The sequence below is a fragment of the Mus caroli genome, unplaced genomic scaffold, assembly GCF_978045245.1.
Source record: "Mus caroli unplaced genomic scaffold, Mus_caroli_1 scaffold_2, whole genome shotgun sequence".
Taxonomy (NCBI): domain Eukaryota; kingdom Metazoa; phylum Chordata; class Mammalia; order Rodentia; family Muridae; genus Mus; species Mus caroli.
This window is the reverse complement of record NW_028227257.1, coordinates 35,923,221-36,047,932: the sequence shown is the minus strand read 5'-3', so window position 1 is coordinate 36,047,932 and position 124,712 is coordinate 35,923,221. Positions and strand designations below refer to the sequence as shown.

The following is a 124,712-nucleotide window of genomic DNA, read 5'->3' as shown; positions in this document are numbered from 1 at the left end:
ATATACACAGCCAGGCCCCATCCCAAAGATGGCTGAATACTACAAGAGAAAGTTGTTCAACCCAATAGAAAGTAATGTGAGTAGATAAAAGTCCGTGCTTTCTCTTATGCACAGAAAGAACATAGGCTCCCCCTTTGCCCCCATGCATGTATGTGTGTGTGTATACACATACATATATAGGAAGAAAGGAGACAAACAAGTCTTAGGAAAGGGGTGGCAAGAGAGGGTGCTGGGATAGTAGGAACAAGATACATGAAGTGTGTGGCCAGTTACTTTGTGGCTTCTTCTTTCTTCCACCCTTCTCCGTTTACCTTTACCAACTCCTTCCCTTCTCTGTCTTGCTCCAGCCTCACTCACTCTGCCCCATAGGGTTTTTTTTTTTTTTGTTGCTGTTTGTTTGTTTGTTTCTCATTATGGATGGTTGTGAGCCACCATGTGGCCGCTGGGATTTGAACTCATGACCTCCGGAAGAGCAGGCAGTACTCTTAACCGCTGAGCTATCTCACCAGCCCTACCTTTCCCCCTTCAACCCCCAAACACTAGGTAGGAGAGAAAAAAGGACAGAGGGGAAGGGGCCATCGTTATTCTTCGGGTACTTCCTGCTGATTAGGGATGTTGAGTTCCTTGGGGCAAGGTTGGTCTTCTCCATCAGGATTATCTAATTTCTTCTTCTTGTATTTTTGTGCACAACTTCTTGATGAACCACAACCAATTGCATCTGACCACCAACCAGCCAACAGCTCTCAGGGGCTCTACATTCATATAGTCTCTAAAAAGTCCCCAGAACTCCGAACATCACACACTCCCAGATACTATTTGCAGCTGGCAAAACCACATTCCTGCCAGAGCACGAGGCAAATCATAGTCAGCTGCTGCAAAGTTTCAATCCCATAGCTGGGATTAAAATGAAAACATATTCTTATAGCCTGTATTTTTTAAAGAAACCAAAATTCTCACTACAAAATATATGTATGATAATGCCATAATTTACCAATTATATAGCATGCTAGCTAAAACCTGAGTATAAAAAGAACAATATAAAAAGAAGATAATATAACTATAAATACACAGTGTACAACTGAGGCTATGCCTCAGAATTTTTTATTAACCCTCCTACTTCCTCACCACATCTACACAGCCCTACATGGTCACCTTGGGCCTGTCTCACTAGGGTCCACGAATCCCCACTAATCAGGCCCTGCAGTCTTCCTTCTCTTCTTTGAACAGGCCAAGCTAGCTTCTTCCTCCATCTAGGGTGTCTCCTCACCCAAGATTTTTCCATGGCTGTGCCCTTCATGGCATTTAAGTGTCATTAAATAGAACTTCTTTGTCACCCTCATCTCTCATGGACTGAGTTTTATCAATGGTGTCTTTTCTACCCACAATCCTGTACTTTCTGGTGTAGTTATTATGTGTTGAATTTTGATACTAAAAGGCCAGAGTGGAAGAAATCTATCATTCCCATCTCTAGACAGAGCAGGCACATTGCAGGTACAAAACAAATACTGAATAAAAGTAGTAGTTTGTTTTGAAAAGCAGATGGGTCATCCTCACAGTATCTTCAAACATCTGCTTCCCCCTTTCCAAAGTCACTCTGCTGGATCCTTTCCATAGATTTTGGCTGGTTTCTCTCTATCCTCCATGACTTTATCTTTTCGCTGTCTTCCAAGTTAACTCCTTGACTTCATCTTTCACAACCCTTTTGAGTGGATAGCTCCATCAGCCCTTCTGCTGACTGGCTCAACTGGTCTAACGGTGTTTCTGTCCTCAACTTCCTACTGCTCTTCCAGCCTCTCTGAGAATGTTTGCTATGCTCGCATCTTGCTTCTGCTTGAGCTTATTTAGCTTGCTGACTCTCACTGTGCCTGAACTTCGTTTCCATCTTTCTCTTGACCAGTAGAGTCACGAGTGTCTTAGGATCTTCACCTACCCATGCTTACAAGAAATGGGGCTAATCCTTGGAAAGACAGGTGAGGATGAATGTTCTAGGCTGGGAAGCCAATGATGAGTCTAGAGTGATCCACAACCACTCACTTCAACTGGGAGGTCCCACCCCTGCCAGATGACTTCCTGTTCTCCCACTGCTTCAGGATCTAACATTGAGTCCTCAGAGGTAGAGGGAAAGCTCCGGGCCAATGTGGCACACCTGCAGGTATTGACATCAACTCCCCACAGCCCGGCAGAGACCCAGTGTGACAGCCAGGACGACGGATGTTTTGTAGGTTCTGAGGGATTCCTGCCCTGCAGTCCCAGTACGGGAGGCTAGACCAACAAAGAACAGTGAGACAGGGAAAATGGGATTTCCACCAGAGAGTTCAGCATGACTGGGCTGTTGCTATGACAACCCTTTCTTCTTTCCACTTGCCATTTCACTTTCTTCCATCTTTGGTACTTACTTATCAACCATATCAAATAGTTGTTTCCCCTAAAATTACCTCTGAGATTTCAGGAGAGCATTTACACTTTTATGTGTCAAAATTTCCCAGGGAATTGTAATTCCCTTCATTCCAATCCTTGACTTTATAATTTGTGACTGTACCCAACCCTTGAGCTCTTCTGCATTTTGGAGAGTTTATCCTGAAGCCAAAAATTCAATTTCTTTATTTGTCCCTTTATGAACTTTTCCTAGCTTATCTTTCTTCAGAAAGGCAACTATTGAATCAAAACTATAGAACATAGCATGCTTAAGGAAAAACAGGAAGATAACAAAAGTGAATGTTTCCCCACAATCCAAGATACACCACTGAGTGAATCAATACAAACTATAGACCTGTGTGTATTGCTGAGACCAAGCATACCTTTTGAATACTTCATAAAGGTTTGGAAGTTTTGTTCTTGATTTTGTTTTTTGGTGTTTTTGTTTTCTATTTTATGGTTCCTCATGCAGCCCAGGTTGACATCACACTATGTTGCTAAAAATGGCTTTGAACCCCTGACCCTCCTGCCTCTACCTCCTTAGAACTAAGATTACAGGTTATGCTCTACCATGTCCTGTTTATGTGCTGCTGTGTAGTAGTAAAGATGAAAACCTTATCTGTTCCCGTTCTAGCTCCCAAGTAATTGACACAAAGGCCCATTTTGTTTATTAGCAAGCTTTAAGCATGATGACTGGGCAGCTATTCATCTATTCTAATCCTCTATGTATTTATTTTCCAGCCGTGTGGTCCTGTGCTTTCGATCCAAGTTTCTCCCTGGCTTGCTCAGCTCCACGTGTGTCCTCATGGTGAATCCCTTGCCAATCTCATCAGGACTCCTCCTGGACCCTCTGCCCCATGGCCACCTCTTTTCTTCCTAATGGTTTCATCTCTTCTTTCTCCCTCCGGGACCCCTGGCTAGGAATGCAAGTCCAGCCTTCCTATCTCCTCTGCCCAGCCATAGGCTGGTCAGCTCTTGATTAACCAATCAACAATAATTGGGGAACATTCTTTACATGTCAGATACCAGGAGATGGTTTAATAATTATGACAATGCTAGTGTTCCGAGTGTAACCAGATCTCTGGGCACAGAAATCAGCAACTGAATATACAGTGTACAAGGCTAACCCCCACCACTGCTGGGGATCAAACACAGGACTTCCTGTTGTAAGGGTTCATGATTCGCAGAAGAATGATACCCTGAACTCAAATAGTATGTAAAAGCAAAGAGTGTTTTATTCTGCAGAAGTCCAGCATGCTGGGGTCTCCCATTCAAGATGGAGACAACCAAGTGAGCTTGAAGGCCCAATTTAAAGCACATTAGGGGAATTCCAGGGTAGATGACCTTTATCTTGCTCCATCTCTAGGGACATTCCAGAACCTTTACAGGGCATGGGGGCTGGAAACTGTTGCTGACCCATTGCCCTTGCTTCAGGCCAGGTGGTGGGGCAGCTTGTGATGGCAAGGCTGCTAGATTCTGACTAGCTGCCTGAAGCCTGGGGTTTTCCCTAGGAACTGACTTGCCTGGGCTTGCCCAGTTCTTGGCCCAGTCTCCTGAACTGCCAATTGGAAGCCTGTCATGGAGTTAGCCTAGCCTTCTTACTGTATTCCAGGCAAGCATCCTATCAACTGAGCTACATCCCAGCCCTGGGAGGTTTTTAAACGTAGAAGCAGGGCAATGTGACACGTATTTTGGTCTAGGAATTGTGGGATTACTCACACAGGGCTTCATTTTCAGAGCACCTCACAGGTTCCTGGAACCCTAGCTTAAGAACTTGAACTTCAGGGCAGTGAGCACATGGGTTCCAAAGCAGTGGCTCTCTACCTTCCTAACGCTGCGATCCTTTCACACAGCTCCTCAGGCTGTGCTAACCCCAACAAGAAAACTACCTTGGCTGCTACTTCATAACTATAATTGTGCTACGGTTTGCGAATTGTAATGTAAGTATCTGCATTTTCTGATGGTCTTATGCAACCCCTGTGAAAGGATCATTTGACCTCCAGATGGTCACCAGGTTGTGAACTGATGATCTAGGGATTATAAACAAGTTTTGAAAGTTGGCACAAAAAGTTAATCTTTCGAGAGTGGAAGGAGGTTTAATATATATAAATCATAGTAGTGGGCTGGAGAGATGGCTCAGCGGTTAAGAGCACTGACTGCTTTTCTAAAGGTCCTGAGTTCAAATCCCAGCAACCATATGGCCCCTCACAACCATCCATAATGAGATCTGACATCCTCTTCTGGTGTGTCTGACATATAATAAATAAATAAATCTTTAAAAAAAATTCATAGTAGTGGCAATCCTTTGTGTCTTTCCTTTCCAGTTTGGGCCAGTGTTGTAGAATATATTTAATCTCAATCAGGGGCTTCTATCTCTTTATTTAACTAATAGTTTGAAATTAATGGCTGAGCAAGGTCACATTGTATGTAGATTCTCAGGAAGCAACCAGGCCTGGGGGAGGGGGGGGCGGGCAGCATTTAGTATTACAATACAAGCAGCCTCAGACCAACCTATCACAGGCCAGGCAGAGGCCTCCCTGTCTGTTGCATCTTGATGGACCCACAAAGGATTATTAGAAAAAAGTGTTTACTTGTCCAGGAGGTGGAGACTTGAGAATACACCATCAGTGTCCATGAGCACGCCCACCTGAGCAGGTTCAGGAAGCGTGAACCTCTTGCATAATGACAGGTTCCACAAGTCTGGACCAAAGAAGTAAGTATGGTCCACATTAATGTACCATTTGTCCAGAAAATGAAGCTAGAGGAATCACCAAACAAGCCACATACTGCCGCCGTCTACAGGGAAGGCAAGGTGAAGAGGAAGTCCTCAAAAGCCCAAGACCTCAACCATGGGGGGGCGGCATGAGCATCAGAAATTGACTAATCTGGTAACTGTGTCCCTACTACCTCAGAATTTACAGTCAACAGGGAAGAAAACTAACAGCTGAGTAATCAAATAAACTTAGAAATTGCAAACAAACAAACAAACAAAAACAACAACAAAAGCCCAAAACAAAACCACAGAGGGATACCTGGCCAAGGAGGGGCTAAGAACCAGTGGTCACATCTGTTGCAGCACATTTTACTCCATTTTTTCCTGGTAGTAGCACACTGTTATCTAAAACCACACAGATCTGTTCAATGCTTAACATCGAAGAGTGACTTTTACTGTGACATAAAGACCAAGAGATGCCAAAGCCTTAGGACTCAAGACAGATCTTTCTTTTCTTTTGTCTTTTCTTTTCTTTTCTTTTCTTTTCTTTTCTTTTCTTTTCTTCCTATCTATCTATCTATCTTATCTACCTGGCATCTATTCATGCCCAATAAATTACATTCATACCATATTTTCTACAACTTCCTTCTATCTTTTTGCCAGCAATACTTCATCGTGTTAAAAACACAAATCAGATTAGTCAATTTATGATGCTCATGTCCCCTGATGGTTGAGGTCTTGGGCTTTTAAGGACTTCCTCTTCACCTTGCCTTCTCTGTAGACCCAAATTGTATCCATCTGTGGCAGTCACTTCTACTTATCTCCCAACAGCCATTTTTCCTCTGTGCCTGTTTCTAAGCAGAGCACACTGCTAGCCAGAACTCGGGAAACGTCTCATCGATGAAATTCTGGTGAAAGTGAAGGCAGAAATTCTGGGAAGTTTCTTTTTTAAAAATGAAAAAAAAAGTGACCTTTCCACATTTTTTTCATCCTCCTTCTTCTCATCGAGAAAATGGAAGAGATAGCTGGTGCTCCGGCCATTTCTAGGACATTTGGCAACTCTGGGAAAGGGATCTCCATTCTCAGAAAACAAATCATAACACCAAGCTGGAACTAATTGTCTCTGGACGCCTTTGATATGCAAAGTATGTTTCACATATCAAAATTCAATAATGGCTTACACCACTATTTTTTTTTTCACATGCTAAGAATTGAACTCAGGGTCCCATGAATGTGAATTGCCCTACCATTAAGCCACATCATTAGCTTTTGAAGTCTTTGCAATATAGAACTTTCAAAAAAAATACAAGCAATATACATCCATTCTCTCATTAATACTATATATGGAAGATCTATCCAAGTTATCATCTTATATTGCAAAAGAGAACCTCTAAGAGTACAATCATTTCCACATACACGATGTAGAGTTTGGACTTAAGACTAACCACAATAGGAGATTTCCTTATTTGGCCCTTTCTGAGATGTGTACTAGCTTATATATACAAGGAACAAGGAATAGGCTGGTCACTGAACACTGTTGGTGATGACTGTACACTGGGAATCATCTGGGTGGCTATCAGTGGGGACATATTCAATAAATGGATAGTCATGCTTATAGCAGTTGCAAGTAATGATAAGGAAAGGTCACCAGGGCAATCATGAGTTGCATAAAGCAAGCTATAGATCATTTACACCCAGCATAAAGCCAGTCATCAGAATGCTAACGCAAATCAAACACACACAGGGTGTATTTAAAAGGGCAGAAGCGGCGCCCACACCAGCGGTTACTCTGAGGGCACTGGGAGTGGAAGGAACAGCAAGTACCCATGGATCCTTTTGTTGCAGTTCAAATCTTCCCTAGGGAGAATATACATTTTACTCATGTGACTAATATCATTTTTAAAGACTACAGATATAAATAAGCAGCGAATATGGGAGAGATGAATTTGTAGTGGAAAAATAACAGCGAGATCGAAATAGTTTTCTCTTAGGTTTTGACAGGGTTATGACCCCTGGCATAGGCAGTTTCTCCAGACCTACTAATCCGCAGCTCTCTGAGGTCTCATTAGTATATAATTTATTCTTCTCTGCTACTCATATTAGTGAATTCAAATGAAATCACTCCTGTGTTCAAAGATCCAGTGCCCAAAACACTTTCTAAATGAGACAAATGGCACCCACCCACCTCCTATTCACTGACATTTATGCCTTGCTGAGCTGCTGTGATAGATTGACTTATCGTAAACAGAACAACAGAAACTTCTCATGATTCTGTAAGCTTGGGAAGTCCAGTATCAGGGGACCAGTAGATTCAGTGTCTGGTGAGGAACCATCCCCTGCCCCACCCCAGGGTTTCTCTGTGTAGCCCTGATAGCCCTGGCTATCCTAGAACTTGCTCTGTAGACTAAGACAAGGCTGGCCTCAAACTCAGAGCCCTGCCTGCCTCTGCCTACCACTGCCCGGCAGAACCATTTCTTTATTCATACACTGCGATCTTCTTCCACTCTTGTAAGCTCTGACCTGACAACCTAGGTTAGCTTAAAGACCGACTTTCAAATAGTATTACATCACATTGGGAATTAGGTTTCAACATTTGGTCAATAGAGCATTTTATTAAAACTTGATCCTTCTCAGAATGAGAAGAATAAAAAGAGCAACTGGGGGTAAATGTGGGGGTTAAAGTTCAGTGGGAGTTCATTTGAGGCTACGGTGAGCAGATACATTAATTTGTCTGACAAATCCTAAACCATCTTCAGATACTGGCTCACTCAGGAAAACGTTTATTAAGCATGTAGCATATTGATGGGCTGGGCCCCTTCATGTAGAACGCACCCCAAATTTCTGTTGTCTTTCTGGGACACCCAGTCTGATCTGGGAGCAGTGGCAAATATATTAAAAAAAAAAACAGTTCATAGCCACAAAACATCCATGAAAGTCCAAGAAAGGTGTCCCCTCCCCGTTCCACGATTTCCATGAAGTGAATGATTATGTAAAGACATAAAACGGATTCGCTGGAAATCTGTCAAAAAAAACAAAACAACAAAAAAAAACCAGGCTGGCAGGCGATAGGAACACAGTTACTGGGCAAATCCATAAGGAGAGGGAGTGAGGCTAGAGGCAGAGGAGCCAGAGAGACTTGCTTAAGATTCTGGAAGAAGCCGGGCAGTGGTGGTGCAGGCCTTTAATCCCAGCATTTGGGAGGCAGAGGCAGGCGGACTTCTGAGTTCGAGGCCAGCCTGGTTTACAAAGTGAGTTCCAGGACAAAAAAAAAAAAAAAAAAAAAAGATTCTGAAAGAAGGCACAGAAAATTTTATGCAGTAAACAGCATTCTTGTATTTGGACATGATTGTGGAGGACGAAACACCAATGAGAGGTTGAACCGTCCTTAAATGAAGTCTCATCTAGTGGGGCCAGAGTCCTGAGCAGAAAAAACAAAAAACCAAACCCCCCCCCCCAAAACAAAAATAAGCCAGAAGGGTTCGGGCTGCAGCTGGATATAGGTTCTCTTCAGTGTGATCCCCAATTATTAATACCAAAGACTTGTTAAAAGGGCAAACTCTTAGGTTACATTCTAGGTACACGGAGCCAGAACTAAGAAATCTTTGAGCAAACTCTCCAGGTGATTCTGACGCCACTGCGGGAGCCTGCCAAACACCCCGTGGCAAAGCAGTAAGGGATTAGAATTGCCACGACTTGCCTTTTATCTTAAGAAAGAAACAAAACCCTTAAAACTAATGGGAACCGCGTTTTGCTACCTAGGTAGAACAGAAGCTACCTAGGGTAGATTTTTTATATAGCGCCCAGAAAATAGAAACAAAGAAAAACAACGATCATGTTGCCCAAAAGCCTTCTTAGATAATTAAGACTTTTTTGTAGAGATCCTGATGTTCTCGTTGCCTGAATTCAGTTCAAAAGTGAGGTGATCATCCCACGTCTTACGGGTTCCTTTTATTCGCTACAAAAACACCCGGAGAAAAACAAGGCTAGGATTGCGGGTGGCCCTGTGGAAGCAGTATTTCCGTGCAACCGCCCTTTAGGAAAACACAATTCCCCAATGAGAAACCCCCAAGCGCAGCGGCGGGGCCCGGCCCACAGTCCCGGGCCACGCGGCGTCCCCCACGCACCCCCCGCGGGCCCCTGGGCCTCCTCCCAGTCCGCTCAGAAGATAAACAAATCACTCCTGTTTTCCAGTCTTGGAATAAGCGCTGACTCACACAGCACTTTGAACAGCCACGGTCGCCTCAGGAAGGAGGAAAACTGTGCAGATTTTTCCCTCTCACGCGACGGCCCGAAGTGCCGCGCTGACCAATCAGGACTGGGTGGTGGGAACAGCACCAAAGTAGGTAAAAAAATGCGGGTCGCGGTCCCTGAGAGCCGTTTTGAGAGTTCTCGTTGCCAAGCAGAGCACCCGCCCACCGGCGCTCGCCCCGCCCACCCCGCGCCGGGGCCCCGCCCCCGGCGGCGCGCACACCTGGCCAGGTGGCGACTTCCATGTATGGGCAAAGGCCGCGCGGTAGGCGGGGCATCGCGTGGTCCCGCCTCCAGGGCAGGGCCAGATTCCCTGGAACGTCCTGTGCCCGCCCTTCACCGAGCAGCAGCCGGGGCGCTCCTCTGGGCGGGGAACCCATGCACTCCCCTTAACTGGAGCGGGGTTTCCAGTTGTCTGGAGACTATTGGGACTCCTGGGTGGAGCCTGTCTGGGGAGGCCGGCCTGTTGCGTAGCAACGGTGGGCGGAGCGAGGGGCGCGCGCAGCCGCAGTCTGGCTGGAACGGGTGCCCGCCCTTAATAAGCTCGAGCTGCGGCGTCCGCCCTGCGCCTCCTCTCCTGCTTTTGCTACCCCGAGGACGAAGGTGCACAGAGTTTGCCGTCAGGCTCCTAGCTCTCCTCCCGAAGTCCGCCCCAGCGAACATGGTGAGTGATCCTCGGGCGTGCGCTAAGGGAGGGGTCGGTTCCAAGGTAGCTCCCGGGCGGCATCTTGCCCACCGCTCCAGGCCGCCGCCCGGGATCCTCTTCGGCCCGGCCTCGCTGCCTTCGATCCCGAAGTCGGTAGATCCCCGGGATGGGCTGCCGAACCTGAGACCGTCCGTGTGGGCGCGGTTTTCTCCAAGGCCAGCTCGGTGACCCGTGAGCTTTTCCAGCCCTTTCTACTGAGAAGGAAAAGAAGGATTTTATTGAACACTCTAGAGGGCGGAGTAATTGCTAGTGAGCGTGATTAAGAACCGGGTGGCCTTGCCGTGGCTTTGTTTGTCGTATCTGGCAATCAGCTTCAGTGGCACTCTCGTTGGGCTTGTCAAGCTTGGCAGTGGCTCTTTTAACCCTTCCCTGCCGGGTCCATTCATCCATGCTAGAAATTTGCCTTTACCTGAGAACAAGGCTTTACCACAACTTTGGGTGCAAGTCCTGGACAGGATGTTGTTGCCTTTCTGATACAAATTTAAAAACTTTCAGAAAGCCCGTGTAATTATTACTCCAGCCCTTTAAAAAGAGAAACATTCGTTGTATTGAGATGGTAGAGATTTTGCTTAATTTACAAACTTCTCTACCTCTAAAGTATTACTCAAATCGGTTGTAAAACAGTATCTCAACTGGGCGATCAGGTGGAACATTTTGTCACTGTAGTCTGCACATTGTTACCATTTTTGGTCAATGATTTGCTGGCAAGGCCTTGCCTCACTGCTAGAAATACTATCCTGTTGCTACATCTGTGCGCCGGGAAACAGTTGGTACCCACTTATCTGTCTACAGAGTGTTTTCACTGAATAACAACTTTGGTTTTTTTCTTAGGATATAGCAACTGGCTTGCAGGTGCAGGCTGGCTCATTAGATTAAATGGATAGTTTTCTTGAAAACGGACCATGCTTAGCTGTGCCTTGATATTAAGTCATGTTTGGGTTTAATGCTATGAGCTACAAATCTTTCAGGCCCTGAAGTCTGTTGAACCTCAGCAAGATTTTAAGTGTATGTATATGTTGATTTATAGTAAAGACTAAATCTAAAGGTTTTGAGTGCTGATAAAACTCCTAAATTTGAGCACTCGGTGTGATAAAGTGAACTGGTGTTTGCTCTCCAGTCTTCTTTTAGTTGAGAATGCAAAAGTATTTAAAATAGGGCCAAACATTCTAAACGTGTAAAAGCTTGGCTTTAAAGCTTAACTTTTTGTTCGGTGTACATTCAAATAAAATGAAAATAGAGTCTGTTGGATCTCCTGGTACTTGGGGGAGACAAAAATAAAAACTAAAGGTGGGTTCATTCTTACATCCAAGTACTGATATATTTATTATGGTCTGAGGACTTGGGTACGGGAGTGCCACGGTGCTTTGCTGAGCCAGTTTTCCTTTCACTGTGGGTTCTGGGAATTGAACTTAGGTTGTCAGACTTGCCTGGCAAGTGCTTTCACCTGCTGAGCCAGTTCCCCAGTTCGCCAGTTCTGGATATGTTTTAAGAATGAAGAATTTAGAACACAGACTTTACTATGTTTGGTTTTATAAGCACAGAAGATCTCTATTCAGTCCAGCTATTAGAGAATGGGGGGTGGGACGAAGGGAGAGATTGAGAGATTTTCCTTTATTATCTCAGAATCTAGCACTTTCTGTATTTGAAACCTTTTTACATTTGATAGTAGGCTGCTGAGGCAGGATCTTATTCTGTAATTCAGAACCACACGGAACTCACTGTGAAGCCCAAGCTGGACTTGAACTTGAGGCGATGCAGGTGCTAGGATTATGGGTGTCAAGACCTACACTGGTTTTGTATTTTTATATTTGAGTTGGGGCCTTGGTATAGGCCAGAGTGGCCTGGCATTCTCCTCTCTCAGACTCCTGAGTACTACGTTTAGTTACCCCCTCCCCCCTTTCCTCTTTTTGGGATGGTAATGGGAAGATTAAAGTTTAACTACTTATGGGCTTGTTTTAAATTAGAAGAATTACTTCCCGGTACTCATTATGTCTTCTAGAAGCAGTTGGAATAAAGGAAATTGAAATTAGAAAAATGAGATGTCATGTTTTCAAATGTCTCACTACAAAATAATCACAATAAATGTTTCTATAAAAGCCCCTTTCCACAGGAGGGAAGTGTATCTTCTGTTTGCACATGGCAAACAAAATTTCTGTGTGTGTACTGGGTGTGTCAGCTTCCTCATATGTGCAAAGATGACCAGCCCGCTATAAAATTCCTAGGCGTATTTGCTCAGTTCTACTGGGTACAGCTTGGCACATCGCAGGTAGATTTGGCTCGTCTTTTCTTTAACCAAGGAATGCATTTGCAGCATAGTTTTATGGCCCTCTGGAAAGTAAGGCTGTCGTTTTGCCTTGAACTAGAGTTAAGGCATATGCCTTAATCTAACCATTCACTTAACATAGATGGGACTCTGCTCCGACAAACTGAGCTAACTGACCTGGACTGGATTACTACTGTACTCTACTACTTGGTAATTAGGAAAAAATACTTTTAACAATTCAGCTAAATAGGTTGGGCATACTTTGCTTTTTGAGACAGGGTTTCTCTGTGTAGCCCTGGCCATCCTGGAACTTAATCTGTAGACCATGCTGCCTTCAAACTCAGCCCTACCTGCCTCTGCCTCCCAAATGCTGGGATTAAAGGCATGGACCACCACGTTCTTTGTGGCCCTTTTACCATGAAAAAGGAGATTGTAGAGCAGCCATTCTTGAGACTGCTTTTGGATGGTAAAACCCTTTTGAGGGGTGGTAGTTTGCATATCAGATAGTTACTTTGCAGTTTGTAACAGTAGCAAAATTACAGTTTTGAAGTATCAACCAAAATAATGTTATGGTGGTGGAATGTCATAACCTGAGGAACTGTGTTAAAGGAAGCATTAGGAAGGCTGAGAACCTCTGCCTGAAGGGATCCAGACTGCCTGCAAATCACTTTTCCTTCTTTTACATCAATCTTTAAAATTAGTAATTTTGAAGAGTTAAGTAGTAAAGTATATAGGATAATGATCCCTTTTATCAAAAAAAAAAAAGTTGACAGTTTTGGGTGTTATCACCGAAGCTGAATGTCCATCCTCTACCTGGTTAGTCTTTTCCTTCCCTTAAGAGGGTCACACTCTCGCATCAAAGATCTTACAGCATTGGCTCATTAAAGGAAACGATTTCGTTCAGGATGTTGCAAATTCAAAGAAGTTTCATATGGAGAAACTTCTCTAAGAAAAAGAATGAGAACCTTGGCGGATAACCCAGGGAGTCCTGAGGGAGGACATGAAAAAGTACAGTGGGCCTTTCCTGCCCTCTTTCCTTCTTGTTTTTGTAATTGAAATGGGCTCTCTGCTAACCCAGACTAGCCTCAGACCTATAGATATGTGCCTGCCTCTTCCTGTGATCTCTTTCCCAGAACACAGAATGGAGGTGGATTTCTCAGCCACCAGTGCTTTCCAGAGGGTTCAGGTCCAGTTCTCCGTCGTCACCTAAAGGTGATAGATTTTATTCTTTGGTACTGTTAGGCTTTTTTTTTTTTTTTTTTTTTTTTTGGTAATTTCTTTATGTGTGTGGATGCTTTACCTACCTGTAAGTCTGTGTACCGTGTGTGTGTGTGTGTGTGTGTGTGTGTGTGTGTGTGGTGCCCGTGGAGGTCAGAAGAGGGCATCAGATCCCTTAGAACTGGATGGTTGTGAGTTCCCGTGTGGAATTGACCTCAGGCTCTCTGCAAAGAGCAGTAAGTGCTCTTAACTGCTGACTGGGCCGTCTCTTCAGCCCCTTCACGTTCCATGCTTTGATTGTACATGCATGCATTCTTAATTCATGCTGCACTAATGTGTTACATTTTATATGATATATATATATGTATATATGTATATATACACACACATATATATATCATATATATCATATATATGCTGTACTTGCTTAGCCCCTTTCAGCTTTTAAAAAATCTTGTGTTCTTGGGGCTGGTGAGATGGCTCAGTGGGTAAGAGCACCCGACTTATCTTCCAAAGGTCCGGAGTTCAAATCCCAGCAACCACATGGTGGCTCACAACCATCTGTGACGGGATCTGACGCCCTCTTCTGGTGTGTCTTAAGACAGCTACAGTGTACTCACATATAATAAATAAATAAATAAATAAATAAATAAATAAATAAATAAATAAATCTTGTATTCTTTTGGGGAGGGTGTTGATTTTTATTACATTTACTTAATTTGGGGGTGAGGAAGGGGGGCTTGAGACAGTGTGTCTCTGCATAGCTAGCCCTGGCTGTCCTGGAACTCACTCTGTAGACAAGACTGGCCTCGAACTCAGAGATCCACCACCACCACCCGGCTTACATTACTTACTTCACTGTGTTCCTACCCAAGCTTGCAGAGATCTACTTGTAGCAGTCAGAGATCAACTGGGTGGAGTTGGTTCTCTCCTTCTACCATGTGGGTCCTGAGCAACGAACTTCGGTCCTCAGATTTGGTGGGCATATGCCTTTACTCTGAGCCACTTTAGCAGCCCAGGGTGCTGGATTGAACTACTGAATATTTATTATTCTACTGTAAAACTGTACATGTTTATTCGCCCCTCTATTACTGGACATTTTAACATTTCTCCAGTTGGTTTATCTGTTTAAACTTTTCACCATAGTTGATTTAACATTATTATGTATTCTTTGTCTTGTTCCTGTTTGTGTGTCTCTTGGTATAAACACACAGACTCTTATATGCATTCTCTGTTCTGCTGGTATGTCTGACTTGGTGTTGTATCTATAACCTTTTGGTGGCTTGAATAAGAGATTGCCCCTCATGAGCTCATGTGTTTGAACACTTGATCCCCAGCTGGTAGAAATAACTGGCACAACCTCTTTATATTTCTTTTTACCTTACATGAGCCTTAAGTCTCTTGCCTATCTGATGTATAGAAGATGGTTTCTATGTTTGACTAGGGTGTGTGTGTGCGTGTACTTTTTTTTTTTTAATTGAGGCTGGGCATAGACCCTAAAAGCCTCATCACATGATGCTAGGTAAGCAAGGTAACCAGCATGCTCCACATCAGATAGGCAGCAGCTTTTATATATATGATACACCTGTGAACCTGACTTCATCCGAGCTGTACAATCTAGTACTGACCAAAAAAAAAAAAAAATTCAACCTGAATATGGTTGTCACTGCTGGATTCTAACACTGTGGACTAGTAATTCTTCCATGTTGTGTCTTTCTAGACATCTTTTTTTAAAGATTTATTTATTTATGTGAGTACACTGTCACTGTCTTCAGACACAGATTGGCTGTGAGCCATCATGTGGTTCCTGGGAATTGAACTCAGGACCTCTGGAAGAACAGCAGTCAGTGCTCTTAACCGCTGAGCCATCTCGCCAGCCCCCTTTCCAGGCATCTTAAACTGCTAAATCACAGAAGACAAATGCGCCTTTTATTTCCCCTGCCATTTTCAGCTTCTGGTCAGAATAGTTCTTTCTTAGCCAGGGGCTACAGAGATTAGTCTCCTCTATTCTATACCTGTCTCTTCATCCTGGGAAGTTCAGTTAGCCAGATACAGGTCAGTAATGAAGAGCACTTGCTGTGCTGACAGAGGACCCAGGTTCAGTTCCCAGTACCCTCATTGGGTGGCACACAGCCACCCTATATAACTCCAATTCCAAAGAACCGCAGGCCCTGGTCTGCTCTGAGTGATTCAGCCTGTTCTTAGTGTACAGTTTGCTGATTGTATGTGCAAACCGCAGAACACAAAACATGGGATTATTACTGCCACAGGCCTCTTCCCCTTCGGATTGTTCATGAAAGCTTATTGAAAGGCTGGTATCCCACACTAGGATTTCGTGTGCTTCCGTATGCTCTTTGTCATGCTCTTACAGTGACAGCTTCTCACTTAGAATTACGCTTCTGAACTCGTACCTTTTTTTTTTTTCTGACCGTAACATTTTGCTGTGAAAGGTGTAGAGTTAGAAACCTATTATCAGGTTTATTCAACCCAGCAATCCTTTGAACAAATGTAGTTAGATGCATCGGATCCCGTTGAATTCAGCTTTTAATCTCTAGTGATTCGTAACTCTAATACCAAACTAATCTCTTAGTGGCTGACATTGCCACTAGACATGCTTACATGTTGCTAACCTGATTATTTAATTTTCTGTGTTATCTTAAGATTTAAAAATTACATTTTAATAATGTTAAAAACAACAAAAACAATTTAAGTGTCTAGTTGAAATGAAGGTATGTAAGAGTCTAGCCCTCCACTACTACAGTCAGACATAAAAGAGCGCCTGAGAAATGGAGATTTCACTCCTAGCACAGCACCTATGTTGGTGACAGTGACTGACCTTTGGATCTCACTGAAGGAAGACGATTCTTTCAAGATTTGTATATTATGTTATAGGCCGTGCCTCTTTTAACCTTATCACAGAAAAAGAAAAAAATGAGTTTTCAATGATTGTTCTTCTGTTGGCTTATTGATGTAATTATCATTTAATTTTAATAAAATACAATTGCTAGCATTCTCAAATGGTTATATAGCTGACACACAGATAAGATTGAGCTTGTTGCTTCTGGGCAGATCATAAAGTCATTGAGCTTTCAGAAATTCTCAAGTTGTGAAATTTTGTTACAGAAATGTATATACATTTAAATTTTTTTCTCATTGCTCCTTAAAAAAAGGAAAACAACAAAGGTGAAAATTTAAACCACTATAATTCCTCATCTGTGGCACTGAATACCAGCCCAGAACCTTGCCTATGCCTGCAGTCACTCTACTAAGCCATCCCTAGCCCTATTAAAATACTGTGTCAGATTTGACTGATAGAAAATAAAATAATAAGTTTTACATATTTTAATTTTTGGAAATTCTGTATATATTTTACACTAAAGCACATCTCAGGCTTTGGTGTTGTGTACCTGTTAGCCTAGCATTCTGGGGGCAGGGGCAGGGGCAGTCTTGAGTTCTCAGCCAGTTTGGAACTTAAGCATCTAAGGTTTTTTGTTTTTTGGTTTTTTGTTTCTTTTTTTTTGGTTTTTCAAGACAGAGTTTCTCTGTGTAGCTCTGGCTGTCCTGGAACTCACTCTGTAGACCAGGCTGGCCTCGAACTCAGAAATCCGCCTGCCTCTGCCTCCCGAGTGCTGGGATTAAAGGTGTGCGCCACCACACCCGGCAAGCATCTAAGTATTAATAGGGGATATTGGACTTGTATTTAGCTACCACGACAGTAGTTTAAAAAGTAGTTTCTCATACCTACTTTTAGTTGTCCTTAGTAATTATTAGCAATGAAATTTAGAATTTTAAAATTGTTAATTAAAATAAAATAAACTTTAAAAATACAATTTTGTAACCACATTTAAGTGAGTCACTAAACTGTATATGGTTAGTGGTGGTCTTTTTGGAACAGCCATATACACTATGAACTGGTTTATTCAGTTTGTGCTGGGAAGTTAGCCTGAATACTGACACTTTGCTTTTCGGTGCACTTCTGGACATGTCTAAGAGTTAGTGAAGAATGTCCATTTCTGTTTATTATTTGTGTGTATGTGTATATCTGCGCCTGTGTGAGTTTATGTGTACCACATGCATGCAGAAGCATCCAATGACCAAAAGAGAATGTTGGATCCCTCAAAGTGGAGGGACAGACAGTTAAAAGCCACCATGAGGGTTCAGCCCAAGAGCTTACAGTAAGGAAGCACTCTTTATTGACGACCCATCTCTCCAGACAGTTTCTTTTATAATACTCACCGGACTGTACCATTCTTATAGTCATATCAATTCAGTCCCTTTCTTACAGCTCACAGAGATGTTATGGAACGATACTGGTTATCAATTTGACAGGAAAGTTCCTATAGAGATGAAATATTTTATTTTTTGTCTTTCTAGACAGAGTTTCTCTGTGTAGCCCTGGCTGTCCTGGAACTCACTCTGTAGACCAGGCTGGCCTCTAACTCAGAAATCTGCCTGCCTCTGCCTCCCAAGTACTGGGATTAAAGGCATGCGCCACTACTGCCCGGCTGAAATATTTTAATTTTTATACCCCTGTTCTCACTTTTTAAAAATGCCATGGAAATTGAGGTTTAAACACTAAAACAGTTGAATAGCACCTGACCTTTATATTCACACTATAATTCCATTGGAGTCTTTTCATGAAAATCCTTAGAGATAGATGAAGCAATATTGCAGTGGTAAGAGTCCAAATGACTCTGGCATACAGACACTCTGCTTTTGTGACATGAGATTGGGTAATATTTACTTATTAGACATCGTGAACCATAGAAAAAAAAGCTGAAAGGCCTAACTTATGAAAGAACAAGGTAGCTTACAGGTGTTACCCACCTGTCAGACGTTGTATTACCTTGTCTCATGCCATCCTTAGCAAATCTGTTACCTACCACCTCTGTTGAGCCAAGCTGCCAAGTGCTTAGAAGTGTGTGTTTGGAGTCTGGTTTGTCTCTTTCTTTATGGCCTTAGGTTAGTTGCTGTTTTGTTCCTCAGCTTCATAGAAAAAGCCAAAACTACTTACTTAATTTGAAAAAAAAAAAAAAAAAAAAAAGGATTTCTGCCTAGCTGGGCCCAGGCAAGCTAATGCTTCTTGTTGAGAGATTCAGCTACATGAAGAGAGTTTCCGGCAGGAGGACTCATCAAACGACCTTGAGAAGAGATGACCTTGGTCTGGGCCTGGACAGAAAGGCATGTCTGGCTAAAATTCTGCAGACAAAGGAGAAAAATTAGTATGTCAGCTTTTGTTGTTGTGAAAAACTAGCAGAGTTTAGTAGTTTAAAGGAAGAAAGTTCTATTCTGGCTAATGGTATGTGTCCATGATGGCCTGGCTCCATGGCATTAGACCTTGGCAGGACAAAAGCGTCATGATGGAAACGTACAGTGGGTTAAGTGCCCTGCCCACAGCTGCCAGAAGCAGAGATCAAAGTGAAACGGCGGCTGTCTGACCTGTTTCCTCCCGCTGATCCTCATCTGGGCCATTGAACTACGCGTCGATAGACAATGCCTTGAGTTTCTCAGCTCTTCAAATTCTCACTCCTGCCCCAGCGATTTCACTGCTGGTTCAGTTAATGGTCCGCACGATAGCACTGGCTCATCTAAGTTTCTTACTTAAAGAAATGTCATCTGTGCTCAAACTTCTGTGCATCCACATCATTTCTTCAAATAGAGTCTGATTTGTGAAATTACCAACTCAAAGTAACTTTGAGTGTTCTATACAGCAGAAACAACAGGGTGAATTGATAACCCGAATAACAGGAAAGAGTCCTTGCCAGGTATTCATCCAGCAGGGAGTAGTGTCCAGAATATGTTAACCCAGGAGCAAAATCCCAAATGATCTGCTTTAAAAGGAGAAATGATGTCAGGTGTGGTGGCACACATCCATAGTTCCCTCATTTGGGATGCTAAGAAGGAAGATTGTGAGTTCCAGGCAGGTCTGAAAAAGTGGAGTAGTGATGTCAGATACAGTGAAGACCTCAGTCGATTTCACACCTCGGTTTTTGAATAGTGTCGTGATAACTACGGGAGTTTACCAGACATCTCTTTTTTAGGCTGATTTGATTTCCTTTGCATGTCTAACTAGTGGGACACTAGATTGTGGGAGTTCTATCTTTAGTGCTCTGAGAAACTTCCATGTTAATTTCCACAATGCTGTCTAAGTTCACGTTACTACCAGTGATATGTGACAGTTCACCTTTTTCTGTGTCCTTGCCAGCATGGATAGATTTCGATTCTTGATGGTGGCCTTCAACAGGAATGTGACAGATGGTACTTGGTTATGGTTTGCTTTGCATTTCCCTTCTGACTAATACCATTTTTTAATAGAATTGGTCATTTACCCTTTGAGAAAGGGTAACAACCTTCTCTCCCTCCCCCCTTTAAGTCAGATTACTGTTATTTTTCTGTTGGGTCTCTTATTTCTTCTGGATAGTCATACTCATTCATCCCTTGTTGGTTGAATGGTTTATTAATATTTTTTTCCTACTCTGCAGGTTGTCTATTCTCTCTTGTATTGTTTGTTGTACAGAAACTAATTGGTTTGATTTACCTGTTTGCCCATTTGCCTGTTTCTCTATTTTGTTGCCTGTGCAGGCCAGAAGAGGGCATCAGATCTCATTCTACATGGTTGTGAGCCACCATGTGGTCGCTGGGAATTGAACTCAGGACCTCTGGAAGAGCAGCCAGTGTAACCACTGAGCCGTCTCTCCAGCCCTTGACTTGATTTATCTGTGATGGGAGATAGGGTCTAGTTTGTGCGTTGTGTGTGAGGTGCCCAGCACCATGCATACAGACTGCCCTTGCTCTAATGTGGTATTGGGTGCTTTTGTCGTGATGGCGCAGGTTCTCAAGCTGTTCTGTTAGTCTGAATGTGTGTGCTTCTATGCTAGCACCGTGCTATTTTGTTTATTTTCTCTAGGTAGTATGTTTTGAGATGTGAGTTATTATGATGCTTCTGGTCTTTTATTTTTGCTAAAATACTTTTTTTTTACAAAACAATTTTTTATTACATATTTTCTTCATTTACATTTCAAATGCTATCCCGAAAGTCCCCTATAACCTCCCCCCCCCCCCCCCCCCCGTCCTGCTCGCTGCTTCCTGGCCTTGGCATTCCCCTGTACTGGGGCATATAATCTTTGCAAGACCAAGGGCCTCTCTTCCCAATGATGGCTGACTAGGCCATCCTCTGCTACATATGCAGCTAGAGACACAGCTCTGGGGGGTACTGGGGTACTGGTCAGTTCACTCCCTTGGCTAGATGTGGGTCTAAGGGGTTTAGCTTTGTTTTTGCTTTTTAATAGTGTAGTGCTAAGGCTCTGGAAAGGTTGATGGACACCTTAGGTATCTCTGAGTTTCATTTCCCAGTCTCTTGTAAGGGTTTTTTGTTGCTGTTGTTGTTTTTGTTTTGGCAGTGGGGATTGCTTTCTTGATTTTTCTTTTTCTTTTTTTTTTTGTTCACTAGCTCACTGTCGGTATATAAAAATGCTGCTGCCTTTGTATATTGATCTTCGTATCTTGAAACCGAATTCACGTACCAGTTTTATCAGTCTGAGAGTCAGACTTCATATAGAGAATCTGGTTGCTGCACACAGACTATGCTTGCCTCCTCTCCTGTTTGGTTATCCTTTGCTTCTTTCTCTTGCCACGCTACTCTGGGTAAGATGTCACATTCAGGCAAAATGCCTGTCCCTGCCTTATCCTTGACTTTACAGGGAATCATTTCTGTCTTTTAAATATTAGGAAATCCATGAAACATTCTCCCTACTTGGTAAAACTAGCAGACACCTTTGCTTAAGTAGTGTCTTTAAATGTTTTCACCAGGATCAAATGGGCCTGTAGAAACAACTTAAATCACACAAATTTTTAAATGTGTTTTGTAGAATATTGATTTTTTTTTTAGTTATGCTCTTGAATGTTGATTAGTGTATACATTCATATCTCTTATGTAGCATTGATCTTGAATCTATGTGAAATATAATGCTCACATTTTAGGCAGTTTTTTTTTTTAAAAATACATATGTACAAGCTTAAAGACAAATACTATGTAACTTTTATTGGTTAAGTAATCATGTAGTTGGCAGCGTCACAGTTCTAGCTGCGGATGGAGGCTGTGATGGTTTGTATATCCTTGGACCAGGGAGTGGCACCATTTGGAGGTGTAGCCTTGTTAGAATAGGTGTGACCTGGTTGGAATAGGTGTGTCACTGTGGGTATGGGCTTAAGACTCTCACCCCGGTTGCCTGGAAGTCAGTTTTCCACTAGCAGCCTTTGGATGAAGACGTAGAACTCTCAGCTCTGCCTTCACCATGATAGCCTGGATGCTGCCATGCTCCCACCTTGATGATAATGGACTGAACCTCTGAACCTGTAAGCCAGCCCCAATTAAATGTTGTTTTTTATAAGATTTGCCTTAGTCATGGTGTCTGTTCACAGCAGTAAAACCCTAACTAAGACAGAGGATTGATAAAGATATGTAGGGTAGAGTACAGCGATAGAGATACTAACAGACAGGGAACGTAGGCATGTGATAGAATGCCTGCTTAGCATGTACAAAGTCTTGGGTCTGGTGCTAGCAAGGCATAAGTACATCAAAAGTACCCACTAAGAGCTCATACTCTTTCAGGGAGATGTCAAGAGCAGAAGTCAAGCAACAGATAGTTAGGGCAGTATTAGATAGATAATGCTATAAGAATAGAAGTAACTATAGACTTCATCAGCACATCGAGAAGCAGGTGCAGGTTTAGGTGAGAGCTGATAACTGAAAGGACAAATTGTACTTGGGGATTGTGCTGGTTTAATAAAGTGCCAGTTATAGATTCTTCTTCAAGATCATGACTTCACTAGCACTGAATTAGCTGAGTTCCCAGTACCAGGTGTGGTTTCTCTCTTGTTCAGTGGGTTTAGGTCCAATTAGAGAGCTGGTGGTATGCATACCACTGGTGCACTCTTAGGGTTATCCTGCCATTGTGTTTGTTGCTGTGGTTCATAGGTGTTACAGCTGTGTAGGACTGTCGGTGCCTCCCCTGCTTTCATGACGGCTTCTAGTCACCTCCAGCTCAGGGGCATGGACCCTGTTTCTGAAATGCATGGCACTTCAGCAGTAAGGGACAGCCAAGGACAACAGCGATAGGTTGTATGTTTTAGGAGCCTTTTAGACAGCCCTGGCCATCAACTCATGTCTTGTTCTGGGTGGGGGTTTTGTTAAGTAGTGTTTGGAGGGAGCATCGTCAGCTCAGGTGTAAAAAGTTCACTAAAACTATGTGTATATATTTATATTAAGTTCATTTAAAACATTAACTCTCACTCATCTTTTTATTGAGCATTTTTTGCCCCCTCCCCCGCCCCCAGACTGGGGTTCTCTGTGTAGCTCTGGCTGTCCTAGAACTCACTTTGTAGACCAGGCTGGCCTCAAACTCAGAAGTCTGCCTGCCTCTGCCTCCCAAGTGCTGGAATTAAAGGCGTGCACCACCACGCCCAGCTTTCTTTGCTGTTTTTTAAAAGAGATGTGTGTGTGTGTGTGTGTGTGTGTGTGTGTGTGTGTGTGTGCGTGTGTACTGCATGTGAGCAGGTGCTTTTAAAAGAGATGTGTGTGTGTGTGTGCGCGCGCACGTGTGTGTACTGCATGTGAGCAGGTGCTCGTGGAAGTGGAAGAGGGTGAGAGGATTCCCTGAAGCTGGGTTCCAGGTGTTTGTGAGCCACCCTGTGTGGGTCCTGGGAACTGAACTTGTGTCGTCTGCAAGAGGCCTATTAAACTTTAAACTATTAAAAACATCTTAGCTCCATGCTAGTGATTTATTTTCCTTCCTTCCTTCCTTCTTTCCTTCGGTGTGTGCACACATTTACCTGTCATGGGACACACATGGAGGATAGAGGACAGCTTAGCTTGCAGATACTCATTCTCTTCTCCCACCATGTGAATTCCATGAAGTGAACTCAGGTGGTCAGTCAGACTCAGTGGCCAGCTCCTTTACCTGTCGGGCAGTCGTGGTGGTTCCTTTCTTTGCTATTCAACCACCTAGTATTTAATTAATTAATTAATTTTTGTGGTGTGCCGAGCATTAGGTTTCACTGTGGCACTTTCAAACACACTTTACTCACCTTGCTCTTCCCTTCCATCGTGTCTCCAGACTTGGTTCCCTTCCACCACCAGCAGCCTCCTTTCTGCTTTCATTTCACATGTGTTCGGTGCCCCGCCCCTCCTCAACACTTTCTCCCTTTTATTATCCCACTTTTAATTTCATGCATATATATGGACATTAAATGCTAACATTCATATATGAGCCAGAACAGGCAATATTGTTTTTGGAGGTCAGGGTACCTCACCTAATAGTTTCTAGATCTATTTTCTTGCAAATTTTATAATTTTATTTTTCATGGCAAGATAAAATTCCATTGTATACATATCATACTTTGAATGTCTGTTTATCAGTTAATGACACCACTAAATATTCATGAGAAGAAAGAGATGGTACTTACCAGATGCTAAGTTTTGTTTTAGTTCACTGTTCTTGTGAACCGGAAACAAAGAAGGATTCTGTGTTTGAGCAGATGGTCTGTTCTCGTTACTGCCCTGCCTTTTGCCCCTCACAGTGTGCTTAGTAAACTCATCTTGCTTTATCTATAACTAAGTGAATTCCTGTTTCAGATGCAAGTTTTAACTTGTCCGATAACCAAAGGCTTTACTGAGAACTGGCAACCTGGTTTACTAAAGAGTTGAAGAAGCTCTAACTGGATCTTCTAGATAATCATAGTAGTAATTAGTGTGCACTTATTAAATGGCGTTGCTAGGCACTGCATTCCAGGGCTTGGTGTGGTGGTTCCACCCATCCTTTTGAGCTACCAGTGCAGGATGAGCAGCCCTGACTCACCTGGGAGATGCTGCAGGAGGATGCTGCTGCTCTTTTGCAGAGAAAGATGTAACGTGAAGCATTTCCAGTTCCAGTCTTAGGAGACAAGTGTAGCCAACTCTCTCTCTCTCTCTCTCTCTCTCTCTCTCTCTCTCTCTCTCTCTCTCTCTCTCCCTCCCTCCCTCCCTCCCTCCCTCCCTCAAGTTATTTGTGATCTGGGCCAAGTGTGTTTCACGATCTCCATAGACTTTTCTAGTTCTTACTTCACTTCTTTCCCAGTCAGTAGTCAGTGCTTCTTCTGTAAGGGGTAAAATATATAAAGGCTTTGCTTAGATAAGTTGAACCATTTTGCATGAAACTTTGACTTTTTATTGCTCTGAGTTTTCTAAAACAAACACATGTACTTTTAATAAACAGTGGCAGGGGTTGGTGGTTCAACCTATAATCCCAGTACTTTTCTTCTTGCTGAAGAAAGATAATTATGAATTTGATGCTAGCCTGTACTATGTAATGAAACCCTGTTTCAAAAATAAATATTAGAGCTATACAGAAAAACCCTGTCTCAAAGAAAGAAAGAAAGAAAGAAAGAAAGAAAGAAAGAAAGAAAGAACATTAGCAGTTTGTTTACCTCAAGATTGCTTCCTTGCCCTCAGAAATGGTTAGTTGTTACAAATATATTTAATATCATCTTTGCCTTAGATGTATTATTAATTTTTTGCATAGTATAATAGCAAGTTCCAAGTGATGTGAGTCATAACAAAAGCAGTGTGTTGTTTCCCAGGACTGAGGGTCGTGTAACACACTTTGTAAATTTGCCCACCTGTCTGGAGAGCTGGAGAGTTCGCCCTGCCCCTTACCTGTTGTAGCACTCGGAGTGGGCCCTTGTCTGCTGTGCAGTGGTGGGTGAGGGGAAGCTTGTAAGGTGGGGGATGCATACAAAGGGATGAGGAGGTGAGTGCAATTGGGGTGCTGATATGAAATTCACAAAAAAGTAATACAAAGTTAAATAAAAAATTGCCCCAAACATTTTAATGTTGAGCCAGTTTTATGTGCTTCTTGTTAAATTTATTAAAATCAAATTAGCATTTTTTTCATTATTATGTATTTCCAGTATTTTAGCCCACAGTGATGGCTACCACATTTGACAGTAGCAAAGAAATGCTGGCATGGCTACTATTGGCACACATTTCCCTAAAACAGCTGGAGTAGGGATGCTGTTATTTAGGGTCCTACGTTACTGTAGCCTGGAGTCTGCCTTCTTCATTATGCTCACTATTCTCCTCAGTAGGATGACTAACTGGAGTGATCACAATACTCTCTAGAGTATGAACTCTGGAATTCCAAAGTCAAGGGTCAGGGAGGTGGTGTGTGTGTGTGTGTGTTCTAAAGGGAATCACTAATTTCCCCCATTCTTCCCATTTAATTCCCAAATTTCTGTTGTGGTCTTGATTGAATTATGGTCTTTTCTAATTGTCTCCTACTAGTAGAGCCATAGTAGGGGGCAGAGTTAGAGGGCTCAGCCCTCAGTCAGCTCTGGAGCCCTGTAGCTGAAGTGCATCATCTGTACAGCTGGGAGGCATCAGCCTTTTGTAGCTAGCGACCCAGCTGTTACTTACTCCTGTCTCTGCTGATCCTGTGCAAGGCCTGGTGTAAAGAAAGGGAATCATGGGCCCAGTTTGAAACTCCCCGGTGCCTTCAAGAAGCTGGTAGAAAAGGAACCACTGACTGTTTTCTGTTAGTTTGTTTATTTGCCATTGTGTGTCTGCTGTGCAATAGTTCCAGTTTTCAGATATTGTAAACTCTTAGAAAAACTGGGTTTTAGAAATGAATACTTTTTTTTTTTTTTTTTTTTTTTTGGTTTTTCGAGACAGTGTTTCTCTGTATAGCCCTGGCTGTCCTCTGCCTCCCAAGTGTTGGGATTATAGGCGTGCGCCACCACCACTCGGCCCTACTTTCCTTAAGTAGCTAAATGGTTTTTATTCTGTTTTGTTGTTTTATTTGTTGTTGTTTGATCTTAAATTAGGATTAAAGTGTATGAGTTCTAATGATGGAGCCAAAGGGAGGGTCCTACTTGATTTGGGCAGTATGACATGAACCCTTTTTCTATGTTCTGGTTAGGGGGGCTGCTGCTAGTGACGATAATGTTTAGGATCGGACCGGTTTAGTGGTTGATAAAAATTCTCAAAATTTCATGTCTAAGTTTCAAGGAGTGTCATTCACCCTGTGGCAGAATGGAGAGACTTGCTCTTGCTGGTCGCTCTGCTGCCATTCCCAAGACTGCGTCCGGTGGGTGGCACAGGACACAGTTCTGTGTGTGACTAGAGACTGTTCAGACCGTATGCTGTGTGAAGCTTGATATACTCTCTCAGTTGGTGAGTTTTATAAATATTCTGTCAGAGGAGACGTAAGACAAGCGTATAACGCACTGTGCTTGAGGCAAGGTCAGCAGCAGCTCTCGTGGTGCAGCGGGGAGTGAGTGTGGCTTCTCCAGTGGTTCTCGTGTGGAACTCGGAGAATTTCGGCTGTGAGTGCTATAGCTTTTTAAGGTGGCCAGAGCTCGTGTGGTAGCAGTTTTGCTCTCAGGTTCCTTCCAGCTCAGCAGCAGTACTTGCTGGTTTAGAGGATTTCCAGCAGTCTGCATTGTTTCAACTGTGCAAACTTTAAGTTTAAAATGGAACTGGATTTAACTTCATTTAATAAATTTACAGCTCCTTGACTGTGAACAGTTAAACATCTCAGTCTTAAATTGAGTGCTGGGAAGTGAAGCTGAGAGGAGCGGACCTTTTCCTCTCACACCTTTCCTTGAAGGTACCGGGCAGGCCATGCCTGGCATTGCTTCTGAGGTAAGAGGCTCAGGCTGGGATGGGTAGGCCTGGACAGAGGGCCTTTTTACAAGTTAGAGATGCACAAGCGTGACTCCGCACCATTGCTCCGACCTGTGCAGAGACTCACCCTGATGTCTTAGGATAACAGCCACCCAGGTGAGTCCTCACAGTAGACTGCCAAGGCAAGCCACCTTCTTCTGTGTGCCCGGTTTGTGTGGTTTGGTTTAAGAAGTTGTGAAGGCGCCAGTAGTTTGTGCCAGGTGTTTGTGGCACAAATCCTTGGACTTGGGCCACTGGTGTTTGTAAAGGACTCTTCTCGATTATTTCGTTATAACTTGCAGTTGAAGGGGTGAATATGGGGTGTGGGGGGGGGAGTAAATACAGCAGTAACTCATATATTAAACATTTTATCAAATTTTGGGGGCTAAATGTTAGCAATAGTCAGATCCTGTGCACATTAAAGTCAAATCTGACCTCCCAGTTATTAAGAAAATCAGTCAATTAAGAAAAAATTATTTAAGGTATCATTACTTAGTCTCTTTTCCACCTCACTTATACTTTTTACTTGGTTTCTAATTCAGCCATCAGGATAAAAGGTGTCAGAGTTGCTGAGGGCAGGAGGCATGCTGGCAGTGGAGGAGCAGCGGGGAGAGGCAGTGGGGAGCTTGGGCAGTGAGGCCAGGCTTCTGAGAGCTGCTCTGTGCTTTCTCTGTCTGCTTGCCCAAAGGGTTTGTCTTTGACTATATAAAAATAAGCATGAAGGGTCCAGGCAACAGTTAATTTGTTCATATCTTCCATATTGCTGCTGTTTAAAGTCCATCTAGACATACTGAGCCTAGGTATAGCAATTAAAAAATACATTTAGCTGGATCTAACATAGATTCTGCCTGCTGGGTTTCTTACTATTTTCACAGGCAAAGTACAGAATTATGTACCAGTCCTGAGGAGCCATACTGTAGTCAGTCTCTAGAACACTGCAGTGGACGTTTAGGAGAGAGAGGAACCTTTCTCCTGACTACCATTGGCATGCCCACCACCCCCAGCTTCGTCCCTGACTTGAGTCCAGGGATTGTCAGGGAGCTTGCTGCTGAGTCCTGTTGGCACCCACAGCTGCCTCAGTACCGCTGCCACTGCCAGGGAAACCCTGTTCCCTCATCTTGACTTGGAATTAGCATAGCTGATGCCCTTCCATAGCACACTCTGCTCCTGTCCTTTTATGTGGAAATCTCTGCTGTGCTCATCTGAGTTGGTTTTTAAACTAACCAATGCCACCAAACTCCTGAACCTGCCTGCTGGTGGAGGAGACCCTGGCCACTGATCCCTCGTGCGCGCAGTGCTGTTATCTAGCATGGCCGGCGTACTCTACTGGCTGGTCTGTCCGTCCTCTGGTCTCCTTTTGTAGTCGGTTTCCACCCTGATGCCTGGCCCTCCCTGTCTTGGACCCATCCTGACATTTCCCCTTCACATCTGTCTTTGGATTTGGTTTTCTACCTCACTGTGGCAGTTGATAGTTTGTTAATATGGATGTTTCAAAATCTTCTCCCGCACTGTCTCCAGGGGCCATTTCCTCAAGCACGGGTGTTTAGAAATAACGCTTCTCACCGGAAACCAGCAGAGGCAGCCTTTCTGCTAGAACAGGTCCACTCTGCCCAGGTTAGAGCCAGCCACGCACAACTGCAGAATCGTGTTTTACTTTCTTTTCAGTTACAGGTCACGACCGATTCCTAAGTCAGTTTCAAGTTGCATTTGAGAGACTTAAATACTTTAGATATATTCAGGTATTGGTTGAATAAATGAATACAGTGCTTCCAGTGTTGCCTTCTAAGAATTGGGCAAGCACTAAATGGTGACTATTAAGAAAAACACATGAAGTTAGAAAGTAAACTTAATGGGAGGCTGGGGGAGGGGTGGATTGATTCAAACATCATAGGGATGATTTATTTATTTTTAAATTTACTTATTTTATTACCTATATGAGTGCTATATCTGTGTGTACACCTGCATGCCAGAAGAGGGCATCAGATCTCATTACAGATGGTTGTGAGCCACTATGTGGTTGCTGGGGATTGAAGAGCAGACAGAGTGCTGCTCTTAACCGCTGAGGCATCTCTTCAGCCCTGAATGATAAATTTTAAATAGAACATTTTAAAAAGAAAGACTTGGTTGTTGGTTAAAAAATACTTACATAGGGCTGGAGAGATTGCTCAGTGGTTAAGAGCACTGACTGCTCTTCCAAAGGTCCTGAGTTCAATTCCCAGCAACCACATGATGGCTCACCACCATCTGTATTGTGATTGACAGCTTCTTCTGGTGTGTCTGAAGACAACTCATAAACAGTGTACTCATAAGCAGAAAATAAATAAATCTTTATAAAATACTTAGATAATCTTTAAAATCTTTAAAAAATACTTAGATATCAACATTATTCTGGACTAGAGAGGAATTGAAGTGTTTCTAGTTTTTCCTTGGTAATATTATTTGAACTTTTTTTCCCATTTCTTACAAGGATCAGAAAATACTGCTAAAGCACTAAAAGGTTTAAATTTGATTTTTTTAAAAAAAATGTAATAAGCATACACAGGTAATAAGAATATGAGTATAGCAATATTGAAGTTTTTGTTAGTTTTCTATCTACTGTTAATTTTCTGACTGCCACTGTATTAAAATATGCTGCTATTCATTTACAGTAATAGCATCTATATGAAAACTGTGGATTTGGTTAGCAGGATTTGAGGAGATTGAGAAGATGTGGACTAGATAGCCAGGATTGGAGTGGATGTAGCACTCTTAACAATCAATGATTGGATGCCAAATTACCTTAGAAACCTATACTAGGTTCCCACTATATCTCAGTCCCCTACATGCTTGCAGGCATCTTTTTCTCTTGTCTTTCTGTGACTGAGTCTCACTAATGTCACCCAGGCTGGGCTTGAACTGGTGATCTTCCCGCCTTAGCCATCAAACTGCTTCATTGGATATAGGTGAACACTAGCTTCTTGAATGTGTGCTTAAATAGCAGTTTGCTGCAGAGCATTTATTTCCATCACCCCCAAAAGAAAATTACCACTTAGCAGTCAGTCCCTTTCCAGTTCTCTGGGCCCTGGAAACCACTGGTCTACTTACAGATTTGCCTTGGGGACATTTTATATAAATAGAATCATGTTGTGTGCCGTCCTTTCTCTTTGGCTTTTTAATTTTTTTCTGAATGTGATGTTTTCTGAGGTTCATTTATGTTGTAGCATGTCAGTTCCTCATTTTTGCTTTATTGTGTGGCTGTAGTGCATTTAAAATCTCTTCACTTAATGGACTTTGAGGTAGTTTCCAGTTTGCATCTGTGTGAATAATGGCTCTGTGAACATTTGTGTATGGTTGTTTATATGGGGATATTTTTATTTTCTATGTATACAAAGAACTGTATCTGGTGACTCCATGTTTAGCTCTTTGAAAATTGCTCAAGTGGTTGAGTTTGCAATTTTGTTGCTGCAATGTGAGGTTACAGCTTGTCCACACTAACATTTGTTCATGGATAACGTGTGTGTGTGTGTGGGGGGGGGGATGCCTGCGTGTGTGTGTGTGTGTGTGTGTGTGTGTATTTGTGTGTGTGTGTGGGGGGGGGTGTTTTGCTAGACTGGCTGGTCTGCAAACCTCTCAGTTTTTCAAGGCAGGGTTTCTTTGCATAGCCCTGGCTGTCCTGGTACTTAATCTGTAGACCAGGCTGGCCTTGAACTCACAGAGATCTGCCTGCCTGTGCTTCTGGTTCTTTTTGTTGTTGTTATTGTTACTGAGTTGAGAAGATTCTTCATATATTCTGAGTAAAAATTTCTTAGTGATTTGAAAATCTCATTCTGTAAGGCTTTCTTCACTTTTTAAATGCACTTTTTTTGGCTCTTATATAACTTGGTGTTATTTTGAGTATCGGTAATTTTATGTTATTAAGTCTTTTAAGCTTGTAATCTTTGCTTTAGAAAAGTACAGACTGATGTATATTGGAGTTAGTGTCTATGTACAGGTAGTTGGACAGTAGAAGACAGAAAGATTAAAAACTGCTTTAAGATCTTTTGGCATCAAAAACTTGTTTAAACCCCTCATCCAGAATAATAACTAATATCATGACAGGATTATTTTTCTGGCTAGTATAATCCCAAATTAAACTGTTAGCCTTCATTATTAACAGTAAAATTTTTATTTATTCTAATCTCAATCTATAATTTATAAAAGAAATATGCCTATGTGTGTGTGGCGGGGGTAGGGGAGGGTAAGAGGTGGAGGCCAGAGGTCATCCTTAGATGATGTTTCTCAGAAACTGTCCCTCTTGTTTTTGAGACAAGGTCTCTCACTTAGGGCTTATGGATTAGTTCTGGCTGGCAGGCCACAGCCCCAGGAGATAGGTGGTTGATGGTTGCTGTCTTCTAGGTGGTTGGGAGTAGGAGTGCAGTACTGTGCCCAGCTTTTGCTGTGGTGTTTGGGATCAAACGCAAGTCCTTATGGCTTGCATAGACTGCACTGTACTTCCTAAGCTTTCCCCGCATGGTGAGTTAAATTTAAAGACAAGCAATTAATGTTACTGAATACTGAGCAGGGCTTTGAAATACTTACATAATGTTTTGGTTTTTGTTTTGTTTTGTTTTTTGAGAGCGAGAGCGAAAGAAAGAAAGAGATGTTATAGGGCTGGAATTTTCCCAGCCAAGAAACTGAAACCATCTGTTCTGCTTCATGTAAAAGTTTTCAAGGTATTATTAATATACAGACTAGGAAGGTGATCTCGGCTAAGGCTCTAAGAATCCTGTGAGGAAAACATAATTCAGGGCTAGGCTCATTCAGTAGAGTACTTGCCCAGCATGCGTGAAGCCTTGGATTCAATCTCAAACATAGCATTAAACAAGCACAGTGTCTGCCAGACACTGTAATCTCAGCACGTGAGAGGTGGGGAGAGGAAGATGAGAGACTTAAACTATGTCACACTTGACTACACAGTCATTGACAACCAGCCTGGGCTCCATGAGACCTTATTCTAAAGAGACAGATGGGGTCAGGGACCTTGATACCACCCAGCTGCTTAAGGAGCCCTTTGGAGATTTTAGGAGGAGGGGCGGTTGCAGTCATTTCCCCACATAATTAATGGTGGGCATGGCTTACAAGCGTGTGTTAGTCGGGAGTCAGTAATGCTCACACTCCTAAGATTTTAAGTCTATGCCAATCTGTAGCCAAAATGCAGTGTTTTATATTTGAAATTAGAAGAGTTGTAAGCCCTTTTGCTTCTCATTGTAGGCCTCAGGAGTTCAGGTTGCGGATGAAGTATGTCGCATCTTCTACGACATGAAAGTTCGGAAATGCTCCACACCAGAAGAAATCAAGAAAAGAAAGAAGGCTGTCATTTTCTGTCTCAGTGCAGACAAAAAGTGCATAGTCGTTGAAGAAGGCAAAGAGATCTTGGTGGGAGATGTTGGCGCCACCATAACTGATCCTTTCAAGCATTTTGTTGGAATGCTTCCTGAAAAAGATTGTCGCTATGCTTTGTATGACGCCAGCTTTGAGACCAAGGAGTCCAGGAAAGAAGAGCTGATGTTCTTCCTGTGGTGAGCATAGGATATGGAGCCGCTAGAGAACTGAGAGCCAGTCTCCTACTGCCCACTCGTGGGGAACCAGTTTAGGGATCAGAATGGTATTGGCAATGTTGGGGGTTGAGCCCAGGACCATACATGTATTAGGTACGGGCTCCAGCACTGTATCTCCAGACCCCGCAAAAAAAATTTGTGTTGAAGCTACTCATATTCACTGTCAAAATGTTTACAGTCTTCATAAAGTCTAAGCCGTCTTGAGTTTAGCTACATTGTCTTCTTGAAAGGATGCCACTTTAGGTAGTTTATTTTGTGGACTCTTAGAAGATAATGCTTCTAAATCAGAATTCCCTGATTCTCCGCAATGTTCCGGCTGTAAAGCAGGCCCTCTTCACCATGTCGTGCTGTGCACTAGCACGCTCTGCTGGGTCCACGCTCCTCACTTAAGCACTTGTCATCTGTTTCTTTTCAGGACGTTGATGTCATTCCTCCTTCACTGTGGTCCTACTATGTCTGTAGTATCTAGTTAGTTCCCCCCAACCTGCATAGGGATACTTCATTTTTAATTTAAATTTCAATTAGTTAAAAAGATAACATCTATATTTTGAGACAGGGTCTCCTTGTATAGCCCAGGCTGGTCTGGAACTCAACAGTAGCCCTTTCTAGTGCTGGAAGTACAGGCATGGTCTGCCTTTGTTTAGTTGAATGAGTATCTGTATTTCCAATGTGTAGCCACATATGACTGACAGAAACAGCATTTTCACTGTTGCAAAAGAGTCAGCGGAACAGTGTTTTCTTTTTTCTTTTTCTTTTTTTTTTTTAAGATTTATTTGTTTATTATATATAAGTCCACTGCAGCTGTCTTCAGACATCTCAGAAGAGGGTGTCAGATCTCATTACTAATGGTTGTGAGCCACCATGTGGTTGCTGGGATTTGAACTCGGGACCTTAACCGCTGAGCCATCTCTCCAGACCATGAACAGTGTTTGCTAGTGAGCATTTTAAGATGATTTACGTGGCCTTTTCTGGTTATTCTAGTCTTGAAATATTTGACATTAAGCCTTAGACAAAAGTCTTTCATTCCAGCATTTGGGAGGGAAAGGTACCTTTTTCCCACTGTGGTTATTGTATGTGACCATTTATGACATGAGAAGTAGAAAACTTAGATTCTGAGGCCTGGCTCGTCTCCACTGGAGTGTTTAAGACGATGGAGGGTGTACTTTCTCTACGGCAGCCTTTGTGACTCTGGCATCTTTCTGTCCAGGGCACCAGAACAAGCACCTCTGAAAAGTAAAATGATCTATGCAAGCTCGAAGGATGCCATCAAGAAGAAATTTCCAGGTAGGAGCTAGACTCGTCCGTCTCTGAAGCTTTCATGGGTGCAGTGGGTCCCCAGGGTTGGGACTGGATGTTGTTTCTAAAGCCCACCTAATTATCTTCATAGAGCTTTAGAAGCAAAGGGCAGCAAAGGGAGCATCGTCTGTCTTGGGCAAGTCATGGTATCTGCTGGCCCCGTTCATGACCCTGTCCATTTCCTATTGGCTGTACATCACTGTACAGCTGGTTTTAAACTACTTTTTCACATAACAGGTGGGGATCCGTTGGTTTGTCATTCATTGTTTTTGAATATAGTCAATGACAAAGCTGCAGAAAGGAGATACTCATAGCAGCGGACATTCTTTTGTCTCTAGCTTTACTGTTGAATGGCGTGATTTTAGGTAATTGAGTCCTAAAGGAAAGTACGCTCACCTGAGCTGGCAGGTTGACTTGCGGCTGGGTCCCTGGGGTCCGGATGACGTGGCCTTGGCCAGACTCCAGTCAGAAGACATTGGTATGGTAGAAAGAGCATGGGGGATAAACTCAGGCTTGCACAAGGGCTGAGCTTGCTAACTGCTGTGTGACCTCAGCCAGAGCCTTAACCTCATGGGCCTCGTTCTCTCAGCTCTGGGGCAGGAGGCTTGGTTTGTGTGTCCTGCCACCTCCCCTCCTCTGTGATTGCCAAACAGCTGAGGGAGCAGAGCTTACATGGTTTACCCAGTGTTGGTTTTGTGTGTTTTCTGTGACTGGTTTTTGCATTCCTGGAGTAGAACTGGTTCACCCCAGCTTGTTCTAATGAGTTAAGTAGTCGGCATTCCTGCTTCCTTTCCCAGTCCTCTTCAGTGGGTTCTTTGTTCTTTAGGTTGATTTGGGGGCCCTAGAGTAAGCTCACAAATATCAACTGATAACTTGAAGCTCAGTGACTTCTCAGCTCAGTACTTTGATGAAACCTAAGACTTAAGGGGAATTGCTACATAAGACTTGATTTAGGGATATTAAGTGATAGTCACCATGTCACCTGTCTTGTGGACTCATCGGTGGCTTTCTCAAATTAGTCCAGAGTTGTATAAAAACTGACCTGTGGTGCTTTGAGAAGAGTTTGGAAAGTGATTGTCAAATGGTAGACTAACTGTTCAGCTTTTTAAAACATTCTGTGCAGAGAACCTGCTGCGTGGAAGCCCTTGGGTGAGCTAGTTCTACAGTGTGCCGATAGAATTGTCCTCAGGCCCACCAGTGCCACAGCTTACATGTCCAGTCTTATGTGTGGTGTGAAATGCAACCACAGAACTTGGTTTTCTGCAACACAGTGTTTAAGTTCATGCTTGCATTTTTATTTGTTTATTTATTTATTTAGTTTTTTTTTTTTTTTTTTGAGGCTAGGTTTTTTTGTATAGTCCTGGCTGTCCTGAAATTCTCTCTGTAGACCAGACAGGCCATCCACCTGTCTCTTTCAAGTGCTGGGATTAAAGGTGTTCTCCACCACCGCCCAGCTTCTACTTTATATGTTCATATGAGCATCAGTGTGCAGATTCATTGACAATTGACATGTGAGTGCAGGTGCTCTCAGAGTCCAGGGCACCATAGTCACAGCTGGCTGGTTTGTGTGGTTGGAAGTCATCCTGTGTGTGAGTGCTGGGGACTGATCTCTGGTCCTCTGACAATCATAAGCACGCTTAACCATTCAGCCATGTCTCTAGCCCTGTATTTTTACTTGTTTTAAAAATTAGGAAAAAATTACTGGCCTGCCTTTTTGTTGAAGTACCACCTTAGTAACATGTGTTCACAGACTGAACAATGGGTTGTATCTAGTTACTAGCTCACAAATCCTTCCTCAATGCTTACTTTCCCTTGTACCATTCCCCTGCCTCTTCCTGAACCCCAGTAGTAACTGGTATCCTGGCTTCTGACCGCATACAGTAGCTGGGCTGATTTAGACTTGAACAGATGGAGTCATGTCCACTTGTGTTTCTGGTTGCTTTCAGGCAGCATTACATTTGTTGACGGGGTCAGTATTTTGATGCATGTGCTTATACATGATTTCTTCCCGCAATCGGATACTGTTCTGTAAGACTGTAAATTAGTTTTGGTACCTTAGAGAAATGAATAAGCTGCTGCATAATCCTAAACAGAATTTGTTCTTCTCTCTAGGGATAAAGCATGAGTATCAAGCAAATGGGCCAGAAGACCTCAATCGGACCTGTATTGCTGAAAAGCTAGGTGGCTCCTTAATTGTAGCCTTTGAAGGATCCCCTGTGTAGACCACCAGTCAGTGCCACGAATTGAAAGCTTCCATACTGAACACTATCCTTTCACTATATAAGTAAAGCAAATATATTAGGCCAGGATCTCACTGAGGAATTTGTCTTGTCATCTTTTAGAGTAAACTAAAAATTGTATAGTGTCTGCAAACACTACCCTACCTAAATCCAGCCTCTAAGGTCTCACTGGTGTGGAATTAAACTCTTATTGGCCAAATGCCTGTTTTCATGAGGTGACTTGTAAAAATTTTGTTAAGCTCAGGATTTTTAATAACACAGTTCACAAAACAGCACAAGGCAGTGTGACGAGAACTCCTCATCTTTGCTAACCTCAGCAGTTACTTTGTTTCTTTTGTTTAGAAAAGTGATTGCAATCCGTGTATTTTGACCAAAATTCTCTATTTTTCCTTGACTTAAAATAATGAGACATAATTTTCTTTATAATGTGTACAACACCTAATATACACTAACAGCAGTAAGACTAAGCCAGGCAGTCTTAAAAAATTCTATCAGATGTGTCATGAGACTGTTTCAGACTCATGTCTGCTTAAAATTCACGCTGACCTTGCAGAGCACCAGAGCATGGGGCTGGCATGCAGGAAGCGCCCTGTGTCTGCAGCAGGAGGCTCTGGGCTGGGACACGGCTTAGAGTGACTTTCTGTCTTAGAAATCATGGTATATCCTCAGGAGAATGTTCCGTGTCTCGCAACAACTAATTATATTGCAAATTATTAGGGCTTCATTGTAATCTACTTTATTAATGAAAAATGACAAAGCAGTGTACTGATAAGCCAAGGTGCTTTTGATCTGTAATTTCTTCTCTAAAACTGCTGCATCTGGTACAGTAGGCTGTGGAAGGGTGTTGATTATGTTTCCTATGGGGCCTGGTAGGATGCAAATCCCTAGAGCAGTTTACCAGCTCTGTGTGAAATTGAAGCAGGTACCATGGATGACACAGGACTGCCCAACAGCACTTGGAAATGATTGTTAACATCACAGGCATGGCACCGAACACTGTAGAGATGCACAGTCAGTTGAACTTAGTAGCAGTGCTGGCTTTGTGTAATAAAGGAAGCATTTGTAACTTACCCTTTCTTTGTGTGGTTATTTGTGTATGAGTTGGATATAAAGAATCTTCTGTCTCAGTTTGTTTTTCTGTTGCTGTGATAAAGATCATGTCCAAAAGCAACTTGAGAAAAGAGTTCATCTTACAACTTCCAGAATCCATCACTGAGGGAAGTCAGAACATGAACCCAAGAGACATGAAGGAATGCTGCTTATGGCTTGCTCAGTTTGTTTTCTTACATACTCCAGGACCACAAGCCCAGAGGTAGCACTGCCCACAGTGGACTGGGCCCTTCTATGTCAATCATCAACTAAGAAAATGTCTCCAAAGACTTGTTACAGGGCAATCTAATGGGGGCATTTTCTCAACTGAGATTACCTTTTCTCAGATGTATCAAGTTGACACAAGATGAAACAAGCCAGTCTACCGTCCTTAGGCAGTAAGCCTTCCAGGTTTTGGCATTTGTTAGGATTAGGGTCATAGTACACTCATCTGCTTAAATGAGAATGCAGTTGTAAAAGTTGGACATCCCTTTTCTATTCCAAAAAGATTTTGCAAGCAAAATCTAAGTTGCACTTTCATCAGACTCTTTAAAAACAATTGGCTGCTTGTTGAGATTCATCCTGAATCTATGTAAAATAGCTTTCAGTAGACATTGTAGTAGGCCTCAGAGCCTAGGAGACCAAGAATACCCCATGAATTATTCATGGCTCTTTAAAAGTGTTTCTGCTTGTGGAGTATGGTTCCACTGCCTTTACCACAGCTGTGCTCAGAAGTTCAGGCACATAGGTGTGTTGTGATGGTTTAAATATGGTTGGCCCAGGGAGACGTGGCCCTGTTGGAGTAGGTGTGTCTCTGTGGTTGTGGGCTTTAGACCCTCATCCTAGCTGCCTGAAAGCCAGTATTGTGCTAGCAGTCTTCAGATGAAGATGTAGAATTCTCAGCTCCTCCTGCCTGGATGCTGTCATGTACCTGCCTTGAGGATAATGGACTGAACCTCAGAACCTGTAAGCCAGCCCCTATTAAATGTCACTTATAAGACTTGCCTTGGTCATGGTGTCTGTTCACAGCAGTAAAACCCTGACTAAGATGTGTGTAAGACAGGAGTGCTGCAGGGAGGCTTTTAAGCAATCTGTAAGTGCACATTGGGAGAGAAATGGGGTAGATCCTGATGGTTCCTGGAACCTGTTTGTGTTCTGTAGGTGGCTTTTGCTAAGTTTCAGGGGACACCTAGTCTGAGTCCCAAGTTGTACTAACAATTATTTGTTATTATAACAGTTAAGGTTTACATATTCACATTGGTCAAGAACAAAACTGCTATGCATATGCCACTTCTTGAAGATGTTTACACTCTCAACACTAAAATGTCTATAGGGAAAGCCAACTTAGGATTCACCTAATGGGTACTTTTGGTTCCTGAGAAGGATGCCTACGTGGCCAATACAGACAGAATTCTACCAGAAGTTAGCTATGATGATGTTACTTCTGAAAATATCAGTTTCTGGAAAGCAGCCATGACTTGGATAGTCGAATCATGGTCTTACTACAGAGCTGCCTAGGTCCCTGGCAGCTTCATCTCTGTAGCCCATTGGAGAATGAACCCGCCAAGGATTTAGAACCATTTTGAAATAATACAGTTTGGGCTGCCACTGGAAGAAGGGACACTCTGTGTAACAGGATGTTCAGGGGAGCCAGGGTTCCTGGGACATGTGGTAGGGCAGCTGACCAGGGTACCTGGAAAGCTGCTGGCTAGTCCTTCTGTAGCCAGCATGGAGGGAAAGCAGTTCTAACTAGGCAGCTTGACTTGTAACAAGCTCAGGTGTCATGACTCTGGCTCTGCTTCTGAAGGTTGGGTTTTGTTTAGTGCAGTGGATAAGATGTCCAAGGGATGGAAAGGCAGTGGGAAGGCATTTGCGGAGGGTGTCTTTGCCTCTTGCCTACTTTGGTAGGTTGTCTGTTGTTCCTGTCCTTACTACACTGCTTCCTTGTCCAGGTAGGCCCCATGAGGCTGCCTACAAGCCAGCATCCTGCCATGAGGGCCATGAGAGATGACCAGAGGAGCACACTTATCACAGCAGTGGTCTGCACAGTAGAGCTTCCCACTTGGTGGTATGGGCCCTATGACATTGGCCATCAAGGGCAGCTCTGGTGTGGGATGTTCTAAAGGGAAGCTTTTTGTAGCCCTGGTGGTGCTAGAGGAAGTAGGGCAGTCCTGGAGAGTGGGATCTTCTGAGAGATACTTGTTCCCACCTCCTCTGTCAAGTGACTAGAAGCTGGGACTGCTTGAGCACTTTAGTTTTGGTAGACTAGGCACTGTGAGGGCACGGCCCCTGTGGTATTTGCCATATTGAACAAGGTGGTAGCAATGGCTGCACCTGCTAACCTCTCCCTCTGCACAAGGCCACTGCTCAGAGTGAGTTGCTTTTCGCTACTTAAGAGACCTGTGTATAGAAGCAACCTTGTTTAGGAACAGCTGGGGCTAGCTGAGGCAAGATCCAGTACACTTCCATAGCAGTTACTACCTGGCAAACCCAAGCTCCCTCTGCTGGCCAGTGCTGTTTCTGGGCAGGTTTCGAGGACTGGTGGGACCTTTGAGCCAAAGATGCTTAAGTAGTGTGCATAAGGTGCCAAGCCAGCCTCCTACAGGCTGTAACTGGTAAACATGGCTTCCACTGGTGGCCCGAGGAGAGTAGGTGACAAGTAGAAGCCATGGCATCTTGGCACACTGATTCTGAAGCTTGGTAAGGTAACCTTGCCACCTTTACTCAGTAGTGCCCTACTCCTGTGCCATCAGAAGCCATCGCCCTGGGCACGGGTGCTGTTAAGACCCTCCCCCACTCCTGTGCCTAAGACCATCAGAAAACAATGTTTACTTAATGATTTATAACTACCAAATTACAATGAATAACTGAATTTATAACTTCAAATTAATTATGAAGTAGCAGTGAAGATTGATGGTTTTAGGGGTGCCACAGCATGAACAGGAAGGGTGAGAACTGACTTAAGAGTTCCTGTGATTAAGGCAGAGCTGGAGCCACACACCATGTATTCCTGTAATTTCTACTCAGTCTCCCAGTAGGGAACCGTGGGGCTTAAGGCTCAAGTTTCAGAGGCCCCTCTCCCCCTTGGCCTCTTTGAAGGTTTTGTATTCCTTGCTTAAAAACTGTCTCCTACTGCCATGCCACATGACCTGATACCGTCTCAGCCTTCCCTCCTCTTTCCCATCTACCCTTCCTCTGGCACCTTGTTCATTAACACACAGCAGAGCCATGTCACAGTTCGTAGGTGCTCCCCAAGCTGGGGCCAGAGTGCTTGGTCATGTGGCCTCTGGTAGTGTCAAAACCTTGGTTTATGTTCTGTGGCGTGAGGAGGCTGCAAGAGACATTTCCCCAAGATTCCTGTGACAGCAGGAGTGCCACCTACCACCCCAGGTTGCTCTGAAATGCAGAACAGTGTGGAAATCTCACCTTGCAGTCACGCTTACCCCATAGGATGTATAGTGGCATCCAAGGGTCAGCTGTCCCTTGCCAAGTTCAGTCAGATTTGTTAGGATTTAGAGGATAACAGGTTAGGGGTGGAAACTATTGCCTGATGGAAGTTTAACAAGACTGGATGAAGCCTGGCACAGGAACCAGGAGCTGCTCAGGGCCACTTGCTGGTGGTTCACACCCTACTGTGACTATACATAAACTCCATGTTTCCTCTGTGCAAGCCCATATACCACTTGAACAAGATTCCCCTAGATCAGGTTATTGGTCCACCAAGAGCTCACAGTTCTGAGGTCACAGGAAGTATAGAGTGGCTTCTACCTGAGAACAGTTGCCCTGCACCCCCCACCCTCAACCCATCCCCACCCCCACCCCCGGCATAGTTATGTATCCAGGTCCCTGCTATGCCTGGGGAACTCTGTAATTTAGGAAGTGACTGGGGGTGGGGGTAGGGGGCGGCAGCCAGGAAGCAGGGGACTCCAAGCCTTCAGATTCTGTGCAGGGTCCCAGCCTTCAGAAAACCTCATGTCTTGAGGGACAGCTATTCTTGGCTTTCCTCAGGCTCAGTAGCTAGATGGGAGAGGTCCCCCAGAAGATCAGACAGAACCCCAGTGCCGGGCAACACGTTGGTTTTAATGGCATTGACATCCAGGCAGTCACATGTCAGTTCTGCTTAGCAACTTCCAGGGGTGACAGGCTGCAGCCTTGCTGGGCTGGGCTGAGGCCCTCCAGTCTGCTCAGCAGCCTCTGAGAACTCACCACCTGGCCTGTTGCTTCCCAACCCGGCCCCACTGAGAAATACAGACAATTGCACTGATTGACATAAACCCCGAGAGTCCTGGACTCCCAGCACACCCTGGTCTGTCAGCGTTGAGGAGGGCTTTGGCGTCTGCTCGAGGTGGTCCAGGGCTGCTCCCGGGAATAGTGTTTATCGAATGTGACAAAGGTTCTTTTACAGACTGGGGTTCCGCAAGATTTATTTCTGTGGTTCTGAGACTTGTCTCCAATGGCTTCACTGGAAGTTGGGCCTGGATAACGCTGTGTTGGTTGGTTTATTTGTAAGGAATGTGTAAGGCATTTTGGTAAGTTGAACAGTTTGCCGAGGAGACTCAGACAGAGGTTCCCTCCTTTGAGCTGCTACCATCCTCCTGCAAACAAAGTAGACATGTAAAGGAACGACCGGGACAGGAGTCAAGGCACACCCCCTCTACTTCCCTGTGCCCAGGACTCATAAATCCTCAGAGAAGCTCCGTAAGCACCTCCAAGCACTTCAGAGGAAGCAAATCTGTCAGTCTGGAGGCCCAAAGTTGACTCCAGGGGCTGGGGGTGCATGCATAGGAACTGGGGTGACCCTATGATGAGAGGAATCTAAGGCACCGATTGTAGCTGAGAATCTGGTTTTGCAGGCAAGGGACTCCACACAGGCTGCAGGGTCAGGACAAGCCAGCAGTGCACATGTCAGTTCCTCTTATATATAGTTGTCTATCCCCAGTGTCCTGCTTCCCTGGGCCCCTAGACAGCAAAGCACTGGAGGCCTGGACGCTTGCCCTGCAGCCCAGCCTGCACTGAGTACTCACCGCTTTTCCCAGTTGTTCTTGCAACTTCTTCACTGTGTCCTTCTCTTTCGTCAGCTGCTCCTGGGTTGTCTTCAACAGCTCCTGAAGTTTGATGGCAGCACGGCCCAGGTCACTTGTTAACCTCTTCTCTTTTTCTAGTCTCTCCTGTGGGCCAGAAGGTTCAAGCAGTCAGCTCTTACATGATATACCAAGAGGAAGAGCTAGCTCTAATGACGTCGATGAATACAGAGAGCTATCTGGTTACTAAGTGCTGGCTGGGAGAAAGCCTTTGCTGACAGTTCTGCCTGTGTTCTGTCAGCTTTTGCTATGCTCGGACAGCTTCCCGGCCTACTGTCTACCATGCACTGCCTAGTGTGAAGGCCACTACATGTGTAGCTGAACCAGGACTTTAGGCTTACATTTAAATGACACTAACTTGTAACTGAGATATGACTTAGTTCTGGCCAAGGGCCTTCCACTAGGTGTGGCAAGGGAAGCCAATGCCTGAGCTGTTCCCTCAGGATGGGCCCCTCTCCCAGAACAAGAATGACTGACTGGTGGTTTGAATAAGAATGGCCTCTACAGGCTCATATATTTGAATACTTAGTCATCAGAGAGTAGCACTATTTGAGAAGAATTAGGAGGTGTGGTTTATTGGAATAGGCGTGGCCTTTGAGGAAGTGTATCTCTGGGAGTAGGATATGAGCTTTCAAACCCCATACAAAGTTACTTTTTTGACCCATGGATCAGGATGTAGCTCTCAGCTCCTGGCTCTAGTACCATGGATATTGCTATAATGAGGAATGAACTTCTGAACCTGTAAGCAAGTCCTCAATTAAATGCTTTCCTTTATCAGTTGTCTTGGTCATGGTATCTCTTCACAGTAATAGACTAGTGACTAAGACAGTGACCAAAGTCTTGAAGACCTTCAAGTCCAAACTGTACCCCAGCTCCATCCTCTACCTTCAGCTGTGTAACCTCTTCTTTCCCTGAAGACTCCAGGGGGCCAGCAGCACGGAGTTTCTCCAGCTCTTCTTGTATCCGACATGCTGTGCGTTGAGCCTTGTCAGAGAGGGGACACATCTGGGTGAGTTGCCTAGTGGTCAAACCTGGCTAAATTCACTGGGCTGGGGGAGGCGGGCGCATCCCCAGCCTAAGAAGACAAAAGCTCATATTGATTCACATGGGCAAGAAGCTTGGAGATAACCCACAAGCACCCAGGCCTTCAGGACCTCCCAAAGATGCAGAAACCTACAAGGCTCCTGGGGCAGTCAGCACCAGTGCCCATGCACTGGGTGCCCCATAGCTTCTTAGCCCAGGTGCCTGGTGGGAAAGTTGGGAAGGACAGAGATGATGCCCAAGCTCTCAAGACACTTGTAGGAGCTGGGGCCACTAGGCAGAACCTAACCTCCTCAAACTCAGCTGTGAGCTTCTGCCGCCGTGTCTGCTCATCCTCCAGGGTGGCTTCTGTCCGCTCCAGCTGTGTTTTCAACTGTATGGAGATACCACAAATGGGACTGGAGAGGCTCGCAGAGGCCCCTCTGGGGCAGACTGAAACTGCAGGCTCCCCCTTCAAGCTATTTCTAGGATTCCCTGGGCCTTTCCCCACCCTAAGTCACTCTCAGCACTCCCATTTCTGGGGAGACAGCGCCTCAAGACTCAGGAGAGAAGCAGAGAAGTCGCAAAAAGGTGCTGGGGGAAACACTACACTCTAAGCCTTTCATAGGACTCACAGGGCAGGAAAGACCCCCAAAGCCATGGGGCAGGACATGGTCTACAATGGGAGTCCAATGATAGGTCCCTGCCTCTTGCCAATTGCTCTTGGTAACTGATCTTTTGGTCAAAACTCTGGAAGACAGATGTCCGGCTAGCAATGCCCCAGTAAAGGGCCACAGCTAAAGACAAATCCCCTTTGTGGCTACAGACCCAAACCCAAGCTACAGACAGGTCCAAAGTCCCTTCCTTGTGTAGTAAGGGCCAAGGGCCCTAGCCACCCGCCCTTAGCTCTACACCCTTCCATTCTGGGTACTGTCACCCAGATCACACAGGATGAGGAGGTGGTTAGCAGTGGGGATTGAAGTACCTGCACTCAGTTTAATCAGCCCATAGGCTGCCCACCCCTGAGCACCATGTGATGTTAGGGACACATCTGAGGACCAGCTTATCGCCCTAACCTTCATAGGGTCCTGCTCGGCTGGAGGGACAGCTGGAGACCCAGCCACGTCACCATCCTCTACGTGGCTCCTCATGTCACTCAACTGCTGCCTGACCTGAAACAGGGAGGGGTGGGTTTGTGCAAATACACACCAGTGGAATGCACCCATGCACACACACAAGCACCCATGCACTCGCCAGAGAGATGGGAAGGGGGGTGGGGTGGGGGGGGCGAGGGAGAGAGGAAGAGTGGGAGAGAGAGGGGGTGAGGGGGAGTAGGAGAGAGACTCCTCAGAGACATAGGAAGAGTAAAGGTCTGCCATCTGTGATCAATATTTATGTTCTCTAGTGCAGGAGGGATATTCCACTCAGCATCTCAAAAGCCTTGAGGCCAACAAGCCCCTTGACTAATGAGAGCCATGTGTATTTTTTTGAAGTGAACCTGTGGGGCAACACCCCTCTCCCCCAGGAGCAACCACACAAAACCAGGGAGTCCACATGGAACAGAGGCAACTGACAACATGTCCCATTCCAATTATTCAAGGATGTAGTGTCCTGCTCCCAGCCTTTTGGGGGCCTGGACAAAATGGTAAGACCATATTATTGCCTTGTAATTTTCCGGGTCCACCAGACCACTGAACCTCCCATCTGAAGGCCAGCAGAGTCACACAGGTTGCTTGGGAAAGGTCCCAGTCAGGACGCCTGGGGACAGAACTCAAAATATAAGCTCTTTAGGAGACCTGGGTGGCCTCAGTCTGCACTTAGCCTTCTCAAATGCCCCTGAGTGCAGAAAGCAAAGAACATAGTTCAAAGGTGACAAGAACCCTTGGCAGGCACGGTCTGTGTACATGCCTTGCCTGGGCTGTGTCCCATGGCGGGGAGGGGGGAGAGTGGGGGCACTTACCCAGACCCAACCTAGCAAATGGCTGAGAATGGCAGCCTTAAATTTGGGAGGCTTGGCCCGGACAGCATCTACTTGTGGTGTGGTAGTCTGGGCAAGGCCTAAAACCTGGATCCAGTGAGCTGGGCTTAGGAGAAAGTGTGGAGACGGGTAGCTAAACACACCAGAGCTGCTCTCCTAGACAGCTCATGTTCAATCTCCAAATTTCAAATGTTGACATCTACTTCAAAATGGCAATGCAGTTTAAAAGGAAGATAGCTGCAGCTGCACAGGCTATGGCCAGGGCTGGGGACCAGGATCCCTGTAAAGAGGAGACCAAGCAGCTGGGACATGGTTCTAGACACAGCAGCGGCAAACTGGGAAAACTACTGGACTACAAGAGACGATGTGCACAGGGCCACTCCTCACATCTCTGTACAGGTTTATCTGTTCTCAGTGCCTCGCAGAGGACCAGAAGGAGCAGGTCATCCTATAAAACTGTAAGACTGGCAAGGCCAGTTACATCATTGAAGCAGGAAAACATGCAGAAAGCACAGACATGCCTAAAGGCTATAAAGGACCCTCCTGTGATATCAGGAGTCCTGTATCCTGGACTGCTCGGTTGATCAAACAGGCTACTAAGGCCTACATGTCCCACAGCCCATGGTCTTGAGCAGATGCTAGATCTGCTCAAAGACAGGAAATGGAATGTGAACATCCTGGTCCCTGGCAGCTACAAACCCAACTAAGAGTTTTAGGCAAACTGCTGTAGTCCCCCTAAGCTTGCCCTACATGACTAATGTATGACATACCCTGCTAAGCTGCAGACACTCCACATGGATATCAAAGTTACATCATGGATATCAAGTTACATCACATGCATACCCCTTATCATACACCCCTGCCCAGGACATAAGTCAACCTACCAGGGCAAGCTCATCGCTTTGTTTCTGGGCTTCACTCTTGGCTTCATCCAGCTGAGACTGCGATTCTAGCAGAAGCTGCCTCAACTTGAGGGGAAACAACCAGATGAGGGTCGGGGTGGGGGGGGGGTGGGGGGGAGTTCCAATGAGTCCACACCTAAACTTGAGCCAGAATCCAAGCCCTGGAGATTTACACAGCACAGGGACAGATGTCCTACAGGAACAATTTCCTACACCCAGGCTTTTCAGAAACACCTGTTTTGGTGGTTTTAATGAAAATGGTCCCAATAGGCCTATAGGGAGTAGGCATTATTAGGGGGCATGGTCTTGTGGGAGTAGGCGTGGCTTTGCTAAAGGAAGTGTCACTAGCAGGTGGGGTTTGATGTCTTAGAAGTTCACCCCAGGCCTACTAGCTCATAGTTCACTTCCTGCTGCCTGCTGATCAAGATACAGAACTCTCAGCTACGACTCCAGCACTGTGTCTGCCTGCATACCATCATGCTTCCCACAGTGACAATAATTAGACTGAACCTCTGAACTGAAAGCCAGCCCCAATTAAATGTTTCCCTTTATAAAAGTTGCCATGGTCATGTCTCTTCACAGCAACAGAAACCCTAAGACACCTGCCCATTGTCTCATGTTAAAGAGCAAAAGTTTGCAATCAAAACTAGACTAAAGGTACCAGGCTTGGGAGTTCTACTCCTGAAATCAGAAGACAGAGACTGATTAAAATCCAGTGTCAGCTAAAAATGACCACAGCAAGCCAGGTAGAGAGGCCACACGCTGATGGGCCAGCCAGAGCATGAGGGGCCACACTCACAAAGAAGGCTTTGCCCCTGCCCTGCCTTGGGGCTGCCTTTCTGAAATCTGCCCCAAGTGCCCAGGGCTATCAATCCCAAGGGGCATCTGCAGGGTGTTGGGTGAAAGTCTGAAAACCCAGCTCTTAGGCTCCTGCTGACAAGCACACAAACAGTAAAGGAATCACTGGGAATAACCTAGTTTCCTGGGGCAGAGGCCACTTGGGAGCAGGACTTGGAATGATGGAATCACTCACCCCTGCCACCTCCTTGGCATAATTCTGACATTCTGCACTGGCGGCTGCCATGTGCTTCTCCAGCTCCGCTTCCAGATGTGATGTGTGCTCCCTTACCTGGACGGGACAGACATGGACATGGTCAGTCTCTCACTAGCCAGCAGGGGCCCTAACCATGCAAACTCTGGCTGCTCCTGAAACAAGCAAAGGTAAAGTGCCACTGGGTAAACTGAGCTCAGTAAGGGAACCATCACTGGCGAGAAAGCCTGTCCCTCACACTAACTGAACAGCGAACTGAAATTACAGTCCTGCTGGGTCCTCCCAAGTCCTTGGGCTTCAGGAGGAGTGGGCAGAACAGTTCTTAGATGTATACTGGCAAAGCTTAGGCTACAGGGCACCTTTACAAAGGCCAAAGTTTGCTGCAGTATCTTAAAGAGCATCAGGCCCCTTAATTCTTGACTAATTCTTAATTCTGAAGTTTACAACTAAAGCCACTGCTAGCCAGAACTATACACCCCATGACTCTAAGGCTACTAAGGCAGTAAAAGTTTATCACTGAGGCTACATAGGACAAAGCCCTTGCTTAGAGGAGGAAAGCCTCCTTGGACATGTGGTCCATGAGGAAAAAAAAAGAACAAGGACCCATGCAATCTTTGCGTGGCTGTCAGAACATGACCAGCAAATTCATAGCACAACAGAAAAGAACCCTCAGAAAGAGAAAGACATACCTGATCTGAGCTTTCAAGTTCTCCTTTTAGCTTCTCCACAATGTCTTCTAGATGTTTCACTGTGACCCGTGACTACAAGAGAGAAGACTCATCAGGCGTGAGAATCTGGCTGGAGGTTCCTTGGGGACGGGGTGGAGTGAGTCATACAGGCCGGGGTTATGTAGGCCACCCATACCTTGTGCAGCTCCTCCTCAGCAGCTCCCACCTTGGCCTTCCACACTCGCTCTTCTTCCTCCACACTCTTCTGCAGGTCTTTGAGCATGCCCTCCTGGAGGGGAGGTAACAGTAAGGTAGGCTCTCTCCCTCCTTAGCTTGACCCCACCAACACATACTATCTTCTTGAGTCTTAGCAGCACTATTGTGCCCTGCTGTCTGTTTAATTCAGTGTCACAGGCAGCCCTGGCAGAGCTATATAGCAGGAAATGAAGTCTGTAGCCCCAATAAAGCTTCTAGAACTCCTACCGTTCTGTAATCAAAGGGCTCAACCCTATTTACTCTGGGCCTACCTTGTTCTTACTCCTACCTGCCTGCCCAGGCATTCCCTGTTGAAACCATCTCTCCAGGCCCCAAACCTTAAACCCACTTATTTCTAACTTAACAACAAAAACTCAAGAGCTTTCTTTATCCCCTTTACCATCCAACAAAAGAAATGAGGCCCAAAGAGGGCAACAGGGCTACTTGAGGTCACATAGAACCTTGCTATCTCCTACCCCAAAGACCCCAAGTTCTGCCTCCTAGCAGTGCCCTAGGAACATCAAGTCACAGTCACTACCAAGGTTGGCCCCTGTTGCTCACCGTCTCTGCCAGGATGGTGCGGTACTGGTCACACTCAGCCTGCAAAGAGTTTTGGGTCTCCTCAGCTTCCCTCAACTTCAAGACTATGTCCTAAAGGCAGAGAGGTGAGAGGTGATCAGGTGTCTACTCAGTCCTTTGTCTTGGCAACTCACTGAAGACTGGGCTCTCGATTCCTAGGGGCCAGAGGGCTTAGACAGAGAAGCCCAGGGCACAACAATGTCACTTACCATGGAGGGCTCTAGGGAAGCAGGTGGTTTCTTCAGCAGCTCAGAGCCCTTCTCTTTGACTTCCTGTAGCCACTCGGCATAGTTCTAAAAGGAAACAGGCATGTGGCGCCAGGCTGTTCCCTGAGGCTTGTGGGGCCCGGGGAGCTGTCCTCCTTCCTACCTGGTGCGCTGAGACAGAGAGCCCCGGGAGCAAGGCCAGCAGGGTCTCCTTGGTCTGGGCCTCAGCCAGGTGCAGCTGCTTTTCTGACTCCTCCTGAAGGATGAGGGAAGAGAAGGGCAGCACTCAGCCCCTGCCCATTCTCACCACATGGGAGGGACAGGTCAGAGGAGGCTAGGCTGTTTGATCTGTGCCCCTGGTTATCTGTGCACACCAGCAGACACGCCAGTCCCATTAGCTTTCCTTTCCAGCTTGAGTGTACAAGAATATACACACACGGATAAAGACCAAGTATATTCCTAGGGCAGGGTGAGGCTGGCTAGAAGGCGCATGGTGTCATAGCGGGTAGAAACTGCAGACAGCAGCAGGGCAGCTCCAGCAGTCACTGGGGTTAGGGCCAGTGGGACAGGGACAGAGACTGGGGAGGCTCACTTCTAGCTACCCTAAAGAAGGGAACCAAATTCCCACCAAGCAGAGCTAAATCAACTTAGAGAACATAGTGAGGGTGACCAAAGCTTGACCCATCCTAAGTTGTGCCACATCTAACACCCCTCTCTGGCCCTCCACCACCGAAAGCACAACATCAGAAAGAGCCGGAGAATTAAAGGAGCCGTGAGGCAAAGCCCAGGACACCTGCATTCCCTGAGGACATAAATCTGAGGAATGGCTCCAGGGAACTTTGGCTTAAAAGTGTTGTCCTGAGACACAGAACACTGGCAGTTCCACACCAGTTGGCATGGCTTGAGGCATTCCATGGCAAGGGCCATCAAAACTGTGAGCAGCACTCACTACCTACATCTGATCCACGGAGGCAAACCACTGATAGGTGAGGTGGTCCTCTACCTGTGTAGTCACAATCCAGTCAGGTAACAGCTGAGGCCACAACTTCCAAATCTGCCATAACACGGACTAGAAGGTCACGAGTCATTTCTAGGGCTCAAAGTCTAAGACTCCAGGAATCTCATTTCAGCTGTAAGTGAACTCACTAAATCTCATTTCACTACAGTGTGACCAATGCTAGCCCTTCCCAGGTTTTCCTCTGGCACCCTCATGCTTCCCAAGAAACCCATGAGAGTCACAGCAAAGCCAGTCCTGTGGAGACAGACACTCCTATGCACATGATGCTAGCAGGAGAACCTTTCCCATGGGGTGGAAATGTGTGCAGGGGTGCAGTGGCTTTAGGGGCCACTACTGCTAGGGATGAGACTCCATGCTGGCTTCCAAGTAACCAGGACACTAGAGGACTTTTCTGCCCAAATGCGTGCTGCTAAGATCTTTTCCCTGAGAGGCATTATAAGTTCAGAGGGCCCAGGAAACAGGAAAAAAGGATAAAAACTGCACAAAAGCCACATAACCCTGGACTTGCTCAGAGTCTGCACTCCTCGAAACAGAGGAGAGGCAATCAAGGGCACAGATTTCTTTTCTCCATCTTAAGGAAATGTGAAAAGGAAGGAAGGAGGGAAGAAAAGAAAAGAGACACAGGAACCTGGGAGATGCTAAGCTGGATATAGAAGACACTCTTGGGCCATATCCTGTCCATGTGTTTCATCGAGTTTACTAAACCAGAGAGATACTACTATTCCAGCCTTAGCCTGACCAAAGGACTTAGGATGGACAGGTGCTCTGACCTTGGCCTGGGTTAGGGAGCGCAGCTTCTCCTCACAGGCCCGCTCAGCTAAGGCCAGTGCCTCCATGGCCTTCCAGTTCTTTTCCCGGAGGTCCTAGAGGAAACCAGAGAAAGTCGGCAGCCCACATAGGGTGAGTCATAGCACGGTCCCCACAGGCTGCCTCAAACTGGTGTCAGCAAAGGCAGGACCCATGGAACCTCCCTATCTCGGATCAGGGCACTTCACAGGACCTGCCAGGGACTAACTACCCTTTCCTCAGACTATGTGCATATGGCCACACAGGGGAAGTGCTTATCACAAAGCCAGCTACTGTGGCCAGAGGCAGAACTGTCAAGGCACAATGTAAAGCAGTCTGCCCTTTTCAGGAAACATTGGTCTGATGAAGCAGGGACCTAGCCTGCCTCTTCAGAGGGAAGTTTCCTGCCTCCAAAACAGAAAGGTGGCCCCTGGCACCTCCCTTAGGAAGCTCCAGTCCCTGTAAGAGGTTACTGGACAACGAGCATGCCCTGGTTGTGACAAGTGCAAGCTCAGGATATGTGGCACACTGCATCCCCAGCCCAGTCTGTGGGACAGCTGCTGGACTGTGAGAGTGCAGAGGCAGAAGAGAGGCTCACATACTGTGAACTCCTGGCGCAAACAATGGCAAAGGAGCTGGAGGGAAAGCTAGGTCCTGTGGAGCCTGGGTGGTCTACATGGAGGTGTCCTTGGGTAATTTCAGGAGGAAACTCACAGCCTTCTCTCTCTGCCCCTTCGTCCCACCTCAGTGTAAGCACCTCCACTCACATTGTTCTTTCCCTTCTGTTGCTCCATAGCCTCCTTGAGCTCACTGGTTTCCTTCTCCAGACACGACACCTGGGACTCCAGCTCCTTGAGACTAAGGAGACATGATGAGGTTTCAGTCTTGGCTCCAAGAACTTAATTCTTCACCACCTGTGCACCTGGCCTAGTCTGAGTCCATCCCATCTGCTGGGGCAGAAGCTTTCAGAGAAGCCTAAGTTGTCTGTCTAAGTTGCCTGGATTCTTTCTCTACTTACCTTAAGTGCCAAGAGGAGGGCATGGACTCAAGTGAGAGCCAGAAGTAGTGTTTTTAAGGCCTTCCTTTTTCTAGCCTGCACCACAGAACAAGTCAGCTGACCCTTCTCTGTAGTGCATACCAGGCCCTCAGAACTGTGCAAGGACTCAGGACAGTGCGGTCACATTACCCACTGGAACTCTGGGCACCACTGCTCTTAGTAGCTCTCAACTGACTTCTAACTCTTCTGAGTCTTAAAAGGCTCCTTCTCCTTAGTTCTGGAACTGAGGTTTATGGAATCAGCTGAAGAAAACTTTCTAGAGCTCTCCAGATGCAAAGACCCAATGAGTTTCATTGACATTCACCATTCAGAAATAAGTCTTCTGGTCTGAGTTGGTAGCCTGAGCAGACCTTGGGCCCGAACTCTGCAGCCACTCCCACAACACCCAGAGGAAGCTCCACTCCCAGGCACTCTAACACACCCAGGATCTCAGGATCCCAGAGACAGCTGGACTCTGAGGAGTTGTAACACAGCCAGGATCACAGGAAGGACAGGCTCCAGTCAGATGAAGTGAGGACAGGTAGCACTAGAGAGAACCAGATGGCGGAAGGCAGGCATAAGAACATAAGCAACAGAAACCAAGGCTACTTGGCATCATCAGAACCCAGTTCTTCCAACATAGAAAGTCCTGGATACACCATCACATCAGAAAAGCAAGATTCGGATCTAAAATCACTTCTCACGAGGATGATAGAGGACTTTAAGAAGGACATAAATAACTCCCTTAAAGAAATACAGGAGAACACAGGTAAACAACTAGAAGCCCTTAAAGAGGAAACACAAAATTCCCTTAAAGAATTACAAGAAGACACAATCAAACAGGTGAAGGAAATGAACAAAATCATCTAAGATCTAAAAATGAAAATAGAAACAATAAAGAAATCACAAAGGGAGACAAACCTGGAGTTAGAAAACCAAGGAAAGAGATCAGGAGTCATAGATGCAAGCATCACCAACAGAAAACAAGAGATAGAAGAGAGAGTCTCAGGTGCAAAAGATACCATAGAAAACACTGACACAAAAGTCAAAGAAAATGCAAAATGCAAAAAGCTCCTAACCCAAAACATCCAGGAAATCCAGGACACAATGAGAAGACCAAACCTAAGGATAATAGGTATAGAAGAGAGTGAAGATTCCCAACTTAGAAGGCCAGTAAATATCTTCAACAAAATTATAGAAAAAAACTTCCCTAACCTAAGAAAGAGATGCCCATGAACATACAAGAAGCCAACAGAACTCCAAATAGATTGGACCAGAAAAGAAATTCCTCCCTTCACATAATAATCAAAACACCAAATGCACTAAAAAAGAAAGAATATTAAAAGCAGTAAGGGAAAATGTCAAGTAACATATAAAGGCAGACCTATCAGAATTACACCAGACTTCTCACCAGAGACTATGAAAGCTAGAAGATCCTGGGCAGATGTCATACAGACACTAAGAGAACACAAATGCCAGCTCAGGCTACTATACCCAGCTAAATTCTCAATTACCATAGATGAAGAAACCAAGATATTCCATGACAAAACCAAATTTACACAGTATCTTTCCACAAATTCACCCCTACAAAGGATAATAAAGGGAAAACACCAACACAAGGAGGGAAACTATACCCTAGAAAAAGCAAGGAAGTCATCTTTCAACAAACCCAAAAGAAGATAGCCACACAAACATAATTCCACCTCTAACAAAAATAACAGGGAATAACAATCACTTTTCCTTAATATCTCTCAACATCAATGGACTCAACTCCCTAATAAAAAGACATAGACTAACAGACTGGATACATGTAATCAGGACCCAGCATTTTGCTGCATACAGGAAATGCACCTCAGTGACAAAGACAGACACTACCCCAGAGTAAAAGGTTGGAAAACAAATTTCCAAGCAAATGGTCCCAAGAAACAAACTGGAGTAGCCATTCTAATATTGACCAAAATCGACTCAATAGAAACAGATGTATAAAAGTTGGGGTCTTAGACATATGCACTTAGCACTCCAAATGAGCAGGATGCATAGAAACAAACACTTATGTAGGATTAATTGGTTATTCTGGGTCTTTTGTTGTTCCATATCAAACTGAGGATTTTCTTTCTATTTATGTGAAGAATGAGATGAGGATGTTGATTGTGATTTCATTGAATCAGTAAACTGTTTTGGTAGGAAGGTCTTTCTTCACAATGTTAATTCTACCAAGCTATACACTTGGGAGATCTTCAAATTCTAGTATGTTTCTCCATCTCTTCCTTCACACACATTTAAAGTTTTCATTGTAGAGGTTTTTTTACCTCTTTGGTTATAAATATTTTAAATATTTTATTTGATTTGAGAAACTGGGAAGAGGAGCGTGTCCATGATATTTTTCTCATATTGTTACTCATATGTTTTAAGACTGGTAAATTTTGTAAGTCAATTATGTATCAGAACACTTTGCTTAAACTGTGGGTAATTTCTACAATTTTTCTAGTCAAATTTTGGGAACATTGGGTATAAGATAATATAATCTTCAACTGAAAATAATTTGACTTAATATTTTCCCATTTGTACCCCTTATTCTGCCTTACTGCTCTAGCTAATGCTTCAATCACATTGTGGATGAGCAGTAGGTATAGTGGGCAGTCCTCTCCCATTCCTGATTTTAATAGGGCTTATTAATGGTTTTATTCATTTAGGATGATATTGGCCATGATTCTGTCACCCATAACCTTATTATGTTGGAATATGTTTCCTACAGTCCTACTTGTTTCTAGGGCTTTTATTAAGAATGGATGTTGAATCTTATCAAAGACTTTTTCTTTTTTCTTTCTTTCTTTTTTTTTTTTAACTTTCTTTGAAATGATCATGATTCTTGTATTTTGTTGTTGTTGTTGTGTTTGGTTTATTACATTTATTTCTTATTTATGTTAAAAAAATAAAAAATAAAATCAATGAAAAAAAAAAGAAATAAAAATACTCAACCCTTTTAGTTATGGATAAGCCTCAAATGGACACCTTAATGTGATACCCCCTGCACTAGAATGTGGAACAGATGGTCTAGACCCAGATCATATGAAATCTAAAATCCAGAAGTGGTCAATGACATTCTGAATCAAGAGCTTGAGCAACTCTGAGATGGCAGGGGAAGTCTGGCAGAGAGGAGCTGCCACCAGTCAAAAGATGCAGGGATCTGACTGTCACTGTCAGCCAGAGGGGAACACAAACACACCCATGTTACCTCTGGAAAGACATAGTCAAAAGCTTCTTGAAAACTACCATTCTGAGTCATACCCACATCAACTATAAAGTCAGCATGGGCTGAACACACTCACCCTGACCATGATTAATAATGGACTCTGTCTGGCAGTTTCCAGTTTTCAGTTTGAAAACAGCAAACCTGGCCTTGAAGACATTAGCTGGCTTTGTGACTCTAGGTTTCACAGGCCCATGGAACCTTGACTCCCCTTTAAAGTGGGATTTCCTCATATACTCCCTCTAACCCCTTCTTTACACAAGTCTTTCCCAGCAAAGCATCCCAGAGCATGCCCAGAAGACGACTCTGAAGAAGCAGAGAACACAGGACACTGGCAAGGACATACTGACCTTCACCTCCTAGGCAGTTGCTATAAAGTGTCAGAACATTTGGGAGTTGATATGCCAGTTCAGAACAGGATGACCCCACCCAGGCAACTTACAGATACACTGTTTCAGAAGGAAATCAACCAGTTCTTGCTGGATATACCAACATCAGGCAAGATATTAAAAGTTCTTATTTGGAGTGTGGTTGAATTATCTTAGTAATTTAGTGTGTGATAAAAAAATCTCAGGTGGTTTGTTTTGAGACAAGGTTTATAGAGGCCAGGCTGGCCTTGACCTTGTAATCCTTCTGCCTCAATCTTCAAACTGTTAAAATTACAGGTGTATCTTACCATGTCAGGCTTCAAAAATTTGGTCTTAAGATACAAGAGAAAACCCTTCATAACTACAGCCTTTGTAAATATCATCAGAAGAAACAAGCTTCATCCATGCATTTTGAGACAGGAGATGGAGAGGATGGCTCTAGGTTTTCAAGTGGGTTCCGGTCTCCCTCTAAGTGCCCAGTTACAAAGCCAAGCTGAACACCAGGGATCAGGCTGTGGATGGGGGGCTGCATTTTACAAAGCACATGGGGAAACAACTCTTTGGTAGAAACAGCCAGAGTGAGAGATTTTGCTGGCTTAGGACACATCCAGAATGTGCAGGAAGATGAAGAACACCCTCCTCACCATTCCTTCACACGGCTGCTCTGGGGTCCCCAAGACCATAGTAGCCATGATTCGCCTCCCAAGAATGTGGGCATCTGCCCAGAGGCACTGGTCCCAGGACTAGAGCTTGAATTGAGTTGGCCTATCCAGGTACTTTGGCCTTAGCAACAGCAAACAGTCCCGAGAATGGCCTGGTGTGGGTCTGTATGGATACTGACATAGGAAATAAGACAAGTCTAGCCAACAGGACAGTCACCTCACAAAGGAAATGAGCCCTGCAATGTGCTCTAGATTACAAAAGAAAGGGGAGGGTCATGTCCATTTCCTCATTTGACTTCCTGAACTCAATCCTTAAAACTCCCTCACCTTGCACACACTGACAACACCTCTGCATCACAGAGCTACCACAGAGCTTTCCCTTGCAGAGCTAAACTGGCTCCTGGAGAGTGACCGCAGAGCTTACCAGAGTTTCACCGTTGTGTGTTCAAGGCACTCGGGCTTTGAAAGCCTCGAGTGTAGCAGTGTTAAGGAGGAACAGGACCTTTAAGAGGCAAAGCCAAATGGGAGGTGGGTAGTTAGCTTATGGGGAGTGATGCCCTAAGGAGACTGCTGTTAGTTTCTTGGAATTCATTCCTATAAGGGCAAGCTGCTGTAAAAAGTAAGCCTGCCCCTGGCTTCCTGTCTCACCATGAGCAGTCTCCTCCTTATATGCACTCCTGCTGTAGTGCTACCTACCATGATGTGATAGCCAAGGAGGCCTTCACTAGAGGCCAGCTACCACCAAATCTGTGAGCTATATAAGTATCTTTCTTTTTAAGAGAATGCAGTTTCATGTATTTTACTATAACAATGGAAAACAGACTAATGCAAAACTCTTAGGGGGCAGTTTTGTTTCCTACCCATGTCGGTCTCTTGTCTTCAAAGTCACTGAAGGGACAGCTAAGACCCAAGCCTTCCAGTAAAAGCTCTAGCTTCCAGGGGCCCATGGCCAACCTGTGCTACAGCTGAAGCTACAGCCCTACAGCTCCCCACAACCTGCCTTGAGGCTTACCGAGTCTGCTGCTGGTTGGCCTCAGCTTGGCTGGCCTGGAAAGAAACAGAGAAGCTCACATGTGTAGGAGCTGGGCATCATGGGAGGCCCTCTGCTCAGGGGAGTCCTCCCTCTCCTCGGACTGGCCTGAGAAGTGACTGACCTGGGTGTCTTGGGCCTGGCCTGCTTCCAGAAGGGCTTCGATGGAACGGATCCTCTCTGTGAGCTGTGAGTTCTCCGCCCTGGCCTCCTTGAGCTGCCCATGGAGACTACTCAGCTCTTCACACTTGCTTTTTACCTCCACCTCAGATGACTGTAATTTGCTGTGCAACTCTGTTGCAGAAAGGCAAGGAGAGGTGAGGATCTGGCAATGCCTGTCTGGGGACCTCAGCCGTTGGCCCCTCCTCCAACATACACAGAGCACTATTGGCCCCCTTGTGGGCTGCACTATATATGCAGAAGCCTTAAGACACTTCTGATCCATGAACTTTCCTTGTGGACTGGAGAGAAAGGTATGCTGTGGCAGCAGCATCTGTGAGTACCACAAGGTGAACTGGACCACAGATGGAAAGCTAGCAGCAAAGCAAGCACACTCAGGGGAGTGCACAGAAGACTCATGCTCTAGAAAACACTGCCTCATGAGCTGAGACTCAGCAGAAATGAGACACCCAAGGGCCTGCCCCAGGCCTTCTCTGTGGGAGATGCCCCCTTCCTTGTGTAGTTTCAGAAGTCCCCCAGCTAAGGTGGTCCAGCATCTCTGACACTCCCTCTCCCACAAGGCAGATTCCTAGTGCTCCCACAAGCTCAGCCCTAGGTGTTGCTTCTTGCTGCATTCAAAGAGAACTTGAACAGAGCAGCAGAGCCTTTCAATGCCAGCTCCCCAGGCGTGGGAACTTCAGTATTCTCTTGCCTTAGCTCACCTCTCCCCTCCCTGAAGAACTCTGCCCCTTACCAGCACTTCACTGGTCACTGCCCAGCCACGTCTTCCTGCCACACCTGCTCACAGGACAAGGACCAGGCTCCTGCTCATCTCCTCAGCTTTCTTGTCTGATGTTCACGCTGGGCTTTGTGCTGGCTGACCTCCCCTTTCACCATTCTGGCCTAGTCTTAAAATCCTGCCTCTACTTCAGAAAGGATACAGTAGCTAAAGGCATACTTCCTTTTCTAGAGCAGAGGCCAGCAAGCTAGCCCAAAGGCTGCTCACCCCCACCCGTTATAAATAAAGTTCTGTTTCAATGCCTGGACCACAGATTACAGGATTATCAATGGCTGCTTTACCCCCAGCAGCAAAGTGTCATAGTTGTGACAAAAGCCATCTATCTCAGAGAATCAAGTATTTACCTTCTGCCCCTCCACATACTGTCTGTCTTAAGGCACTGCTGTGACTAGTCCTCCTGACCAGCACTGCTGCTAGCCCAGTGCCCATGACTGGAACTCGGGAGGAATGGCGGGTAAGTGACTAACCATCATAGTCTCATCACATGCACTGCCTAAGCCTCATCTAGCCCTGCCCCACTGTCCTCACCTCATGTTTGGCCCTTACAGGTTCTACTCTGTACACAGTGGACAGTCCAGGCCCACTATGCTCAGGTTCACATAGTGACACAAGGTCAGAGGGCTCATCTGGGCCACCGCAGACAGAGCTACTGAGTCTGCACTCACCTGCCACTCGCTGCTGCTGTTCCTGAGCCTTCTCAGCATCCGCTCGGAGGTTGGCATGGCTTGTTTGTGTCCGGCAGAGTTCCCGGGTGACCTCCTCCAAGCGCTTCTGCAGAGCCTCTTCACTCTCTTTGTGGGATGCCTAAGGAGGAACAGAGGGAAGAGGGTTGTGAGAAGCTTGGGGCTGTAAAACAAACCTTTTCATGTGGCTATCCTATTTACTGTGCTCTCTGGATAGTGGGCAAAGAACACAGTTCAGGGCCAGTGCCAGGGCTCAGCAGGTAAAGGGGCTTGTGGCCAAGCATGACAATTTTGAGTCTAATTCCTGGGACCCACACGAATGAAGGAGAGAAGTTATAGTGCAATTTCAACAAGGACCACTATTTCCGGATAATTTTGAACCTAGACAGAGTTCTTCAGCTAGTACCCCTTCAATGAGAGGCCTTCCTTTTGAGGGATAGTTTTCCCATTGGTACCAGTTCTCTCCCTTGAAGCACTGCACACAAGCAAGGCACATAATTAAGTATCCATTTGGAGAGCACTTCTAGGTTTTCACTTAAAAGTTTCAGCCATATGAAGCCATCAATGTTCAAGCATGTTTGATCCATAACATGGCCATTTCTATTTTTAGTCTGAATCCTAAAGACGTCCATACAGACAGGTTCATCTCCTCCTTGTTCAGACCCACAAAGCTTTATGTGCCTGATGGTCTCTGTTGCTGCTCAGCAGCTGAAGGGCCTTTCTCACCTCTGGTGATCTTCACCAATCCTCCTTTGGTCATTTGTCAATCATTCCTATACACTGGGCTCCTGGGGAGGGAGCACTTGTCAGGCCCTCTGAGGAATCTAATTCTGCAAAGGACCAGATCTCTGTAGAAGTCAAGTATGTCTGGGGCATGGGTGGGTGAGAGGGGTCAGTCAAGATATAACTCCAGTCAGCTAATGTAAGATTCCAGGTCATGCCTCAATCCCCTTCAAGGAGCTGACAGAATGAAAACAGCACTTTTCCTTCTTTTAGAGCAGTGTCTGCATGGGGTGGTGCTAGGCCAAACACTTTAATGAGAAACACTGAAACAGCATAGGGCAGCCCTTACTAAGGATGGGCCGTGCCCTCTCAGCTGTAGAAAAGCAAACAGTATACAAGGGAAAGGTGAGGGTAGCCTTGGGCTGCAGGTTTTTTCTACATTCAAATGAGAAGGTTGGCTCAGCTCCACGTGAAAGGCAGGCACAACAGTAAAGAATGGCCCAATGCCTCACAGTGGACAGGCCTGCTTCTCCCCTGCCCTTCCATCACAGCAGGAGCCTGATTCCCTACTTGGACTCTAATATCCTCACCATCTTTCGACACTGACAGGAACAGGACAAGAACACTGCCAGTCTGGCTGTGTCTCACTTTTCACAAAAAGGAATCAACTCAGAGTGCCGGAAGAGTGCAGGTTTTACTACTCATGGCCAACATTAACTAGTTAAGAGTACTTGTTTCAACAACAACCAACCACAGGAAATCCATTCATTCATCCATAGCAATAAAAAACTTTAAGACTTTAGTGGAAAGCATACACATCTATCTCAGGAGACAGCAAGTCCAGAAGAAAGCGGTCAGCATAGCTGACTACATCAAAGGATTCCCAAGGCTGGCTCTATGCTGTGCCAACTGGGTAGGGATATCTATAAACACTGCTGGAGCTTTAAACTCAGTCCATCCTGGGACAAGAAGCCAGGGCAGGGGCCATCAAGAACCTCAAAGTATATTTTACGCTTCTTTTCTGTCAAGCCTGGGAGGTGGCTCTAGGGTCAGGGTTAGAGCCACCTCCTGATGTCTATGCTCTGGGACCCAACCCAGTAGGCCTTGACTGCCCTGGTCCTGAGGAGCTGACTGACTTGGTGAAGGAGCGAGTGAAAAGAGCCCCTTCCTTTCTACAGAGTAAGCTGCAGTCTTGCACAGCTCATCCTCCAAGTCATACTGCAGAACAGGTGCCACCATCATGCCCAGGAACAGAGAAGCAGCACTGCCTCAGCCTAGGCTCATCTGGCTTGGCACAAGCCATTAGGAACAGAAGCCATAGGCCCACAGGCTGCCTGAAGCCCTGTGAGCGTTACCCGGCATGCTATGAGGACATCGCCCTCTTTCGGAAGGAGCCTGGGCAATGCCTTGAGAAGCCACAGGATCTGCAGGCAGTTAGTTAGCCTGTTGGCCACTGCAGGGCTGCAGCAGCACAGTGGGAGCCAGTGTAGAACAAATGCAGCCAGCACAGGAGCCAAACTCTGAGACCCAGATGCTGACTCTGTCATGTGCTGGCCAGGGAAATGTTGAGTAGTTGTTTCGCTTCTCTGTGACACACACACACACACACACACACACATACACACACGCGCGCTTCCTTGTGCGTAAATGGCAGATGCCAATAGTCCTGCCTCACATGGTGGGTTACATGGACAATTAGACCTATACTGATACTGAGCACTTACAGTGATACTTAGCACATAATATCATCCTTCGTATGCTATTACTCTTCTTAACAAGCAAAAGTCAAGCCAGGTTCAAGCCCCAGACACCGACTCCATCCCCAGCTGTCTGCTGTGACTGGGAAGGGATGACTCTGTGACAGGGCACTGTTCCTGCTCTGCAGTCAGCTCTGGTGGGCAGTGAACAGGCACTGGAGTGACTACCACTGCTACTCACCTGCAACTGTAGGACCTGCTTCTCAAAGGTGGCTGCCTTGGCTTCCAGCGCCTTCCGTTGTTGCTCCTCCTGCCGGGAGGCCTCTGACTTCTCCACTAGCTCCTTGTTGACCTTGCTGAGCTCCTGTCGGAGCTTTGCCAGTTCTGTGTTCTGCCTGCAAGACAGTCCCCAGCCCCAGTTGAGAACAGTGAGCAAGCCTGGCAACTGCTCCCTCCTTCTGGCATATTTGCCCTTTCTTATTTTAGTGTCCAAGTCTTAGGGCCATGAGTCAAGTGATTTTTGCATGTCAACCATGTGGCTTTTGGTGTTTTATTAAAAATAGGTTGCCAATACAGTATGTGGACCATAGAGAGCAAAAGGCCCCTCCCAGACACCACTGGAAACACAAAGGCAAGACCTCTGCATGTCACCTCTGTTCACTCCCTGCAGTATTCCCTACCCCCACCAGGCAGTTTCTAAATTGAGGGGAGGCAGCAGCTGACAACTGAGTAACATTTCCTCAAGCTCCAGAGCTTTCTCCAGAAAACAATCATCAGCAAACTCCACATGACAGAGAATGCCAGGGTTCTTCAATCCCATATCCTTCCAGGGAGGACTGAGACCTCAGCAGGTCCTTGTAACACCTACACTCTCACCCTCAACAAATCTGCTTTAATCCTCTGCCCTGTACCCCACATAGAGGGTACAATAAGAATGAAAATCAAAGTGTCATTAAGCCCGGGAAGATGCCAGCACAAGCCAAGGACAGAGGGGCACCTGATATTTCCCCCTGTCCCTCCCCGACAATCGCCAGCTGCAGGCTATCATATATCAGCTCTTTCTAAGGCATCAAGACATGGGGGCTCTTAGACACCTGTTAAAGACTCAACTGCTCAGAACTCACATAGAAGCTGGATGTGAGGGGAGCAGGAACTCACAGGCAGCCCTGCATATGACTGACACCCAGCTCTGTATCCAGAAAGGCACTAGATTTTACCTGCTGTAGCCTAAAGAAGACTCACTAGGTCTACCCAAGCTCTAAGCCCTAGGGAACATGCCACCACAGTCTTTGCATGAGACACTGGCTTACTTACTTGCTTTCCACCTGGCTGGTAGCCTGGTTCAAGGCATCCCTCAAGATGGAGTTCTCCTGCTGTAGGCGGGCCAGCTGGGTGTTAGGGCCATTCTCCAGCTGTTCCTGAAGAGTCCGGATCTGAAAAGTTGCCGACAGGAGCATCAGGGCATCAGCCACACAGAGAACTGACTGTGGACCTCCATCAGCAAGGTCACAGCTCAAAGTGAACACTCTGGAGGCTGTATCTGCTCCAAGGGAAGTCAGGAATGCTCATAAAGCAAGGGGCCCCATACTCCAGTGCCACTCCAGTGCCAGGGTCTCAGGGACAAGTGTGGGCCTCCTTCACTCTCATACATAACACACCTCTCTACTCACTGATCTCTTCTTCCAATGTTTCAGATGTATGCACATATATACACCTGAGGCCACACAGGTGGTGTACTATTCTGAGAGAAAAAAAAATCCCATGACCACAAACCACAGCTACCTGAGTGAGGGTTCATCTCTTGTTTTCTGAGCCCACATGGCACCCATGAGACATGTGGCAGGGAGGCAGCTGTGCCCAGAACGAGCTAAGCATAGGTTTCAGAAGATAAACATCAGACTGACAGTGAGGGACAGTCCAGATAGGCAGTCACCAGGGTTGGTCTCCAGACCCAGTAAGTGCATGCTCAGCAGGTCTCCTAGCTTATGCAATCTTCCCAACCACATACAGACTTACCTGGAGATGGAAGCCCTCACCCCAGGATACTACCTGACACAAGGGTCTTTTGAAAAAGTGCTCTTTAAAATATATTATATATCTTCCTGGTAATTAATATCAGAAACATCCAGCCGATTTCAACCCCCAGCAGGCATCCTCAGTCCCAGCTCAAGCCTCGCCCTCTGGGGCATTATGACTCCCTCAGCCTGCCCTTCCCTGTGCCCACCTTGCCCTGCAGCTGTTGCACCTCCTTCACATGGTCCCGATAGCTGGCCTGCATGCGTGCCTGCACAGCTGCAATCTCCTGCTCCCGGGCTACCAGCTGCTTCTTCACTTTGGCCTCCCCAGCTGCAGCCTTGGCCTTCTCTGAAGCCATCTCCTGAGAAGAGATGGCAGGTGAGGTAAGCGGACTCATCAAGCAGACAGAGACTGGGCCACATTCTTTTCTTGAAAAGCATTCAAAAGGTAAGGGTCTAAGTGGCCTTTGGTTCTATTTGTCTAGGATGGAAGATGAGCATTGTTACCAGCATCCACTGGTGCTCTACTGGCATATTCCCAGGGAATCTGGCACTATTCCCTAGGCTTAGTGGGGCCCTGCATAGATTTCTGGGCCCAGAAGTGGTCCACATATTTACCTCCAGATAGAGGCTGGAACTGTACCACCTCCCATTCCACCTTAGTACCCAACAGTGTCTGGTTGGTATCAGAAGGCCTTGGGCTCCTGATCTTACGAGGCCACACGTTCAGGCACTGGAGTGGACACACTATAGTCTAGTCCAGAGGGTAGTGCCTGGCAAGACATAAGCTGGAAAGGTTTTCCAGAAGGTTTTGCCATCCTTGTCCTAAAATCTTCAAAGCCACACCTGGGCCCCGAACACTTAAAGGTGGAGCTCCCAAGGGGGCCCAAGTCCATAAGCTTCTTTAGACACTACTCACACTGGTCAAGGGTTCAATTCTGCCAGGACCTTCCTCAGGAGTGACACAGACTCTGCAGATGACTGAAATTCTCAGTGCATCCAGACCAGGCCTTGTGGCATGACTCCAAGCAAGATCACTAAGCAAGACCCTTTCCAACTATAAAAATGTTACCACAAGAATAAAGGAAGCGTAGAAGGGTCTGAACATGAAACATAAGAGTCTAGCACTCACTGGCTCCCGTGAGAATGCAGGTAAGAGCAACTGTCATATGGTCAGTAACATTTTCACATGAAATTTCTCACTCAATGGTTTGGTGCCAGGAGATATAACATGAAAATGACATAAACATGCTGGCTCTGTCGAGCAGGACACGATGGTGGTCCACACAAGGTAGACAGAATGATAAATATTTAATTCTAAAGGGAAGATACAAACACTCCTTCCTCAACTGCAAACCAGAGAGAGAGAGAGAGAGAGAGAGAGAGAGAGAGAGAGAGAGAGAGAGAGAGAGAGAGAGAGAGGCTCCCAGTCTGTAGGCAACCAAATAGAGGTCTGTGGCAATTATAGTGATCACCTTCATCTGAGTGCTCCATTAGATTCCTGAGCGCTGATAACCAAACAGGATACTACCAAAATGTCCGGCCCATCAGAAGTACAGGAGACCCTCAGAAGCAAGAAAGAGTAGGGCGGGCATACTGGGAGCAGGCAGCAATCCAGAGAAGATTAGGCAAGATGCCAGAGGCTAGTACTTAGGGTGCGTATTTGGGGATGGAGGCTGGGAGTATAAAAGAGGTGTAAGCAGATATCGGCATTGGACCTCCTGAGCTTATGGGAAACCGAATGTGGCCAGGGGATAGAGAGCCATAGCTGGACATTGTCATTAAGTTTCTTGGGTCAGAGCCAAGGTCCACACTCTGGAACGTGAGGTGGGTAACAAAAATCAAGGCTTCTAGACCTGTGGGTCACACCAGGAACAGAGTCTACTGTCTCAACCCAAGGAGGGTGGGCATGGTGAATGTGTCTAGGAATTAGGTGCCATTGTGGTTTTTGAAACTATGTCACACAGCCACCTCTAAGGGACAGCATAGTCACTGAATGGTCAGCACAGGGCCTTCCTACCTGCCTGCCTCCCTGTCCTTGGTGAATGGGATTTCAGAATGGGAAGGGGCCCATTCTATCAGAGGTTGCAACCGCCTCATCCATCATGCCTCAGACCCAACTAAATAGCCAAGCCACACAGAGTCTGCCAGCAACTAAACACTACTGTAGCCTCTTGCTGCACTTGACTTTGGGAATAAGCAAATTTCTGTAGGAAATTAATTTCTCTTTCTGTCCAAACAGTGTTCTGGTTAGGTTTGTTTTGTTTTGTGTTTTTTTGTTTTTTTTTTGGGGGGGGGGGTGTTTGTTTGGTCAGTTTGACATAATCTAGATTCACTTGAAAAGAGTCTTAGATTGGGCTGGTGAGATAGCTCAGTGGTTAAGAGCACTGACTGTTCTTCCGAAGGTCCCTAGTTCAAATCCCAGCAACCACATGGTGGCTCACAACCATCTGTAACAAGATCTGGCGCCCTCTTCTGGAGTGTCTGAAGACAGCTACAGTGTACTTACATATAATAAATAAATAAATCTTTAAAAAAAAAAAAGTCTTAGATTATGTGGTCCCTGGCCAGGTGGTCCCTGGGTTGTGTAAGAAAGCAAACTGAGCAGGTCAGCTACTTCCCCCATGGCTTCTGCTTCAGTTCCTGCCGTGACTGAAGAATGTGACCTGAGAGTTATAAAAGGAAACAAACCCTTTGCTCCCTGGGCTGCCTTTGGTCATGCTGTTTTATTACAGCAATATCAATTCTTTCTAAGGTAAAAGGTACAAAAAACTAGCTCCCCAGAAAAGCAGACTCTGATCTAGGAAGGTATGCTAGTCATCTGACCCAGGGGGGTGGGAGGGCTCTACCAAGTTCTATGGTATAAATGTGCTCATCCTTATTGGAGCCTAGACCTAACTCCTAACACGAAGTGTGCACAGTTAGGAGGAGACAGCATACCCAGCTGCTGTTAAGCCATGTGAAGGTCTGCATTTCTAGTAACCAAGGATAGCTCGAGCAAAGGCCATGTGTGGACAACTTGGGAGTCAGCACAGAAGCCCACTGAACACTAGCAGAGTTCTCAGAGGGTGACTTTCTTTTCTGCTCCTGAGCATAACACTAACAAAGAGTGTTATTCAAAGGGTTGGGGGTCTCGTCAGCCTGACCCTCAACCACCGTTTCTGCCTGGCTCAGAAGCACAGCCACTGAATTAAGAACGAGGTCAACTTGCCTCATTTCTAGTCTGTCTCCAATAAGCAAAGAGCAGTACCTAAGGAAAGGGTTATGTCTAAGATGGTGTTATGTCTAAAGTTAGGTCTAAGATGGTGTCAGGTCTTTTTTTCTGTTTTTGAGGCAAGGTTTCTCGCACTCTGTAGATAAGGCTGGCTTCAAATTCAGAAATCCTCCTGCCTCTGCCTCCCAAGTGCTGAGATTAAAGGTATGCACCATCACCACCTGGTATTGTCAGATATTTCTTAACCCAGGCTATCTTTCTGAAGTCTGTTACCTGGGACAGAGAGGGCAGGAGGCAGGGAACAGTAAAAGAAAACCCACAGCACCTCACCTGACAGCTTTCTAACTTAGGGGATACCAGGCCCATGAGGACTCACTCCCCTTACCCTGCCTGTCATGTCCATCTGGGACACTTGGACACCAGGACCCACTTCTCAGAAGCAGAGAACAAGGGAGAGGCTCCTGTAGGTTCAGCAGTGAGTGGCTTCCAATGACTGAGTAGCTGGTATATCCTGAACAATGTCCCAAGCCTGTCTCACAGCAAGCCTGGCCCACCACCACCTGCCATTCAGAGCAAAAATCCTTCCAGCCAGTATGGCTACAAATAGCTAAGAACTCTCCTGCACATCACTCCACTGATGTCAGAAAAAGGCAGCAAAGCAACCTCAACCCCATTTCTCAGGAAAACTACTAGTATTAAATGTACACGTCCTTTCTAGGTGCACTAGCTCAAAAGACCCTGGTACCTAGGGAGCCACCACAGTCTGAGATCCTGGTCTCTGCTAAACTACATGAATTCTTGGACCACAGGGGAGGAACACTTCCAGTACTACACCTAACCTCTTTAGGCAGCAGATAAACTTTAGTCAAAACATTCCTGGCTTGGGAAGAGTCATATGCTAGGCAGACAAGCCCTGGCTGAAGCTGCCTGCCTCAGCGCCAGCCCTGATGACCTAAGGGCAGCTGCGGCCCTGGGCATGGGGATTCTCAGAGAATGGAGAGGAGGCTGCCTTGCTTCTGAGCTGAGGCTGTACCTTGTTGAGTTCCCTTAGCTTGCTCTTGGCGACGGCCGCATCCTCTTGCTCTGTGGCCAGCAGCTTTTCTTTCTCTTCTAGTTGGCGTTTCAGAATTGCTACAGGGTCACCCTTCTGAGTGGCCTGGAAATGTTGACAAAGCCATGTTACAGGGGAAGAGTGAAATATATAGTCCCCCAACTCTGGCAATAAACAAAAGGCAATAAACCTCCAGGTAGCATGGGCTTCAAAATAAGTGGTTCCATCTGACCCTAGACACCATACGGGAATGAATAGTCCTGTTAAGCCACTGAGTTTTTAGGAACTCCCAGATCTTGTACATACATATGCTTGGGGTAGTTTTCATAGGTATAGTATTTCCAGTCTTAAAGCCAGAAAATGTAGACTATAAGCCACTGGCTGCAGTGTGGGAGCTAGGACAGGAAACCTGTACTCTAGTGTCATGGTCTGAGCAAGGTGACCCTCCGACACTCATGCCCAGGGAACACCCCCAGTGCTTACTTGCTGAGGTGCTCTCAGCAGCACTGAGGCCACAGAGCATGGCACACCCCAGTGACAGCCTAGAAAGAGTACCCCCAAACACCATCACTGAACTGACCAGCAAAATTACTATCACCCAGCTAGCTAAGGAAAAACCCATGCATACTGCACTTCCTAGAACAGGTGATTGGCCAGGGGCACTAGGGAGTGCGACTGAGTCTTTGAGCTTGCCCTGGTAGCACAAGGGACATTATGTCCAGATCCCATGCTCTAACCCGAGAAGCACAAGCAGCACCGAGGCCCTGCTCTGCTCCGGGCACATAAGCAGAGGTAGCTCATTCAGCCCAAGCACAGACAGCAATGGCAGGGACCTCCAGGAAGAAGTGAAAACTGGTTTGTAAACATTCTCGCTGCAGTTGGACAAGATAGCTCCTGGGTAGGAGCAGAACTGGGCAAGATGCGCATCCCTGGGGACTGGTAAGCCATACCAGCCCTGCAGTGGCCTACCTTATGCCAGGTGTCTTGAATGACTCCAGTCTTCTCAGAGAGGATCTCAATAAGCCGCTGGGCCTCGCCCTCACTGAACACCATGCTTCCAACTGTGGAGACCAATGTCTTGTAGGGCAGGAAGAGAGGGCCGTCGCAATCTGGGGGCCCTGAAGTGGGAAGGAGCAGGGGCTTACATTCCACCCCCAAACAAGTAGATAAACAACAACATCCATCAAAAGGTGGCTCTGATCAGAGACAAGAACTCTGTTTTATAGCTTTAGGCTGGTACAGTGAACTTCCTGATTAATGATGGGTCTGCATTCCCAAAGAGTCCCAGCCAAGGTTTGGAGTAACATCCCTCCTTATTTTATATCAGTAGTAGGTATCAAATTCAGGGATCAGTGTGTGCTGGATAAAGGCTAGCCTCTGTTCTTTCTTTCTTCTTTTTCTCCTGGGATGAGCCATCAGCCTTGCCCTCTTCCTTTGCCCAGACTTATTTGACTCATGGATATGCATCTCTCGGGTTTTCTTTTTTAAAGATTTATTTATTATGAGTATGCTGTAGCTGTCTTCAGACACACCAGAAGAGGACATCAGATCTCATTACAGATGGTGGTGAGCCACCATGTGGTTGCTGGGAATTGACCTCTGGAAGAGCAGTCGGTGCTCTTAACCACTGAGCCATCTCTCCAGCCCTCTTTCTTCTTTTTAAATTATCAACACTGAAGCTGTGTGGGAACTTGAGGTAGCTTTGTTGATAGGACTGGTGTGAACCTTAGCACTACATAAGCCGAGTGTGGTAGCATACGCCTGTAATCTCAACACTTCAGAAATGAAGGCAGGAAGAGCAAGCCATACTCAGCAACACAGTGAATTTGAGGCTACCCTGAGTTGAATTAAGACCATGACTCAAAATAAGTAAATAAAGAAGTAACAAAAATAGTGCTGCACAAAATTATCCACATTTTTCTCAGGGTTTTTTTTTTTTTTCTCCATTTCCTCTTTTTCTAGTGAAATACTTGGTCCATCTCATCTTCCATGGTTCAGCATCGCTATGGGCAATGATCCCCAGAACCACACATACACGGAAATCTTGGAGGGTACCAGGACTCTGCTCCCCACAGTCAAGGACAGGCACTCTAGCCTCCCTAGATGGAGCTTAAATGGTGACTGGCTTCAAAAGAGAAATGGCTGGGCCAGGTCACTAGAATGAGCTCTTCACTCCCTAGGTACTTGCTCACAACACCCCGCCCCAAAAAAAAAGAAACCATCACCACCACCAGCAATGAAACATCCTCACTCCCAGTCTCCATGATAGCCATGCAGACTTGTAGGCAAGAAAAGAGTGAGCTGAGATAGCTCAGCTAAAACGCCTGGGAAATTCCTCTGCTGATATCTAAATTTGCTCACAACTGAAACAGACAGTCAAATGCACTAAAACAGATAGACAAGCCCACTAGGGCGAAATTCAGCTAAACCTGCCTTTTGAGGACAAGGAATGGGGAAGGTTTCTACAGCAACCCTGGCTTCTCTGACTTGTCACAATATTTTTACTTCACAGTCATAATATTTTCATTACAAGTGGAAGCACTTAGCGTGATATCATAATAAAGGCAAGGTGGGATGTGGGCGGGCTGGTTGCTATGAGCACCTTATTTTATAACTTCTTACCTTAGGAAAGTGCAGTAGATTTAAAAATAACCACACTAGCATTAAAGGGCCCAAGAGCTTGTACTGCCAAGAAAATGGGATGAGAGTATGTGTGTGGGGACCCCATTTCTTAATTTCCTTGAAATATGTATGCACACGCAACTAATGGTAGGCTTAGATACATACTAGATACAATCCCGAGTGCTGCAGAACTAGAATAAACGGCCCATGAGCTCACTCTCAGGAAAAACCCCTACTGAGACATTTTTTGCTGTTTTCCCACCCTCCCACCCCTGCCCAACCTTAAATATTCACTGCCCAGAGTTTAGAAGACACAGGCGAGGCAGGGCGGCCTCTTAAGCCTGTGTGGAACTGAAGACTACTTTCCTTCTTGATTCAGAATGGTCCTAGCACCCCTGAGAACTTGTGATTCAACCCCTGAGACTCCTGCAACTTGTGATGTGCTTCAAGCAAAAAGTTTAGATGGAGTTTCAAAACCTCAGTGTAGACAAGAACATAAAATAGCAATCTGATATACTGGTTGAGCATCAAGCACACCCAATTTGGATAAACTGGGTGAAGTACCCTGTTAAAATTCATCCCAACTATTTCTTCGTGGCCTATTCTAATGTGGTGAATGGGACTACTAAGTTACAGATGTGGTGCATACTATATTCCTCAGACTGGCTGTTCTGTGCCGTTCTACCCCCATGGACTCCTAAAATGCTCCTTGCCAAAAATCTTAGAAGCTCTTATCCTCAAGAATTTCCCAAGTGATTGAAAACTCTAACCTCTCTTGAATTCTCCACCAGAGAGCACTTTTCTAGTAAGGTATGTTGGTGTGTGTCTGTATTTCCAGCACTTGGGAGGTAGAGAATGAGTTTAAGGCCTGCCTGGGGTACATGAGACCCTGTATCAAAGAAGAATGAGAGTGGGGAGCCAAAATAAAGACACTGCCCTTTTGGCCCTATCCCTTAAGGCCCAACTCCTCCCATGGGAGGAAAACATCTGGCTACCACTGCTGAAGGAAGCCTTGCTACCGAATATCATCTCCAGTACTAACACTAGCCATGGGATGCTTCAAGATGCTTCCAGCACTGTCTAGAAGCTCTTGCCTATGTTCAGAGGCTAAACAGCATAAATAAATCTTTAAAAATAAGTAAATAAATAAACAAACAGACAGTTGTAACAAATGAAAAAATCCAAAGCAATGTAAAATTGAGCCTTCTCTGTCTATCCTGCTTTCCCACCCCCAAGAACTTCTATTACCTTCTCCATACACTCTCCTATGTCACAAAACATTTTTTTTTTTTTTACTGTCTTGGGTAGGTAAGCAGATAGGTAGGAAAATAAATAAACAAATAAATAGAGTACTGTCTCTGGATCAGAGGCAGTAAAGCTGACAGAAGGAAAACTGAGCCCCTGGCTGAGTCCTATCCAAACAGCTTGCCCTGCACCCCACTCACATCTCTAGCAAATACTTCAAGATTCTAGTAATTCTTGGTATTGTAAAATCTTACGGTATTAAAATAAACCTACCAAAGATTCCATATTTAATCCATTAGCCATGGGCTTTAAAAAGAGCAAGGGGAATTCTAGAAGCGGTTAGCTCCCTGCATGGCTGACCTAGCAGCCTGGGTCTGGCTCACACTGGTTGACAGGTCTGGTCTAGAGAAGAATGAGGCAGATGGACAGCAAAGAACAGCTACAAGATGGCACCAATTAGATGTGGGGGACACAACCACATACTCCCCCTTGGACTAGGCCATTCAGGAATGTGGAACACTACAAAGACTCAGGATAGGCCTCTGGGGGCCTGAGGGACCTGAGACACAGTACACCACTTCCAGGTAACAGCTAACAAGTAAAATCAGTCCAGAAACTTTACAGCTGCAGACTATCTAAGAGACTGGACCCATAGTGCGGCAGCTAACTCCATAGTAGGTAGGTAGGTAGGTTGGTAGGTAGGTAGGAACAGACAGACAGACAGACCGAGACAGAAGCTAAACAAATATATCTCTTGGCCAAGGCCAGTCTATGGATCACCGCTGGCCTTGGGTTTTCAGTACAGCATCTACACAATCAAATAGCCTAAGCTAAAAACTGCCAATTTCCAACTTAGCCCCTCCTTGGCTTTACCACCACCTGACACAGTGTCTTTCCTTGTCTGTAAAATAACGGTTCCTCCCTCATGGTCTGGCTGCAAAGATTAACTTAATTTGTGCTTGGACTGAGACACAGGGAAAGCTCTGTAAACTAACTCTCCAGGGCCAACTTTGGAGGCCCAAGCATTAACACCCACTCGTTGGACAGTCAAACCAGACCCCTCGCAGCTCAACAGTGGAGGGCAAGGGTGAGGATCTAAGAATGGCCTCTCTGAGGCCAAGGCTGACTTAGAGACTCAGAAGGGCAGACTGTCCTTATTCACGAGGCACAAGAGCTTGAGGAAGAGGATGTGCCTCCACCAACAAGAAGCTTGAATAGTCGATCAGTGTGCTTAATGTCCAGACTTCAAAACTATGATGCAACCAGTCTGCTACAGAAATGCCTTACCACCTAGGAAATGAAACTTGTAAAGAGGCACTTAGGACTCTTCTCTGTCAACTGTGGGCTCCTTTAGGAAAATTTGCTCTTTGGCTGCATAACCAACAACTCCCCAATGAACAGCCTCAGCAGCAAGAAGAAGATGTTAACGTAAGGGCACCCGAGGACTTGGCAGCTCGCTGCTCCAGCAGCAGCTACCCCTCCACTGTCCAGCTACAGAACGTGCCTGCCAGGCCCAGGCCCTACTTTCTCCACCAGCAGGGAGTGCATCAGCTCACTCCAGGACTTGCCCTGTGAGTCCCTACAGACAGCTAGAGGCTAAATAGAGGTGAGAGTATTACTATAGGTTCCCAAACAGCTCTGCCCAGGACAGACCCAGCTTATTTCCTTGCTTCTAAATAGTGTATGCACTGAGAAGTCTGCAGAATGCTAGGCTTGAAGAGGTAAGTAGAAAAGAGGACCACATATGCAACACAGCAGGCACAGGGCGGTCATGCAACAAAGCAGCATGCTGGGGCCTAGAGAATGCAGATACAACAGAAGCAGAGGCTGATGCACAGGTGCTTCACCAGGCAGTACTGGGTAAAGAGGCAGCAAGAGGTCTGAAGGAAGGAGAGCAGCCTAGAAAGGCACTAATATCTGCAGGACCCAGAACTTTGGATTCCCAGAGGAGCAGAGGCAGGTAAGAATGGAACAGGTACAAGATTTCACAGGCCCCAGAGAGCCGGCTTTACCCCACAGTGTGCAGTGACTAAAGGGAATCTTTCTTGGGATGCCAGGAGGGACAAGGCTTGAAGAAGACAGTTCAGGAAAGGGCCTGAGCCAGTGCTTGACCCTACGAGTCTTCAGGCGACTAAGTGTGAGAATCCCAGATGATAACCAGAGACACCTCACAGTGGGTCCTGACAGAAGCACAAGTGGGGACTGACGGCAAGGACATTCATTGTCTTAGGGACTGTCCAAAACCCATTCTGAAGGTCTTTCCCTCAAACACAAATACCATTCCTCTGGACCTTCACAGCGAATGACAGGGACGTGCCGAGTTCCAAGCACAGCAAGCATCTCCACAGGAAAGAAGCCATAGCCCAACCTTAAGCAGATTCCATGACCTGTCCTCCTTAACCACTTCAGCCAAACTGAGCTGTGCTCTAGAACAGTCAGGGCCCAGGCCTCTGAGCCTCTTGGGAGCCCAGTTCCATGTGATCATCTACATTTACAACCAAAGATCCTGGGAATAACAAAGGTAAGGAATGTCTAACATCACCACAGCCTCTGCCCAACCAGACACTTATAAACTGTGACCAAGAAATCTACAGGATGAATGAATTTATGAAATTCCTAGCCAAATGGATGGACCTGGAGGGCATCATCTTGAGTGAGGTAACACAATCACAAAAGAACTCACACAATATGTATTCACTGATAAGTGGATATTAACCCAAAACTTAGGATACCCAAGATATAAGATACAATTTGCTAAACGCATGAAACTCAAGAATGAAGACCAAAGTGTGGACACTGTGCCCCTTCTTAGAATTGGGAACAAAACACCCAGGGAAGGAGTTACAGAGACAAAGTTCGTAGCTGTGATGAAAGGATGGACCATTTAGAGACTGCCGTATCCAGGGATCCATCCCATAATCAGCTTCTAAACGCTGACACCATTGCATACACTAGCAAGATTTTGCTGAAAGGACCCAAATATAGCTGTCTCTTGTGAGACGATGCCTGGGCCTAGCAAACACAGGAGTGGATGCTCACAGTCAGCTATTGGATGTATCACAGGGCTCCCAATGGAGAAGCTAGAGAAAGTACCCAAGGAGCTAAAGGGATCTGCAACCCTATTGTTGGAACAACATGATGTACTAACCAGTACCCCGGAGCTCTTGTCTCTAGCTGCATATGTATGGAAAGATGGCCTAGTCGGCCATCACTGGAAAGAGAGGCCCATTGGACTTGCAAACTTTATATGCCCCAATATAGGGGAATGCCAGGGCCAAAAGAATGGGAATGGGTGGGTAGGGAAGTGGGTGGCGCTATGGGGGACTTTTGGGATAGCATTGGAAATGTAATTGAGGAAAATATGTAATAAAAATAATAAAAATTAAAAAAAAAAAAAAGAAATCTACAGGAAAGTACAAGGCTCTCAGAGGAACTAGAACACACCCTGCCCTCTTCCATCCACAGCCAAGACAGGCTCTGGGCAGCATGGTAAGTAGAGCCTTCACTCCCAGATCAGGCGGCCCTTCCCAGAGCATGCAAGCCAATGATGAACAGCTACATCTGAGCCCTAAATGGTCACAGACACATGTGGGGTTTCCAGGGCCCTGGCAGCAAGCACAGAAGCTGTGGAGAGAGTTTAGTACGGCTTTCCCCTTGGCTTGAGGAAAGAATCCTCTAGAACCAAGCTGGGAATATATGTGTATTAAATGGTACCCTACAGACTAAATGTCTATTTTCCTCTTTATACTTATTTTTCTTTCTCCAAACTTCAACAGAAACAATTTTATACCTGAAAAAAAAAAATGCACACATCACAACAGTTATTAAGACAACTATGGGGAGCAAGCTCCCTGCTTGGGCTTTCAGGCAGAGGGGCTGAAGACCAAGAAGACAGTTTCAGGAGCAGTCAAGATTTTCATTAGAGCCTACAGAGAAAGACCATGGCTTTATCATGGGCTTGACCACAGAAGCCTGGACAGTAACTGAAGACCCAGCACTGCCACAGCCAGCAGTAACTAAATGGAGATTTCCAGAAGAATGCCAGCTAGCAGCTCACAGTGAACTTGCTTCCCTGGGGGATCTATTTACATTCTGTTTGGAGGTAGAAAGGGAGAGAGGGACAGAGAAGAAGTGGGAAGAGGGCAAGAAAATGGGGGCTTGGGTTTTGAAGAACTCACACAGAAAGGTGCTCAAAGCACCTAGGGTTTTGTTCAGAGATTCAAACCCTGACACACAGTTAACATCAAAGAACAAAGGTTACCAAGGCTTGTTTTGAGTACACACCTGGTGGCTTCAGCCTGAAAAAAAGGGTGGAGAGTTAACTGTCTGGAGGATGGGAAGGGGTCCCAGGAGGACTGCCGTGGCGACCCTGTACTGCCATCTGCTGGCCACATGACTTCTGCCAAGTCTAAGCTCTGGCTGTGTAAAGCAGGTAGAACTGGGCTGTGAGCAGCATAAATGCAGGGAAAGCAACACCAAGCACCTGGACAGAGAGCCTGGCTACACAGGATGGCTGCCAGCATGGGTGAACAGGCGAAGAGTGGAAGAGGAAGGGAGCAACTGCAGCCCAGCCAATGGTTTTAAAGAAAGAGCTCTGATCTGCTCTGCACACCCTGAATAGGTTTTCCTGGAAGCTCTGATAACCCTTCTTTATCTCTTCTGTCTCATGCCCCGGTCAAGTTACAGCTCTTTTTACACTGCATTTCCTACTACACGTCTGCCCACTCTGCAAGTAGAATGGTGTCCTGCAATGCCACACACAGGAGCTCAGATACCTCCACCAGCATCCATCCACAGGTCACCCCTAGCTTCAGGGCACAGAAGCATCTTTGACATTCATCTTACCTCAGCTTACAAGCACTTACCAGGTAACAGGTGCCAGGGCCTGGGTGGGCACTGGCATCTTGTGGGAGGCCTGAGAACTTCTAATTCCCCGAAAGGACTAACAAGGTTTCCGCCGCCAGACAGGCTCCAGGAACACAGACTGGAGCTCCATAGTGGAGTTCTGTTTCTTTTCCAGTTTTTGTTTTTGTTTTTTTTTAAAATACTAATACAAATAGAAAAACTAGAGAAATGTAAAAGGGTAAATGAAAGATACAAAAAAAGTACCCACAATCCTATCTCCCAGTGGGTCTGTTCTCTCATGTAGACCATGGGAGACTCACAAAAAGCCTATTTCTTTCTGTTTTCTACATTTTGGAGGGTGGTGGGAATCTCTTGGCCATGACATCATGGTCACCTGGCCTCAGAATAATACCAGCCTACCAGCTGGGGAAGGAGAGAGTTTTCTTCAAAAAGCTAACCACAGAGTATGATAAAAGTACAGAGCCCCGTCTCACTAAATAAAGAGGTCATGGGCTCTGTGGTAGAGTCCTCATCAGACCTGGGTCTCAACTCCTCTTCCTCTGAGCAAGAAACAGGTCTCACTCCGATTAACAGCTGCCTCATTCTAGGCCTCATGCTACCTGCAGGCCAGGGAACTACATAGTGTATTCTCATATCCAGACCCACGTAGGATCTAACCAAAGCCACTTTTAGTGCAGATCTCCTGACAGCACACCACCAAGAGGCCATTCCAAGGAATCAGAGCAGCCAGGGATAAAGACAGATTTTAAAAACCACCACCACACACACGCACACGCTCCCTAAGCTTCCTAAAGGATCCTGGGCACAGCTACTGAGGCAGCAGTGGTACTCCACTTTAGTTCAGGGGAGTGTTCACTTCAAGGATTCTACTAATTCCCAGTCCCTAAACATTCAGTAAAGAATCCCTGCTTTTTACTTCACAGGCCAGTGTTTCCTCCTCCTTCCACACAAGAGCTTGTAACACTCCTTTGCAATATAAACCCTTCTCAGCTCAATGGTAGAACCACATGAGCAGGGGTTGGCTCTGAAACAATCAAGCAGGCCTCTGTAAATCACCAACTGTTTTTGGAGATCAAGGGAGCAGTCTTCCTAAATGAAAAATATACCTACCTTTTGACTTGCAATTACAGCCCTAGGAATTTACTTTAAAGAGACATACAGCAATATATGTACATTACTGCAACATCAATTGTAACACCTAAAAAAGCCTGCACACTACTTAAGTGTCATTTAAATAAATCACAATACATTCACACTACAGAATGTTATACAACCAACTGTGGCAGTTTTGCAAGCACAATGTGGAAGATGTCACCAATACACTGTAAAGCAAAAAGCAGTTTCTAACTGGGTATTACCACAGCTTGCATGTGAGAGCAGTGTCTCCAGGGTCCCCCAGAAGTGAATGGTGACAGGGACAGAATAGCAACAAAGACTTTAGAGTTCCACCCTGTCCATACTTCTCTACTATTTAAATTGTTTGGGGAAACAGACTTTTATGTAATAATACATTTTTTTAAGAGCAGGAATCATGCGTTCATTGTCACACACTGCCACAGATAAGCAGTAAAACCCATGGCATGGCCCCAATCAGCCTCTGAAAGAGCTCCAGCTGGCCTATAGAAACGTGGCCAGGCCTGCCTCCATACCTCCCACATCTCCTCTGGTACCTGTCATCAAAAGCCTTGCACTAGCCAGGGACAGAGTGAGCCTGGTGATGTAACCCCAGTTGTATCCTGGGCTGCTTCTGTACTGTGATGTCATTAGTGCCTTGCTATATGAGGGACAGTGACAACTAGAACCAAGAAGGGGAGTAACTGTGCATGATACCAACATATGGCTAGAAGCCAGATCTTCTTCATAGGAATACCTGCAAGGTTACCCAAGAGGCCACCTCCCTCCAAATGGCTGCTGTTTAGAGCAGGTGTGTCCAAGAGACTTTCTGATGATGTTGTTTTATCTCTACACTGTTCTAAAGGACAGCCACTAGAAACATGTAACTACTGACAGCTTTAAGGGGCACTAAGTATGATCAAAGAACTCTGGACTTACTTTGGACTGGTTTAAATGAATTTAAATGGACAGGGCGACCAGTGGCTCTTAGTGGAAAGCACACCTCTCAACCCTAATTTGTCTACAGCTAGTTGTTAAAACCTCAAGGTGAGGAGCTCCCTTCCCTAGCCTGCTCTGTACCATAATGGAAGCCACCAGGCCTACACTCCCAGATGCCTAGTACCCATCTGTAGCTCTGCCACAATTCCTCTGGGCACATGTGGTCCATAGAGTACAGGCAGCTCTGGACAGACACACACCTATTATTTGTGACCAAATGGCAGGGTGTCTAACGGCAAGCCATGTGGGACCAACCACAGCCTAGCCAACAGAGTTGGAACACAAGGTTTAGTTTTGTGAAAACGTTTAGGTCTGCTTCTCATCCATGCCTGCTCACCTGGCAACATTCGGAGCTGCAATGTTTGATATTACCAGGTGAATTCTAGTACACTCCTTCCATGTACCAGACTAAGATGACTCCATGAGCCTCTGGAATGTACTATACTGTCAGACTTCATGCTCCAAACTTTCAGTTACTATAGATCATGCTTCACTGAAGAAAAGCACATAGGAAGTTCAAGAGAATGCTAGACAAAATGAGTCCACTGGAGTTTCCACTGGAGTTGTAATCTGGTAATCCAAAGTACTTCCCTGACGCCTGGCTTTGTAGTGGATCTCCCCCACCTCCACCCCCAGGTATTTACATAGGAGAGCAAAAATCAGAATTCTCTACTGTCTTCGGTGAGTGCCCTTCTTTGCCCCAAGTTTCCCAGGAGTTTTCTCTGTTCAGCAGCTGTGAAAGTATTGCCAGGGGGGCAGGCATGAATGAGAAGCAGGTCTGAATGTTTAGATGGGTGGATAGATAACTATCTTTGCATATTCACATGCTGTACTTACAATCACCAGTACAATGGAGGAAAAGGGCATGTGTTTACTGAACCCACCGTGGGGCCTCCACCCTGTGCTAACCACCATCTACAAGGGCAGTATGTATGAATGTATATATATATATATATATATATATGTATATACATACATACATATACACATACACACACACACATATATCCTGCTTTACTCTCCCCATCATACTGCTGAGCCATGGCTGGGGTTGGGTCACCCCCCCCCCATACTAAATCATCAATCAAGAGAATCGTGGCCACAAGAATAAGAAATATCTCTAGAACCCATGAACTCGAAAAGATGGGAAATATATTTTGCTGGAGGATAAGCAGACTGTGACAGAATCCATTAGGCAAACCCAAGTGGGTGGTCTAGTTAAGGGCAGCCAGGCCCCTAGGGACCAGATAAAGCACTCTATATAAATGCTCACACCAAGCTCTCCTAACCCACAACCATCAGGGGCCATCCTGACTGGGTCATTTTCAGATGACCCTAGCACACAGCAGAGCCAAGTATATGGTGCAACTATAAAAAACAGTAACTCACGACCATGTTCTTGCCTGCTTTGGTCTGACAATGCCACACAGGGTCTGGCCACTGCACTAAAAGACATAATGAGAAGACATGATTCTTTATCTCCATCATCTTCCATAAAAACAGCCCATGGAGTGGAGTGGACAACCTCCACACACAGCATGCTCACCCTGTTCACATCACAGCAAGCAGGAGCAAGTCCCCTATATCCTGAATGTAACAGGAAGCTGAGGGGAGTCTTGACATCGTAGAGGTGAGATGGGGACTCACTTACCTAAGGGTACTAAGCGGGAACAGAGTTATGAACAGCAACAATAAGTGCTCTCACAGACCTTCATACACCCTCAAGGACGTGAGTTTTCTATGGCTCACCATGGAGCCTCACCAATATACTCTCCTGGTTCTATAGGAAAAAGAGGTGGTAAATACCAGGCATGAAGGTTCATGCTCATATAGGCTGAGACTGGAAGGCCATTATTTGGGGGCTAGCCTGTGCTACAGTGACAGATCCTGTCTGAAAAAGAAAAAAAAAAACATAGAAGAGGCTTAGACATATATGCTCCATAGACTTACTTGTCAATTGGACAGGACCTGGGATCTCAGGATTCACACGTGTTTACGAATGCTTTCCATCACCTGTCCTGGACTTATACTGCTTGAAAACCATGGTCCCTTCTCCGTGGCTGGAGCTCTAACCTGTCTCTAAGACCATACTACCTCACAGACAATGCTAGGCTTCAATGAGGCACCTTAGCTCCATCAGTGGACGCTACATTTCAACAGAGTTACCAATGGGAATCAATCCTTTACAGAAGCCTGATGTAATGATCCATCCAGTTTGCCAAACACAAGGAAAGGAATCCCAACCCCCTGCCCTGCACGACTCTTTCTGGATTGTTTCAGCATTTGGACATTATCATTATTGCTTTATTCTTTTGGGAATAAGGGATACAGCATTTAATAAAATATATCAAGACCCAATTTTATGCCCCTACAGTAATTTCAAAAGGCCATTAAATAAGAATTTTAATGAGAAATTATCTACTGCAACATCTCATTAGGATTTGTGTCCCATGTGGCCTTGCACCAAGGAGAATGATATCGAAGGCCTTCATACAGGTGTTTCCAACGTCAGGGGCGCTGCCACAGCCACAAGAGCCAATGCCTTCTTCAGGGTTGCTTCCAACTTTTGAAGAATAAAATATCAGCACACTGCATAAAAAAAAAAGTCAAAGAACAACTGGACTCGAGCTGTGGGACAGCCAGCACTTTGCCTCCACAGGGGCCCATCCAGATCCAACCAACCTGGGATCAAAAACATTAAAAAAAAAAACAAAAACAAAAAAACACCAAAAACAATTGTGTCTCTACCAAGCATATGCAGATCTATTCTTTGAAATCATTCCTTAAACAATACAACATAACAACTACGTGCACAGCATCTGCATTGTATTAGGTAATTTAAAGTATATGGGGCAGGTTACAAATGTAGCCCATTGGGACAAAACTTCCCTAACCACCTAAGAGGCTGGGTTTGATCCCCAGCACTACAGGGGTGAGTAACAAACACTTTTTTTTTTTTAATTTAAGGAAAATGAAGTATAAGGGACTTTGGAAGTTACTTATACGCAAATAGGATGTCATTTACGAGGCATCAACATTTGCAGATTTTGGAATTCACAGGGAGGGGGAGACATGAAATATGAAGAAAGTCTATTTTTAAAAGTTGTTTTTGTTATGTCATCCCTATTTAATGCCTTTGTCTTCTTAAGTTATCACACTGTTTCAAGAATTTGGTAGCCTACATTTCTAAACTTAGAGTCAACGCTGTCCTATGTCTCTGTGGAGTCTTAACGTCCTTCACCACTGACATTGGTGGCTATGCTGTGCCTGGGTAAGCAAATGTAGGGCCCTAAGATCAGGTCCACTAAGCATCTGTGTACTACAGTTCAGTTTCCTTGGGAGAGACCTGGGAGGATACCTCAAAATCCCGTTAGAGTATGCCAAAGTGCTTTTCACCAGTCACACAAATTCAATTACTTTTTAACCCCCAACTGGAGCTGTATAGTTACCACCCACTAAAAACACCAAAGCAAATCAGCGATCTGTATTATCTATCTAGTTTCTGTCTATATAATATAGAGTCTACATTAAGTTCTATAGTACTTTGTTAAATGACTAAGGAAGAAGGGATGGGGCAATATGAAAGAAACTATTTCTTAAAAACACTAAAAGAATAAAGCTGATTTTAGGTAAAGTATGAACACAGAACAGACTGACAAGACATAGCCAGACGTTCAAGAAAATTTGCCAAGACTACCTACCCTGCCTAGATTGTTCCTCACACCTCCCTGTGCAGTCCCTCACTGGAGACATGGTGAGTGTTCTGCACCTTGTCTCAGGATCATTCATATGGCTTTCCCTGAAGAATGAGATGTAGCTTGAATGTGACTGATCAAAATGACTTATGCCTCTGCTACAACTCTGAGAAGCCCTCTCTGCCCTGAGACACAGACTCTTTAGCCTGTGTCCCCAAATGAACTCACACATGCCCATAGCCCAGAGCCAACCCAGTTAAGGCACAGCACGAGGCAGAGCTTCTCAGTAGACAGAATCTAAATCAACCAACCTTAGCCAATCATAGAGACAGGAAGCAAAGACAGAGAACTGCTGTTGTAAGACAACAGAATCTCCAATGCTTGTTATATAGCCTTACTATAGTAGCAGTTGACCGACACAGATGGCACCATGTTATGTAACTACATCCTACAAACATCCTCCAAAATGAAGCATTCCCACCGGCAGAGGATGGAAGCTCATAACACTCAGGAAGCCCAGGATTCACAGGGCCCTCCCTCCTCAAGGCTGTATAACCAATACAATCACTGGGGCATGCTTCTTGGTGGTGGTACATCTATCTGCCTTAGACTCGTGCATACTCCTATGAGTAAGCCCTCACCCCGCTCCTGTATAAAATCCCAAAAGCTCAATAGTTCAAGATAGACTTGGTGGAGTTATTTCTCTATCTATCATCAATACCCTATCTGGGGTGAAAAGACAATGTCAAACAGCAGAACACTAAGGAAATCCATCAGTCACAGTCAACAGCTTTCCCTCAAGCTCACAGAGCAGACAGGGGCACTCACCAGGCTCTCCTTTTTTCTTGGAACCAGACTTCTTCTTTGCAGGTGCTTCTTGCTTTGGTGCCTCCTGGCTCTGGACCATGCTTGCCTTTTGACCCTGGGCAGGAGCTATCTCTGACTTTTTACCCTGATTGGCAGCTGCATCCACTTTCTTGGCCTGGCTGGGGGATCTGTCTGTCTTTTTGCCTTGGTTTGGGGCTCCCTCTGCCTTTTTACCTTGATTAGGGGACCCTTCTGACTTTTTCACCTGGTTTGAGACACCCTCTGGCTTTGTGCCCTGATTAGCAACTGTATCTGTCTTTCTGTTCTGGTTGGAAGCCCCCTCCCCCTTCTTGCCTTGGTTGGTATTTCCATCCCCCTTTTTGCCCTGATTCTGGGTCCCTTCCCCTTTCTTGCCCTGACTTTGAACCCCCTCTGCCTTTTTGCCCTGGTTTTGAGGCCCCTCCCCTTTCTTGCCCTGATTTTGGGCCCCTTCTACCTTTTTACCCTGGTTCTGGGCTGCCTCCATCTTCTTGCCCTGGTTTGGGGTTCCTTCTGCTTTTCTGCCCTGGTTTTGCATACCCTCTACTTTTATACTCTGGTTGGAAGACCCTTCCCCTTTCTTGCTCTGGTTCTGGGCCCCCTCTCCTTTCTTGCTCTGGTTCTGGGCCCCCTCTCCCTTCTTGCCTTGGTTCTGGGCCCCCTCTCCCTTCTTGCCTTGGTTTTGGGCCCCCTCTCCCTTCTTGCCTTGGTTTTGGGCCCCCTCTCCTTTCTTGCCTTGGTTCTGGGCCCCCTCCCCTTTCTTGCCTTGGTTTGAGGTTCCCTCTGGCTTCTTGCCTTGATTCTGGGCTCCTTCTATTTTTTTGTCCTGTTTTTGAGCTGCTTCTCCCTTCTTGCCTTGGTTCTGGGGTCCTTCCCCCTTCTTGGTTTGGTTCTGGCCTCCCTCGCCCTTCTTGGCCTGGTTTTGGTTTGCTTCCCCCTTTTTGCCCTGATTTTGGGCTCCTTCTACCCCCTTCTTGGCCTGGTTCTGGACCCCCTCCCCCTTCTTAGCTTGGTTCTGGGCTCCCTCCCCCTTCTTGGCCTGGTTCTGAGCCCCCTCTCCCTTCTTGGCCTGGTTTTGGCCCCCTTCCCCCTTCTTGGCCTGGTTCTGAGCCCCCTCTCCTTTCTTGCCCTGGTTCTGGGCCCCCTCCCCCTTCTTGCCTTGGTTCTGGGCCCCCTCTCCCTTCTTAGCTTGGTTCTGAGCCCCCTCCCCCTTCTTGGCCTGGTTCTGGGCTCCCTCCCCCTTCTTGCCTTGGTTCTGGGCCCCCTCTCCCTTCTTGCCTTGGTTCTGGGCCCCCTCCCCCTTCTTGGCCTGGTTCTGGCCTCCTTCCCCCTTCTTGGCCTGGTTCTGGGCTCCCTCCCCCTTCTTGCCTTGGTTCTGGGCCCCCTCTCCCTTCTTGGCCTGATTCTGGGCCCCCTCTCCCTTCTTAGCTTGGTTCTGGGCCCCCTCTCCCTTCTTGCCTTGGTTCAGGGCTCCCTCCCCCTTCTTGCCTTGGTTCTGGGCTCCCTGTCCCTTCTTGCCCTGACTGCTGGTGGCAGGAGAACTGGCCTTAGAGCCCACTGGAGGCACAGCCACCATAGGCACCTCCTTGGGTGTGGCTTCCAAGATGGCAGACTTTGAAGCAAGAACCTGGATGGAATTCACAATAGAACTGACTGCTGGCTCCACCTTTGCCACTTTTTTCTCCTTCTTCTTTCTGTCCTTAGGGGAGGAAGCCAGCTTTTCCTGAGGCATGGCTGGTACTGTGGCTATAGGGGTATGGCCCATAGAAGAATGGACTGAAGTTGGAGCCACAGCCACAGCGGGTACACGCACTGGTTCCTTGAGGATGATGGTCACGTTGGGATCCAGGTCATGTTCAGGTATCTTCCCATTAGGTTTCTCTTCCTTTTTCTTGGTCTTTCCTTTCTTCTCCACGGTCTTCTCCTTCTTCTTCTTTTCTCCTTTCTGGTGGTGAGTTTTCGCCATCTCCTTGCGCTGGTTGGCAAGGGCTTCTTCATACGACGTCTCCTTCATGGAGAAGGTTGACACCAGGAAGATGCCGATGGCAGAAACAACCATAAACCCGCCAAAGACCACAACCCCCAAGGTCTGAGTGTCGTAGATATCCATCTTGGCTGGCTTGCTTTCCACCTGCCAAAACATACAAGTCGATTACTGCTGGAGAAATTGAGGAACTAGACAATTTCCATCCCGTATCACCAAACTCAAGGTTTCTCACTGTCTTCAGACTAAATTCAGAGAAGGATCAAAGCCATGTTTGCTCCTCTTTCTTACCCTCTCTTCAGAAATGGGTAATTTTTACCTACAGTATCAATATTCTTTTAGTGCTGGAGATACAAACAGATGGATGGAAAAGTACAGGGGAACAACTCAAGTTTCTAATGTTCTGTAGTCTCCAAAGCCCATGGCCATGGCCCAAGTTCAAGGTGCCCCCTTGAACCTGCCCCATTTAAAGCACTCATGAGCACAAGTGCTGTCTGGAAGTGAAACAACAGGGAGTAGTGGCAACGTGACAAAGATAGCAAAGCTAAGCACGGCTGCGTATGCCACACAGACACCACACGTAACTTGTGTGCCACAGACACCACACGTAGCTGAGTGAGAGCACTGTTCATTTTTCATGTTGGGCTGAAATCTTTACTTTTTATATTTTTCTTCGATATAAAACTGGCTGGTTTTAGTTAAATGAACCAACAAAAAATCCCAGTCAACACAATACTGCTTTCCCAGCAGGCCCCTGGCACATCACCCTCTGCTTTGTGACCAGAGCCTTAAACAAAGCTCCTAGGATCAAAGCCCCTTGCCTTGGGGCTGCGATCCTGAGGTCATCAAGAACGCGGTGCAGGATAACACCCTTTCTGCAGCAATGCCTCCTCCCTCACAGCCTACAATTCTCAGGCTAGGAAACACAAAGTCTTGGGAAGCCCATCAGATTCCAGGTTTGGAATGTCACAGAAGAAGGGGTAGTGCCACTAGACTCTTTGTCAGACGACGTGCACCAAGCTGAGAGGATGAAGCCTTCCATTCTTGATGCCCATGACCAAAGTGCAAAGAAAGGATCAGAGGGAACTGGGCCCACCCTTCCTGGCTGACAGCCCAGACTTAGTTCCACTTCACCAAGCTTTTAAGTCATATCAATGCCATCATCCGTTCTGTCCCCAGAGCTGGAGAGGAGAAATAGTCTTGCCAGGATCAGCAAAGACTGACCAAGAAGAACTCCAGTGTTAAAGAGAATGGTTGGGATGGAGGGATAATTGGGAAAAGGTAAAAAAGGCAAGGACACTGTGTCCAGGCTCTCTAGACATTGTGGTCACTTGGTCAATGCAATTTATGTTCCTCTTTAACAGGGGAAAAGGAAGGAAGTTGGACTTCAGACAGACATTAGGACCTTTTAAAGAAGGGCACTGTTTAAATACCTCAGTATCATAGTCTAAGACACTTACTCTCCTCATGGTGCAAACACTTTTGAGTTATCCTGTCAAGACTCTTAGGGAGGATTGAAATGCTCATGACAAGGGTTTGCTAACACATTCTCCACAGTGATTACTGTGGCTGCTGTGACTTTTACTCTTCCATAGACCGTCACCTGGATCTGTGTAGGACCAAGGTCCAGTACTCCATCCCTATCATCACTTCAGCAAACAACACCTGAGGCCAGGCTACACACACACACACACACACACACACTCGAAGCCTTCAAATGGATTCTGACTTCTAGCTATAAACCACTAGTGACATCTGATCCAAAATCAAGGTGAGCACCCCGACTTGTGACAGTCAAGGAAGGTTGTTAAAGTAAGACTTTCCAGGAACTCACTCCTAGTAGGATGGGTATTATAGTGCACATCTTTAATCCTAGCATCTAGAAGGCAGAGACAGGCGGATTTCTAAGTTTGAGGCCAGCCTGGTCTACAGAGTGAGTTCCAGGACAGCCAGGGGCTACACAGAGAAACCCTGTCTCGAAAAAACAAAAACAAAAACCAAACCAAACCAACCAAACAAAAACTTGCATCTGTCCAATCCTGACTCTGTTTTGTGTGCAGGAGGGCAGAGACAAAGTATGTGATACAGCTGATCACCCCTTCCAGGGGTAGAGAACCCCCAACTAAAACTCCTACAAGGCCTTACAGGGCCACTCAGAACTCTGCCAACAGAGATATGCTCAGATGCCCAAAATACAGTATAACCAGATGTCCTATTCAGATGACAAAGTCTCCAGAACATGACCTTTTCCTGAGGTAGACCCTACATTAGGCCACAGCTCCATAAATACCAAGTGGTTTCCTGACAACTATGCACTCAAGGGTGGCCTCTCGTAGAGCTGCAGTTGGCACCAGTCACCAGCCCCTGACACAGTGAAGGGCCATCAACAAAGCAAGGCCTGTTCTCAGCTGAGGACTACGGAGCTCTGTGCAGTCTCTCATGCCTTCCAACTGCTCAGCTCAGACCGAACAGCCAACGTTGGAACATCAACCTTTAATCTGACTCCACATAGGCAAACATGACACACAAATACATTCTCCATGGGGAGCTCAGAAATAAGGTAAGCAAACCCAGGTGAATATTTCTCCCCTGCAGCACACACAGAGCAGGTTTATAACGGCATAAATGTGTCTTCCCAACTTTTGCAGAACGAGCAACTTTAAAAAGAAATTACATCCCTACCATTAATTCCTGGGTTAGAATTTTTTTAAAGAAAGCTTTCATGGGAAAATGAAAAGGCCTAGTCTTTCGTAACACACAGAAACATTTACAGCTAAGGCAGTATCTCTGCAAGCAGCAAATAAATGGAAAAACAAAATCACCTTCTGCTTTCAAAGTGAGTTTACCTTCATGGTGGACTTCATTGTAAGCTGGAATCCTCTACCTTCCCCAACCCCACCTCATGAGTTTCAGATATAAACACATCCTGGGAGAGTCTTGAACCCCAGTCTAGTATTGCCTACAAGAGTCTCGAGTTCATGCTTGCAGCTTGCTAACTGTACTGAGACCAGAGTGCATCTATTCAATGGCTCTCCCTTGGGCCGTGCTTACGTGGACTGATTCAGACCAGATGTTTGCTCACCCATACCATACATACAACTTCACCACAGAAATCTCTATTCTGTCATTTTTAGAAACTTCTGTGAAATGGGTACTTTTATGCACCTGCTATTGCTAAGACACTTAAAGTGAAAGACTAACTCATAAAGGCCCAGAGAAAGAAGTAAATAGGAAGCTATCCAAGACAAAGGACCACTCCTAGGCTTGACTGAATGGAACTTGTTACTATTTTTAATCCCAGAAGAATGCTGCTTCTTCTGGTTTTAGGATTTAGGGAACAACAGGAAATGGGGGCTCTCAATTCTTCAGATGTAGACTATGGACTGTATCTTCTAACTCAAATGTAAATGATAAAGCCAATATCATCTTCCTGCCTTGATGAGCTCCTTCATGCACACAGTACACATAAAGTCACACAGGCATACAGACATACACACAAAAATAATAAATGCTCATTGTTTGAAAGTACCTTAACATGATAAACTTAAGTACATGATGTATAAAGGAATCATGAAATTAGTGTTTGGACTTGGGTTCACCCCTAAAATATCCCAAAAGCAAAACCAAAACTCCACATCTGAAATACTTCTAGTCTAAGCATTTCAGGTGTTAATAGCTCAGATATACAGACGTGTGAGAAGAAAAATAGAAGTACTTCCCCACCCACCAGTCAGGTGTGTCAATACTAACATTTTCCAGCTGACTTTGCGTGCATTCGTCTCTTCCAAAAAGGCCAATGTTCTTAAAAAGAACACTTATTACTTGTGTTCGTACTTATATTTTATCTATGTATCTATACATATATGCATACATATATATGTATAGATAGATATACATACATACATACAAACAAAATAAATTGTTTTACATATGTAACTACTATGTAAATAAAGGGTATTTTACAGGGTGACATCTGGCAATGTTTAACACATCTCTATTTTGAAACTCATACAGATACAAGGACTGGCTCATTCCTCTTAACTCCTATGACATTCAGACAGCCATACTCTTTACATGCTTTTGTTTTAAAGTCTATGCTACTCACAAAGAACTGGAGTGACATGTTCACCAGAATAAAGGTCCTCTCTCATAATCCTGACTCATGCCATTCGAAGTAAGTTCCTAGAAGTGACCACTGAGACAGAGTCACAGTCCACAATTCCTTCCTTCCACAAACTTTAGTATGAGAGCTGGACACGGAGCTCAGAGGTAGCACACTCACCTGCCCAAGAGCCCTGGATGAGCTGCTCACTGGTGCTTCTTTTGGTAGATGACAGGCAGTGGTCATCATTGGCTTTATTGCCAGCATCACACCCTATCTGGTTTCCTCCTTCCTTGTGTGACACAGAAGGGTGCTCTCATGGATTCTAGACTGTGCTTCACCTGTGTATTTACTTAAGCCCTGTATTAATTAATGTCAAGTTTTAGCCTATACCCCACCTTTCAGAATCTCCACTGAGCTTTAATTTGAACCATGCAGAATGTACATAAACACGGGAGGACTGACACTGTAACCACAGGGACTCCCATCAATGAGCAACTCTAATACAACATTACACTGGTGTCAACGTTTTATTTCAAGCTTTTAGAAATTTTTATGATTTTTCTTCATGAAAGCCTTCCATGTTTTTGTGATGTCAAAATTACTGCTTTTTGTAATATCCTAGTGAAAATGCACATTTTTTGAATTATTCTCTCAGCTACATACAACCAGTAAATCCATGATGTTTATATATGTATCATTCACCCAGCTTTTATTATGCTAAACTCTTGTCAAATTGCAGCTTATAGATTTGCTTTCATTTTCTTGGTAGAAAACTATCTGTGCAGGGGGAAAGTCCTATTTCTTGCTCTCTGTGCTGCATTACCTTAGTTCTGAGCAGAACTGATAGCAGGAGCCTCTTTAGCAGGTTCCTGCATCCCCACTCCTCAGGTCTTACTACCACATATTTGGTAAAAACCCTTTCCTCCAGTTAAGAGGTGTATGTACTATCTTCTCAGTTACCTTTTTAAAAATGAGCACTGAATTTGGGCAACTGTTTTTCACATCATCTGACATTTTTCTCCTTTAATGTGAAATACATTGAATTATAATGTAGTAGCTCCCTTTTATCTGCTAGAACTAAGTTTCAAGAGTCCAAGGGAATCCTGATATATAGCACTGAATCCTATATATACATCATATATACTATGTTTCCTTGTATATACATATACCTATGATAAAGTTTAACTTATAAACTAGGCACAGTAAAAGGCAAAAACAACAATAAGATAAAGTAATTATAATAGTATAATACCACTGACAGCATTGAGGGCCATAATTAAATGATTGGCCATATAATTCTACCATAGTGTATCTGATAACCCAGACTCAGGGCAAGTAGTGCATATACCTCATAACATGACAATTCACATCCTGTGATAGCGCTTGATGCTATGAGAATGACAGAAAACGTGAGAGTAACTCATTACTTCTAGAATTTTCCATTTAATAATTTTAGACCATGTTTAACTATGGGTATCTGAAACAGAAACATTTGACAGAAATTCTTTTTAAATAACATCTCTAGATTTGATCTTCAAAGTAAGAGAAATCAGGTCACTCTCGCTGTGGTCACCTGGGTAGCAGGCAGGCCACTAGGTTCTCCTAGAATGGGCTTAGATCAGCCTCCCTTCACTCCTGTGCACTGGGGCGGTTTGTGTAAAACTGTGCTTGTTCTCCATTGGTTTAGAAGACTACAGGATGAGAGCAACTGTCAAGATGAGTGTCAGTGCTCTCGACAAACTAGAAAACTGCCTGACCGCTCTTGGAGGGTACAACCCTGCAGAAGATCACCTGTCCATCAGCTGCCCACCCCCCACTCAATAACATCCCTAAGTCAGGTCAGGTTGGGTTCAGTCACTCCCCTCACTATCCTGCGATCTCTTTGCTCCCTATAAAGTGCAATGCCCATTAACATTAACTGGTATTTTCAAAGAAGCATTAGAGCCTGGCATCTAAAAGTTTAAATGTAACGAGTTTTTTTAAAACAGAGAAAATGTAGCAACTAAAAGTAGGATTTTTGAAATAATTTATTTCACATGTTAAAAATAACTTCCTACTTTAAAGAAACAATGCCATTCATTTTAAAGAGTTGAGCCACTAAAAATAGAAATATATTCTAATATAAGCCTTGCTTAATCATCACCCATTTTGGATTCAATTTCTATGCCTGAGGGGAATTTAAAAAAAAAAAACTAACAAGCTTTTGTGTTTCCCTTTTAAAAAGTATTTGAAAAAGTAGGTATGTGAATAGACCTAAATCCTCTGGGAGTTTACAAGAAGCCTCCAGCTCCCACTTAATTAAGGAAGACAACAGGCCAACATGGCAAAATCAAGGATCCTCAAAATAGACAACTGGTCCACCCAGCTTTCTTACTGTAGTACACATTTATCCCCAGATCATAGAGACCAGACGGCACTCCACTAGCCAATATCAGACCTCAGTAGACAGAGCTGTGGCAGGACTACTAAATACTCTATCAGGGTTTGTTGGCCAGCACTCATATCAATATGTCCAAAGAGAAAAACACAGGTATCCTGATGGAGAAAAAGTGTTTTTCATGCTGCTGGAGATTTGTTTCTTTTTCTTCAGTTTTATACTCCTGCAAATGGTCACTAAGGTCCCGGGTCTGTCTGTTGCTGGCATGCAAATGTGTGAATGATCTTGTAGTGGTTACTGTTTTCCTGAGCAATTCTAATTCTAGTGACCCAGCTTTAGATCTTTTTTAAGTTTTCTGTATCTGTAATCATATAAAACGAGTTTGTTCCTTTTTTCCTAACCTTGACATGCTCTGCTCTTTTCCCCTGAGTTTCTGAGGAGTATGACCTCCACTGCAACAGCAAAGAGCAGGACAGCAGTCTTTCCTCATATCAAAGGGACAACTGTAGGTGCTTCAGGGAGTGCTGCTTACTGACTGTTTGCAGAAATCCTTTCCAGGTTAGAGAAGCTGCTTTTTGCCCGTGGTGAGTCCTATCATATATTTTCTTGGTATCTGTTAAGATGAGTACACTAGTCTACTCTCGTAACCTGTCAGAATGGGAGATGGACATACACTTATTTCTCAACACTAAAGTAAGTTGGCAGTCCTAGGATGCACATCACTTTGTCCTTCTATGCACTGCTGGGTGTGGCTTTGACTCTTAGGAAGGTTCCTACAGAACAAGGTTAGCTGACATCAGAGTGAACAGCTCTAAAACCAAACCTGCTGCCTCTCTCCTAAGTATGAGAAAAAATAGAATGTTAACTCTTTACATGCGTGGTAGGGCAAACCAGTAGAAGCATTTGGCCTGGTATTTTCATTATGAGTCTTATTTGTGGATCCATTTCCTTCTGACTACAGCAATATTCAATTTTCTCTCGCCTATGTTTAGTACTGGTAAGTTGGATTTTCTAAAAATATATCAGTGTTGTCACAACTTGCAAAATTTTGGTCATTTTAACCTGTAAAAACAAGCTGCATATGATGAGTAATGTATCTTCCTTCTCCCCTTCCCCTATGTTTAAGACTACATAGCCTAGACTGGCCTCAAGACCTTTTCAACCTTAGCCTTCCAAATGTTCGGGACACAGCTGTGTATCATTGCACCTGTTTGTTTTAGAAAAGCACCAACGGTATTAATTTAAATAAACAAAGAAACAAATAAATAAAATAGTGTGCTCTTCATAAATACCACTTGTCCTTTCAACGTTTGCATCCATAGGGAAGACCCATTCTATGTACTCTGTGTTGCTTGTTTGTCCCTTGCTCATGGTTTTGCTTGACATCTGCCAATGCCCATCATCTCTTCTATGGAGGCCTGTGGCCCTGCTGTGGCCCTGCCTGTGGCCCTGCTGCATGTTTGTTTTCTGTTTCCTCTGTTCTTCCTTCTACTACATCAAGACAGACTCAGGCTTATTCTGACTTTTATCAGGTTAAAAAAATTGCTTTTTATCCTAGTTAGCATAAACAGCACCAAGATAGATGCATTGCTCAATAATTTTCTTCTTCCCTCTTTGAATGTATTTAAAGTTATTAATCTGTCAGAAAATATTTCAGTTATATACTACAAATTTAATACATAGCATTTTCTTTATTGCTGTCAAAACATTTTATATTTCCCTACTTTATGACCTACAAACATTAGGAGTATTTTCAATTTTCCAAATACACGGTGATTTTCTACTTATCTTTTTATTCCTATTTCTGAATTAACTGGAGTGACTGTAAGGCCCTGGACACAGACATCTGAACACTATAAAGTGTGTTATGCAACTGTGGATTTATTTTTATATAGTCACATACAGACTGCCTTCTTCACTAGTTGATCCAAAGTTGATTTGTTATAGGATCACTGAAATTTCTCTACTGTGGTTATAAATTAGACCATTTCCTAAGTATTTCTGACCATTTTCACTTTAAACATTGAGATTATGTTAATTCAAAAGTTAACACAGGGCCAGTGAAAGGCTTCAGCAGGTAAAGGCGCTCACTGTGCAAGCCTGGCAAGCTGTTTGATCCCTGGAGCCCACAGCGGAGGGAGAGAACTCATACCTTCACGTTGTCCTCTCACCATGGACACACACAGTAATAACTGATTTAGAAGTAAAAATGCGGCTGGAGAGTGCTACAGTGCACTCATACAAATAAAAATAAATAAATCTTTAAAAAAGAAGTTAAAATGCCTAAGTTGTTGCACTGACCCCTCTGGAATACTTTTAACACCTGATCTCAGCCAAAAAGCTGCTCAGAACACCACTACAACATCAGTTTTCTTTCTGTTCTTTTAAGACTGGGCAGGGGAGGGGATGGTCTTCTCTATGTAGCTCAGACTATCCCAGGCACGCACACAGCACTAACACATGCACGCAGGCTTTCTTTTAGTGGTGTTTCTGTAGCGACTGCATCTGTGACAGTACAATAGCTGCATTTTTAACATTCAGCACAAACTATCTTTCTGCTTTCACTGAAGTATTTGGGTAATTGACATTTAATATGAATGTTAATACACTTGAGTTTCAATCTGCATTTTATCTAACATTAGTTTCCCATCTGTCCTGGGCTACTTTTTGTCTTTGTCTTTGTTGATTAATTCTGAATGTTTTGTTTCTCCTTCTAGTATTATAAAAGTAACCCATTCTTTTAATTTTTTAGTGGCAACCTTTGAAAAAAGTCAACATTAAGGGGTCATAAAAGTTAAACTTTTTTTCCTGTCCCACTAATTCCTTCCCTCTGCCTTTACAGTCTTTCTGCACTTGATCTCAGTTTTTCAGACTCACTAACATCACTTGCTAAAGACCATCTACTTACTAACCCCTACTTCCCTCACGCCTTTCCTCTCTGCCTCGCTTTCCTCCCAGAGTTTCCTAATAATCTGGGAACAGTCTTGATTCTGCCTTAAAACGCTCTCCTCACCGACTGCTGAGTTTTTCCTCTAGTCACACTATGAACTACCTCCATGTAGACTTGTTTTTACTCTGTTTGGGTTGTTTGGGGATTTCTGATGGGTATCTCATCTCTAAGATTATCAGCTACCCTGGTTGTTCCACTCCCCCCCCCCACCCAGAACTGTAATCTGACACACCACCCAGTCTGCTCCCCTTGCTTCTCCACTGCTCCTGTAAGCCACCTGTCTGTCGGGGGCTCTCTAGTGAAGTCTAGGAATTTTCTTCTGCTCCACCTTCCAATACCGTTTGGATCTAATCAGCTACTGGATCCACCTGTCATATATTTATTATAATTTATTAAACTTTTTATACCTATAAGTTGTATTTGGCCCCTTTTCAAATGTGCTGGCTCATTCTAGAGTTACTACTACTTGTAGATATTTTAAACCTTGCCTATTACTTTCAGCACAGTAAGTGCTACCTCATGTACTCATACATAGGGCTGTTACTGCTGGCTGTTGGGCTGGTGAAATGGTTCAGTGGGTAAGAGCACCGACTGCTCTTCCAAAGGTACTGAGTTCAAATCCCAGCAACCACATGGTGGCTCACAACCACCCGTCCTCTTCTGGTGCGTTTGAAGACAGCTACAGTGAACTTATACTAATAAATAAATCTTTGGCCGGAGCAAGTGGGGTTGGCCAGAGCAAGCAGACATCCTAAGTTCAATTCCCAACAATCACATGAAGGCTCACAACCATCTGTACAACTAAAGTGTGTACTCATATACATAAAATAAATAAATCTTTTTAAAAAAATGTTGCATGTTTCTCTTACAATCATGCCTTGGGGTTCTGGAAGTCTAGGAAATAAGTGTGATCCTTTAAATACTAAAGGACAGGCCTAGAAGCACTGTCCAGTCACCTCTAAAGGACAGACTCTTAAATGGGCTTGAACTTCTCAGCATGTCATAAGACCTGAATGAGAGACTTGTGATTTCCACTTTCAGGCTGTGTCCCCCCATCCTAGCAGCAATAGGGTATAAAAAAAAAGTTCTCTTGTTTTGTTTTGTTTTGTTTCTTTTCTGCCATGTGGAGGACAGAACCCATGGCCTCCTCAATTTGTTAAGCAGGAACCAACCATTCAGTTACACCCTGGACAGAGAAATGTTTAATGCCAATCTGTTTTCTCCCTAAAGGTTCCATAGGCCTTGGTGGTTGAAACTGTTAGGATCATTTCCTATTATTCTGCCCACACTGATCTCTGCCCTTTGTCCCTAGTTATACTACTGTTTGTCAAGTTTGCTAAAAGCTCCACAGGGCAGGTTCTGGCCTCCTGGATAACCTACTTACGAGCTTCTTAGGAATCTTCTGGGCCAACCTCTGCTTTTCAGGAGGCATTTTAAAATCTTTTATGCAGAACTTGTCCAAGTCAGAAGACTGGCCTCAACAACCTCTATCACCAGAAACCTGGTGCCCATTCCATGATATCTGCCACAGCTGCCACTCACAGCTAAACGAGATCATAGTTCACTGGGTTTTATATTTAAAAGAAAGATTATTGCCACATGACTAAAAGGTCAGCTAGGCCAGGGAAACAAAACAGAGCTGGACACACGAGTCCCTCTTTATCTATGGCTTTACTTTAGGAGGCTTCAATAACCGCTGGCCAGCCAGTTGACTCACTACCATGGAGGTATGGGATGACCTCACTTCCTTACCAGAAATGTGGGTTCAGTGTAGTATGATTTCTGTAGGACACTCAGATAACTTTATTACTGTATATTGTTACAACTTTATCATTAAATTTTTCTTGTTTATTGCTCACAGTATATCTAATTTGTGCATTTGATTTAATAAGTATCTAAAGGAAAAACAAAGTGCATATAGGGTTCAGCATTATCTGCAACTTTAGGCATCTAAGGGGATCTAGGGAAGTACCCCTCATGGACAGGGGATATTGTACTCCACTGTAGACTGGGGGTGAGGCCATAGGAAATCCTGTAGGGATGCCTCCCTATCACAAACTCCTGGAGTTAGACCAGCACTCTAACCAGGAAGTGTCCATTCTTTCATTTTTTGTAAAATCCCAGGTAGGAGGGCATGGTTAAGAAGGCCTGCTCAGCCCTCCACCCCCCTTCACTGCCCAGTAGAAGGGCTCCATTGGGAAGGCCTGCTCAGCAACCCCTTCCCTGCCCAGGTAGGAGCTGCTTTTCCACTTGGCTTTCTGGTGAAGAGCTTCAGCAGCACCGCCCTCTCTCCAGAGCTTTTTGCAAAAGTCCACTTTGATCAACACATTTTACTGGCCCACAGTTCTACCTCCAACGACAGAGAACTTCTAACTATCAATGGTGATTCAAACTTCACTTTAGTCCTTTTTAAAAAGTCAGCCATTTTATAATACACCCTGAGCTCTCAAATATTGCACTAAGAGTATAGATTACTACAAGCACTTTGAAAGAAAAGCCTGGCACTTTTCTCTAAAGCTGAACATATGCCTCTTTATGGCCCACAATTCCAGATTTAGATATCAGACCCAGTAGAAATATGTGTGCATGCTAACCAAAAGTCAGGGTGAGACCAATTATGCCAGGGTTATTTATCCACACCAGCTCCTCCTGGAAGCTGGCCAGATGCTGTGATGCAGCCAGACACGGGATGAAACGAGAACAAATGAATGGACCAGAGCTATCTCAACCACATGGATGAATCTTACATACACACCAAGGGAAAGACAAATGAGCATATGTCACGTGATCCACTTCCATTATGTTCAAACACTGGCAAAGAGACTCTGATGTATAAACAGGAAAACAGGTATCCTTGAAGAAAAGCTATAAAGGAACACAGGAACACAAAGAGAACTAGTTAAACAAGGTGTGCAGTTTAAATAAGTGTACTTCACTGTGGCTCAAGTACATACACATTTATTTCAGTAAAGAATTAAAAATGTGCATGCCTTGCATCCTGAAAGAGGGACACCTTCAGAAACTAAAGAATCTGCCATGGAGGGCTGTTGCTACCACTACTTTCCAGTTTTAGCAAGCATATAGGACACTGGTGTCTCTAGAGAGAAATTAATGGAAGCTCAGTCAAGAAGGTGTCCCCTTCCTGGAGTGCCTAGGGCTTTTCATTAGCCTTGCCTACTGCTCTGTTCTCTTCACTGTCTTTAAAAATTCAAACAGTACAAAAGGTGGCCCAGGCCCACCCAACTCACCAGGGAAGCAACTTGTAATGGTGAGGAGAGGCTGGGCTTCAAAGGCACAGCTAAAGTGGACCTTAGAGAAGTTCCTCCACAGGTCACTAGTAAGACTTTTCATTAAAGGTTTTAATAATTCATTTATCCTTCCTCTCCTTCCTTTTCTCAATCACTGTGATTACTATGAAGTGACTTTTCTAAATACAGTACAAACATTAACTACAGGAAATAACATAGCCAACAGAAATAAAGCTACATCTAATTCCTATTCAAGAGCAGTCTTCATGGAAAACAAAGTTAGATTCTATACAGCTGAACTGTTTTTTTAAGCACTGAATCAGAAGTTCCAGAAACCATGGGTATGGACAAGGATCTTTTACCCTTCTATATAAAATGAGTCATTCAGATGTTCCCACCACAAAAGACAGGACTTCAGGACGCACTTGCCATTTCTTTGTCAACAGTAGGAAGAGAAAAGACGGAGAGGGTCTGGAATCTGACCTTACCAACCAGACCGCCCTGCCTCAGCCTCAGCCATTTCCTCCACCTCAGCTAAGTTCCTCAGGAGACACTGCCATGAGGGGAGGCAAGAATGCAGTCTCATCAACTCCTCTCACTCCTTAGCCTGACAAAAAGTCTGACTGAGAGAAGGGAAAACACCATGCTAGCTACAAGACAGCAGTTCTCCCTGCTACTGTTACAGCACACTTCTATTCTACAAGCACAAAATCCAAAGCTTTTTAGAAAAAGCCACCATATTATTCAAACTAAAAATAATGTTTTGTTTCCTAGACAGATTAGTTAGTTCCTCTGCAGGCCTGACCCAGGCCCCGCTGTATCCTGGGAAGTGTAGGTGATCCTTGTTAATACTCCTCCTGGGACCAGAGCAACAGTGAAGACACATGATCAGTCCAAGGCTATGAAACTTCTGCAGACTGAAGCCCAGGTCAGAGCCAGCATTCAAGCCCACAGCCCTGTCCCAGGCATCATTTACACCTCTGGCCTCTGAGGGCAGCAAAGGGCTGAAGAAACCTGACAGCCACTCAACGTTCTTGTCAATTTCTCAACTGCAGGCAGACTGGAGGTAATCCAAAACTCACTCCCATTTGGCTCTGGGATGGTTTTGTATTTATATTTGATACTCCAAGAATCCAGACTACTTTGAGCTAAAAGATTATAGACTTGCATGGGAGAAGCCTCTCCATTAGCCCAGCAAGAATGGACTGCTACTAGGTGCCATAACTGTTCTAGACCCTGGGATACCTGGGAAAATGAATCAGATAATGTTCCTGTATTGACAGAGTTTGTGCTCCAGTGGAGACAATAATAGGCAGGTCAAATACAGGACACATAACAAGTGGTAGGAATGAGGAGAGAGCTCTGCACAGGTTGGACAGGATGGAAGGGTCTCTGTCAACTTTAAACAAGATGATCAACAGCTCTGAAGCAGGGCAGGAAGCAACTGCACGTCTATCTGGGAAAAGCTCCCCAGGTAAAAGCAACGCCTCCTAAAGCCCTGCTGCAAACACAAGTCTGGCACCTACAGAGGCGGCCAGTATGGCAGCAGAGAAGGGAAGGGAGAAGTGGAGCATAACGATAATGGGGCCCAGCAGGTGACTGGCAAGGCAGACCAAGGACTGGACGCAGAGGAACAGTCTAGAAGACAGGGGTGATGTCAGAACTGCGAGACCATCTCAAAGACTGATGTTAAACAGGCTCAAGGTGACAGTGACAGAGGGATAGAGTAGAACTAGCAGAGAGTGTGAGAAGGGCCAAGTTCTCCCTTCGATAGCTAAGCTGATGGGATTTGCAAGGAGAAAGCAATGAGTACAGATAAACTAGGGCCCACTGTCTGAAAGATGCTTCCACGTTACAAGAAAGGGACACTGAAGCCCGAGGAGGAAAGGTCATACTCCTTGTTCCTAGGATCTGAACCCCAACCCAGGGCTGCTCCCTACTAGAGCTCCACAGATCGTCAGGACTGCCAGGCACACAACATGCACCAGGGTAGATCTGTTGCTGCTAAAGGACCACAGACTTACAAACACCATGAAGAAATCAGACCAAATCCTCGATATTCTTGTAAAAGCCTTAAAAACCTAAATTTTAATGAAAAAAAAAAATCCTCCATTTTTGAAAGGTTGGTTTTGTTAGTAATAATGCTTTGGAGTCTATACATAAACTAACATAGGCCTTGTCTGCTCAAAGCCTGTCTAAGCTTAGGGTACAGAATTAAAGGTGTGGGTTCAAGAAGGTCATTTAGTTCAACTTATGCCTGTTACCACTGTAAAGAACTACAGACTTCCAGCACAATCTCAGTGGGCTTCTCTCTGACCAGCAAGACATTAACTAGTTGCCCATGGAGGTTTCCTTTAAACTTAGGCTTTACGTCACTCTACTGAGCACTGACATATGATTACAACAAAGATTTCAAAAACCCTTCCCAAGTTCCAGTGAGCTTTCAAAGCCGTATGGAGTATAACAGAATCTACAAGTGGTCACTGTCAAGAAATACCCTGCAACAGGCAGAGAGGAAAACTCCACTACACTGGGCTGTGAAAGTGCTGGGGACCAGACATGTATTCCATCCTTGCCAAATAACCTCGAGACATATAATTTATATAGCATCCTTTATAAAGCTACTGTTCCTTTCAAAGAGGAGAGAGACATGTACTACCAACACTTAAAGGAAAAACAAAGCGAGTGACTTTAAACTTGGGTGTGTGCTTGCCTGTGTCAGGAGACTCATTCAGAATCTGTCTGCCTCGAAAACAATCTCCCAGGAAGTCCCCGAGTTAATATTCCGTAATGCTAAGCAGCCTCCATCGCCTAGGCTTTCTCACTTAGAATTAAATATTTACTTTCCTCACAAGCTGCATACTTTCCATCTAATGCCTACTCATTTTTTCTGTGTTTGGTACATTCGGCCATCTTCATGCTGTTAGTTTTAGGTAAAGGTACCTGTCCTGCCCTACCCCCTTTTGCACATATCCACAGTTGAGACTGGGATTTTTGTTTATAGATTTTTATGTATGAGGGCCTGCACATATTTATGTGCATCATGTACATATCTAGAGATCAGAAGAAGAAGTCAGGTACACTGGAGCTGGAGACACAAGCAGCTATGATTCACCATTAGGTGCTAGGAACCCAATCCCAGTCCTCAGCAGGAAGGACTCAGAATGGTCAACAAAATGCTCGTAACTGCTGAGCCAACTCTCCAAGCCCTCAAGACTAACGTGTTCTATAAGTGACGAGTTACTCGGCTAAGTGCTTTAAACGAAACTTCTAAAATGGACATTTCACCTAGTTCAACATTATAATGTTTTCATGTCATCAGGAGGAACAGGGACTTGAACCTTTGGAGATCAGGAGCCACCCCAGCCTGGTGCTGCCTGGTCAAGCTTGCCAAGATGATGCAAATGAGCTAACTCCGCATCCAACTACTCAGCATTTGTAACTTGGCTAAGAAACAGAATGGTCAACTGTTACTGCACTTTAATTTACATAGCTGTATGTGGCTACAGCTGTACACAGTATGGATGATGCTACTGTGGACAACTTCACACAAATTCAGGTGCCACCAATGTATTTGTATGTATGGAGTTTGAAAGCCCAGAACAAAGACTTTTCAGAAAGGAATAAAATGCCAAGTACCTTCTTCCTGCACTGCCAAATTGCTACTGACTACACCTTGCCACTAAAACTCATTTTGATCTTCTAGCTCTGTGTCCTCCCTTGGGTAATTATTGTCCCAGCAGGATAGGCTTATGTGGCCCCACGGCCTGTTCAGAAAGCTGTACAGATGTCAACTAGCAGTTGGCAACAGGAACAGATTCCCAAACTTTCTTATCTGCTGGGCTTCCAGGTTCTCGTGTACTGAATGGGTGACATCCATACCTACCCTAAATATATGGGTGTAAAATATATGCTGTGTCTAAAACCACAGCAGTGTGGTATCTGATTCTAAATTGCAAGTCTTTTAAAATTAAGTTGGATTCAGATTCTTTTATACCATGAGATGGTAGTGTCTCTAATCCGTATGAACTATGGAAACCTGGGACTTCAAACCCCTAAGAGCTTCCTCTGGGAGCCAGACAGTCCATGTTTATACTGCTCATTGGAGAACTCAGAGGCCTTCCCCATTGTAGGCTTGGAATTTATACAGGGATAACAAAATGGGTGTTTTCCTTCTAGAAGCAAGATTTGAACAAGGAAAATCATAAGGGCTGTGGCTCTACCCCTTTGTCAGAAGTCTATTAGTTACAGCTTCTGGGGATAAAAGAACGAGTAAGAATCTGGGCTCCTATGCTTTTAAAAGGTATCCCTGCTACACAATAATCCAATATTCCAATTAAATCATTTGCATGCAACTGTTTAAACTGAGTTTGGTGCTATATAATTATTGTAGCATGTAGAGTTAAGGCTCATTTCAGCAAAGAGCATAATTGCTCGAATGTGACTCGATTCAGGATTTATTTAAAACTCCCCATCAAGCCGGGTGTTTAGGTGTACACCTGTAATCCTAGTACTTGGGAGGTAGAGGCAAGACAGCCAGGTGTTCAAGGTCAGCCTAGACGACCCAATGGCAGGCAGGACTACCTAAGACTCTGTCCTAAAACACTGCAGAAAGGAAAAAAGGGGGGGAGGATGGGAGGAGGGGAAGGAGAAAGAGAGAATGAAGAAAATGTTTCCCATCAACAAAAAATATCCATACATTATAATACCACTCTAACTACTGAGAACAGGTAAACAGAGCTCAAGTCCGAAATATGGAAATGGAAAGTTCTGTTGTAGTTTATGCCACAGCTTCACACAAACCTCCAGCTCTCCTCTTCTGGCCCTCAGCCCCCCAAGCTTGGGATTCTGTAGGCCTCAACTAGACCAGAAGCCAGGCAATCCAGGCTTGCCCCAGCATCTGTGCTGACCTCTTAGTAGCTCTCCTCCTGTACTTAAACAGAAGGGAAGTGGCATCTCCAGGCCCTCAGAACAGGAAGCTGCTTCTAAAGAGAAACAAGTTGGCAGACCATAGTGGGCTGACCTTACAAAGTTCATTAACACATTTCTATGACAACCCCCAGCAAATACCAGAAATTTCTCTAGGTTTAGGAAGTTAAGATAAACAATGACAGGGAAAAAAATGTAAGGAAGTGGTGTGGATGGTGAGAGAATACTTAACGTGAAGGGCTGTGTCCAATGTGCAATTCTTCAGCCTACAATGTGAGCCTTTACTCAAAATTCAACCCAGGACCCCAACCCCCACCATTAGGCTTTGAGCAAATGAACTGCTAGCTTAGCAAACAGAGATGTGGGAAGCTCTTAGGGATCCATCCAAGTTTCATTTCCTTAGTGTTTCCCAGTCCTGACCTCTGACCTGAGGACTGATTGCCAAATTGCCCTCGGTTTTGCACAAGATCTCACACTTCCTGCTCAGTTCCCCTGACCTCAGTGGTGAGTGGGTGGTACTATCTTCAGGCAAGAGATAAAGAAACCCCAGGTTCAGAGGTTAGGAGACATGACCCTCCGGTCCGGTGTTCATGGGGCTGGAATCCAGGTGTGTGACTTCTGCAGTGGTTCGCAGTGCAAGCCAGGCTCCACCTTGTTCCCTTGTCTCTCACGTCCCTAAACACACATCCCACAAGAACAGTCAATACCAGTTGGCTACTCCCTACACGTGCTGGGTCTCCACTGCTGTCTCTCAGAGACAAGCAGAACCCTGTTTTATCAGATGGGGAAATGGGAAACCTCTGAGAGAAAACATTTGGTTAGCAACTGTCCACGAAGCGTGACACCTACGGGAAAGAGTCCCTGAAGCATCCTGCACACCCTGCAGTAAGCCCGGGTCAACTGGCCTCCCTTCCCCGGGCACTGCCGGGGAGCCTGGCGGGCCAGGACAGACGGCGGGCCCAGTGCCAGGGCGCTTGGCCCGCCGGGCCGGAGGTGCGGACTTCCGCCCAGGCCTAGCACCACCGGTCCACTAATCGTGGGCGCGGGAAAGAGACGCCAGGCAGGACCCCGGGTGGCCCCAACCCTGGCCAGGTCCCGCACCCTCGTGCCGGTTCCGCGAGGACCCGCCGGGAAACGGTGCTGCGGCCCTTCCGCCAGGGGGAGCAGGGAGCCTCATCCCGTACTCCGGGAAGTTGCCACGGCCAGTCCCGGACGGCACCCGCGGCGAGCCCTGTGGCCCCCGCCCGCCCCGTCGGGGCTGCCGACGTGTCCTGTGGCCACAGCCCGCAGCCCGGGGCTCTGGGCCCCCGCGTCACCAATCCAGTCTCAGCCCTCGTCCCAGGCCGTCCCACCGCCTTCCGCCCCCCCAACCCCCTCTGGGCCGGACTCCGGCCCGGCAACGTCATCCGGTGGCTTCCCGAAACTTAACCCCTTCCTCCGCCAGCTGTGCGCCGCCCCGCCCCGCCGCCAACTTTCTTAGCCCAACTTCGGAGCGCGCGGGCCGGCCCGACGGCCGGGCCGAGAGGGAGGGGTCGCCACGTCGCGCCGCGGGGCCGCCGCAGCTCCTGGCCGGCCGGCCGGGGGATCCACCCCGAGGGGCGCGCTCGGCCGACGCCCCTGCACGGGCTCGGCCTGGCACACGCAGCTCCGTCCCACTCGAGGGGCCGCGGCTACCGCCAGGGCGGGCGTGCGGGCCGGCGCCGCCGGGGGAGGGGCCGCCGAGGAGACGTGTCACTCGCGGCGCGACCGGCCCGGCGCCCCGACGGCCCAGCCCGCGCGCCTCCACCGCCGCCGCCGCTGCAGGGCCCGGCCAAGTTTCTTACCTGCAGCGGGAGACGAGAGAGGGAGAGCGAGAGGGCAAGAGCAGCCGCCGCCGCCGCGGAACCGCGAGAGGGGAATCGGCCGAGCTTCCACCGAGAAGCCGCCCCTGAGCAGCTGCACACACTGCGACCCTGGCGCCGTCCGCCCCGTCCGCCGTCCGCTCCGGCCGCTCGCTAGCTGCGTGCGCGTGTGTGGAGTCGTGGCACTTTCTGCCTCGGAGCTGGCGAACGGCCCCCTCCGCCGGGATCGCCGCCTCCTGCCTTCCCCACCCGGACCAGCCATTCATCGAGCTGCCTCTTCCCATTGGTTCACTAGCCGCCACTCTGCCGGCCTCTGGCCAATCAGATCGCGGACGGCCGCGCCGCGGTGGCGACCATTGGCCAAAAAGGAGGGTCTACGTCTCAGCCAATGAGAGAGAGGAGGAGCTGCGGGGAGCCGCGGGGGGCGGGGCCGAAGAGAGGCGGAGCCGCGCAGCGCAACTCTCAGCTCTGCGCGGGGGCGGGTCTCTAACTCCCCGCCCACCTAGGGAGGTCCTCTGCCGGTCCCGCCCACTCCAGGCCACGACTCTCCACGCCACCGCTTATTCCAATTCGGCTCCGCCTAGGCCGATTGACTGCGGTTCGAATCCCCTTGGCAGCAGGCTGCTCTTTTCCTCCACACTGCTGGGCTGAGGTGGCGGTGAATGTCACCCTCAGGAGGATTGCACAAACCGTGAACAGCTGGGAAAAAGCCTTATTTAAATCCAAATAACGTCACACAAAGCACCAGCCTCTGGGTCTAAAGATGAGTTCTGCAAGGGTCAGAGCAGGGAGGGTGGGGGCCTTATCTATTGGTAAAGGCACTGCATTCCATATTTTATTGAATACGTGGAAGAATTGAGGTGGAAGACCTGGAAAGAACAAAAGAAATAGAGGTGGAAATTTTGATAAGAAAAGCCACTCCCTAAACAGAATAATATACTGTCCTTGTACAAATCACACAGCAGAGTTACATCCACCCTGTGACACTTGATTTCAGATGTTGGGACCATGAGGTTTTGGCCCAAGAAAATATGATAGCAACCCAGAAAATTGATCTAGTGATACTCCAAATATTAGCCAGCTACCCCTTTATAAAAACAAAAAAACAACAACCAACGCCTATTTAGAAGAGGGATGCATATGCCACCATGCACCAACTCTCTGCTTGGTTCTCTCCTTCCATGGTTGTTTCTAGGGATCAAAACTCAGTCAGATTGCATAGAAAGTACTTAAAAGTAATTTCCCTGTGCCATCTCATCAACCCAAAAGCCTCTCTTCAAAACCAAGTTCAATTGAAATAATTTAACTTTAGGTGCTTTTCTTCTTCTTCTTCTTTTTTTGAGTCAAGGTCTCACTATGTGGCTGTCCCACAACTTGCTTTGTATAACAGGCTGGCCTAGAACTCAAAGTCACAGAGTTCCTCCTGCCTCTGTTTTTACTAGCATTAAAGGCATGAAACACCATGCCAGCTTAAGTTTAGGTTATAACCATTTTAACTGCAGCTCTTAAAATTATTCCTTTGAGCATGAGGCAAGATCAGCCTCTTTGAAATGAAGTTTGGTCTCTCTCCTCTGTCCCCCACCCCCTTTCAAGTCCACACAGAGTTTGGTATCAGGCATCTCTCTCTCTCTATTGCTCTGAGCAGGATCTGTCTATGATCCTGGAGCCCACTCCTTTAACTCAGCTCCCTGACCAGTGAGTGACTCCTGGATCTCTATCTTTACAGTGCTGGATTGTAGGTGGCACCTGGAGTTTTCACATTCATGCTGGGATTTGAACTCAGGGCCTTCATAGCAGGCACTTTACCTACTGAGCCACCTCCCCAGCCTCTAAGATTTAGTGTTCTAAAAGGCCAAAGGACTACAACTGCCCCAGCCTCTGTGGCTGCAGACTTCCTGCCTCAGTTCCTCTGTGAACACCCCTTTGGCCATTGCTGCTTGACAACTGTTGGTCTATAGTAAAACTGCGAGGAGAGAATACAGAGGGGTTGGGTTGAAACTAAACCATGAATTTCTAGTTTGAATCTCAGTGGTGTCTTGGGGAATTAATGATTAATCAGTAGGAATCACTATAGATCACCTTCCCACACTCAGTCATTTTCCAGAGCTGAGACTCACTTGAAATAAAATTTAAGGATCCCAGCTTCTGGTCAGCAGTTGCTACCAGCCAGTCTTGCTGGATTATGGGCAAGGCATTTACCTCCCTGAGCATAAATGGACTTTAAGACAATTACTCTCTCTTGTGGGGATAAGTAAGAACATTTATTCATCCATTCAGTAGTGTTTGTTAGTGTCCAGGAAAGACTGCAGGCTGAGCATGCAGCCTAAAGTGATACCCAAATCCACCAAGGGCCCAAAGACTTCTCTGTGGCAGGGTTGTTCTTCATCTTGGTTCACTATTTGTCTTTAATTTTTCCCAGAAGCAGATCCTGGCAAGAGGAATTGGTTCAGATGTGGTAGTCCTTCACTCTATGACAGAGATTAGTTCCAGGACCATCTATAGCAGGTTGCAGTGTCTGGGGATGGGCAAGTCTCTTATAAAATGATTTGCATAGAGCCTCTGCACTTCCTCCCATATGCTTCAAATCCTCTCTAGATGATATACACTGCCTTTAATGCAATGTGATGCTATATAAATAGTTGTGACACTGTATTGTTTAGAGAGCCATGACAGGGGAGAAAGCCCTGCACATGCCCAATACAGAGACAAGTGTCTTCCAAGCAGTTTTGAACCTCAGTTGGTTAAATCTGTGGCTGTAGAACTGTGGGTTAAAGGGCTGACTGCAATTCATTGGGGAGATGATCTGGGAAACGTTGATGGAGACCTGGGACGGGAAAGAACGAACAGAGAGAGCATGGTATCAAGCAAGCAGCCACTGTGGGGTGGGAACAGCCAGGGCCTGTGTCACTGGGGGGTGCAGCAAAACCCTATAGAATACACCCCAGAGATTCTCCTCAACAGGGATGAAGATGTTGGTTATTCATTACCCATTCTTTGTACTTGTTGGCTAAAAGGCTCTTCAGCAGGGAGCAAATCTAACTCACCTCACACCTCCATCAGTAGAGAAAGAAAGCGTTGTCAGGCTAAAGGCAAGAAACCCTTAGCAGGCTCATGAGTGGCAGAGGGTGCAGTGGGGGCCACTATTATACCGTCTACATGGGAACCTGCTCCTGGCACAGCACCTGCGCAGAGGAGGGGCTGACAAATACAGGTTCTGTAAATATTATCCATTGGGCAATAGGCTCGCAGAGTCCCCAGTGGTGAGGAGTGTTTACAAAAAGGGCCCTCTATCTGTTCCTTCCCCTAATTCAATATTTGGTTCAATCACAATCTTCATCTCAGGATGGAATAGCATAGCATGGCGTGAGCTACGCCTTCCCTCTGCCCCTGCCTCTTCATCCTCTGTCACCCTCTAGCTGTGCTGTGAGGACTCTGGTCCCCAGCTCCTCTTTTCCAGGCTTGACCTTGACTACCCAAGGATTCCCTAGAGAAAGTTACCTCCAGGGTAGATGAACAGAAGACGCCATTGAGGGGAGTGAGACATTCCGGATTTAAGGATTTCCAACACAGGCTCCAGTCAGCTAAATCCCACGTCCCCCCAGCCTCATGAGGAAGATCCAATGTCACAGTCCAGCCTCCCGATGCCATCTGCTCAGCAGATTCCAGGCTGAAGCCTAGGAAACAGGTTCCTGCTGTCCACAGATGGCAGTCTACCATGTAGAATTCAGACATGGATAGAAGATTTCAACACAAAGTGGCAGTGTAGTCAGAGAGGCCTGGGGTCGTTTAGGAATGAATGCCACGCAGGGAGTTAACCCAGACACAGGGAGGATACCAGCAAAAGCTCAAAGGGAATGTGGAAGGTACCTAGGCTAAAAAGTATGGACCTGACAAAGAGCAACGTGGTCAAAGGCTAGCTGCTTAGAGACTGGGATGCCCAAGAATGAGACCAGAGAAGACTGACCAGGGCAGGAAAAGGGAGGAAAAGACTGTCTGCACTGCTGATCACAGGAGAGCAGGGGAGGTGCACATGTTCCATATCTTGATAGAGCAATGATTACACAACTGTAGCAAAATTCACCAAGTGGTACACTATTCAAAAGGCTAACACTTTGTAAGCAAATATACACCTGTTGACCATACTCCAAAAAGGGAGATATATTAGGTTTTAGTTGCATGTATATAACAAATAAAGCTTTCTTTTTAGGAAAAAAATGACTAAGATTAATTACCAAGCATAGTCTATTAATTCATGACAATGTTTTGATTTTTGATTACTAATTTGTGGGTTTTTTTTAAGAGTAGGCAGAAAGATAAAGATACACTACAGTTTTAAAGGTGGTTTTGCTTTGTCAACAACTGTAGAAAGATGACATATGAAACAAAAACCCTCATTTTAAAAGAAAAATAAAAAGACACACAGGACTGGAGAGATGGCTTGGAGGTTAAGAGCACTTGTTGCTCTTGTCGAAGATCTGAGTTCAGTTCCCAGCACTCACAGGTGGCTCACAACTATCTGTAATTCCAATCCCAGGGACCCAGCATCCTCTCCTGACCTCTGCAGGCACCAGGCATGCAGGTGGTGCTCACACACACACACACACACACACACACACACACACACGCCAGGCAAAACACTTGTACACAGAAAATAAACAAATAAATAACTCTGTTTAAGTTTTTCAAAAAAGGCATGGTGAAATATACAATATTTTTAGGGCTTACCGTGAGCTATGCATTGCTTTAAACACCCTACAAATGTGTAAACTCATCTAACCTTCAGAATGGACCAAATGGTTCTATAACTATCTCCATTTTAAAGATGAGAAACCCAAGGCTCTGAGAGGGTGAGTAACCTGCCCACGATCCCAAGGCATTGTCAGAGAAGCAATGATTGGCTGCAGAGCCCATATACATAAAGATGGCACACTAGAAGGAGCTCTGTGCCTCTGGGAAGAACAGAGGCTGTTCTTCTGGTGGTAGCCACTCAACAAAGGGTTTGTGCATGGCATCTACGATCATTCTCTCAACATGATCTTCGAGTAACCGAGACCCAACTAGGCTGGGGACCCACTGGGTTGGAAGAGGACCCATTAAAATAATTCAACTAAGAAGTAACATGAGATCTTGGAAGGGTTCAGATGGGGTGGTATTTGTGTGTTTAGAAGGTGATGGAAACAGGGCTTGGTGAACCCAGGTGAGGGAGAGATAGGAGTCATCTTTGAGCTGAGCTTTCTGGCCTGAGGGATAGGGTCATGTGGTGTCACTTCTGGGACAGAATACTTAGCACACTACACATGGTGTTAAATAAAGGCTCCTGAGGGAAGTCCTGAGGGAGGTAAACAGGCAACATCTCACTTAGGCTCCACCACACATTCTGAGACACCCAACATTGGGTGATTGCATCCCACAAACAGCTTAGAATGTACCACACAAACTTAAGACAGTTACAGCATCATTAGGTCATACAATAGGACCATTTTGTATATGCACCAATATCTGTCATTATACTATTGTTTTGTGGAGCTGACGTTCAGGGTCTGAGGCAGAATTTGGAAGCCTAAGAGTACCAGTTGTAGTGGTATAAATATGTTTGGCCCAGGGAGTGCCATTATTTGAAGGGGTAGCCTTGGAGTAGGTGTGTGGTATAAGCTTTAAGATCCTCTCCCTAGCTGACTGGAAGCTAGTCTCTTCCTATTTGCCTTTGGATGACGATGTAGAATTCTCAGCTCCTGATGCACCATGCCTGCCTGGACACTGCCATGCTCCTGCCTTCATGATAATGGACTGAACCTCTGAACCTCTAAGCCAGCCCCGAGTAAACATCCTTACAAGAGTTGCCTTGGTCATGGTGTCTGTTCACAGCAGTAAATCCTGTGTCCTTGTAAACCACCTCTATGTGGATATGAGCAAAACAATGATAGTATTTGTTATCTTTGTTTTTAAAATCCACCTTATGGCAAATTTTAGATGATTTGATTTTTAATAGTGCTTGTGTTTAATACATTCCTCAAAATTTTTTTCCCAAATATAGCAATCAGCTTTCATAAGTGAACTAGTTCCATTACATCACTGAGCATAGTAGTCATCCAGACCACAGGAGGGAGGGAGGGAGAGAAGGAGAGAGACAGAGAGACAGAGACAGAGAGAGACAGAGAGAGAGACAGAGACAGAGAGACAGAGAGAGAGAGAGACAGAGAGAGAGAGAGAAACAGAGACAGAGACAGAGTTTGGTGAATGGGGCAGGATTTTAAAATATTAGAAACATTGAAATACTAAGTCAGGTATGATAGTGCACACCTATTATCTCAGCCTGGGGAGGTTTAGGTAGGAGGATCATGTGTTTGTGGCCATCCTGGGTGACATACTGAGACTTTACCTCAATCCCCCAATTCTAAAATATAATAAAGAAAAAATAATAAAGCTAGGCATGTTGATTTATGTCTGTAATTACACTAGTCAGAAGGCTGAAGCAGAAAGATTGCTGTAAGTGTAAAGACAGCCTGGAATACATGATGAAATCCAGGATATCGTGGGCTATAGAATGAAGCTGTATCTAAAAGAAAAAAAAATCTATGTAGAAAACAGGAAAAAAATCATATATCATGCATGTGTGGGTTGACATGTCCAGTCCCACTGAGTTCAGTGTGTCGCTCGGCAAGGTATCATTGCAGAAAAAGACCCTGAGAGAGAGAGAGACTTAAATACTAGGACTTTATCCGGAAGATGCTGACAAGAATATGCAATGGAGGAGCAGGAACTTGAGATAGTGGAGAAAGCCAGTACAGAGAGCATCAGAGAAATGACTGTAGTGGCCCACCAAGACAGAATCCCACTGAGGAACCCCAGATATAGCGTGGAATGTGCCTCAGGAGGAGACAGACTGAGACGCAAGGAGTGAAGTTTTAGAAATAAATTTAGATTCAATGTATTTAGAGTGTGTCCACACAGGCATGAGCACACAAGTCAAAGGAAAATCTGTAGGACTCGGTCAGTTCCTTCCACTATGTGGGACCTGGGATTGGTTGCAAGTCCTCGGGTTAGGCATCAAGCACCTTAACTTGCTGAGTGAACTGTCTCAGCAACCCAGGAGAGAGGTCCTTACTCTCCAGTGTCTGTCTAGCCCTGGTTTAAAATTATGCCAGTAAGCATGAACTCACCGGCGTTTCCAGCCCACATACCAGAGAAAGCACTCAGAAGAAGGTAGCCTGTGTTTGTAATTATGGGCACAGGGCTGACAGAGGGGATGTGGGCAGGACACTTAACAGAGTCGGCTTCATAACTCAGAGACAGTCCTTGAATAAATTGACAAACGAATGAATGAAGACAGGGCCCTTTATACTTAAATTTAGAATTTAAGAGCTTAAAAACAGAGTGAGCACCCTTCTACTCCCCAGTCAGCATATGCCTGCTGTACTCTCGCAAGATCTAGAGTAGAGAATTTGTGTGATCTCTTAGATAATTTAAATTCTGCAGCTGTACTCCTCAAAACCAGAGTAATATTATACACAGAAGGCAAAAAAAAATCTCTAGACTATAGTGTCTAAAAAAAGATAAGACAAAATAAAGTAGAGAGTAAGCTGAACTAAGTTACTAATATATGTACTTTTTAGTGGTGTTGAAAGGTAACTTAGATCAGAATAATTGGTTTGTTGTGTTGGGTAAGGTTGGGAGTGAGCTAAGAGGCCTTTTGCAAATGTCAATACTTGGTCCAAAGGCTGGCTTTAAGTTCCCAGAGTAAACAGAAAAAAAAAAAAAAAAAGCAATAATAGCTGAATCCACCATTACGGTGCTTGGTGTTTTCTGCAATGCTTTGTAAATGATCCTTCACCAGTCACGACAGAGAAGTGTCCTGACTTATCTTCAGGTTAGGAACAGGAAGCCCAGTTTCAGAGAAGTACAAAGGCTTGCCTGGGCCTCCCTACTCATAAATGACAAAGTGATTTTTTGACAAATTCAATTTTTGAAGACCAGCATGTTTCCAGGGTTCATCTCTCCACTGTCCCCAAGGATCCGCCCGTGGAGAGATGAACAGGTTCAACAGACCCTTCAGGGGTTAGTGAAACCCTTTTCATTTCTACCACCTTTTCCAGGCTCCAGGCTGTAGGTGTGTTTTGGGGGAGGGCTACTTTATTGGGTCCTTATACTTACCACCCTTCCAACCCTTACGCCACCCCATCCCTTCCAACCCTCCAACACTAGCTTAAAAAGCTTAGAGAGGAAAGGAGCATAGATCTCTTTAGACTACTTCCTGCTATTTAGGGGTGTTTGGTTCCTTGGGGCAAGTCCAATCTTCATTGTCAGGATCTCCAATCTTTTTCTGCTCATCTCTTTGCTCACGACCACTTGACAAACAGCAGCAACAGAAACAGCAGAAATGGAAACAGCAGGAGCAGGAGCAGCAGGAGGAGAAGCAGGAGGAGCAGCAGGAGGAGTGGCAGGAGGAGCAGCAGAAGGAGAAGCAGGAGGAGCAGGAGGAGGAGCAGCAGGAGGAGCAGCAGGAGCAGGAGCAGCAGGAGGAGAAGCAGGAGGAGCAGCAGGAGGAGGAGCAGCAGGAGGAGGAGCAGGAGGAGCAGCAGGAGGAGCAGCAGGAGGAGCAGCAGGAGGAGCAGCAGGAGGAGAAGCAGGAGGAGCAACAGGAGGAGCAGCAGGAGAAGCAGGAGGAGCAGCAGGAGGAGCAGGAGGAGCAGGAGCAGCAGGAGCAGCAGGAGGAGGAACAGCAGGAGGAGGAGCAGAAGGAGGAGGAGGAGGAGCAGCAGGAGCAGCAGGAGGAGGAACAGCAGGAGGAGGAGCAGAAGGAGGAGGAGGAGGAGAAGCAGCAGGAGGAGCAGGAGCAGCAGCAGCCACGCCCCGGGGCTCTCTCAGGGCTCTCCCATTTATATCCTCTCAAGAGTCCCCAGAATTCCATACACAAACTGTCTGCAGCTGGCACAATTCACACCCCTCCTGGAGTATGATGCAATCATCCTTAGCGGCTTGGACAGCCTGGAGCAGCCCAATACCCTACACCTGGCATTAAAAAAAATTTACACAACATAACTGTTTTTTTTTTTTTAAAGAAACCAAAATTCTCACTACATTTTCCTCTTTTAGTCCCAAAAATGGCTTTCTCTAATATTAATAAACTCTGTGCAGTGAGAACAATTATGAGGACTCTTGGGTAAGAATTATATTTACAATCTCCAGTCCACTTGTATTTGGCAAACGTGGAGAAAGTAGTCTACTATCTATCCTCTCATGGTGAGTCAAGTTCTGCACGTAAATCACTTCCTTATCATAACTTGAATTTTTCAACCTACAAACACCTTTTTAGACCCTAAACTTTTTTGTACATCCTAAACAACGTAAGCTTTCGTCTTTAACCTTTAATAAGAAAAACTGTAAGACTATTACAATCTCTTCTTCAACCCCATCGGCAACTTGAGAAGGATAAATATTACCTGAGTAAACAGAAAGTGTAGGGTAACCAAGTTCCAAAACCATAGAAAGGACAGGGAGTGTTGGATGTACAGTGTTCCACTGTATCCTTGGGGCGTCCATCTTTGGCCTACAATATCTGAGAGACTTTTCTGTATAAAGGACTGGCCTACCTTATCTCTGCAAAGTTGGACAGTTGACTTTCCAGTGTCTGCTTGTCCATAGTTTAGACAGCCTGCTGTCAGTTGTTGAGGTAAGGGCAGCTTTCTGTCCAGTGGCTAGCTTTGCCATAGTTGAAGCAAACTCCATGTCCATCATCTTCTTTGAAGTAGATTGGGGTGCAGCCAGGAGCTGATGTGTCACTCGGTCAGAAAGCCTTTTATTATTAAAATATCTTAAATGCCATATTCTATAGATCTCTGAAATGTTTGAAGACCATTTATCTACCTATAGTATATCTGAGTAGACTATGTTGCTTGAATCTAGCTATTTACTATCCTCTTAACTTTGAAAACATATACAAGAGAATAAATACAGCTTATTTCTGTAATTAACTAAACTAGTACCTAGTAAGACTACAAGTAAAATGTATAGATGACCATTAACTTGTATTTCTAATTATCCTAAACAGTTTGCAATAGTAGCTTTCATAAGGCTAGAATTTTACATTACATTTTTATGAGTTGAATATGTACAATACATTAAGCAAGAGTTGAAATAATTTTATTTTATTTTATTTATTTTTTTTTTTTTGGTTTTTTGAGACAGGGTTTCTCTATAGCCCTGGCTGTCCTGGAACTCATTTTGTAGACCAGGCTGCCTCGAACTCAGAAATCTGCCTGCCTCTGCCTCCCAAGTGATGGGATTAAAGGTGTGAGCCACCACACCCGGCATAATCTTACATTTCTATCGATATACAATAATCCATACCAACTTAAAATATTTGAGACTTGTTGCTTTCATAAAAGGACATATAATAATCCATCCTTTAGCCAGACCATTCTTTGGATGTTAATGGGCAGACGGAAAGCTGTCCGAGGAGTTTTAATTGAAGCTGGGTGTAGTGGCACATACCTGGAATCCCAGAATGTAGGAAGTTGCAGTGGAAAAAATCCCAAGTTTGAGAGCATCCTGGGCTATACAACAAGATCCTGTCTTTAAAAAAAAAAAGTTTAGTTGTTCAAAGACCCTGTCCAGTTGTACTGTTTAGCCATGATATGCTGAAGTCTATAGAATTGTACCCAGTATTCTCAGATAAGGGGAAGTACCATTTCAGAGAAACAATGGTCCTGATGTCAGCCCGGCTTGACTAGATACCACACATTAGTCATCATGGACAATGTGGACAACCAGGGGTAATTGGTTTGGAAGGTACAATGGACCTTTATTGTTCTATCCCTGGGCAGAAAGGATGTTGAAGATGTTTAGCTAGCCAAACATCTTACCCCTTCATTAATATTACCAGAATAAGGGACTTGGCTCAGTGGTAAGGAGCTTGTCCTAGCATGCACGAGTGTCCTTTGTCAATCACCTGCACCACAAAAGAAGTAAGCAAAAGCAAAAGGGTTGCCACGGGTGGAGAGCTGTCATCCAGAATTCTGTCAGTCATTGCTCATTTACTTATTCGTTCACTCGGGGATAGTAGTCTCTACAAGTAGCTAAAGACTTCGACAGAGAGGGAAACAAATAGGCCCTTTTGTCCTCCGCTAGTGGCAGGTGGTGGCGGGCAATTGGTTTAGGGAGTAGACAAAGTTTCAGCTGTGGGATACCCTCCACTGTTAGTGCAGAGGACAAGGGCTGTGAAGGAACTATGACAGCCTGAACTGGCTTCCACGAGCCTCCCCTTCTCTTTCCAGTCTATCCTTTCGCAAGCTTGACCCATAAACCCTCCACTTCCAGCTTGTTTATCCTCAGCTGCGGAAGCTTAAAATGGTCCTCACTGGGGCCAGTTTCTTGCCTGACTTTCATAGACCTCCCTCCTTCCACGAGGCTCCACATCCTCTCTCCTGTGAACAACTCAGGCAGACCCACCCCACAGGGTCATTCCCCATCCTCTCGTCTTTCAAGCCCTGCCTGTGGGCATTTATGGTGTAACAGGGATCGAAGTTTTCCAAACACCTTCCTGGAGGTGTTTTTTGAATTTGAATTGGGTTGTGTTCTGTCTGTAAGAAGCCCATAGAACAGTGCTAAATTCTTTTACCTTGTCCTGGATCCCCCTTGAATGCCGCCACACTAGATTTATGAAGAGACACAGTGTCCAGGCAGCCACACTTCAGCAACAATAATACTTAAAAGGCTCGATTTGTTCTTTTTCCTCTTGGATTCCCTGTGATTTTTAGTTCTGCAATAAGCAAGTCTCTTATAGCTCCAGGAAGTACTTTTGTATGTCTATCTTAAACCACTATGTCCTGGCTGTCTGCTTATTTCTTCCAGTCTTAATCTTTGTGGCTTTTTGGCAGAGCTGAGCCCCCCTGCTCCATGCTGGGCCTCTGCTAAGGGATCACGGTGTGGATCGTTGTTGATTAATAAGTGCCTGGCACTTAAACCTTATTATTGCATCTCCTCTTTCATCCTCCCAGACTTAAAAACCGCAGCTCCTCACTCCTTCTTCCCCACTTCATCACTGTGTGGCTCTCCTCAAGCTCTGCTAATCAGCCTTTTCGTTCTTTATTTTTTAATCATTAGTGAGAGTTTCTGAAGAAGATCCTTAAGCCCGAAGCAAAATTCTAAAAGGGCCCAGGAGGGGGACTGAGCTCCGTCTGTGTCGCAGCCTGTCAGGCACTACCACCAGCTGCTACCACAGCACCATCCCAGCTCAGCATAACCCTCCCCACAACCCATTTCAATTGCAACTGGAGAAGTCAGATTGCGAGGGAACAGAGCTTAGCCTGCGTGGTGTCAGCCCTCTTTTCCTCACTCCTCTGATAACCATCCTCATCAGGGAAGACCAGGACTGGGCAGAACTTGGTGAAGCGACTTTGATGCAGTCAGATTTCATTTCTCCCTCCTGCGTCATTTCCTCATGTGTCCACGGACGCCCACGATGCTCCGGGGGGCCTCTGTGGGTATGCGTATTTGTCTGGGTGTGACAGATGAAGGGGTGAAGATGCAAGGCACGTTTATACTCAAGTTTCAGTGACTTATTATGCAATACTTTTCAGATATTTTGGCCAAATTATCCCCAAGGATGAGTAAGGTAGACACTGAGATTGGGGGTTTGGTTGTAAAGCCATCCTTTCCAGGCCCATGTTAAAGCCAGCTGTGGTAGGTGCCTGCGATTATAGTACTGAAGAGGCTGAGGCAGGAGAATCAGGAGGCATGGTGGCAGCACGTGACCCACGATGTGGCTACAGGAGGATTCGTGGAGCTTGCTGGCTATGGAACCCAGACCAATTGGCAAGCCCCAGATCCCATAGAGAGAACCAGTCTCAAAAAAATGATGACTGAAAAGAATTGATACCCGAAGCTTGATACCTGGCCTTCACATATACATATATGTACACTTGCACATAAGTGATCAGGCATACATATATAATTACACATGCACACACATGCACGCACACACGCATGCACACATGCACACACACACACATGCACACACACATGCATACACACACACGCGCGCACACACACACATGCATACACTCACACACATGCACACATATGCACACACACACACACACATACAAACACATGCATACAAAGAGAAATACCAAAAGAAAAATACATGAAACTCCAACTTTCTGGTGTGACGTTTTAATCTTTTCCTTCTACACTATTTTCTTTTTATGAAGACTCATTGTCTAAATACAAAGTATGTGAAAGACTGGCTACTGTGTAGGGGTTCTGATGTCATACCGGGCTGCATTAGTCAACGTCTAGGGAACTGACCCCAAGTATCTTGCAGTTGGAGAAACAGGAGCCCAGGGAGAGCCCATCCAGAAGAGGAGGGGTCAGGCAGGGACTAAGAGTGTTCTGGAGATGGACTGGGTGGTCACTGGAGGAGGAGCAGGGCTCCTTCCTGCTCTATCCGAGTTACTTAAGACAGTGGTGGTGGCCGTCACTGGCAAGCCGCACACGTGGCAGTGGGCTGGCACTTTCCAGAATGAGCCATCCACAAACCTGGCCCTCCTGGCCCTGCTTCAGCAGAGCAAACAGTAACTCCCTAAGACGCTCTTGCTTGCTTTCCTCCAGACATGAAAACCGATGAGATCCGGGTTTGGTGTGTTTTGGAAAACTCTGCTGCGGTTTTGATAAGATGTGTGCCCATACCAGGGCCTTGCAGCCCCCAGTCTGACAGCTCTGAGGGTGCAGGGAGGGCAGAGCTCTCTTGCTCCGTACCTGGCTGGCAGAGGTGTCTTCCTTCCCCAACTCCTCTCAGAGCACAATCATGCCTGTGGGCAGGACAATGCCCTCCTTATTCCCCAGTCCTCACTGCCTACTGGCCACCGAGGAGCCTTGCTGCCATGGCAAATATTCAGACCTGAGGCCAACAGGCGCATCTTGGGTGGATTCCTTCAGCTACTGGAAAGTGGAAAGGAGCCATGTTTATCCCACAGTGTCTCCTTATGCAGAAACAGTCAGAATGAGAAGATATACAGTGTGTAGCCTCGTGTCAGTAAATGTTTCTTCTCTCAGGGCATGACTTGTTTGTTTGTGAAGGTTTGGGTCACCATATAGCCTAAGCAGACCTCAAACTGCACTCTTCCTGCACCATGTACCAGGGTGCTGGGATGGCAGCAGGCACCACCACACCTGGCTCGGTGCATGATCTTTTTTAACATCTGCTGTGCTCCAGGGCTAAGGCTGAAGTAGTGAGCTTAACAGACACGAGCCCTCTGCTGAAGGTCTGGATGGAAGCAGAGGAGCCTCACACAGCAAGCAAGAGCTCTGTGACAATGGCCTCCTCTGGTCTGCTGGCTTCTCTTTAATTGTCCTCAACTGAGGTACAAAGCGGTCGGTGAAAATTTTCGGAAGTAAACAATCCCTATGTTGTGCTGTGCGTGGTCTTCGGAGCATCGGGAAGAGTTCTCACAAGTAGGAAATGCTTCTTTGTCCAGCGTATCTGCACTGTATATGCTACCTGCCCATTAGGCGCTTAGTAGCTTCGAGAGGTGGGATTCTGGGCTCATGGGTATCATACTGCATGTGTTCAGACAACACCCACATGACTTCATAACAGTCCAAAGCTCCAGGGCAGGAATGCAGTGGAGATCCCTGGGTAGAACACACAGGAAGACAGAGTATCTCTGGTATTGCAGAAACGGCTGAAGGTTCTAGCCATAAAGCAGATTAACGTGATAGAAAGGAGGAGTGTGTGGGGGGGGAGGGGCTATTTTAGTGTGAAGGCTCAAGTGCTTTGAGAGATGAAACCTAAGTCATCTGAAGGAAACAGGTACAGCAAAGGCAGGACACAGTTTGTGCAAAGACCCAGAGGCCATGAAGAGACTTCACAATTTCAGGGAACAGAGTGCAAGTTGATAAAGATGTGAATAAAGGAGAGACAAAGAAAGTCGGGCACTGGAGAGGCAGCCCAGCAGTTAAGAGTGCTCCACACTCTTCCAGAGGACCCACATTTGGTTCCCAGCAAATATGCCGGGAGACTCACAACCACCTGTAACTCCAGCTCTGTGGGATTTGATATCCTCTTCTGGACTCCAAAGGCATCCTCAGACGTGTTGGCGTACACATACAGACACATGTACACAAGTGAAAATAAAGAAGGAGATCAGGCTCTAAGTTTGGTATATGAATAACTCTACTGTAATGTGTTTAATGCTTTATGGTGGGTTTTGAGCATACACTATCTCAATTTAGCAATCTCAATAGCCCCATTCATTATACAGATAAGGAAACAAGCATGAGTTTCTTCAAGATCACAAAGCTAGGACGTAGCTAGACAAGGATGATGATCAAGATCTGTTGGCACAATACTGAGGACACCACTCACATTGCACGAGGGCCCATTTGTATCCATGCTTGAAGATTATTCAGTAGATAGCCTATGCCACCAAACCTAGTGGTTCTGTACCAACTTGGAGTTATTTTCTTTGTATCTATGGGGTTTTCTTTTTTCCTAGACTAAGTGTTGGTGGGCAATATAAAGAACAAAGATTTATCACTTGGGCTGTGATTGTAGCTCAGTGGTATGAGGTGTATTGACTGGTTTTGTGTGTCAACTTGACACATTCTAGGGTTGTTAGAGAGGAAGGTCCCTAGTTGAGGCAATGCCTCCATGAGATCCAGCTATAAGGCATTTTATCAATTAGTGATCAATGGAGGAGGGACCAGCCTATTGTGGGTGGTGCCATCCCTGGGCTGGTGGTTCTGGGTTCTGCAAGCCAGTAAGCAGCATCTCTCCTTGCCTCTGCATCAGCTCCTGCCTCCAGGTTCCAGTCCTGCTTGAGATCCTGTCCTGACTTCCTCCAATGATGGATTATAATCTGGAAGTGTAGACCACATTAAACCTTTTCCTCTCTAATTTGCTTTTTAGTCATGGTGTTTCGTAGCAGTAAAAGAAACCCTAAGACAATAGGTTAGGCAGGTAGGTATTAGATGATAAAGATAGAGTGTATCCTAGTCCATGGTGAGCACATGAAATGTTGTAGTTAAAAAGAGACAATAGAGCTGGGTGTGACTGTACACATTTGTAGTTCCAACACTTGAGAGATACAAGCAGAAGGGTCAGGAGTTCAAAGCCAGCCTCTGTTACTTAGAGTCCAGTGTGAGCCACATAACATTCTGTCTGAAGAAATAAAAGAAGAAACAGTACGTAGAAAGATAGTAGATGATACAAATACATGTAGGTATTTGTTTCCCTCGAGGATATTTGTGGCCAGCTTACTAAGAATTGGAGAGTAGAGCCGCTTTAAGGCTTGCAGGGATAGATACACACAAGGAAGCGTGTACAGGAGCTCGCAGCACTAAACATCTAGTATATTATGACCATTACAAGGGCTTGCCGTCAGTAACATGCAGTTTAGAAATGGGAGTGTTTTATTATACTGTAGAACAAAAGAAAATCACACAGGTAAAACCATGGTAAATCTAAAAAAGAAGGAAAAAAATAATCTAAAACATTACTCATGAAACACAATCCCTATCATGTGTGTGGTATCATTCTTTCTATTGTCCTCTAGTCAAGGGACACGTATATATATATGTATTATACACCATTGCTTACACCACAAATACACACATGTTATTCATGGGCATTTACCTTCTTGGAATAGAAATTATATGTTTTTAAATTCATGCATTATTTTTAGTTCCTTTGAAATTTTGTGTATGTGAGCACACACATGTGCCACAGTGTGCAAGTGGAGGTCAGAGGACAACTTGAGCAGTTAGTTTTCTCTTTCTGCCACTTTGGTCCTAGGGATGGAATTAACGTCACTAGACTTGGAGGCGAGTGATTGCTTTCAGTGACTGACCCATTTCACTGCTCCAAACCATGTACTTTGAAAGTGAAAGTCAGGGCTCTGGATGTAGCTCAGCCCCTCCCCCCCCCCAAAAAAAGGCTTGGACCTATAAAATTGGATATGTGTATTTCAGTCATTATTAGATAACAATCTAGAATATTCCTTTGCCCCACAAGTCTGCCTTGACCCTTCAACCTATCTTCCTCAGCCTCCTATTCCAGGTGACCACTGAACTCACTTCTGTAGCCTTAGGCCTGTTTTGCCTGTTCTGGGAGCTTGTGTTCATGGAATTATGTGTATGCTCTTTTCCTTCTGGCCTCTGTTGCTCGGCAGGGCATTTTTGAGATTCATCATGTGATCCTGTAAGTGTCAACGATTTCTTCAGTTTATTGCTGTCTTATATTCCAATAGAAAAGTTCCCCAGAGTTGGTTTATCTGGTCATCTATTAATGGACATCTAGACTGCTTCTGGGTTGGAGCTATAGTGCATAAAGATGCTATGATCGATTGTTCTGTGCAAGTTTTTCTTGTGAATGTGTGGCCTTTATCCTTGGGAAATATCCAGGAGTGGTGTGGGTCCATAAAATAAGTGTGTATGTTTAACTTTACAGGAAGCCACCAATTTTCCAAAGTGAGAATGAAGATTATGGCTGACTAGCATTTCGGTCAGCACTTAGTAGGGCTGCTCTCTTGACTTTAGCCATTCTGGTGAGGATTTGTTGGCTTTAATCTGTATTTCCCTAAATTTCCTTAATGATGGTGACCATTCTTTTTATAGGCAAATTTTTTCGTAATTGTGATTGGACATGTTGCTGTTTAAGTTCATTCTTAGTGTCCCTCTGTTACCAACAGTCTTCATAATAACTATATTAATGACTCCTAATAGTCTAACAAGAGAATTCCTTGCAATTTACTTAATTACCCTTCTATTAGACATTTAAATAATTTCCAATTTCTCATAATTCTAAACTGTACCAACATTAACATTTTAGTCATAAACTTCCCTCTATGTTTTAGATTTATGCATTCAAATATATAATATGTGTATTTTGCATATTTGGGATTATTTTCTCCACATTAATTATAGGCATGAAATGGTTTGTTGTAAGCATTTTCATGGGCTGGGATGTAGCTCAGGGAGAGACTCTTTACCTAACACACTTAAAGACTTGGAGGTATTTGCCACACCACACACACACACACACACACACACAAAAGATGCTTTATCCTCTCCTTCCCTCCTCCCTTTCCCCCTCTGTCTCCCTGTCCCTCTCCTACTCCCTCTCTCCCCCTCTCCTTGTCTTCTCTCTCTCTCTCTCTCTCTCTCTCTCTCTCTCTCTCTCTCTCTCTCTCTCTCTCTCTCCTCCCTCCCTCTCTCTTAAGACAGGGTCTTATTGTGTTACCTAGACTGGCCTTGAACCTATTGGCCTCCTGCCTTGGTTTGCTGAGCGCTTGGATTACAGGCAGGCATATGACCACACACACCTGCCAACTTCCTTTAGATCTCTGGTTATGGGTGAAGAGCTGACGCCGCTCCTGGCAGAGTGTTCTGATGCCATAGGTGTCATGCAGTCTTGTGCCAAGTGAAAATGGAAACGAGGGGAACTCTGGAGGGCTTTGTCTCTCCAAATGACCCACCAAATGTGACCAACCATAGCTCTTCCAGAATTCCCCCACATGAAGTGTCTGGTTGGAGAAAATGGAGGAGTTTGAGGCATACTTTCTAGCCATACTCATTTCTGTGGGGTTGTGTGTGGATCTTGGCCTGGGGGAGTGGGGGGAGCAGACTCCAGAGGGGCTGCTAAGGAGAGAGGACACCAGGAGGGGGAGCCGAGGTGGGAACTGAAGTCCACTGCAAAGCCAGTGAGGGAGTTGGATTGATCCGATTGACGCACTTGGAAGGTGAAACGAACTCACAGCATTGTGTAGGGTACCTGGAGAACATCTTAATTCTGTCCACCAGCACACCTTTCTCAACCACTCCCCAAACATTTGAGCAAGAGCTTTGCCTCACATGGTATGAGCCCCACCTGCACAGTCTTGCTTCAAGCAGGAGAGGCGAAAACAGAAGAAATGTGCAGAGCCCATCAACACTCATGGACAATGTGAGAAGCCTCCCTACATGGGAGAAAAAGCCTTCAGGCCAGGTTTCCAAGCCTCTTCCTGAACATACCCTCTGGCATGTTTTCTTAAGGTAACCCTGACTGAACTCCAAAGGGCAACCTGCAGAACGCCTCCACCTGCCCTGGGACCTTCCTCTTGCCTGCTATTCCCAGATCTTCCATGATATTCTAAGAGAGCTCATGTTTCTCTTTCTAACTGTGCCCTTTGTGGGCTTGGGATGTAGCTCAGGACAGCATCTGTCTAGGATGGTTTCATTCCTCAGCACTTAAAAAAGCCAGGCCAAGGTAAGGTCTGAGCCAGGAATGGCGTGGTACATATCTGTAATCCCAACACTCCCAGGAGGTAGAGGCAGAACAATCAGGAGGGGTTCAAGGCCATTCTCTACTACACAGTAAATTCAAGGCCAGAATAAACTATATGAGACCCTTTCAAAAGAAAAAAGAAATAAATGTGGCCCTCTCAAGGACATACAGTATTTCTTATTCATGTCTTAGGTTGATTTCCCCTGAGCCAAGGACTCAGGAAGCATTAGTCTGGGGCTTATTCCTAGGGGGATATTGGGCAGAACTGGCAGAGCTGAAATAATAGAAGAAAGCAGTAAGAGATGAGTTATCAAGCCATCCCAGATGTGGGCATGAAGGATTCAGTCCTAGGTGGTCCTTGGCCATTTCCATTAAGGGTTCACCACTGGCCGAGGGTGTTCGACCGGAATGACTGACCGTCTGTGACTATGGTCACCACGTGCTGTGGCAGGGTGTGCTCCAGCAGCTGGAGAAAGCTTCAGGGCAGAGATATAGGCATGGCAGCTGGAAGTCAGGCTGTCTTCCTGCTGAGGTAGAGCCGCCAAGAGGCTGTGGGCAGGACCCACGGCAACACCAACAGGGAGGCCCCCCATCATGGCCTCAGGCTGGCCAATGAACAGATCCTCAACAAAGTCCAGGCTCTGCTCGCCCTGGCCTCAAAGGCACAGATCCTATTTGTTCTTCAGAAAACTCAAAATACTGCCATCAGTCGGCTGGGACTATTTTAAGATCAAATAGAGGAGACCAGCACCCCTCACTTGCCCTCATAGTGCATTGTAGTTCCTGGACCCACAGTACCAGCTTCATCTGCCCACTTGCTAAAAATGTACATTTGTGGGTTTCACCCCAGACCTACTGAACCAAGATCTCTCTGGTGCAATCTGTGCTTGAGACCTACTGTGCAGATCCTAAATTTGAGAATAACTCAACAGGT

At 45.4% G+C, this 124,712-nt stretch overlaps 2 protein-coding genes across 2 annotated transcripts; one reads left to right on the top strand and one right to left on the bottom strand.

The window, feature by feature from the left end:
- The first annotated feature begins 9,745 nt into the window (after nucleotides 1-9,745).
- Dstn (destrin, actin depolymerizing factor) lies at nucleotides 9,746-37,444 on the top strand. Its single transcript, XM_021149767.3, has 4 exons — nucleotides 9,746-10,040; nucleotides 32,492-32,799; nucleotides 34,046-34,122; nucleotides 36,247-37,444. Exons 1-4 carry the CDS (start codon nucleotides 10,038-10,040, stop codon nucleotides 36,354-36,356), a joined length of 498 nt encoding a protein of 165 aa, XP_021005426.1. The 5' UTR covers nucleotides 9,746-10,037; the 3' UTR covers nucleotides 36,357-37,444.
- A 4,078-nt stretch (nucleotides 37,445-41,522) lies between these two features.
- Nucleotides 41,523-104,756, bottom strand: Rrbp1 (ribosome binding protein 1). Its single transcript, XM_021155725.3, has 24 exons — nucleotides 104,497-104,756; nucleotides 83,063-85,211; nucleotides 68,664-68,812; nucleotides 67,677-67,799; nucleotides 63,639-63,791; nucleotides 62,729-62,847; nucleotides 61,656-61,809; nucleotides 58,977-59,115; nucleotides 57,478-57,647; nucleotides 57,336-57,370; nucleotides 51,775-51,865; nucleotides 50,992-51,084; nucleotides 49,367-49,459; nucleotides 49,207-49,290; nucleotides 48,980-49,069; nucleotides 48,360-48,452; nucleotides 48,185-48,256; nucleotides 47,478-47,573; nucleotides 46,427-46,510; nucleotides 44,641-44,736; nucleotides 43,875-43,958; nucleotides 43,430-43,528; nucleotides 42,488-42,631; nucleotides 41,523-42,058 (listed from the first exon to the last, which is right to left on the bottom strand). The coding sequence occupies exons 2-24, from the start codon at nucleotides 85,188-85,190 to the stop codon at nucleotides 42,020-42,022; spliced, it is 4,428 nt and encodes a 1,475-aa protein (XP_021011384.1). The 5' UTR covers nucleotides 85,191-85,211; nucleotides 104,497-104,756; the 3' UTR covers nucleotides 41,523-42,019.
- Nucleotides 104,757-124,712: the final 19,956 nt, after the last annotated feature.

Excerpts from the sequence above, each read along its gene's own strand:
- Rrbp1 (XM_021155725.3), bottom strand. The coding sequence starts at position 85,190 with ATGGATATCTACGACACTCAGACCTTGGGGGTTGTGGTCTTTGGCGGG. Across the intron at positions 68,813-83,062 it reads CAAGAAAAAAGGAGAGCCTG|GGCCCCCAGATTGCGACGGC; the intron begins GTGAGTGCCCCT and ends TTCCCACTTCAG. Across the intron at positions 42,632-43,429 it reads AAGAGGTTACACAGCTGAAG|GAGAGACTAGAAAAAGAGAA; the intron begins GTAGAGGATGGA and ends TCTGGCCCACAG.
- Dstn (XM_021149767.3), top strand. Across the intron at positions 32,800-34,045 it reads GAGCTGATGTTCTTCCTGTG|GGCACCAGAACAAGCACCTC; the intron begins GTGAGCATAGGA and ends CTTTCTGTCCAG. Across the intron at positions 34,123-36,246 it reads CATCAAGAAGAAATTTCCAG|GGATAAAGCATGAGTATCAA; the intron begins GTAGGAGCTAGA and ends TCTTCTCTCTAG.